The sequence below is a fragment of the Homo sapiens genome, chromosome 4 (assembly GCF_000001405.40).
Source record: "Homo sapiens chromosome 4, GRCh38.p14 Primary Assembly".
Taxonomy (NCBI): Eukaryota; Metazoa; Chordata; class Mammalia; order Primates; family Hominidae; genus Homo; species Homo sapiens.
Window position 1 is genome coordinate 82462232 of NC_000004.12, and position 119397 is coordinate 82581628.

At 42.3% G+C, this 119397-nt stretch overlaps 1 protein-coding gene, 1 long non-coding RNA gene and 3 pseudogenes across 6 annotated transcripts, besides 2 other annotated features; 1 reads left to right on the top strand and 4 right to left on the bottom strand.

Moving 5' to 3' along the window:
* The first annotated feature begins 6773 nt into the window (after window positions 1-6773).
* Window positions 6774-21110, top strand: LOC105377310 (uncharacterized). 3 transcript variants are annotated; one of them, XR_007058165.1, is made up of 4 exons: window positions 7321-8086; window positions 11491-11831; window positions 14082-16980; window positions 17442-21110. It is a non-coding gene; the product is annotated as an uncharacterized LOC105377310 (long non-coding RNA). The 3 variants fall into 3 exon arrangements; XR_007058164.1 differs by lacking the exon at window positions 11491-11831 and having other exon boundaries at window positions 6774-8086; XR_007058163.1 differs by lacking the exon at window positions 7321-8086 and having other exon boundaries at window positions 11319-11831.
* Window positions 20945-100022, bottom strand: TMEM150C (transmembrane protein 150C). 3 transcript variants are annotated; one of them, NM_001353454.2, is made up of 8 exons: window positions 99932-100022; window positions 42347-42436; window positions 40828-40881; window positions 40664-40696; window positions 40496-40563; window positions 33837-33964; window positions 27830-28007; window positions 20945-23488 (listed from the first exon to the last, which is right to left on the bottom strand). In NM_001353454.2, the coding sequence occupies exons 1-8, from the start codon at window positions 100009-100011 to the stop codon at window positions 23280-23282; spliced, it is 840 nt and encodes a 279-aa protein (NP_001340383.1). In that variant the 5' UTR covers window positions 100012-100022; the 3' UTR covers window positions 20945-23279. The 3 variants fall into 3 exon arrangements, with proteins under 3 accessions (NP_001340383.1, NP_001340384.1, NP_001073975.1); NM_001353455.2 differs by lacking the exon at window positions 99932-100022 and adding an exon at window positions 99675-99757 and having other exon boundaries at window positions 20945-23400; window positions 27949-28007; NM_001080506.3 differs by lacking the exon at window positions 99932-100022 and adding an exon at window positions 99675-99757.
* On the bottom strand, window positions 28531-29424 carry RPL7AP26 (ribosomal protein L7a pseudogene 26; annotated as a pseudogene).
* On the bottom strand, window positions 32575-33703 carry RPS6P6 (ribosomal protein S6 pseudogene; annotated as a pseudogene).
* Window positions 69665-69959: an enhancer, noted in NCBI's record as "tiled region #10449; HepG2 Activating DNase matched - State 5:Enh". NCBI's record gives its function as "activates a minimal TATA promoter and a strong SV40 promoter by Sharpr-MPRA in HepG2 cells {active_cell/tissue: HepG2}" and the evidence as "EXISTENCE:reporter gene assay evidence [ECO:0000049][PMID:27701403]".
* Window positions 99483-99982: an enhancer, noted in NCBI's record as "H3K27ac hESC enhancer chr4:83482867-83483366 (GRCh37/hg19 assembly coordinates)". NCBI's record gives its function as "activates a minimal SCP1, AML or CMV promoter by ChIP-STARR-seq in naive H9 embryonic stem cells {active_cell/tissue: H9 hESC(naive)}" and the evidence as "EXISTENCE:reporter gene assay evidence [ECO:0000049][PMID:30033119]".
* On the bottom strand, window positions 118288-119153 carry PTPN11P5 (PTPN11 pseudogene 5; annotated as a pseudogene).

The window sequence follows — 119397 nt, forward strand, 5'->3', positions numbered from 1 at the left end:
GACAAAGGCCTCAGCCTCTTGTTTGCAGAGAATATGGAGGACAAAAGCGTCTTAAAGTTGTGGCTCTTTTTATTCCTGTTTATTAATCCAGATGTACCTCTGTTGTTCTCTTTCCTACAGTGGCGCTGATTTCTAATCTTGGGTCAAAGCCCAGGTTGGTTTTTTAGAAGAGAAGCCCTTAACAGAAGATTCTCTAATCTTATCAACATTTCTGGAGTAGCAGGACTTCTTTTTGGTCTGGAAAGCGGGTTTTAGTTGCTACGCAGAATGTCAAATGTGTAGTTGCACAAGGAAAGGTTGAAAGCCACTGGCTTATTGCCAGGGCAGATGCACGGCAGCCTTTCCCCAGCAGATGGTGCTGTTTCTCCAGACTTGATATGAAGTGTGAGGCTCCACCCCTCCTCCCCCCCTCCCCCAACCCCCGCCCCGTCGCCCGCCAAATACAGCAGATGGAGCTAAGAGAGAGAAAACTATATTTTGTTTATCCTTACAAGCCAAAAGCTTGATGTTGCAAGAGTTGGAGTAGTTTGGAAAAAATGGCAGTAATCCTGAATGAAATCCAACTATCTAATATTCCTTTTCCTCAATAAAAAATTAGTGATTTTTAGCCCCTTTTTCCAGCGGCAGTGTTAAAAAGGGATTGTTTTCAGGGCTTTTTTTATTCCCACGAGTACAAAGTTGAGTATAATATATTCCAAAAGTTTGTTAACCTACCACCTGTGCCCAGATGGCAAAGTGATATTATCCTCAACCTAATATTTAAGAATAACGTGGAGTTTTTACTAAAACACTTGGAGTAACTGACAGAAGTAAAATTTCTACCTTACAAATTCAACCCAAATTTATTCCTTAAATATTTATTAAGCATTTACCTTGCATCCCAGATCTGCTATGAGGGGACAAAGTTCCTCTCTACTCCCATTGTGCATACATTTTTCGAGAAGAGAAACAATGGTGACTAAGACAAGAAAAAATTAGATACTAGTAAGCGCTCTGCAGAGAACACAGGGTAGAATAACTTTACAGGAGGGGTGATGAGAAGGTGACATCTAATCTAAATGACATGGAAGACATGTAGGAAACTAGGAGAACTGGTGTTCCATGCAGATGGAACAGCATAGCACAGATCTAGGGCAAAGCTTGGCCTTTTTCAGGAATTGAGAGCCCAGTGGCTGGATACCATCAGAGAAGTGGGCTGAAGCCAGATGATAGTGCTTTGTACTCCAGTAAGAAGTTTGAATTGTATTCTAAGTATGGTAAAAAGCCCCTGGAGGACTTTGAGCAGAAGATAACCTGAGTGGTTTACATATTTAAGGAATTCTGTATGGAATGGAGAATGGTTTATAAGTGGGCATGACTGCATGCAGGAAGGTGAGTTAAGTATATCAGGGTTGAGTGCTGCAGGCAAAAATCACAAGGAGTTAGGTGTATACAACATCAGTGGAAGAACTGGGAGAAGAGTCAGGGCAACTACCACTGGACTGTGGAGTTAGAGGACACCTCACAGTGGTTAGCTCAGGAAGCCTGCTACCATTGCCACTGTAGCTCATGCCCACGACGCTGGCCAGACTCTGGAATGCCAGGCCCCATTGCTGCAACCTCTCCAAACAGAACACTTCCATCTCTTCTCCAATTAGGGGGTAAAATTGGCACTTGAGAGAGTCAATCTACTGGGTCTGAGAAGGCTGTTGTAGTAATGAAGGTAAGGGATGGTGGTGGCTTGCCTTAGGGTGGTAAAAGCAGAAATAGAAGTGGAAAGATTCAGAATAGGTTTTAGACATGACAGTGACCACTTATTGATTGATTGGATTTGAAAGGGTAACTCTTACATTTTTAGCTTAAGCAACTGGATAGATGATACTACTGGAAAAATAGCAGTGCTGCTGATAATAATGTAAAGCCAATGTAGATCCTGATGTCAACATGACCGAAGAGCAGTTGGATATAAGTCTAGAGTTCAGAATGCTGGCCTGGCTGGAGATCAGATTTGAGAGTTCACTGGCATAGAGATGCTATTAAAAGCCATGGGATGGGGTTGCTTAGGAAGAGTCTGTTGATAGAGAAGAGAGCCTAAACAGCCCGTAGGCTCCAACACTAGAGGTCAAGCCAAGCAAAGAAACCAGCAAAGGAGATGGGAAAGTATTGGGCACTGAGGAAGGAAAACCAGGAGAGTGGCAGGGGAGCCCATTAAAGAAGGAACTATTCAAATTTATCAATTGCTGCTAAGAATTCAGTTGAGAATAGCAGTGGCCCTGCAGTCTAAGTGGAGTGGTGGGAACAGAAGTAAGATTAAGTTGAGGAGGTCAGGAGGGCCTATGAGGTCTAGCTAAAGATTTATCCATTTTGTTGATCTTTTTAAAGAAGAACATTTGGTTTTGTTGATTCTCTATTTTGTTTATTTCCACTCTAATCGTATTTCCTTCTGCTTGCTTTGGGTTTAATTTGCATTTCTTTTTCTAGTTCCTTAATGTGGAAACTTATGTAATTGCTTTGTGAGTTTTTTTTTTCTTTTTTTTTTTGAGATGGAGTCTCGCTCTGTTGCCCAGGCTGGAGTGCAGTAGTGCAATCTCAGCTCACTGCAACCTCCGCCTCCTGGGTTCAAGCGATTCTCCTGCCTCAGCCTCCCAAGTAGCTGGAACTACAGGCACCTGTCACCACGCCTGGCTAGTTTTTGTATTTTTAGTAGAGACAGGGTTTTGCCATATTGGCCAGGCTGGTCTTGAACTCCTCACCTCAGGTGATCAGCTCGCCTCGGCCTCCCAAAGTGCTGGGATTCCAGGCGTGAGCGACTGTGTCCGGCCATTTTCTTTTTTTTTTTTTTTAATGTAGGCATTTACAGCTCTGAGTTTCCCTCCGAGCATTATTTTCACTGTATCCCATAGGTTGAGGTATGTTGTGTTTTTGTTTTCATGTGTCTCAATATATTTTCTAATTTCCTTTGTGATTTCTTCCTTCACCCATTGGTTGTTTAAGTGTTTAATTTCCACATATTGTGAATTTTCCAAATGTCCTTCTGTTACTGATTTCTAATATCATTCCCCTATACTTAGAGAACATACTTTGTATGATTTTGATCTTTTAAAATTTAACAAGACTTTTCATGGCCTAACTTATAGTCTATCCTGGAGAATATTCTTTGTGCACTGGAGAAGAATTTAAATTCTGCTGTTATTGGGTGGAGTGTTCTGCGTGTATGTCTATTAGGTCTAGTTGGTTTGTAGTGTTGTTTGAATCTTCTGTTTCCTTGTTTACATTCTGTCCAGTTGCTCTATTATTGAATGTGAAGTATTGAATGCTCCCTCTCTTTTGTTAAATTGTCTATTCTTTTCTTCAATTCTCTTTAGCTTCATCTATTTTGCTGCCCTGTTGTAAGGTGTGTATATGTTTATAATTGTTATAGCTTCTTGCTAGCTTCTTTAACATTATAATGTCCTTCTTTGTCTCTTGTAACAGTTTTTGTCTTAAAGTCTATTTTGTCTGGTATTACTGTAGCCACTTCACCCTCTATTTACATGGAATATCTTTTTTTTTTTTTTTTGAGTCAGGGTGTCACTCCGGGGCCCCAGGCTGGAGTGCAGTGGCAAGATCATAGCTTACTGCCTCAATCTCCCAGGCTCAAGCGATCCTCCCACCTTAGCCTCCTGAGTAGCTGGGACCACAGGTGTGCGACCTCACACCTAGCTAATTTTTGTATTTTTGTAGAGATGAGGTCTCACTCTATTGCCCAGGCTGGTCTCAAACTCCTGGGCTCAAGCTATCTGCCTGCCTTGGTCTCCCAAAGTGTTAGGATTACAGCCCGGCCGAATTTCTTTTACCATCCTCTTTCTATTTATTTCTGTCCTGAATCCAAAATGTGTCTTTTATAGGTAGTATGTAATGGATTATGTTTTCAATTCATTATGCCAGCCTCTGCCTTTTAATTGAAGAGTTTAAGCCATTGACATATAATTACTGACAAGCACTTAATTCTGCCATTTTGCTATTTGATTTCTATATATATATATATGTATTTTTTTTTTTTTTTTTTTTTTTTTTTTTTTTGAGACGGAGTCTCGCTCTGTCACCCAGGCTGGAGCGCAGTGGTGCAATCTCAGCTCACTGCAACCTCCACCTCCCAGGTTCAGGCGATTCTCGTGCTTCAACCTCACGAGTAGCTAGGGCTACAGGTGTGCACCACCACACCTGACTAATTTTTGTAATTTTAGTGGAGATGGGGTTTTGCCATGTTGGCCAGGCTGGTCTCGAACTCCTGACCTCAGGTAATCTGCCTGCCTTGGCCTCCCGAAGTGCTGGGATTACAGGCGTGAGCTACCATGCCCAGCATTGTCATCTCTTTTAATATATATTTTTGAATTTTTTTTTAGTGATTTCCCCTGAGGGTACAATTAACATATATTTATAACATTCTAGTTCTGATTAATACCACCTTAGTTTTTGTTTGTTTGTTTTAAGATGGAGTCTCACTCTGTCCCCCAGGCTGGAGCACAGTGGCATGATCTCAGCTCACTGCAGCCTCCCCCTCCCGGGTTCAGGCCGTTCTTGTGCCTCAGCCTCCCTAGTAGCTGGGATTACAGGCGGGAGCCACTGTGCCTGGCCACTACCACTTTAGTTTGAATAGTATACAAAACTTTGCTCCACATAACTCCATTCTCCACCATTTAAGTTGTTATTGTCACAAATTACATCTGTATATATTGTGTACCCATCAACATAGATTTATTACTATTGCTTTATGCAGTTGTATTTTAAATCAGATAGGAGAAAAAGGAGTAGCAAACAACAAATACATTTATACTGTCTTTTAATATTTAACTATTGTATTAGTTTCCTAGGGCTGCAAGGTACTGCAAATTGAGTGGCTTAAAGCAAAAGAAACTTAGCCTCCCAAAGTTCTAGATGCTAGAAGTCTGAAATCAAGGTGTTGGCAGAGTTGGTGCCTTATGGAGGCACTAAGCGAGAATCTGTTCCATTCCACCTAGCTTCTGGTGACAGCTGACAAGCCAGGCCATTGCTTGGGTCATAAATGCGTGACTCCAATTTCTACTTCTGTCTTCACATGGCATTTTTTCCTGTGTGTCTATGTCTTCACAAGGCTATTTTATGAGCACACCAGTCATATTAGAGGAAGGGCCTACCCTAAACCAGTATGATCTCAACTAACTACATCTGCAGTGATTCTATTTCCAAATAAGGTTGCACTCTGATGTACTGGGAATTAGGATGCAGCATATCTTTGGGGTGGGGGGGATACATATTTCAACCCATAACACCAAGAATGTCAGAGCTTTTCAAAGCCCTTGTTCACCAAAGCATCACTAGCCTTTTCTGTCAAGCGTTTTGGTTAGACTGCTGTTGGCTCCAGCTGTTTTCCATTGTTCCAGGGTTGTGATTAATACATTTGCCTTTAACTTTTCATCAAAGGACCCTGGTAGCTGCCTCAGAACTGGCAGAGTTCCAAGTTAGGCAAGATAATAGTAAGCCCATTCAGCTAAGGAGCCACCAGATACGTTGCTATGGACTTAATCGTGTTCCCACAAATTCATATATTGAGGCCCTAGCTAAGCCCCAATGTGACTATATTTGGAGATAAGGCCTTTGGGAGGCAATGAAGATTAAATGAGTTAATAAGGGTGGGCCCTAATCCAATGGATTGGTGGCCTTATAAAAGGAGGAGGAGACACCAGAGAACTCTCCACCATGTGAGGACACACTGAGAAGGTGGCATCTACAAGCCAGGAGGAGCCTTCACTAAAAGCCAAATCTGCCAGAACCTTGATCTTGGACTTTGAGCTTCCAGAACTGTAAGAGAATACATTTCTGTCGTTTAAGCCACCCAGTCTGTAGCATTTTGTTACAGCAGCCCAAGCAGACAAACGCACAGCTCAAAACGAATGACCACAATTCTTTGTGAATGAGATCCATTATTCTGCTCCCTCTGGCATTCTTACCTGTGCTAGAAACCTGGGCTCTTACCTTCAAGGCCATCATCACTGAGCACAGGAGTGGGAGTTAGAAGGAGGGTAACTTAAATCACCACAGAGCTTCCTGAGCTTTTGCTGAGATTCAGGTAGTTTTGTAATTGCCCAGCTGGGTTCTTCTTGCCCACTGCCCAGAAAAGCTAATGCACTAAGAGCAGCAAGAGTGTTGCAGCAAATAATTTCATTATCACAGGGCCCACCAAGCAGATGGACGGGAAATAATTCTCAAATCCACCTCCCTGAGAATTCGGGGACTAGGGTTTTTCAAGGATAGTTTGGTGGGCAGGAGGCTAGGGAATGAGTAATGCTGATGGGTTGGGTCAAGGATGAAATCATAGGGGGTTGCTATTCTTTTGCTGAGTTGATATCTGGGTGCAACTTTTTTTAATGGGTGGTGCCAGTTGGTCCATACGAAATTCAAATCTGAAAAATATCTCAAACATCAGTCTTAGGTTTTATAACAGTGATGTTATCCACAGGGGCATTTGGGGGAAGTTACAAATCTTGTGACCAGTGGCTATGTGACTTCTGAGTAGTAAAGAGTTTTTTTTTTTTTTTTAGATGGAGTCTCACTCTATAGCCCAGGCTGGAGTGCTGTGGTGCCATCTCGGCTCACTGCAACCTTCACCTCCCAGGTTCAAGCAATTCTCTGCCTCAGCCTCCCGAGTAGCTGGGATTACAGGCACCCACAACCACACCCGGCTAATTTTTTTGTATTTTTAGTAGAGATGGGGTTTCACCATCTTGGCCAGGCTGGTTTTGAACTCCTGACCTCGTGATCCACCCACCTCAGCTTCCCAAAGTGCTGGGATTATAGGCATGAGCCACCGTGCCGGGCCAAGTAGTTTTAAACAGTCAAGTTATAAAACAATGACTGGTTAGAGTTTAACTCTGCCTACATCTTAGCAGAAGAAACAATGGCTGATTAGAGTTTGTGCCTACATCTTAGCAGAATTCAGGGCCCTATCACATTTCTAAGCTTGAGGCCTTTGGTTAGTTTTACAAAAGCAGTTTTGGTCCTGAGCAAGGAGGGGGTTAGTTATGAGAAGGAACTATTTTCATTTTTGTTTTAACATTAAACTATAAATTCGTAGGCCAGGCACGGTGGCTCACACCTGTAATCCCAGCACTTTGGGAGGCCAAGGTGGGAGGATCACTCAAGACCAGGAGTTCAAGACCAGCCTGGGTAATATGATGAAACCCCATCTATCAAAACAAAAGAAAACAAAACAAAAATTAGCTGGGCATGGTGGTTATGTGCCTGTAGTCCCAGCTACTCAGGAGGCTGAGACAGTAGGATTGCTTGAGGTTGGGAGGTCGAAGCTGCAGTGAGCCATGAGTGTGTCACTGCACTCCAGCCTGGGTGACAGAGTGAAACCCTGTCTCAAAAAATAAAAATAAAAGTAAATACAAAATTCCTCCTATAGTTAGCCTGGAATGAGCAAAGACAGCTTGTGAGGTTAGAAGGAAGATGGAGTCAGTTATGTTAGATTTCCCTCACTCATAATTTTTGCAAAAGTAGTTAGTCTTTCTTGATTAAGTCCTCCTGGTTGCTGTAAGCTTTTGCTTAGGTTCTAGAATTCTAAAAAAGTTGATTCTGGCAGTTTTTGCCAGTTTATTTATTGCTTTTTTGGAGGGACTTTTGATGTTCCTTATTCTTCCCTGTTCATGGATGTCACCCCTACATGCTTTTCTTACAATGTGACTTTTGCAGTCCTCTCACCAAGAGGTGGGGCCTATGTTCCATTCTATGAGACTGGGTGGGACTTACGACTGCTCCAACCAAACAAGGACAACAGAGGCCATGGTTTGTAACTTTCTAAGCTAGGTTATGATACAGCTTCTAGCTGACTCACTTTTTTCAAGAGCTGGGGTTAGACAATTGCTCTGGGGAAGTCAGCTACCACACTGTGAGAAGCCCAGATTCACCCATATGGAGAAAAACTAAGGCCTCAAGCTGACAGCCAGCCTTGACCTCCAGACACAAGAATAGGCTGGTCTTCAGATGCTTCCAGCGTCCAGCCTTCAAGCTCTCTAGTAGAGACCCCAGACTTCAGAGAAAAGCTGTCCCTGCTGTGCCCTGTCTGAATTCCTGACCCACAGAATCTGTGAGTATAATAAATGGTGGCTTTATGCCACTACATTTTGTGATAATCTGTTTGGCAGCCAACGTGAATCAAATAGTACTAAGCAGTGGACAGGATTTTTCATCCGTTTCAGCACAGCGAGGCTTTTAAAAGGCCTCTGCTGGGGTATGCAGTTAGGAACATCGAGATTGTCTCATCATTCCCCCGTCTCCTTCCAAGTGGTGGCATCTCTTATCTTCCTACATTTTGCAAGTGTCCCCATCTTCCCAGTCATACAGGCTTGAACCTTCAGAATGTCTTTGACGCTTTCTTCCCCTTCACCCTCCTCCACAGGCAGCAAGTCACACCTGTTGTCTTTTGCACAGTGCCTCTCAAATTCGTTTTCTTCCCATTCCTAGCAGCCTGTGCTTGAAGCTCCAGTAGTTATTCCTACAAAATAAAATGCCACAATAGAAAAAGACTGCTGATAATAAGCATAGTGCTTTCAGGCTTTATACTAGAAAAGGGTACTGCTTAAAGCCTTCCAAGGGCAAGTAATGATAATGCTTATGGATACGATAAGGAAGTCAAATGTATTTTGAGAAAGCTCTCTCCTAGGACAATGCAAAAAGCAAATCACCAGCTGGTCTCTATCTGGAGTACTTCTAGTCACTGAATCCACTTGTTGCTGTGTTTAGTCTAAGCCCTTTCCCCCCAGTGCTCTTAATTATCTCTGGCTACAAATCTAAATATAGTTTACAAAAATCTGGTCATCTTAGATGTTATTCTAATATTGACTGGTAAATAAATCTCTTAGTTCTGCTTTATACAGAAATATTCATTGAATACCTTACATCTTTTCTTTATTCTGACCCAGATAGCATTTGTGGGTGGAGTTGTTCTTGTTGCTGCTGCTGCTGCTGTTGTTGTTGTTGTTGTTGTTGTGATGGAGTCTCGCTCTGTCGCCCAGGCTGGAGCACAGTGGCACGACCTCGGCTCACCACAACCTCCACCTGAAGCAATTCTCCTGCCTCAGCCTCCCACGTAGTTGGGATTACAAGCGTGCACCACCATGCCTGGCTAATTTTTATATTTTTAGTAGAGATAAGGTTTCACCATGTTGGCCAGGCTGGTCTTGAACTCGTGACCTCAAGTGATCCACCCACCTCAGCCTTTCAAAGTGCTGGGATTACAGGCATGAGCCACCGTGCCTGGTCTGTGAGGAGAGTTTTTGATGAGTTAAATTTTAAAATCTGAGTATGACCTACAGAGTCAGCTCAGCTTCTTATTTTATTTATTTATTTATTTTTTGAGACAGGGTCTCACTTTTTCACCCAGGCTGGAGTGCAGTGGCACAATCTTGGCTCACTGCAACCTTGACCTCCCAGGCTCAAGCGATCCTCCTGCCTCAGCTTCCCAAGCAGCTGGGACTACAGGTGGGCACCACCATACCCAGCTAATTTTTTTTGTATTTTAATAGAGAGGGGGTTTTGCCATGTTGCCCAGGCTGGTCTCAAATTCCTGGGCTCGAATGATCCGCCTGCCTTGGCCTCCCAAAGTGCTGGCATTACAGGCAGGAGCTACTCTGTGCCCAGCAGCTTCTTGTCTTAAAAACATGAAACACATTTAATTTTTCTCAGGAAAGGACTTAGTTATCCTTAATATTTTATTTTGAAGCTACATGAGAGGCAATCAGGTACTAACACAGGGTTTGCATAAGGATATTTCAAGTCTTATTTAGAATTTGGGTATTTAACATGTACTAGTTGCTGCAGACATCATAAAAAATAACTATAATCGGCCGGGCGCGGTGGCTCACGCCTGTAATCCCAGCACTTTGGGAGGCCGAGGCGGGTGGATCATGAGGTCAAGAGATCGAGACCATCCTGGCTAACATGGTGAAACCCCGTCTCTACTAAAAATACAAAAATTACCCGGGTGCGGTGGCAGGCGCCTGTAGTCCCAGCTACTCGGGAGGCTGAGGCAGGAGAATGGCGTGAGTCTGGGAAGCAGAGCTTGTAGTGAGCCGAGATTGTGCCACTGCCCTCCAGCCTGGGCAACAGAGCAAGACTCCGTCTCAAAAAAAAACACACAAAAAAACAAAAACTGTAATCGAGAACTTCCTCAAGACCTACAAAGCTGTTTGATGGGACTAGCATGAGGACAATTGTATCCTCCGAAATTGATTACAATAGCACTGTTTCTTAAATGCCTTGAGTGACTGAGCAGCTCATATATAATAGACCAAATATTTAAAAAACATCTGGGGTTGGGGGTTGGCAGCTACCAGTCATTTATTTTAGAAATAGTAAGTACTTACCTATATGCCAAGCACTGGTTCTAAGTACTGGCTGCATATACGGCAGACACAAATCTCTGTCCTCCTGGAGTTTATATTTTAGCAGTAGAGAGAGTCAGATAATAACAAAATAATAAAATGTGTCAGTATTATGCACGTTAGAATTTTAACTGATTACAGGCTATGTTTAAAAAATGCTGTACCCAGGAGATCAAGGCTGCAGTGAGCTACGATGGTGCCACTGCACTCCAGCCTGGGTGAGCAAGATCCTGTTTAAAAAAAAAATGCTATACAGCAAAATAAAACGGAAAGAGGGATAGAGTGTACAGAGGTGGCCTTGCAGGGAATGAATTTCAGAGAGGTCAGGGGTGTCAGTGAGAATGTAACATTTGAGTAGGTGAAGAAGGTGAGAGATTTAAATATATAGGGGAAGATTTCCCAGGGCAGAGGTCACAGCAAGTGCAAAGGCCCTGTATTAGTTCCTTCTCACACTGCTATAAAGAATTGCCTGAGACTGGCTAATTTATAATGGAAATAGGTTTAATTGACTCACAGTTCCACACGGCAGGGAAGGCCTCAGGAAACTTACAATCATGGCAGAAGGGGAAGCAAATACATCCTTCTTCACATGGTAGCAGCAAGGAGAAGTGCAGAGCGAAGGTGGGGAAAAGCCCTTTATAAAACTATCAGATCTTGTGAGAACTCACTATCATGAGAACAGCATGAGAGTAACCACCCCCACTGAGAGACAGGACTAGCTGGATTTCCTAGGCCGACTAAGAATCCATAAGCCTAGCTGGGAAGGTGACCACATCCGCCTTTAAACACGGGGCTTGCAACTTAGCTCACACCTGACCAATCAGGTAGTAAAGAGAGCTCACTAAAATGCTAATTAGGCTAAAACAGGAGGTAAAGAAATAGCCAATCATCTATTGCCTGAGAGCACAGGGGGAGGGACAATGATTGGGATATAAACCCAGGCATTTGAGCCGGCAAAGGCAACCCCCTTTGGGTCCCCTCCTGTTGTATGGGAGCTCTGTTTTCATTCTATTAAATCTTACAACTGCATACTCTCTGGTCCGTGTTTGTTCTGGTTCGAACTGAGCTTTCGCTCGCCATCTACCACTGCTGATTGCTGTTGTTGCAGACACCACCACTGACTTCCACCCCTCCGGATCCAGCAGGGTATCTGCTGCACTTCAGATCCAGTGAGGCGGGGCCCATTGCTGCTCCCAATCGGGCTAGAGGCTCGCCGTTGTTCCTGACCAGGCTAAGTGCCTGGGGTTTGTCCTAATCAAGCTGAATAGAGCTACAACCCTCACTACATGGCCCAAGATTCCATTCCTTGGAATCTGAGGCCAAGAACCTCAGGTCAGAGAACAAGAGGCTTGCCGCCATCTTGGAAGTGGCCCGCCGCCATCTTGGGAGCTCTAAGAACAAGGACCCCCCAGTAACATATTGGCAACCCAGATGGGAATTTCCAAAGTGGTGAGTAATATGAGACCACTTTTGCTTGCTATTCTGTTCTATCCTTCCTTAGAATCAGAGGAAAATACCGGGCACCTGTTGGCGAGTTAAAAAACGATTAGCCTGGCTGCCGGACTTAAGACTCCGGTGTGAGGCTGTCTGGGAAAGGGCTTTCTAACAACCCCCAACCCTTCTGGGTTGGGGGCATTGGTCTACCTGGAACCAGCTTCCACTTTGAATTTTCCTGGGGAAGCCGAGGGCCAAGTAGAGGCAGAAAGCTGTTGTCCCGAACTCCCAGTTAAGATCATGGCGCAGCCAGAAGTCTTTTTTTTTTTTTTTTTTTTTTTTTTTTTTTTTGAGACGGAGTCTCGCTCTGTCGCCCAGGCTGGAGTGCAGTGGCGCGATCTCGGCTCACTGCAAGCTCCGCCTCCCGGGTTCACGCCATTCTCCTGCCTCAGCCTCCCGAGTAGCTGGGACTACAGGCGCCTGCTACCACGCCCGGCTAATTTTTTGTATTTTTAGTAGAGACGGGGTTTCACCGTGTTAGTCAGGATGGTCTCGATCTCCTGACCTCGTGATCCGCCCGCCTCGGCCTCCCAAAGTGCTGGGATTACAGGCGTGAGCCACCGCGCCCGGCCAGAAGTCTTTACTCAACAGTCATCCATGCGTGCGCACCTACCTTTCCTTCTGACCCATACCTCCTGGGTCCTGACCACCACTTTCTTGAAAGTGTAGCCCCAAAATTCTCCTTACCTCTGAATCTACTTCCTCCAATCCCTGCTTCCTAGGTACTAATGCTTCAGACTTTCACTTCCTCTCCCAAGCATTAGAGTGAGTTGTATCTCCAAAGGGATCTAGGGAAGCTCGATGCTGTGTCCTTAGGCATCTAGGCTATGAACCCAGGGAGTCTTGTCCCTGGTGCCCCTCCCAATTTAGGTATATAGCTCTCAACATGGGCAGTTATGTGAGACCCGTTCCCCACCACCCTTGCTAGGGCCCCAAGTTTGTAAATGGCTAGGAGGATTGCTCTCCCATTGTGTAAGATGCTCTCCTCCCCCAATTTCTACCCAGCTTACCCCCCTGCAATACAATCTCTAAGGCTTGGTTCCTTGGCCAGGGCCTTAGAACTGATGACCCAGTACTTTAACAACTGGAACTGGGTCTACGACAACATAATAGATCAGGATGAAGGCGAATTGAGTAAATTAAAAGGGAGGCGCATATTCCTATGGTGGTTGGGGGCAACGAGCGAACATCCTTCCGCTGTGTTCCCAAAATCTATCTACAAAGAAAAGGGAAGGAGAGAGAGAGAGACAGAGAGGAGAGAGAGAGAAAAAAAGAGAGATTCAGAGAGAGAGAGAGAGAGAAAGTCAAAGAGAAAGAAAGAGATCCCAGTAGTAGCAACTTCTTTGCTAACAAAAGAAAGTAGAAAATTAGCCTTTAGAGGAAACCTCATTGTGAGCACACCTCACAGTTCAGAACTATCCTAAGTAAAAAAAAAAGCAAAAAGGGTAGCTTACTAACTCAACAATCTTAAAGTATAGAGCTATTCTGTTTAAAAAAAGATAATTTAACATTAACCACTGAAAATTCCCTTAACCCAGCAGATTTCCTAACAGGGGATTTAAATCTTAATTACCATACAAAGGTCCAACCAGACCTAGGAGGAACCCCCTTTAGGACAGGAAGATAGATGGTTCCTCCCAGGTGATTGAGAAAAAAAACACAATGGGTATTCAGTAATTGAGGGAAACTCTTGTAGAAGCAGAGTTAGGAAAATTGCCTAATAATTGGGTCTGCTCAAACGTGGGAGCTGTTTGCACTCAGCCAAGCCTTAAAGTACTTACAGAATAAAAAAACTCTGTCTCAATCCTGACTCAAAAGATTATCCACACCCTCTCTGAAATGAATTTGCATAAGAACTGTTGTTTGTGGGAATGCATCTTGATGGGGGAACTGGGTTGTTAGGAAATACTCAGGAACCCAGCCCAGCTCTAGAACTCACCTCTGAGCGCAAAGGCAATGTTGGGCACACTGGTAAAGGACCACTAGAATCCAGCAGCCCAGAGCCCTTTCTTTGTGGTCAAGAAAGGCGGGAAAACAGGTGCAGGACTGCTACGTTGGTGAGCGTAACTAATCTGATAAGCAGAGGTCCATGGGTGGTTACGCACCCTGGAAAGGAATAAGCATTAGGACCATAGAGGACGCTCTAGGACTAATGCTCATCGGAAAATAACTAGGGGTGCTGGCATCCCTGTGTTATTTTTTCAGATGGGAAATGTTCCCCCTAAGGCAAAAACACCCCTAAGATGTATTCTGGAGAATTGGGACCAATTTGACCCTCAGATGCTAAGAAAGAAGTGACTTATATTCTTCTGCAGTACCGCCTGGCCATGATATCCTCTTCAAGGGAGAGAAACCTGGCCTCCTCAGGGAAGTATAAATTATAACACCATCTTACAGCTAGACCTCTTTTGTAGAAAAGAAGGCAAATGGAGTGAAGTGCCATATGTACAAACTTTCTTTTCATTAAGAGACAACTCGCAATTATGTAAAAAGTGTGATTTATGCCCTACAGGAAGCCCTCAGAGTCTACCTCCCTATCTACCTCCTTACCCCGGCATCCCCCCGCCCCCCCACTCCTTCCTCAACTAATAAGGACCCCCCCTTCAACCCAAACTATCCAAAAGGAGATAGACAAAGGGGCAAACAATGAACCAAAGAGTGCCAATATTCCCTGATTATGCCCCCTCCAAGCGGTGGGAGGAGGAGAATTTGGCCCAGCCAGAGTGCATGTACCTTTTTCTCTCTCAGACTTTAAAATAGACCTAGGTAAATTCTCAGATAACCCTGATGGCTATATTGATGTTTTACAAGGGTTAGGACAATCCTTTGATCTGACATGGAGAGATATGATGTTACTGCTAAATCAGACACTAACCCCAAATGAGAGAAGTGCCGCCATAAACTGCAGCCCGAGAGTTTGGTGATCTCTGGTATCTCAGTCAGGTCAATGATAGGATAGCAACAGAGGAAAGAGAACGATTCCCCACAGGCCAGCAGGCAGTTCCCAGTGTAGACCCTCACTGGGACACAGAATCAGAACATGGAGATTGGTGCCGCAGACATTTACTAACTTGCGTGCTAGAAGGACTAAGGAAAACTAGGAAGAAGCCTATGAATTATTCAATGATGTCCACTATAACACAGGGAAAGGAAGAAAATCCTACTGCCTTTCTGGAGAGACTAAGGGAGGCATTGAGAAAGCATACCTCTCTGTCACCTGTCTCTATTGAAGGCCAACTAATCTTAAAGGATAAGTTTGTCACTCAGCCAGCTGCAGACATTAGAAAAAAACTTCAAAAGTCCGCCTTAGGCCCAGAGCAAAACTTAGAAACCCTATTGAACTTGGCAACCTCGGTTTTTTATAATAGAATCAGGAGGAGCAGGTGGAACGTGGTAAACGAGATTAAAAAAAGGCCACCGCTTTAGTCATGGCCCTCAGGCAAGCGGACTTTGGAGCCTCTGGAAAAGGGAAAAGCTGGGCAAATCGAATGCCTAATAAGGCTTGCTTCCAGTGCGCTCTACAAGGACACTTTAAAAGAGATTGTCCAAATAGAAATAAGCCGCCCCCTCGTCCATGCCCCTTATGTCAGGGGAATCACTGGAAGGTCCACTGCCCCAGGGGACGAAGGTCCTCTGAGTCAGAAGCCACTAACCAGATGATCCAGCAGCAGGACTGAGGGTGCCCAGGGCAAGTGCCAGCCCATGCCATCACCCTCTCAGAGCCCCAGGTATGCTTGACCATTGAGGGCCAGGAAGTTAACTGTCTCCTGGACACTGGCACAGCCTTCTCAGTTTTACTCTCCTGTCCCGGACAACTGTCCTCCAGATCTGTCACTATCCGAGGGGTCCTAGGACGGCCAGTCACTAGATACTTCCCCCAGCCACTAAGTTGTGACTGAAGACCTTTACTCTTTTCACATGCCTTTCTAATTATGCCTGAAAGCCCCACTCCCTTGTTAGGGAGAGACATTCTAGCAAAAGCAGGGGCCATTATACACCTGAACGTAGGAGAAGGAACACCTGTTTGTTGTCCCCTGCTTGAGGAAGGAATTAATCCTAAAGTCTGGGCAACAGAAGGACAATATGGATGAGCAAAGAATGCCCATCCTGTTCAAGTTAAACTAAAGGATTCCACCTCCTTTCCCTACCAAAGGCAGTACCCCCTTAGACCCGAGGCCCAACAAGGACTCCAAAAGATTGTTAAGGACCTCTTGTTTCCAATCTGGAGATAATCCATACCCCAAACCTCACCTGTGTAAATGTTAGCAATTCTATAGACACAACCAACTCCCAATGCATCAGGTGGGTAACTCCTCCCACACAAATGGTCTGCCTACCCTCAGGAATATTTTTTGTCTGTAGTACCTCAGCCTATCATTGTTTAAATGGCTCTTCAGAATCTATGTGCTTCCTCTCATTCTTAGTGCCCCCATGACCATCTACACAGAACAAGATTTATACAATTATGTTGTACCTAAGCCCTGCACCAAAAGAGTACCCATTCTTCCTTTTGTTACCGGAGCAGGAGTGCTAGGCAGACTAGGTACTGGCATTGGTGGTATCACAACCTCTACTCAGTTCTACTATAAACTATCTCAAGAACTAAATGGTGACATGGAATGGGTCGCCAACTCACCAGTCACCTTGCAAGATCAACTTAACTTCCTAGCAGCAGTAGTCCTTCAAAATCAAAGAGTTTTAGACTTGCTAACTGCCGAAAGAGGGGAAACCTGTTTATTTTTAGGGGAAGAATGCTCTTATTATGTTAATCAATCCGGAATCGTCACCGAGAAAGTTAAAGAAATTCGAGATCGAATACAACGTAGAGCAGAGGAGCTTCAAAACACCAGACCCTGGGACCTCCTCAGCCAATGGGTGTCCTGGATTCTTCCTTTCTTAGGACCTCTAGCAGTTATAATATTGTTACTTCTCTTTGGACCCTGCATCTTTAACCTGCTTGTTAAGTTTGTCTCTTCCAGAATTGAAGCTGTAAAGCTACAAATGATTCTTCAAATGGAGCCCCAGAGGCAGTCCATGACTAAAATCTACTGCGGACCCTTAGACCGGCCTGCCAGCCCATGCTCCAATGTTGATGACATCCAAGGTACCCCTCCGGAGGAAATCTCAACTGCACAACTCCTACTGTGCCCCAATTCAGCAGGAAGCAGTTAGAGCGGTCATCGACAGACCTCCCCAACAGCACTTAGGTTTTCCTGATGAGAGGGGGAACTGAGAGACGGGACTAGTTGGATTTCCTAGGCCAACTAAGAATCCATAAGCCTAGCTGGGAAGGTGACAGCATCCACCTTTAAACACGGGGCTTGCAACTTAGCTCACACCAGACCAATCAGGTAGTAAAGAGAGCTCACTAAACTGCTAACTAGGCTAAAACAGGAGGTAAAGAAATAGCCAATCATCTATCTCCTGAGAGCACAGCGGGAGGGACAATGATCGGGATATAAACCCAGGCATTTAAGCCAGCAAAGGCAACCCTCTTTGGGTCCCCTCCCGTTGTATGGGAGCTCTGTTTTCACTCTATTAAATCTTGCAACTGTACACTCTCAGGTCTGTGTTTGTTCCGGTTCGAACTGAGCTTTCGCTCGCCATCCACCACTGCTGATTGCTGTCGTCGCAGATGCCGCCGCTGACTTCCACCCCTCCGGATCCGGCAGGATGTCCACTGCACTTCTGATCCAGTGAGGCAGCGCCCACTGCTGCTCCCAATCAGGCTAGAGGCTCACCATTGTTCCTGCGTCAGCTAAGTGCCTGGGGTTCATCCTAATCAAACTGAAGAGAGCTATAACACTCATTGCATGGCCCAAGATTCCATTCCTTGGAATCCGTGAGGCCAAGAACCCCAGGTCAGAGAACAAGAGGCTTGCTGCCATCTTGGAAGTGGCCTGCCACCATCTTGGGAGCTTTAAGAACAAGGACCCCCCAGTAACACCATGATTCAATTACCTCCCACTGGGTCCCTCCCATGACACATGGGAGTTATGGGAACTACAGTTCAAGATGAGATTTGGGTGGAAACACAGCCAGACCATATAAGGCCTGTGGCCACAGCATGTCTGACTGTTGGAAGAACACAAGGAGGCAGAGGGACGAACAGAGAGAAGGAAAGGTGTAAAGGCAGACCTTGTTAGGCCTTGTAAAGCATTTTAATGATTGGGGTTTTTAGTCTGAGTACAAGGAGTTCTGAGTGCTGAGTGATGAGTGCTGAAGGGTTTTAAGCAGAAGAGAGATGACGATGTAAGCTTTTTTTTTTTTTTTTTTTTAAGACAGGGTCTCACTCTGTTGCCCAGGCTACAGTGCAGTGGCACAATCTCAGGGCCCCCTGCAGCCTTGACCTCCCAGGCTCAGGTGATCTTCCCTCCTCAGCCTCCTGGGTAGCTGGGACTACAGGTGTGTGCCACCATGCCTGGCTAATTTCTTGTAGAGTCAGGGTATCACCATGTTGCCCAGGCTGGTCTTGAACTTCTGGGCTCAAGTGATCCTCCCTCCTGGGCCTCCCAAAGTGCTGGGATTACAGGCATGAGCCACGTCAGGCCTAATTTAGCTTTTAGAGAGATCATTTTGACTTCTGTATTAAGGACACACCTTAGCAAATGATGGAAGAAGAGAGACTAATTTTTATAAGTTATTATAAAAATCCAGGAGAGATAGCAGTGGTTTGGACTAGATAGTGGCAGTGGATGAATTCTAGTATACTTTAAAGGTAGAGCAGAAAGGATTTGGGGTGTGCGAGAGAGAAGAGATGAGGATTGCTCCAAAATTTCAGTGTGAGCAACTGAAAGACGGGTTGTCTCTAACTTGGGTGGAAGGAATGCATTTAAAGAGATTAGATCAGAATGTGTTAAACTTGGGAAGCCTTTCAAGTGAAGATGCTATAAGGGTAGTTGAAGACACAGATCTATGGTATTGAGGATAGAGGTCTGGCCTGGAGCACCTGGGAAATGTCAGCCCATGGCAATATTTAAAACTGGAATACCGGACAAGGTCACTCAGAGAGTGAGTGTGGGTAGGAAAGACGAGTTGCCAGGACGGAGCCATGGGGTACTCCAGTGTTGGGATGGCAGGGAGAATGTGGCCCAGCAGAGGAAGCTGGGTGGAGAGAGAAGCAGGAGGCAAATTAAAAGGGCACAATATTCTGAGAGCCAAGTAAAAATGTTTTAAGCAGAGAGGTGGCGAGGGGGGTGATCAAATTGTGAAGTGTTGCTTATCGATCTAGGTACGGTAAGAAAAGCACTGAGAATCAAATAGTGCCAACCCCACAGATGGTCTCTTTCCTCTCTTTCTGAATTATGATGGCTTCTCTAATGATTCTTTGGAACTTGCGCCTCAAAGGAATGACAATGACTAAAGAAGTTGAGGATCCTGTGGCGGTCACTGGGCTGTTCACAAACGCATCTCCCATTGTGGGCACATGGTAGGAGTGCCATGCTTAGAGAAGGCCACTCGGTTTCCTTTGCCAGTGAAATGTAAGCTAAGGAAAGTTTGCCATTCCTGGCAGGAGCTCTGAGAGCCAGGGAGCAGTCTGCCACATTTCCTTGGCAGTGAGCAACTGTGGAAGCATGTGCCGAGAGGAAACGTCTATCAGCCATGGTCGGAGTTGTTACAATGAGCAGAATCCCCTGCTGAACTTGGATAGACATCCAGTATGAGAAATAAACTTTAGTTTTATTAGTTTTATGTTGGGACAGCAAAACCTAAACTATCCTGAGGACGCAATGCCTAAATACAAAAATAATATAAACAGTGGTATCCAGTCTCCATTGATAACCAGTAGATTATACATTTCAGGATACGAAATTTTACTTTTCCACACCAGGGATAGAGAAAATCCAGCAAATAACATAGATGATAAAACTTGACCTCATTGTAAGTTCGCTTTTTTTTGTTTTTTTTTTTTTTTTTGGAATGGAGTCTCGCTCTTTCTCCCAGGCTGGAGTGATGTAGTAGTGTGATCCTGGTTCACCGCAACCTCCGCCTCCTGGGTTCAAGCAATTCTCCTGCCTCAGCCTCCCAAGTAGCTGGGATCACAGGCATGTACCACCACGCCCGGCTGATTTTTGTATGTTTTAGTAGAGACAGGGTTTCACCATGTTGACCAGGCTGGTCTTGAACTTGTGACCTCAGGTGATCTGCCTGCCTCGGTCTCCCAAAGTGCTAGTATTACAGGCGTGAGCCACCTTATGGGATCACTGTCTTATATTCAGTGTTCTTTTGACTGAAACATTGCTATGGGTGCATGGCTATATTTGGTCTTTGTCCCCAGTTCCTGCACAGAACTTCTAAAACCGTTGACGTTTACTGAGAGAGGTGTCTTTTGTTCTACATAATGAGCCCCTTTTGATCACACTTGAGTTTATGCTAATGAGGTTACTTAGGGTGGGGCCCCTGGATAGACTCAGGCTCAGGCTGGTCAGCAGAAACACCTCCTGACCTTTGAGCTTTGGGGAGAGAGGGCATCTGGAGATCCAGCTCCATAAAATAAACTCTTGAATGGTACGATTTGGACAGCTCCCAGGTAGATGAACACAGCGAGGTGCTGGGAGGATGATGCGCTCTGGGTGGGCGTGGAGCTCCATGCACCTCCCCATGCCTTGCCCTATGCTTCTTTTCAATTTGGCTCTTCCTAAGTTGTAGCCTTCATCATAAACCTGCAAATGTAAGGATTTTCCAGAGTTCTGTGAGCTGTTCTAGCAAATTATTTGAACCTTAAGCGGGCAGTGTGTGGGAGCCCCTTCGACTTTGTAGCCAATATGGACAGAAGTGAGGGTCACCGGTGGACCCAGTATCTGTGACTGGCAATGGAAGTGAGGCAGTCTTGTGGGACTCAGCCCTTAAACCTGTGGAACCTGACACTAACTCCGGGTAGTTAGTGTCACAATTGAATTGTAGATACTCAATTGGTGTCCGGAAGAATCAGAGAATTGGTTGATGGTGTTGGAAAACACCCTACCAATATAACACTTAAGTTCATTTTTAGCATAATATCTGACTGGGTTTTCAGATGTTTTAATATTAGAGAAGAAATGGTGGTGTAAGAGACAAAGAAATAACAATTATGCATAAAAGAATTTTATTTAGTGGCCAGATCCCAATGAATAATGTCAGTCATTGCTTGGTTCTGCTAAAATGTGGTATTAGATATATTCTTAAGAAAGTGTACAATTGCATCACCAAAAGCTGTTTAATTTGGATTGTGTAGAATAAAAGAAAACTACATAAGTCTTTGTTCTTTGATAAAAATTTTAAAATATAAAAATGAAAAAAAGAAACCCAAAAGCAGTATTCAAAACTAACAAATGTCACCTTGGACTATTTACAGTAAGACGCCTTTTTGACAGGAGAATCTTGTTCTCAGCTTGTTCTTTTCCTCACATTTTACTTACAGGGATTCTCACTCCCCCATCTGATCCCTATTCATAACTTCTTCCATTCCTGTCTCACATGAAACAGCCATCTTCCATGCTCTCTCACTCATCTTTGAGTCTCTCTCTGACACTCCTTTTTCCTACTCTTAAATTATTAATAATTCTATTCAACAGACATTTATTGAGCACCTAGTATGTGCCAGGCACTGTGTTAAGAGGTGGGGAACAATACAGAGATGAAAAGACATTGACCTTTTCCTCAAGAAATTCAGACTTTGGGTTGAATTAAAAAACGTTTTTCTTTTTTTCTTTTTTTTTTGAGATGGAGTTTTTAGCTCTTTTTGCCCAGGCTGGAGTGCAATGGCGTGATCTCGTCTCACCGCAACCTGCCTCCCGGGTTCAAGTGATTCTCCTGCCTCCGCCTCCTGAGTAGCCGGGATTACAGGCATGCGCCACCACACCAGGCTAATTTTGTATTTTTTTTAGTAGAGACGGGGTTTCTTCACATTGGTCAGGCTGGTCTCGAGCTCCCAACCTCAGGTGATCCGCCCGCCTCAGCCTCCCAAAGTGCTGGGATTACAGGTGTGAGCCCCACACCCAGCCTAAAAAATGTTTTTCATATTATATTCCAGGTAATCCCAGACCTCTATGGGGTAAATCTGGGGATTTCTTGGAAGAAAGTGCACTCATGGAGGGTCTGTCCACTTGGCTCACTCCAACAGTTTGAATTTGGAATTCTGCTTTTCTTCATGAAGCACAGTCTCATAAGCCCACACCTACGGTCTGAGTTCTGAACTCTCAGCAGGTGGGAACTGGGAACTGCGGGTTGGCTAGCAGGGGGGCCAGCTGTGTCAATTTGGTTTTTAGGAAGGGTATTCTTTTAATTGGCTTCTACAAATTCCAAATTTGAAAAGCCCTTAATCCAAAAAAAAAAAAAACCCTACTAAATTTGAGCAAAAGATACATATTAACAAAGTCTCCCCTGATTTGGACTTGCAACAAGATACTGTAAGGTGCCTATCTTTGATAAATGTCCAGCAGCAGCTCTTTTTATTACCTCTGCACATCCATATTTCTTTCCATTTTTCTGTGATATTTTCTTAGCTTCCCACGTAAGCCTGCAGGTGACCTCAGTTTTTCTTTGATCATGGTTGAACCCAAAGCAAGCTCAGCTCTTGCATTTGGTCTACATCTTTGTCCATGAGGCTTAGAGAGACTCATGGTAGTTACTTAAAAGAAACTATGAAATATAAAACATTGTACATGGCATACTATGAAAGCAAACACTAAACCATACCTTCACTGCCCCCATCTTGTTCCAGGCCTGATAGACCACGTCCCTACACATATTCACATTTGGAAATCATTCTCAGTCACAGTGCATCAAGTCCAGATCACAGCGGCGGGCTTTGCTCTCACAGTCTGTGGCATATGTCTCTCCTGGGATCCACACAGCCGACCACTGAACAACGATGAAGGGGGCTTTCGTGGGAAAGTTCTTCTCACTATGCCTTTCCACAGGCGACACAGGGTCACATCTCAATACAATTTCCGTCCTATTCTATGATACACTATTATCCACTCAAGAATATTAGTGCCAGATTCAGAACTTCCTCACGAGCTGGTTCCAAGCCCTTTGGACCTGAAGGCAACGTCGGGAGTTGGCATTACTCCCAAGGAACATTTGGCCTGCCCTACTCGGTAGGGTGCTTGAGACATGTGGAGAGAATGGGAAGAGGAGGGAGTGCTGGGAAGGGGACGGATAAGAAGTGATCATGCACAAGCTTCTTGCTCTGTCGTGCATATATTTTCAGTGTAACAGCGTGTATTTCGACACATAAGGGCTTGTGCTTTTTCATTAAAGAAATAACTCGCCCTGAAAAGCTCATTTGGCAAATGTGGCCATGAATGTGTGTGTGTGTGTGTGTGTGAAATGAGGTTCTATGTCAAGTCCTGTGAGTGTGTCCTACTGGCCCCTCCCCCACTGTCACACCCACCTCACCAGCAAGGAAAAACTGATGGTTTACACCTGGTCAGTCTGATATTCAGAAGCTTCTGACAGGCTTTCTGAGAAGCTTAGGAAATTCTCCTGGTACTCAGAGCAAACAATCTCATAGCGGTAATGCCGGAACTCCACGGCAAAGGTGCCAAAATAAGACAGGAAGCACATGACCAGGCCCCACTGGACCCTGGCTGCATACATGTGGATGCTTTGGGCCATGAGGATGAAGTCTGGGGAGAAGCAGTCAAGGAAAATACCCTCATCAGCCACATTAAAACTGGAATCTTTTCAGGGCAGAGACAGATTATAGGAAAAGTCTGGCTTTCCTCATCACTAGAAAAACTGGTAGCCTGCTAGAGCTTGTTGAACACGAAAATCTATATGAATAATAAGTTAACATTATTGGGCTCATATTTGGTGGTAGACATGCTTTTAGGTGCTTTCATGGATAGTATCACTTAATCCTCACAACAATCCTATTATCATTGTTTTTGTTTCTCATTTTTACATGTTCTATTTGCCCTTAAATACTCTCTTATCCAAATAATTGTCAGTTTGTTTAAAAATAGGGAAACTGAGACCAAATGGGTAAGTAACTTGCCTGAGGTCACACAGGTATTAATTGGCTGAGCTGGGCTCAAACAAGCACTCTAACTCCTGCGCCATGTATTCAATAGCTGTACTCTGTAGCTGCTTACAAAACTGGGAGATTAGGAAAAGGATTACACTTCCAAAGTAATTAGTTTGCCAGAAAAATTAAGCTATTTTAAAAAAAAATCACTGCAAATGGTGAGCCAAGACCGGCCACTGCACTCCAGGCTGGTGGACAGAGCGAGACTCCATCTTAAAAAAAAAAAAAAAAAAAAAAAAAAAAGAAGAAAGCACTGCAAATGACTATGAATTCATAGTTATCGTTATATCTGCAGAAATAATTTTGAACATATCAAATTACTAACTGCCGACATGTAAGTTGTGTTTGGCTCTGCAGTGCTACTAACCGTGTCTGAGTGGCTGGCCTGTCTCTTCTAATTTTCACTATTGTCTTTCAGACAATACTGTATAGACCAGTTTCATTCCTCGTATCACGTCTAAACTTGTATGATAAACAGATGAGGCCAGGTGGGGTAGCTCATGCCTGTAATCCCAGTGCTTTGGAATGCTGAGGTGGGAAGATCACTTGAGCCCAGGAGTTTGAGGCTGCAGTGAGCTACAATTGCACCACTGCTCTCTAGCTAGGGTGACGGCAAGGCCCCATCATTAAAAAAAGAAAAACAAATGAGACTCTTATGCCTGGATATATATATGGAGTGTGTGTATGTGTGTGTGTTGTGTGTATCTGTATCTGTATATACACAACAGAATAAATGGAAGGAGGAGCTGGGAAGAAGGGTAAAAAGTTCATAGCAGCTTTAGTGAAAGGCCAAGTGTCTGAGGAACTAGATGCATTTACTTAGAAAGATCAGAAATGTCTCCTTAGAATTAGTTCTATCTTCTGAAATTAGACCTGAAATCGGGAAATTTTCAGAGAGCAAGAATGTGAAATTACTTCAGCCAAACTTTGCTTTGCTAACTGGGCCTTCATCCATTCACCTGAGAACCAAAGAAAAAAAAAAGATTCCACGTGTTCAGAAAGAGCATGAATCAGAATCATTTGGTGAAAGCTCAAAACTTGGGATAGGCTGGACAAGGTGGCTCATGCCTGTAATCCCAACACTTTGGGAGGCCGAGGAGTGTGTATCACTTGAGCCCAGTAGTTCGAGACCAGCCTGGGCAACATGGCAAAACCACGTCTCTATTAAAACAACAAAAATTAGCCGGGTGTTTTGGTGTGTGCCTGTAATCCCAGCTACTCTCTAGGCTGAGATGGGAGGATGGCTTGAACCCAGGAGGTGGAGGTTGCAGTGAGCCAATATCATGCCCCTGCACTCCAGCCTAGGCAACAGAATGAGACCCTGTCTTAAATCACAAAAAACATCTCGGAGTGATTTAAAGTCTGCACACTCTTTTGAACAAGGATGCAAAATATTGCCAAAGCAATATTAACTTATTACTTAAATTAATGGAGAAAGCATATCTCCTTTTATCTTATATTGGCAGAGTTTTGATCTTTTTGTTCATAAAGTATTTATTAGGTTGCTAGCAAGAACCAAGTTTTTTGGCTTGAACTTAAGTCCTTAAATGTTCTCTATCTAATGTGACTGTAGAACTTTGGAAAATCAGCAAAATGGTGGAACAGGAATTTGTGAATGAAGAAAAAATAAATAGTCCAAATACTCCACTAACTAGAGAATGGGCTCTGAACTGTGTGTGTTTTCATATTTTATTCTTTCCCCCCCTCATCTTAGGGTCTGCTTCTATTCATATTTTAAAGCTACTTTCTCTCTCTTTCTTTGAATTGATATACTTTATTTCTTTCTAGCTATTTTGAACTTTTTATTTATATTTATTTATTTATTTATATTTCAATAGGATTTTGGGGAACAGGTGGTGTTTGGTTGCATGAATAAGTTCTTTAGTGATGATTTCTGGGATTTTGGTGCACCCACCACCCAAGCAGTGTATAGTGCACCCAATTTGTAGTCTTTTATCCCTCATCCCCCTCCCATCCTTTCCCCTGAGTCCCCAAAGTCCACTGTGTCATTCTTATGCCTTTGTGTCCTCACAGCTTAGCTCCCACTTATGAGTGAGAACACAGGATGTTTGGTTTTTCATTCCTGAGTTACTTCACTTAGAATAATGGTCTCCAATTCCAACCAGGTTGCTGCGAATGCCATTGTTTCATTCTAAAGCTACTTTCTCTAAGGTGGGGTCTGAAGTGGTTAAGAGTGAAGAGCTGAGCCTGAGTTTAAATCTCGATCCACCACGCATTATCTGTGTGATCTTGCGCAAATTAAACTTCTCCATGATTCACTGTTCTTACATGTGAAGTGAGGATAAAAAGAGTTGATACATTTAAAGTACTTAGAATAATGCCTAGCACGCTGTCTAAAAATTGGTGATTATTATGACTGAAGATGTGTAATTGCATTTTCTGTACAATCTACCCTTTAGGAACCTTGATTCCTTTCTCTGGTTTTCTGAGGAGGGCCTTACTGGAGTGAACACTTCTTTTATTTTTGCCTTTTATTTTATTTTATTTTTTGAGTCAGGGTCTCACTCTGTCACCCAGGCTGGATTGCAGTGGCATGATCACAACTCACTGCAGCCTCAAATTCCTGGGATCAAGTGATCCTCCCCGCAAGCCTCCCAAGTAGCTTGGACTACAGGTGCACACCACCACACCCTGCTAATTTTTCTAAAACAAATTTTTATAGAGACCAGGTTTTGCTATCTTGCCCAGGCTGGTCTTGAACTCCTGGGCTTAAGCAATCCTCCTGCCTCAGCCTCCCAAAGTGCTAGGATTACAGCATGAGCCACGGCACCAGGCCTTTATTATTTATTTATTTATTGTTAGAGACAGAGTCGATCTTAGCTCGCTGCAGCCTTAAACTCCTGGGCTCAAGCCAGCCCACCTCAGCCTCCCCAGTAGCTGGGATTACAGGTGCTCGCCACAACACCCAGCGGATTTTTAGATTTTTTTTTTTTTTTTTTTTGTAGAGACAGGGTCTCCCTTTGTTGTCCAGGTGGATCTTGAGCTCCTGACTTCAAGTGATCTTCCTGCCTCTGCCTCCCCAAGTGTTGAACACTTCTGATTACTCCACTCCATGGAATGAGTGACTGATCTGATTGGTGGGATGGGAACTGGCAGGCTTCTATTGGGCCACACTACCAGTAGGTGAGGCCACTGCACTCCATCCTAAGCTAGACTCTCTCTGGGATCTGTGTGGGGCTAAGCGGAGTGAGGTGCTCTCCTCTGCCTTTCCCTGGTTTCTCTGCTTGTTACTGGGTGGTTAAGTTGAATTCCAAGGTGTGAGAGAGGAGACCTGCAGCATTTTCCTTTCCAGGTTTACTAGGATAAAGGCTGATTTCTTCATCCCCACCTGGCTCCTAGCATCTATTCTCAATTGGTTCAAACTCTGAGCGGAGGAAGGGAAATGAATAGCACCCCAAAACCTCAAATATTGGAGGAAAACTACACATGCAGCCTTAATCTAGTGCTTGAATTTGTCTTCCAGAAAAGCTTCATTATTTTCCTGAAATATATAAATGTATTGGTCCTCTGAAATTCATTTCAGAGCTAATAAATGAAATGAAATAACAGGGCCATTAATAAAGTCACAAATGCATTTTTTTAAGCTGGAGGAAAAAAATGGCAATTCTCTTTTGGCTGTGCATTCTCTGATTTTCACAAATAAGAACTTTTACATCATTAGTGAAATGAGAATGTATGACACCATTCCTGCAGATTGAAACAATCTGGAGAGGGCAGACCTTGTTTTATTTTTATTTCTCCATCTCCCCTTTGGCATGAAAAATTGGTCTGAGGGTTTTTGTTTTTATACCTGTTTACCTTTGCCTTAAGATTCTGAGAAGATCTGGCAGAATATCCTAACCCACTGGGTTCTTCTACAGAGACAACTTACTTGTTTTCATCTTACTGGCAAAAGAAGCTTTTCACGTTCAAAGGATACAGAGGACCACACAGAGAGTGATAGATGCCGACAGAATAACCCGTGGAATTCCAACTCTCCGTCCTTCATTCTTGATGTTGACCTTGAGTGTCAGCGCAGCCTGGATCCAGCAGGTCAATGTGCCAAATCCAAAGGTCAAGGAAGTTCCGACGTTATGGATTTCTTCATCATTTGTGAGCTTAGGGATGAATGGATAATGACACATGAAGGCCCATTCAGCAAAGAAGACAGGCAAGTTGAAGGAATGAATATATGAGGGGAAAAGATAGGAAAAGAAATATCCCAATAATGGGATGATAGATTGCAGAAAGATTAGCTCTTCGTTCTATTCTCAAATGGTTTGAACTCTGAGGGGATGAAGGAAATAAATAATACCCCCAACCCTTAAAAACATTTGTGTAGAAAAAGTAAAAGAAAACAGAAGGAGAGTTACAGAAAAAGAAATGTTTCTACAAGCATACACCCCAAACTTTTCCAGGATAAGAAAATTAGACCAGGAATTTGGACATGGTTTTTTTTGTTTGTTTGTTTTTGTTTTGGTTTGTTTGTTTGTTTTGAGACAGGGTCTTTACTCTGTCTCCCAGGCTAAAATACAGTGGCGTGATCACGGCTCCCTGGCTCAAAGCGATCCTCCCACCTCAGCCTCTGGAGTAGCTGGGACCACAGGTACATGCCACCATGCCTGGCTAATTTGTTTGTTTTGAAGGAAAATTTGTATTACTTTAATTGTTTTTTAAGTACAGAAAACTCAACAGTGTATATTTAACCCAGCTTGGTGGCAAGTTCTTTAGCCTTTGCCTTTTTGAGCTTAGCAATGTGAGCCACAGACTTGGGACCCAGGACATTGCCTCCCCAGTGATGGCGGATCTCATCGGATCTGTTTTTGTAATTGGTCCTGATAGCTTCCACCCGCTTAGCCAAAGCTCCTTTGTCTTCCAAGTTAACCTGTGTGAAGACAACAGTGGTGCAGGTCTTCCTGTGGACTAGACGTCCCAGTCTTGCCTTCCTCTTGATAATGCAGCAAGAGACCCCCATTTTACGACACAGGGCAGGCAGGAAGACAGCTAGCTCGATGGGATCCACATCGTGTGCAATCACCACCAGCTGAGCCTTTTTGTTTTCCACCAAGGTGGTGACAGTGTTAACTCCTACTCGAAGGGCAGGTGGTCTCTTAGTGGGGACGTCCTCTTTGCAGGCAGCTTTCTTCTCAGCCTGGGCCAACAGCTTCTGCTTCTTCTCTTGCTTTGTCTCTGGTCTGTACCTGTGGGCTAGCTTAAGCAGCTGAGTAGCTGCTTGGCATCCAGGGCCTGGGTGAACTGGTTAATTGCAGAAAGCACTTACAGAGGTTAATTGCAGCCGCTTATAGAGGATGGCTGTCTGCCACTGCAACCTGATATAGCGGGGCAATTTCACAAAGCGAGTGAGGTCACTTTTGGGCTGGATGTCCTGTCCAATGCCAAAATTCTTAGGCCTTTTCTCAAACCAGGGATTCACCACTTTCTTGGCCTCCTGCTTCTTCATGACAGCAGGGGCCGGAGCCACCTTCTTTACTTTGGCCTTCTTTCCTTTCAGCACCTTTGGCAGCAGGAGGAGAGCGCTAATTTTTTATTTTTTTTATTTTTATAGAGATGGTGTCTCCCTATGTTGCCCAGACTGGTCATGAACTTCTGAGCTCAAGTAATCCTCCCGCCTCGGCCTCCCAAAGTGCTGAGATTACAGGCGTGAGCCATCAATCCTGGCCAATATATATTTACTGATGGAGGACAGCCAATTCTAGGCAAGTCAATATTTAATTGGCACAGACAACTAAAACCCTTTAAGCTCTGTTCTTCACGCTTGCAAAACTGGCCCGTCTATGTAATGTGACTAATTCTTGTTTTTTTTTTTGGTTTTTTTTTTTGAGACGGAGTGCTCTGTCGCCCAGGCTGGAGTGCAGTGGCACTCAGTTCACTGCAATCTCTGTTTCCTGGGTTCAAGCGATTCTTCTGCCTCAGCCTCCCAAAGTGCTGGGATTACAGGCGTGAGCCACCATGGTGCCTGGCCTAAATAATTGTTTTTTGTTGTTGTTGTTGTTGTTTGTTTGTTTGAGACAGAGTCTCACTCTGTCACCCAGGCTGGAGTGCAGTAGTGCGATCTCCACTCACTGCAACCTCAGACTCCTGAGTTCAAGCGATTCTCATGTCTCAGCCTCCCAAGTAGCTGGGATTACAGGCATATGCCCCCATGCCCAGCTAATTTTTGTATTTTAGTAGAAACGGGGTTTCACCATGTTGACCAGGCTGATCTCAAACTCCCAACCTCAGATGATCCACCCGCCTCAGCCTCCCAAAGTGCTGGGATTACAGGCATGAGCCAACACACCCGGCCCTAATTCATTGTTAATGAGAATTTTTTTAGTTTTATTTTCCCATAGTAATAAGAAAAACTGTCACCTATGAGCTTTTGCCACATATAGAGACCCATAGTAGGACAACAGTACTTGAAGATTCATACTCAAGGCTTTTATAGAGGACTCCCATTTAGGTTATTGCCATTGGCGGTTATAGATGTAAACTCCCCAAATCATTACCAACTGATGTTTAAAATATATATCCATCACTTAAAACTCTTTTTGTATTTTCATGTGTATATATACATCTATACATATGTAAATATATATATTTTTCAGATTATCACCATTAGATCATAATTTTTTCAGTCAATCATACTTCACCAAGACTATCCACTTCTCCAAAAAAAAAAAAAAAAAACAACAAAGTCTATCCATATCCACATCTTCATCAAACCTAGCGTATATGTTTGTGTATATATATATATATATATATATATATATATATATGTATTTGAGATGGGGTCTTGCTTTGTTGCCCAGGCTAGAGTACGGTGGTATGATAAAAGTTCACTATGTATTTACATATTTTTAAAAAATTTTCTTCCTTTTCCTTTTCTTCAACATATATTTTTTAATTGCACATATAAGAAAGTAAAATCTATTGTTAAAGACATGGCTTTTAAACCCATTGTGAAAGTATTATTTTTTTGAATTGCTATTGCCTTCAGATGTTTTGTTGTTTGACATTGTTGTTCATAAGGGTTGCATCAAATCAATGTTACTTTCCTTTTACAATTTTTTCTATTGTTTTTGGCTGTAGGATTTTTGCCTCTTTTTTGGAAGAAGCCATGTTTTCTCTCACAGTTCAAAAGACATATTTTCAAAATTATTTAAAATAATGATATCTGAAATCAAATTTTGCTTCTAGAAAATTGGTTTTCCATGCTATATAAATCTATTAATTTATTATTAATCTTTAAAAAAGATAATATAGTTACATAGTTAAACTTAAAAAAATTATAATGAGGGATAGATTGAAAAGTCTGTCTGCCGTCCCATATACTAGCCACCTGGTTTCTCCATGGGAAACTAATTTGTCATTTCTCATGTATTCTGTTATATTCCGGCAAACGTTCTTCATAAGTAGTGTCAACATTCATGGTCTTGAGTATGTGTGGTTCACCAAAGCCACCCAATCTTGGGGATTTTTCTAGGACTTTTGTAAAGAACAAAATGTGTTCTTCTTAGTAACTCATCAAAGCCCTGGTCGAGAGAAACAATAGTGACTGAGCACTTTACAACATGCCTGTACCCTCAGCACAGGCCAGCAAGTAAGGGAAAGACTCCCAACAAAATTTCAGTTAAAATGCCCCATGCCTTACATTTTGGATCTTAACAGGATAAACTCTCAAATATTCTCCTGGTAATCACTGCCTCAGCCAATATATTCTAAGAATGCAGCTTTCTGGTTGCCTAGCTGGATATAGATGGGAGATAGAATAGTTAGAGGAATTGGTGGGATTGCCCATTTATAACTCACCAAGCAAAAAATATTTACTGGGTTGCTACTATGTGCCAGGGGAAGTCTTTGGGAATGAGTGATCCTGGTTTAATGAATCAGCAGTGCTGAGGGTAGGACAAGAAATGGCCTTAGAAAATCCACTACTATTTTCATTAGGAACATTACTAAATGAACGATAGAATGCTGAGGTCTTGAATGCCTATGCCATTTGCGATGTCATTCAACAGACAGGGGGAAGAGTGTCAGGATCAGTGTTTGCCCTCAAGGAGGAAGTTTCTAGCTGTAATATAAATAGCATAGGTTGGAGGTTGGTGGGGAGGGAGGGAAATCAGTCAACCACTGTCATAGTACAGAGGTTTCCTTGTCTATTTTACAAATAAAGTCATTCTTGTCAAGAGCTGGGTAATGGTATTGGCAAGGAAAATTATGCTTAAAGGTTGTGACCTTGGGCTTCTGAATTTCTAGGAAGAAGAGTTAGGAGTAGCATATCTTTATACAAGTCATAAGTGTTCTGGAGAAATTCTGGGCTTTCAAACTTGACTTCCACATAAACTTGCTAATCTGAAAAGCATCCTTTTATCCAGTAAGGATGTTTGGTGTTTAGTTATAGAAAGGTAATGATCCTACTGGTTTGCTAGAAAGGTACATTAGGATCCAATTTGTTACGAAAAAAAAGTATAAACCACTTGGAAATCCTCTGTAGAAAATATACAGCTGTTCTAGTAGCTGCTTTTCTCAGTAGCCACACTGTATTTCATAGGCATATGTAACACCCTCGCACATTTAAGAGAACTCAGGAAGACCAGGCTGAGAGACTAGAAAGGCTGAACTCTGGAGAACCTGTGCATGTTAGGAACCAATGTTCCTAATTTTTTTTTTTTTTTTTTTTGTGAGTCTGATCTTATTTGTTACTCAAAAAATCTTTTTCCTGACTAGATTCAGACTTAGAAGCAGAAGCTCGCAGAGAGGAAAGTCTGCGTCTCTTCACAACTTGTTCCTTGCGCTTCTCTTTAGCCTCCTTCATTCTCTTGGCCGAAAGTTTAGCATATTCTGCAGCCTCTTCCCTGTTTTTCTTAGTACACTGCTTCTTCAGAGCAATAGGCTGCTGTTTGTGCTGCAGGACACGTGGAGTAACAAGATGCTGAATCTTGGGTGCTTTGGTCCTAGGTTTCTTACCTTCTTTGTTTAAGGGCTTTCTTACAACATACTGGCAGACATCATCTTCTTTAGAGACACTGAAAAGTTTGACCAGGCGCGGTGGCTCAGGCCTGTAATCCCAGCAACTTGGGAGGCCGAGGCGGGCAGATCGCGAGGTCAGGAGATCAAGACCATCCTGGCTAACAAGGTGAAACTCCGTCTCTACTAAAAATACAAAAATTTAGCTGGGTGTGGTGGCATTCCCCGTGGTCCCAGCTACTCAGGAGGCTGAGGCGGGAGAATTACTTGAACCCGGGAGGCGGAGGTTGCAGTAAGCTGAGATCTCGCCACTGCGCTAAAACCTGGGCGACAGAGCGAGACTCCGTCTCAAAAAAGAAAAGTTTGCGGATTCTGCTAGCTCTTTTAGGCCCCAGGTGACGAGGCACCCTAGTATCAGTCAGTCCAGGTATAGCCTTCTCTCTTTTTTTTCACAATAACAAAGTTGAGAATGCTCAGATTGGCATCCACAGTGCAACCACGAACTAATTTTCTCTTTCTTTCTCCAGCTTTCCTTGGTCTATATATAACAGGAATGTAACAGGCAGGCGGGCATGGCCATGGGTCAAGATACCCTGCTTGTTGTTCCCACCAACAAACAAGAAACCTTGTTTGTTGTTCCCACCACTGATTCGGACCACATAACCCTTCCATTCTTCACCCAGAGCATAAGCAGCAATTTCTGTGGCCATATGCTTCTCATAAAAAGTACGAAGTTTGCGTTCATCTTCCACTTTAATGAGTTTCTGGCAGCCAATGGCTAGGAAGGAGCTGTTCAGCTTCATCTTGAAGCAGCTGAACAGCTCCGAGTTGCCATGGAAAAGAGTCCTAGTTTTTAAAAAAAGGTTTGTGCAGAATTATATGGGCCATATGGTGATTATACCTCAATAGCTTTGATAGTCTCAGAAGTGAAGGTCTTACCAGTGTCAGAGGGAGGTGAAAAAGGCCAAATCAAGTACCTGAAAATTACCAAGTAAGGTCATTCCGAAGGAAGCCAGACACAGAGCCACCAATCCACTAATATTCAGCCACGGGTTTAAAACCTTCGGTTTCAGTTGTATGAAGCGCAGAACAGCTACCACAAGGGCTAGGAATAAAGCAAAGTCTTAAAATGGAAGAAATTAAATCACACACCTAGACTGTGAGGCAGAATTCTATTATTATTATTTTTTTATGCTGCACTATTTTCTTAGGTAAGAGGCAGAATTCTAAAGCCGCAATGTGCAAAATTAAACTTTTCACCACAGCACATTTTACATCTCTGGAATGATCCACAATTTTTCAAAGAAACTTTCCATGCAATGCTTATGATTATTTAGATGTTTTATTATACTCAATCTGGGGAAAGCAGAGAGGCAGAGAGGACTCGAGGCAACAGGGCTGTATGTTACTTGGGTGAGGCAAGGATGATAGGACTATGAATAGTGTTGTTCTCAGAGTTTTCAAAAACAAGGTCAGCACAGGACAGACTGGCTTAGGAGAGCACTGCAGAGGCTTGGCACACAACAAATAAGATGGGATAAAGACAGACCGACTCAGGCATCCTTTAGCTTAGAACAGTGTGGAAAATAATGATAGGGCAGGAACATAATGGGAAGAAGACAAGGTTACCACATCTAGACAAAATTGCTGGTGCCAGCGCCATAAACCATTCCTGGGAAGAAAGATAATGGAAAATGTACAAGTTCCTTTATTACTGGTTTTACTCTCACTTCCCTTCGATTCTACTTGGAGGTGTTCACTGTCAAACAACAAAGATAGTTAATCCAAATTAGAGAAGTGACAATATTCATACTTATGAAATCTGTATTTTAACATAGCAGATTGAGGGATTTGGTATGTACTAAAAATCGTACCTAGTATATCAAGAAAACTCAATTCCTGAAAATAATATTAATTACTCATTTTAAATGTCCACTCTATCTTTTGAAGCAAATTGGTATCTGAGAATTTGAAGAGAGAATGAGGGAAGTTACTTAGATTTCAAATCTGACTTCTAATAGTAACCTTGGGATAGTCCATACTCAAGGCCCTAATCTAAGGATGACCTTTTTTTTGCCTAGTGCAGAGGTATTTTCATATTTATACGAAGAGTTGGGAGAGGTTAGTCTATAAATGATGAAAAATCACTTTCGATTAATGTAAATTATATCTACATGTAAGGAAACAAACTTACTACTAAGATAATTTATTTTGACGTTAAGGTTCAGCAGGAAAGACAATTAGAAATTCAAGAATTACCCTATTTGTACAGCAATTAAGTTGGTAATTATTTGCTAAAGGTTTTACTTTGATTACAGGCCATTATTAGTAGACATTAATAAAGAAAATCTATCCATAAATTTGCATTTCTCGAGTATGTTAAATTTCATAGTGTAACCCTATGGCTTTAAGCTTGATAAGTTGACTTTTAGTTCTAAGTACTTCTGATCAAAGAGTGGTATAAAACTTGATTAATATTTGGATTTTAGAAACAAAATAGAGATAAATCATGATTTATAAAAATCTCAAATTGTTCAGCCCTGATATATCTTTCAGTATATGCTTCAGCTAGTACCGACTATTGATCAGAAAATTAATACATTATACCTGAGTTGACAGTAGTTTCTCAAACTATTGGTTTGAGGGACCTAGGTAGGAGTTATATCCGAAGTCTTTAACAATGACAATAACAATCCTAGAGGATGAAAAATAGGCACAACGTCTTATTAATTTTAGGATAGGAGTAGGAGGAGGAAGTAGGGGAGAGGAGTAATTCAACACACAGCACTCCATCACGAAGTGATCATCAGCTAAAGAAGCCATTAGATTAAGCCTAGAGACTCAACACAGGCACTACAGGATATCCTTCTAATAAGTTGTGTATGGCTGTTAGGACATAATAACAAGATACTAAGACAGCACACTTAATTTTTTTTTTTTTTTAAACAGAGTCTTACTCTGTTGCTCAGGCTGGAGTGCAGTGACATAATCTCAGCTCCCTGAAACCTCCACCTCCTGGGTTCAAGCGGTTCTCCTGCCTCAGCCTCCCAAGTAGCTGGGACTACAGGCCCATGCCACCACACCCAGCTAATTTTTGTATTTTTAGTAGAGACAGGGTTTCACCATATTGGTCAGGCTGGTCTTGAACTCCTGACCTCAGGTGATCTGCCCACCTCAGCCTCCCAAAGTGCTGGGATTATAGGCATGAGCCTATAATATAGACAGAGTCCCTCTCTGTTGCCAGGCTGGAGTGCAGTGGCGCAAACTTGGCTCACTGCGACCTCCGCCTCCTGGGTTTAAGCGATTCTCCTGCCTCAGCCTCCTGAGCAGCTGGGACTACAGGTGCACGCCACCAAGCCAAGCTAATGTTTTTGTATTTTTAGTACAGATGGAGTTTCGCCATGTTGGCCAGGATGGTCTCTATCTACTGACCTTGTGATCTGCCTGCCTTGGCCTCCCAAAGTGCTGGGACTACAGTGAGCCACCGCGCCTGGCTGGCTAATTTTTTTTTAAATGACCACTGAAAAGTATTACTCTGAGAACTCTCTGCTGGTCATTTTGTGGGATAGGATGGTGCTGGAACTTGACCTAAGCCCTAAACCCAGTTCCTGAAATGGCTCTTCATGTTGACCCACCCAGTCAAAGAGTTTGTTCCTTTATGCCCAGGGGAACAGAGTTGTTGGCTGCTCTCTTCATTATCTATTTCTGTCCAGTAAACACAGGACATGCAACATCTTCTGGTCCCTGCGTTGCTAGCTGTCCTATTTGTAATATGAATGGTAAGTCATCTTATCATGAACAAATTATGAAATTCAGCAGGAAACAGAAACCTATTTGAAGACAGGGATTTAACCCAACACTCCTAGCTTCCAGAATTGCATTCTAAACACCACACTTTGCCCTTTTTTACCTCTTAACTCCATTATTAATCAGATCAGGGGAGGCATACTTTCCTTTTAAAATAGATTCTAGCTGAATTTTTAGAATGATGGATCTAATAAAAGATTCTGCCCCTATAACAGTTTTACTAACACTTAGGTATGAATGGAGGCAGATTTGGACTGTTATGAAGTCCATTTTCAACCAAGTAGTGATTTAATTATACCTTCCTGAAAAAGACTTACGGGCCATTTCAAAGCCATCTTTATATATGCTAACTTTTACCACATTCACGTTCTGATCAATAGATATATTTTTTTGTTTCATTAAAATTTTTAGATTTCACTAACAGTTTCAGAAAAGATTTTAAAAACTCATCCTTCTGTGGTTTTGGTATTTGAAACAGTCCTTTGCCATACAGGTGTCCCCTACTTAATTTTCCTGTCTATTTTCAAAAGAGCACAAATAGAGGCCGGGCGCGGTGGCTCATGCCTATAATCCCAGCACTTTGGGAGGCCGAGGCTGGTGGATCACCTGAGGTCAAGAGTTCGTGACCAGCCTGACCAACATGGAGAAACCCCATCTCTACTAGAAATACAAAAAATTAGCCAGGCGTGGTGGCACATGCCTGTAATCCCAGCTGCTCGGGAGGCTGAGGCAGGAGAATCGCTTGAACCTGGGAAGCGGAAGTTGTGGTGGGCCAAGATTGTGCCATTGCACTCCAGCCTGGGTGACAGAGACTCCGTCTCCAAAAAAAAAAAAAAAAAAAAAAAAAGCACAAATAGAATAATGGCTGATTTTTCTAATTACATTTTAAATTCTGAGTCTGACTGGGTTTTTAAAGTTCGAAACTCAAATAACGTCCCTTCCTTGCAGTTCTAAACTGGTACCTGGCCAAATTTTTGTTTTGTTTTGTTTGACTCTTTATGCATCAATGATTCCTATTTATGACTGCGGTAGAACACAACTGTCAATATGTTTTGCCTGAAGGAGGGAGAGTGGCTGCTATTCGGTGACTGACATCATTCAGCTATTAGCTTTATCCTCACAACCTCCCCAGGGCAGAAAATTATATTCCTTTGAAGAAATTTGTCTTAGGTCTTTTTCTCTCCTACCCCGTGGAAAGAAATGCAGTTTCAAGACAAAAAGCACAACTAATTCTCTAAAGAAAATAATTGAGCATTCAATCTTTGATTAGTCTGTCAAAAAAGATAAAATATCTTTGCTAATTTTAATACATGCTACACTGACTCATTTTTAGATTGTAAAGTATAATCTATAAGGCTGCTGAAAAGCAGTGACTAATAGGCGGTGTGGGTTATTTCTTAAAGTCAGTTATGTAGACTAAAATAATAGTCTGAAGTCTAACAAGGGCAGGCCTGGGGAGATGAAGGTATCCACAGTTTAGAGGAGGAATCATTAGTAAACTGATTCTTTTTCACTCTCAGAGTTGATAAATAAATACTTGTTGGTTTGCTCCCATTGAACAATAATCTTAATCAATTTTATGTCTACCAGATGGCACTCAAAATGATGAAAGATAATACAGAATAAACACTGGATGTTGTAATACCTTCGAGCAAGAGCTAGCAAAAGCTTAATTGCTTCTTGGTGGAGCAGGAAGGACTGGAGAATAAGATGATGACAAATATCATCTGGAAGAGGGGATCTTGCTTTCATTGCTTTGCTTTTGGAAATGCTTTTGTAATTAGTCAATCATAAGCCTTATAACTGGATAAACTTGTGAGCTATACAAACTGGGTTTTAAAAAAGTATACACTTAAAGACCACTGGGAAATATCAATTTGTCTTAAGCATACAAAGGAAACAATATGTGGCTTCCAATGTGCTCACTGGTTTGTTTAAAGCCCAGTGGAGGACAGACAGCTGGTGACAGCTTTTTTATATTTCAGGCTTGAGTATCACGCTTAAATGAGGTAGTATTTGCAAAGCACTTAGCATTGTTCCTGGAATAGAAATGATGGCTATTAATCGTTGTTGCCCCCTGTGGGAAGAGCATACGAATAGATGGCAGCCTGCAGGCCTACGTGCTATAATGGCAGAGGGGCCAGGAAAGGTCCCTGACCCTACCATTCAAGGTTCACTCTTGGGGCTTTGTGCTCTGTTAAATGCAAATGCAAATGCAAATGCAAATGTTCCTTAGCAGCTATTTATGTCTTGGGATGAATAAGTTTATTAGGTCTTTTCAGAAGAATGGTGTCAAGAGTAGAAAAAAGGAGCACGTATAAAGCTCCTGGCAGCTCTGAGGCTGAAAGCAGTGACAACCAAACCTGACTGCCCAGGACTGGCCCTGGTGCCCACAGGTGCACCAGATACTGCAGGTGCCATCCTTCTTGATACTTGTGAATATCTAGGATGTGGAAGTCCTGACTGCCAGGGGCATAAAGAGGAGAGCTTTTTTAAAGACTCGGCAACCCCAGCATCAGGGTATATTTAACTTTCTCCTTAGTGGTAGTGTAGCAGCCCAGGCTTTCCGGACACCTCCTGCTTTGGCAAATGGGATACGCTTTGGGGATGGCTGGGGAGAGCTTTGATGGAAAGGTGGTTAGCTCCAGGGAAGAATCTTGCTAACTGCACAGAAGCTCCCCAGCGTACTTCTTTTTGAAGCTTCAGGTTCAAGAGAGGCCTGATGAGCCTGACGGGAAACATTCTCCATGTTTCTCATGTTCTGGGCTTTCTGAACCAGCTAAGTTTCTGCCTGTGTTGCATGTTGGACCACCTGTCTCCCTTGATTTTCCACTGACTTCTAAAGGTCTTCCCATTCTTATAGCAAATATTAAAAAAGAATACATTAAGAGCGAGTAGGAATTTTGAGGGGTGGAGGTGAAATAACAGGTTACTTCTTTGGGAGACACGTCCCACAAAGGTTGAATATTCCCTCAGTAATAATACTACCTCTTACTTGGAGTGAAAGTCTCACCATCAAAAGAACCACTTCCAGAACACCATTGTGGGAAGGATGGGCTGTCTTTGGTCCATCCTAACATCATCCTGACAGTGATAGCCAGTTGACTCTTGGAGAGACACTGGGAAAGCCTGGCACTGAGGAGATGGTATACAAGGTAGATTAGAAAAAGGATAGAGTGCATGGCTGGTTCCCACCATCTCTGGAGGACTATGCAGGGTCATGGACGCACTCACAGAGGGACAGAATATTACAGGAGGGTCTTGGGCCCCAAAGAAAAAGGAACTGGGGCTAGATATGAGTACTAAAGGTTTCTTCTTTTTAAGCTTACTTCTCCATTTGCCAGCTTACTATGTCTATAGGCACAGGAGAGAGTGTAATCCTAATGCTGATGTTGACCTTTAGGTTTAAAGACAGTATCTACACACATCAACAAATATCACAAAGCCCATGCATTTTTTTCATCTTTGCTAGTGAAGGAATAAATAAAGCATTCTTTTCAAAGCAAATGTATTATACAATATTACATTCTCATACAGGATTTTATATCATGAAATATATTATTTTATGCAGCAAAATAGATCAAGTCAAGAGTATCTGAAATGATAAAGATGGTAAAGGGAAGAGAAAATGTAAGGACAGCAGGGTGAACGTAAATGGATGTACGAGAGAAAAAGACCTTTAAGACAAAGAGCTGGCTTCAGCATATTGACATCGTATGATACTAAATGATCAAATAAGCCCCCCATTGTTTTGACAAGGGTTTGGGAGAATTTAAAATACAAAAGAAATGTACCAAAGCACATAAAGCGTTCTTTACCCTCTTCTTACCTAGGAAGGCTGCCATGTTCATAACTTGACTAAACACACAGCTTGCAGGAGGATCATCACCTGCAATGCTTGAAAAAGATGAAATGTTTTATAGTTACTATATCAAAATCTATAATCCTCCTAACTTTTCCTACGGTCCCACAGGACAGAAGAGAATTGCTGGGTTACCTTATATATGGTGCATGCTTCACACCAGGTTTCCTGGATAATAAAAAAAAAAAACACAGAAGCTCAGGTTAAAGCACTGTCATTTGTGCAGTTTAACCTTCCCAGTGGGAAAGTTTTTGCTAAATCTCTTGATGAACAACGAATTACCCACAGATAAACTTTACCTTTCAGCTGAATTTAATGGTAAAATTTTGTCATCTTCCACAGCTATGAAGTATCTATCAAAAAAGAATAAGTTTATAGAACAAAGAAATTGGAAAAAAGAATCATTTGTTTCCCAGTTTTATTAAACTAACTGCACTAATTCATATTCATTTTTTCTAACTGAGAAATGCTCTTTTACAATTCTTTACCCATAGATCATCTAGTTCTTTGAAGCTCAAATGTCATTATTAGTAATATTTCCTTAATTTTCAAAACATCCCCAAAGTAATGGCCATGCTTATAAACTGGAAACTAGAAAACAAGGAAATAGAACTTACAACTTTGAGCAAACTAAAATTAGGGTTCAGTTTCTAACTTCTCGGGAATATGTGTCCTACCTTTCCTAACAAACTTTGAGAAACTAAAATAATTTTCTTAAAGTGAATATTACCTAAAATAAGCAAGTGTGGGAACGTTCTGTGGTAAGCCAGGACTTCCAATGTAATGATATTCATTTTATAAACATATCAGGCCGGGCGCAGTGGCTCACGCCTGTAATCCCAGCACTTTGGGAGGCCGAGGCGGGCAGATCACGAGGTCAGGAGATCGAGACCATCCTGGCTAACATGGTGAAACCCCGACTCTACTAAAAATACAAAAAATTAACTGGGTGTGGTGGTGGGCGCCTGTAGTCCCATCTACTTGGGAGGCTGAGGCGGGAGAATGGCGTGAACCCAGGAGGCAGAGCTTGCAGTGAGCCAAGATCATGCCACTGCACTTCAGCCTGGCAACAGAGCAAGACTCCGTCTCAAAAAAAAAACAAAAACAAAAAACAAAAAACAAAAACATATCAGACCCAATCATGAATAACTGGACTATGAACTGGACTGCAGACGGAACCCATGGCATGTTAGTGTCAAATTCGAAAATCTTGCAAATAATTAATTCATATAACCTGTTTACAAAATGTTCATTACAACAAGAACACATGAACACAAAATAAACTAGTATTCTTCACCACCGGCTTTGCATAATTATTACTCACTCTTGTTACTTACTTTGGTTAATAGAAAATGGGAAAAGAAATGAGGACTTTAGCAAGGTTGAATTAGTAAAATATATTATTTTCAAGTATTTATAAATACAGTCATAAAGATATGCCATCTACTATTTTTTGGGGGGGTGGGGACAGTCTTGCTCTCTTGCCCAGTCTGGAGTGCAGTGGCGCAATCTCAGCTCAATGCAACCTCTGCCTCCAGGGTTCAAGCGATTCTTGTGCCTCAGCCCCCCGAGTAGCTGGGATTACAGGCGTGTGCCATCACACCCGGCTAACTTCTGTATTTTTAGTAGAGACAGGGTTTCCCCATGTTGGCAAGGGTCTCAAACTCCTGACCTCAAGTGATCTGCCTGACTCGGCCTCCCAAAGTGCTGAGATTACAGGCATGAGCCACCGTGCCCGGCTGCCATATACTATTAAGGTTTACATTTGTATCTACATTGCACCTGAATCCTTAAATAATTAAATGAGCAAATACTCACACTATCCACAATCCAGCTGAAGTAAACAAAGTAAATACAAGAGGTAGGAACATCCATACGCTGCATTTCTTCCCATCCATGCCTGTACCACTGAAATAAAATAAACACGTATTAATAATTAAGGCAAAACATTTACTTCACTCTTTCAAGATAGAAAGTTTAGTCTAACTGGGCCAAGCACGGTGGCTTACACCTGTAATCCCAGCACTTTGGGAGGCCGAGGTGGGCGGATCACGAGGTCAGGAGATCGAGACCATCCTGGCTAACACAGTGAAACCCCGTCTCTACTGAAAGTACAAAACAATAGCCGGGCGTGGTGGCGGGCGCCTGTAGTCCCAGCTACTTGGGAGGCTGAGGCAGGAGAATGGCGTGAACCTAGGAGGCGGAGCTTGCAGTGAGCCGAGATCGCGCCACTGTACTCCAGCCTGGGCGTCAGAGCGAGACTGTCTCAAAACAAACAAAAAAGAAAGTTTAGTCTAACTGAAAAAAAAAGTGTATTTTATGAAACCATGATTCAAATTGGTATCATTATTCTCACCTACTCATGTGGGAAATCCCTGAAACAGTTAACATGGATGATTGTTATCTAGCTTAAATGTTCCAGAGTTTTAGTTAAGAATTAATAGAAATTTTATTTTTAAATTTTTTTTGTAGAGATGGGGTCTAGCTATGTTGCCCAAGCTGGTCTTGAACTCCTGGCCCAAAGTGATCCTCCTACCTTGACCTTCCAAAGTGTTGAGATTACAGGCATGAGCCACAGTGCCCGGCCAGAAAATTTTTCATAAAAACATTTATCCTTGTATAAGTATTGATACATTTAAGAAAAGACAAAAGAGTTTGGGTTAGGTTAGGACTTTCGCTAGAAGAGCTAAGTACCAAAGGTATACTTCAACCTACTTTTAGTACTAATATGAACATTTATGTATGTATGGAGCTGATCTGTACATAAATCTATAGGTTGGCAGACAAAGGTGTTAAAAACAAATGGTTACTAAATAAATTAGCAATTATCAGGAGGAAATGACAAATGCTTTGCAAATCTGAACTTTTCTCATGACATGTTATTGAGCAGCAATCGCAGGAGACTAAAGATGAATGTTCTGTAAAACAATGCATTGTGTATAACTTTAAATTAGTGCTAATAAATAGACTGAAAAAAATACATATGTCTGGCGTTTTGGAGGTTACAAAAATATAGAAATAAAAAATCCCCCCTCACACAAATGAAGTGAAAACTAGAAGCTCCAGAAGTATCTATGAAAAATTATCAGTATTAAACATAAAGAAATAACTATCACTTTATGCCTTAACTGCCAGACAAAATCTATCGGAGACACTGGATGCCAACATAATCCTTATGGCAAAAACACCTGTTCTAAGGAAATTAAGTGCTCTAGTAACCTCCACTGGGGACCTGACAATCAGAAGAACAATGTGATTAAATGGCATCTCTAGGGAGATATCAATGCTCTTTATTTTGAGTTTTACAATTAAAACAAGTTGTTGTTTTTTTTTTACAATTTTTTACAATTAAAGAAAGTTTGTTTACTGGTTTGAACCAGCACTGCCCCATTTGTGAATACCTCCAAGACATCTGCTTTCATATGCTGGGACTCTCTAGACCTTCCAAGTGTTGAGACAAGAGAGGAAACATGATGCTCCTCGCTTCAGGCTGGCGAACCAATCCCATCTGCAACATCTCAGGAGGTCTTAGTTCCCAGAACTGGTCTACCTGATTACGTAGATCTTTCAGACTAAGAGATAGACACTGGGCCTAATAAAGTGTCTTTCAACAGTTGTGCCTTTGTCTAAACACATATCTGGGCAGTGGTGTTAAATAAATTACAGAATCTAGTTTACAGATCTAAATTACAGAATAGAGTTGAAAGATATTAGAGCCACTTTCAATAATTTAATTTGCAACTAATCTAATCCAATACAATCCAACTCAAAATTATGGACACCCTACCTGTGCCAGGTACTATATCAGGTGGCGGAAATACTGAGGCAAGGTCTAATGAATACGACTATTTATACGTAACATTCTACGCAATATATAAAAGCTATTGTATGAACTAGTGGTTCATGGCTTTCTAGTTTATATAATACGGAAGAACAGTGAACATTTTAAGCATACACAGTATTGCTAGTGAGTCTCTATTCATTTATTTATGTCCAAAAAGTTGTGGGCTCATAATAAAGCTATCCATTATGCCAACAAAAATAATTCCATAAGTAGCCAAATGTAGAGGGAGCACAGAAAATAGGAGTGATGATTGAGTAAGTAAACCAATTATTCTAGGTCTGCCAATGAAACAGGGTCCTCAAATAGGATGAGTACAGCCAAGATGCTTAGGAGATCTGGTTCCCAACCTCGGCTTTCCCAATAACTGACTAATAGGGTCTGGGTCGTTACTTAAATCTGTGACACCATTTTCTTATGGTGTTACAGAATCTAGGAGCTGAAACCTAGATTGTGAGATTCAACTAAATGAACACTATTGAATGCAAAGAAAGGGAGAAGGATGTCAAGGACAGAGTGGCAGTACCTTGGAGGTTAAGCCAAGTCTGGTATTTTATACCTTTGCAAAAACAGAATGATCCAAAGTACTCAGAATTATCAGCCCCAGAGAAAATGTTAACTATTGTTACAACAGATTGATGAATAAATCAGAATGACAACTTGTTAATGTACAATGGGAGGCACAATTGTCAAATGGACAAATACTCATGCTGGCTCCCCTTTTAGGAATGTCTATATGGGAATCGAAATTTTCAAGCAGGGAGGTAGAGTGAAGAGGGTTAACAAGATAATTCTAAGACTATGGCATCAAGCTACAATAGCTTTATATACTAATTTCCTGGCTCAAGGTACTGGGATGTCCCATTTAGCCACTGATTCTCATTTACCTGCGCTTGTCAGCTTATATTGTGACTAAAGAATTCGCAATAGAGAAACGACTCTGATGTGCTCGCTGCTCCAGGTACTGGGAAAGGATTCCAGGAGGTTCCTGGAGATGAATGTTTAATTTGGTTTAGTTTCACAGGACTCTCTGAGCTGCCTTGGCTTGACAAGTTCAGATACCTGACTGAAAGTACCTTTTTGCAAAGGATAAACAATATATTAAATTAACTCTCTCTCTCTCTCTCTTTTTTTTTTTTTTTTTTTTTTTTTTTTTTTTTTTTTTTGAGACACGATCTCGCTTTGTCACCCAGGCTGGATGGGGTGCAGTGATTATGGCTCACTGCTGCCTCAACCTCCTGGGCTCAAGCGATCCTCCCACCTCAGCCCCCAAGTAGCTGGGACTACAGCTGCACACCACCACACCTGGCTAATTTTTTGTATTTTTTGTAGAGACAAGGTTTCACTACGTTGCCCAAGCTAGTCTAGAACTCCTGAGCTCAAATGATCCACCCACGTGAGCCACTGCCATGGGCAAATTAACTTTGTTAACTTTGCCTTACTGCTGCCTGAGAATTAAAGTTAAAAGTAGGAGATGGATCTTTTTCTTGCATCCTTCCAGACACCATGAAAATAAACTGGCCCATTGCTTCTAGTCACATTAGAAAGTGTCACCCAAACTTTACTTATATTTCCTAGCAAGAATAAGTTCCACTCTTTCCCTGAGCTAAATCACAAGTTTCCTCCCAGCTAGAAGAGTACATTTCCCTCTTTAAGGAAAGAGGGGGAGAAGAATGGAATATTCCATACTCCTAAAATAGTTTTGTCTTTGCATTTTTTCTTTAAAGAGATGGCATCTCACTATGTTGTCCAGGCTGAACTCAAACTCTTGGGCTCAAGAGATCCTCCCACTTCAACCTCCCTAGTAGCTGGGACTATAGGCATGCACCGCCACACCTGGCTTGTTGTATCTTTACATTCTGAATTGTGCTTTTTTTTTTTTTGAGATGGGGTCTCACTCTGTCGCCCAGGCTGGAATGTAGGGGTGCAATCTCTGCTCACTGCAACCTCTGCCTCCTGGGTTCAAGTGGTTCTCCCACCTCAGCCTCCTGAGTAGCTGGGATTACAGGCACCTGCCACCACACCCGGCTAATTTTTATATTTTTAGTAGACATAGGGTTTCACCATGTTGGCCAGGCTAGTCTCGAATTCCTGACCTCAGGTGATCAACCTGCCTTGGCCTCCCAAAGTGCTGGGATTATAGGTGTGAGCCACTGCACCTGGCCCGTACTTCTTTTTTATTCTACATAATATTTACTCTGTTGATATTAATCTTCCAATAATACTTCACAGTAAAAAAATTAAAGATAATTCTTCCCATGTCCTAAATGGTTAATTATATCTAGGACAACGTCACCTCATGAGCTTCTAACAAATGGAGGAAAAAAGCCAGAACTGCATAAACCTTCTTGAAAGGGTTCTGGCATTTAGATTTGCTTTGGAAGACTCTCCTCCAAATGGTATCATTTATCCAAATGATTTGCAAAGCTGTTATCCAGATGGTCAACTCTTCCTAAAGAGCCAATACTGCAAACTCTCTGTATATTTCTGTCGCATGTTCTTTTCTTCCAATAAATGTCATTCCCTAAGTCTGAGTTATCTTCACTTTCTTTTACTCAATCTGTGGTGTGAGTGAGACTGCACAGTGGGGCTCTTCAACACTTTGAGTCAGATGATGAAAATCCCCACCTTCTACCGCTCGCTTTGTGACCTGGCATCCCTGCAGTTCTCTTTGTTCCTCTCAGAGAAAATGACCTGTAGCATGAGGTCTGCAGAGGCTCCCACTATTGACATTTTTGTTGCTCTGGAAGTCTTCAAGCTGCAGATAGCCAAGAGAACACCTGGCCACTTGAAAATGTACGATTTTGTGGAAGTGAACAGAGTGTTACTATAAGCCCATATTAATTTATTATTTAAGACTCTTAACTCCTTTAGTTGGTTTGAAAAGGGGGTCTTTATAAAGTCAAAATTCACGGCCGGGTGGGGTGGCTCAAGCCTGAAATCCCAGCACTTTGGGAGGCTGAGGTGGGCGGATCATCTGAGGTCAGGAGTTCGAGACCAACCTGGCCAACATGGTGAAACCCATCTCTAGTAAAAATACAAAAATTAGCAGGGTGTGGTGGCACGCACCTGTAGTCCCAGCTATGCAGGAGGCTAAGGCAGGAGAATCGCTTGAGCCCAGGAGGCGGAGGTTGCAGTGAGCCGAGATCGCTCCACTTCACTCCAGCCTGGGTGACAGAGTGAGACTCTTTCTCAAAAAATAAACAAACAAACAAATAAATAAATAAATAAAGTCAAACTCACATGATTATTCATACTTCTGTCATCAAATTCAAAACAGATAGTTTGTACAGTGTTAGCTACTGAAGCTACAGAGTGAAAGAACATAGCATACCATTACCCATGCTAATCCTTGAGGACAAACTTTCTATTTTATCAAGCAGCAAATGGAAATGGAAGCTACAAATGGAAAAGTAAAGCCCAATCTTCATTTACAGCTTTAAAAACTTTATTAGGGCCGTGAGGTCAGGAGATCGAGACCATCCTGGCTAACACGGTGAAACCCCATCTCTACTAAAAATAAAAAAAATTAGCCGGGCATGGTGGCACGCGCCTGTAGTCCCAGCTACTTGGGAGGCTGAGGCAGGAGAATCGCTTGAACCCGGGAGGCGGAGGTTGCAGTGAGCCGTGATCGCACCACTGCACTTCAGTCTAGGCGACAGAGCAAGACTCTATCTCAAAAACAAAAACAAAAAAAAAACTTGATTAGTGAGAACCACTTACAACAATGACTGTGAAGTGTCATTGTAGTTAATATTTCCAAGGGTTGGAAGGGACTTGCTTATTATAAATAGAAGGACTTTGTCCTCCCTGGGGCAATGGAGAGAGGTAGCTATAGTTCACAGACTCTGGAGCCAGGCTACCAGGGCTTGGAATCCAGCTCTGCCTCTTATTAGTTGTGTGTCCTTGGTTAAGTCTTCTCTGTGCCTCAGTTTCTTCATCAGCAAAGTGGAAATAATAATGGTATCTACCTTACAGGGTTTTACTGAGGATTGAAAATATGTTTAAAGCACACAGAACAGTGGCTGGCATACAGTAGGCATTTCAATAAATGTTAACTGTATTATGCTGAAAGTGCTGTTGGGGGTCTTTGGTTATCTTTTTTTGTCTTGTAATTTATCAGGAAATGAGCTTCCTGCTACAATAGTTTTTCATTCTGCTCTCAGGGCCAACTGGAATGAAGCAGAAATGATGAACGAGTCGCCCACTCATGACCACGACTGTCACAGTGCCCATGAACCAAGAGCATCCTTGGTTTGTTTTTTAACCACCTGTGAATCTTATTTTTCTTTTGTGTCATGGGCAAGTGTGAAGGGCTTTTATTATCTTATCATTCATTTGTAATTATAAGGGGTAATGATGAGGACTGTTTATTTTGTTTTTCCCCTAAAATGTTTGCAGGCTCTCGGATATAAATCAGCCTGGGGAGATATGAAACACAACCAACAAATGTCACACTTGTTCTGCTAACAAAGAAAATTTTGTTTTCACTGAATCCTAAGTTTGGGAAGGCATAATAGTCAGGTGACCTGGTGTCACTTTAAGAGTATATGACTTCCCTCCATCCGCAGATATAAACAATATTATTCAATTAATGAGGCCAATCCCCCTGTTCCTACAACATTTTTCATAAGTGCTGGCAAGAAACAATATGTAGTAAAAGATTTCTATTAAACATTACCATTCCCAAAAGAATATGATGATTCCTAAGAACCAATGGCAACTAGTTTTTCTCCAATGCTGTCTTGATTTCTAAAGGCAATCACCTTCATTCAACTGATAGATGACTATAGGACTATAGGGATCCTTTCATGCCAGTGACCTAAGGATTCTTTTTCTCAGAAATCAATGGAGCACATTGTCCCAACACTATTTTTTTTTTTTTTTTTTTTGAGATAGGGTTTCACTCTGTCACTCAGGCTGGAGTGCAGTGGCATGATCATGGCTCACTGCAGACTCAATCTCCCCAGGTTCAGGTGATCCTCCCACTTCAGCTTTCTAAGTAGCTGGGACTACAGGCGTGTGCCACTATGCCCAGCTAATTTTTGTAGAGACAGGGTCTCATCATATTGCCCAGGCTGGTCCTGAATTTCTGGGCTCAAGCGATCCACCTGCCTCGGACTCTCAAAGTGTTAGGATTATAGGCGTGAGCCACTGCGCCTGGCCTGTCCCTACACTATTGACAGAATAATCCCAGAAGGAATTCCCTTCTACCAGCACTTCAATTCAATAATACTGTCTTAGAGTTTCTATGCCAAGATCCTCTTCAGAGTCCGTTTATATCTTTAATAATAATAAAAATATTGCCCACATGTGGCAGATGTAACTGCCAACCCAACAGTCATTTCTCCTCTTTTTCTTAGCTAATAGAAGTCTAATTTTATTAGGGACAGCAATGTGCTCAGCCCAAGGCTATAGGTCATGAGTTGTTAAGCCAATCATAGTGATCTCATTTTCCTTTAACAAGTACCTTTCTAGACTCCTTTGAACCTGGCCCATGAGATGCAAGGGGAAGTCTACTGAGCAGCAAATGGGAAGAATTTGCATCCTTGATAGTGGATTGTTTCTTTTCTGCCCACCCTACTTCTCTCCCACTTGGGATGCTATAGTGAAAATATGGTACCTAGTGCTATGGCAGCCATAATGTAACCACGAGACAAAAAAACATGAGGACCCAAAGTCAACATACTGAGAATGGCAGATTAGACGGTGGGAAGAACTGAATCCTTGATAACATCATTAAGACACTACCAAATGCTCAATATCACCTACCTCCAAACTTGTAATGTGAATAAATTAAAAGTCATTATTGCTTTATTACTGTAGGGTGGTAGAGCACCAAAATCCACTCTGTCTCCTTCCATTATAATTCGGTAAGCGGCTGCTCGCCTACCTTATACTTCGCAGCCTCCTTTGTAATAAGTGTGGCCCTGTGAGTAAGTTCTCTCCAATGGAAAATGAATGAAGGCTCATATGATAACACGATTTCATTATACAGGAAAATGTCCATTTTCTAGAGGAGTATACTATTTAGCAGCCAATTGTCACATGTCTAAAATTCACTTAAAATTTTCATCAATGGGGTGATGAAAAAGTTTCAGAGACAGAGTGGTGATGGTCATACAACAATGTGAATATAATTAATGCCACTGAATTATACACTTAGCAATGGTCACAATGGCAGTTTTTGTTATATATATTTCACCAAAATTTTTAGAAGTTTAAAAAGCCACTTCAAAAAAGATGAAGTACCACCTCACCCATTAGGATAGCTATTATCAAAAAACAAAAAGTGGCCTCTGGGCAGGGCATCTCTGAAAGAAAGGCAGCAGCCCCAGTCAGGGGCTTATGGATAAAACTTCCATCTCCCTGGGAAGGGCAACTTGGGGAAGGGGCAGCTGTGGGTGCAGCTTCAGCAGACTTAAATGTTCCTGCCTGCCGGCTTTGAAGAGAGCGGCAGATCTCCTAGCACAGCGCTCAAGCTCTGCTAAGGGACAGACTGCTTCCTTAAGTGGGTCCTTGACCCCCGTGCCTCCTGATGGGAAGACACTTCCCAGCAGGGGTCGAGAGACACTTCATACAGGAGAGCTCTGGCTGGCATCTGGCAGGTGCCCCTCTGGGAAAAAGCTTCCAGAGGAAGGAACAAACAGCAATCTTTGCTGGTCTTCAGCCTCCACTGGTGATACCCAGGCAAACAGGGTCTGAAGTGAACCTCCAGCAAACTCCAGCAGACCTGCAGCAGAGGGGCCTGACTGTTAGAAGGAAAACTAACAAACAAAAAGGAATAGCGGGAATGAGGAGGTATTGTTTAATGGGTATGGAGTTTCAGTTTTGCCAATGAACTGCACACTTAAAAAATCATAAATTTAATGTCATGATATTTTACCACAATTAAAAAAAAAAAGACAGTCATAAGGAAAATGTGTGACTAAAATCTGGTGTGTGCCAACAAAGTCTGTTGACCTTAAAAAAAAAACCTGTCACCTGACCTAACTTGAAAAGCAGACTACATTTCTATTGAGCCTCTACCCGGACTGATTTGCAAAGAGAGATACAAAAGAAGAGGAAGAGTTTAGAAATTTGGTGTCTTGAAGGGTTGGAAAAGCCAGTGACTTCTAAACCTCAAACAGCAAGAGACTGGAGATGAAAATAAGGGTTTTGCCTTCCCTCCCAACTCTACTGTCTCAGAGGGCTCCGTATAGCTGCCACTACATTGAGAGAGGAAAACATGGAGGGCAAGGAAGCAAAGAAATAAAGTAGGCAGATAGCCCAAGTCTTGGAAAGAAGGTTGGGAGAGAAGGCTGGCATGTGAACTGGCTGGAAGTTCTGAGTACCTGAACTGCATTAGCAAAGGGACCATAGCCAAGCCAGTAATATGACTGTTGCACTCTCAAACTTCCAAATTTGCACCAGCAGGCAGTGGGCTGCAAAAGCTGAACAGCCACCAAGGCGGGGGATAACCCCAGCACCCACTTCAGATTTGGCGAAGGAGGAAACTGAACACAGAGAAGCCCCTTCCCCAAGGGCAAGACCAAGGGACACCAAGAGCATGAGCAAGGGCTCTCCTGAAGAGCAGAACCAGAGTCTAGTCAGGCAAGCTCCTCTTCTGCCGGGGCAAGGGGCCTTCCCATTGCCTGCTGCAGGATCCCAGCCTTGCTGTGGACCAGGGGCTGCTGTGTGCATTTCCTCCTCCTCTTTTTCCAATAGGAGTTTTAATTGTGTTTTTCTGCTCCCTGTTCTACCGTGGTATATTGAATGTGAGTATGAGTGCAGAAGTCGGGAGATAACTTGCCTTTTAGCTCACAGGTTGCAAGACCATCAGGAACCATGTTGGAACGTAATGGAAATAATTCATACGTTACCCAGCGACCATGGATTTTCAGGCAGTGCATTTACTGGATGGGGCTTTGGTTTGTCTCCCTTGGGATGAAGCAAGTGTGTTCTATGTGTAGAAATTGGGGCATTCACTGATTCTTGGTGGTCAGAGGCACTGACTCCAGCAAAGACAGCCAGCTGACTATGAACATCCATTCTTCTCTTCTTCCACTGTGTCAGAGGAATAGCTAGGCACATGGCTGCCCAGCTACATGACTCTCCCCATCTTCCTCTGCACTGTGAAGTAGCCACATGAATTAATTCTTGCCAATGGAATGTAAGCCTGCCTGGCACATACTCATTTCCTATGAACCGGGACACGATGACCGGAAGACAGGAGCTATGCTGCAGATGGCCTGGTTATCATGAGCCCCTTCGCCCCTCACTGATATGAAATAGCCACCATGGACTGTTATGTGAAAAAAAAATTCATTTTTAAGCCACATTATTGTTGCCTTATTGTTGTTATAGCAGCTGAACCTTTCACTCTAGCTAATACATTCAGATACTCTGTTAATTGAAGCCCAAACACCTCACCTGATGTTTCACCCTATTCTCTATAAAAATGACAAAATCACTCTGTCCATTAGCTACTAGAGAGGTACATTGATTCTGAGGTGACACTAACTTAACAGAACGATTCTGAGGTGACACTAACTTAACAGAACCTTACTCTGGTGAATCCACTGATACCCAAGAGTTCCAAGTGACTAGGTGGTTCCCCTCAGCACAGGGAGGAATTAAGGCCAGGGAATGGGTTCCTCACTTAGCAGTGGCCCACCTTTGACATATACAATTTTTAGAAAGGTTTTATAAATATGCGCACATAAGTTTTCCTTAAAGATTTCACTGTATTTTATTCAGCACAGCACCCTGAGAAGTATAGGAATGGCTGGGTAACATGACTAATTTCATTTTATAGATGACAGTGAGGTGATTACTCCCAATATGACTGACTCAGCAGTTCTAAAGAAATCTCTTGGCCGGGCGCGGTGGCTCACGCTTGTAATCCCAGCACTTTGGGAGGCCGAGGTGGGCAGATTACGAGGTCAGGAGATGGAGACCAGCCTGGCTAACATGGTGAAACCCCGTCTCTACTAAAAATAAAAAAATTAGCCGGGCATGGTGGCACGCGCCTATAATCCCAGCTACTTGGGAGGCTGAGGCAGGAGAATCGCTTGAACCCAGGAGGCAGAGGTTGCAGCGAGCTGAGATCGTGCCACTGCATTTCTGCCTGGGCGACAGAGTGAGACTCTATCTCAAAAAAAAAAAAAAAAGAATCTCTTCTAGTCCTTCAGCCATAGGCAGTGATTTCACGTGCCTTCCTATCCCTAAGGCAAAAACAAACAAACCAAAAAACCAAATCTGTACGGCAGCCTGACCACAAGCTAACTGAAAATGAGATCCTTGTGCCTGGAAGCCCCTGGTCTACAGCTTTGAAATAGCATCACAGCAACCCTCTTTCTGGCCCATAGTCACAGCTCCAAGTGCCAAAACAAACAGTGAGCCTTCACAATTCACAATGCTGGCTCTCCTTGCTAGGCTCTGACATCAACACCTCAGGCCTGGTTCAGTGAAGAGAAACAACCAAACATGAAGCAAACCAGAGCACAACAAGAAATGCACCACTCAGATCCCCAGAGGACAGACAGGCCCAGAAAGTTCAAGAGATGGGGACCCGAGAAGCAAATTCAGGTTGAATCTTATGTGGCTAATGGTAGAACACGAAGACTAAGAAATGCCAGGCAGATGCATTTGACCATCAAGCCCCAAACACTAAACTCGAACCTCCTCCTCAAACAAGCTGGCAGCTGCTCAGTGGATGTGTTATACCAGGGTGATAGTCAAAATGATAATTCTTCCATGCTCCATTCTAATGGGAACTCAGAACAGAGCAGGAACCATGAGCACATAGCCTGGATCCAGATTCTCTGGTTTCAAATCCAGGCTCTGCCACTTAGTAGCTGGGTGATACTGTACACACTGCTTAAACTTCTTTAAGCCTCAGTTTTCTCATCTATAAAATGGGGATCATAATAGTACCTATTTCCTAGGGCTGTGGTGAAGATTAAGGGAGTTAACATACATAAGACTATTTGATAAGCACATGGCAAGCATTCAATAATTGGAAGCTATTATTGTTATAAATGGTTGTCTCAGTACCACTGATGCCCATCCCATTTGTGGTCCAGAAAAAGAAGGTAAAACTGCAGATCTATTCCAGCTGAAAGATGACTGCTTAGGAACTCAGTCAGAAACCTGACAGAGAATGTAGAATATGCTTTTAATGTCCTCTTGGTGAAGCAAAAGGAACAAATCCTTCAAATAGTCTCTTAGAAATTACTTTACGCTGATGACTTCTTTGGAAGGACAAAACACATGTGAAATATACCAGATCATAGGTTTCTTGTTGGAGTTCAGACTGATGTGGGGAAGGTTGTACATCATCCTGCATCCTTCCTATGGCCAGAAGAACTAATCAACAACTCAGAACCCGAACTCCCCAGAACGCTTAGGACCACTACACGACCAGAATGAAAAACAGTGAGACCAGGGACTTGTAAAATGCAGTTAACTGCCTGATGCCTGTCCTTCCAAAGCCTGTTGGTGCTCCACACACCTCGTGAAAGGTGACCCAATGTAGTTTCTCACTTCATACAGTACCCTGTACAAAAACCGACCTGGAACAGACCTTGTAAATTATCAGCCTTCCCTAGCTTCCTTAAATCCTCTCTCATTTCCCACCAATGATGTCATTTCATGTTTATTTTAAGCACTTATAAGGTTACAGGATATGAATAAGAGTGTGTCCTCAGAAATAGGAGCAAAATCAGGAAGATCACTGTAATGGTTAATTTTAGGTGTCAACTTGATTAGGCTAAAGAATGCCCAGGTATCTGGTAAAACATTATTCCTGAGTGTGCTTGTCAGGATGTTTCTGTAAGAAATCAGCATTTGAATCAGTAGACTAAGTAAAGAAAACTCACCCTTACCAATGTGGGAAGGCATCACCCAATCCATTGAGGGCCCTGATAGAGCAAAAAGGCAGAGGAGGAATGAATTCTCTCTTTTCTTGCGCTGGAACACCCATCTTCTACTGCCCTTGGACATCAGAACTCCAGTCTCAGCCTTGGGATTCCAGACACATACCTGCACCCCTCCCAGGCTCTGAAGCCTTCAGCTTCGGACTGAGAGTTACACCATCGGCTCCCCTTGCTCTCAGGCCTCCAGACTTGGACTGGATTGTAACACCAGCTTTACAGGGTCTCCATCTTGCAGATGGCAGATCATGGGACTTCTGGCCTCCATAATTGCCTAAGCCAATTCTCATAATAAATCTCCTCTTCTATATCTCTATATATCCTATTGGTTCTGTTTCTCTGGAAAACTGACTATACAGTCATCAGACAAAGTGGCTCCATAGTTAACCAAGAAAATGAAGCACGTAGAGCAATAACATATTCTAACAACAACTTGCAAGCTCACTGCTAAGAGGACTGACATGTTTCCTACCTCTCCTTACAGAGACTAAAAAATATTCTCAGAAAGTAGTGACCAGGCTGGGCATGGTAGCTCATGTCTGTAATCCCAGCACTTTGGGAGGCTGAGGCGGGCGGATCATCTGAGGTCAGGAGTTCGAGACCAGCCTGGCCAACATGGTGAAACTCCATCTCTACTAAAACTACAAAAATTAGGCAGGCATATTGGTAGGCACCTGTAATCCCAGCTACTGGGGAGACTGAGGCAGGAGAATTGCTTGAACCCGGGAGGTGGAGCTTGAAGTGAGCCGAGATCAAGCAACTCCACTCCAGCCTGGATGACAGAGCGAGACCCCATCTCAAAAAAAAAAAAAGAAAGAAAGTAGTGACCGGCATGAGCTGCTCCGTGCCCTGGCCTCTGGCCAGTGTGCCCCTCAGCGGCTCTCCAAAGGCTCCAGTGTTGCTTACCAGACCCGGGATGCACTGGGCTTTGTCCTGGGCTACCTCTATAGGACAGTCCTCTCCTGGCTGTCCCTTTACAGCTTTTTATGCCAGCTGCCTTCTTCAGCCGCCTCTACTTCCCTATGAAGTGGATCATACGTTGACACCATTTTCCTCTCCTAGGTGGGAGGGTAGGGCAGGGCGGAGTTTGGGGGGATCATCCTTTGAGACATACGAGGGGTTTCTCTTTTTGTTCCCTTTACCATTCCTAGACCAGCAGGCTCCTCCCTACTGGGGTTTGGCTGCCCAGTTTCTAGACAATGGGCACTGTTGTACCTTTCAGGACTTGCCACCTGCCTGCACAACTTCCTTCCCAGGATTGGAACCTGACTAATTCACCTTTAAAGCAGCTCTACGGTACTTGGTAGAGTACAAAAAAATGGACTGAGAGAATATTCTTCTTTTAGAAGTAGCTCATCAGTTATTAGATAGCCTGTTCTCTTCCTTAGATAACTATTTATAGCATATTATTTGGATTCTCAAATCAGTTATACTCCCCCCAATATCTTGACTTGTTCCTCGCCTGGGGTGAATTAAGGGCATATTCATTGACTGAAGAAGTTGAACCATTAGCATTCTCAGTGTGTCTGAACAGTGTCGTATGGGGGAGCAAACTGCTTTGATTTGGAGGACGAGTGTTAGTCTTCTGGAAAGAGGCAACCTGACAGTAAAGAACAGCAATCTGCCAAACCTGCTCGACAGAAATATCCTCACTTCTTTTGTTGTAAATCTACATTTATCATGTCACCTTTTGGCCTACAACATGGTTTTCTGAACAGAGTTACTCACCAGAAAGGATTTTCCTAAGCAAACAACTATTGTTGCTTTAGCCCCATGGTGAATGCTGTAGTACCCCCTTATCCACAAAGGACACACACATTCCATGACCCCCAAGAGATGCCTGAAATCTCAGATAGTAACAAACTCTATATATACGATGTTCTTTCTCTTTCTTTTTCTTTCTTTCTTTCTTTCTTTCTTTTTTTTTAGATGGAGTCTCACTCTGTTGCCCAGGATAGAGTGCAGTGGCCAAGATCTCGGCTCACTGCAACTCCTGCCTCCCAGGATCAAGTGATTCTCCTGCCTCAGCCTCCCCAAGTAGCTGGGATCACAGGCACGTGTGACCACGCCCAGCTAATTTTTGTAATTTTAGTAGAGATGGGGTTTTACCATGTTGGCCAGGCTGGTCTCGAACTCCTAACCTCAAGTGATCCACCCGCCTCGGCCTCCCAAAGTGCTGGGATTACAGGCATGAGCCACCAAGCCTGGCCACGATGTTTTTTCTATACATACATGCATAAGATAAAGTTTAATTTATAAATTAGGCAGAGTAAGAGAGTAACAACTAATAATAAAATAAAAAAATAGAACAACTATAATAATATGCTGTAATAAAAGCTATGTGAATGTGCTCCTCCCCATCTATTTCAAAATATCTTAATATTTTTGGACCTCAGTCGACTATGAGTAACTGAAACTGTGGAAAGTGAAACCGCTGATAAAGGAGTCTACTGTACATTTCCATTCTGGTTTAGAAAACAGTCTTATAAATTTGTCATTGTGAGGTGTTCTGCAGTTTGTGCACCATCTAGTGAATGATGAAAGAAACCTGTCACACTGAGGGCTTAGACAGTGGACCTGGGCAGACTGGTCTTAGGCATTTTTGTTACCTTTACATTATCTGGACTTGTGAATTATATAGACATGCAATTCATAATTGGAAAGTAAAAATGCCCAGTAGTGCCATGCCTGAAACAGTTAACTGTTAATGGTTCAATATACATCCTCCCAGGTTCTCCCCCACATATGTGAAAGTGTGAAATTTTTTACTTAACCATGCAATGTGGACATCTCAGTGTGGACACCTTTCTATGTCAGCACCCACAGTGTCCTCCCAGTCTTGCTCCCCAAACTTGCTTTGTCCGCAGTCTGCCTTGCTCCATGAATGGTGGCTCCCCATCCTTCCTCTTTCTCAGGCCGAAAGCCTTGAGATCGTCTTAGACACCTCAATTTCTCCCACACCCCACATTCAATGTGCCCAAAATCCTGAGCCAAAATAAGAGTTCAAACTGAACCACTCCTTGCTACAGCAGCCAGGGAAATACTATGACAGCACTGATCAGATCATGTCATCCTTTAGCTCAATACCCTACTAAGGCTGGGCATGGTAGTTCACGCCTGTTATACCAGCACGGAGGTGGGTGCATTGTTGGAGGCAAGAGTTCAACACCAACCTAGGCAACATAGCAAGCCTCCATGTGTACAAAAAAATTAAAAAATTAGCCAGGTGTAGTGGCAGGTGCCTGTAGTCCTAGTTACTCAGAAGGCAGAGCCTTGAGCCCAGGAAACTGAGGATACAATAAGCACTATGGTCATACCACTGCATTCCAGCCTGGGTGACAAAGTGAGACCCTGTCTCTAAAAATAAACAAACAAAACACACACAAAAACTGGCTAAGCCCCTACCTCAGAGCAACCGTCCCTTCCTCTCTGACTTTACGCACTACTCACCCCTGGCTCCAGCCATTCCAGTCTCCTTGCATTACTTGAACGCATCAGACACCTCCCTGCACAGGCCACACATATGGTGTACTGTCCCCTGTCCCGCCAGAAAGGCACATGGCTGCTCCCTCACCACAAGTCTTGGCAAAAATGGTACCTTCTTGGTGAGGCCTTCCCTGAGCATCCCATTGAAAATCCCCTAACCCCTAGAATTTCCTATGTCACCCTGCTATATTTTTCTCCATAGCACCTAATATTACATTTTATCTATTTTAATCCCAGACTTTCTTCTTCCACTAATTGCAAGCTCCACGAGGGTAGGGATTTTTACCTTTTGCTCCTTGTTTTTCCCCAGTCTCTAAAACAAGACCTCACCCATAGCAGTGTTCAATAAGTATCTGGTGAAGAATAAATGAAAGGCACTGTGCTACCAAATGGGAAATATAAGATTGAAAAAAGCAAAACAAAAGCAGAAGCCTTGGCTAAGGGAACAGAAATGTAAACAAATAACTACAGCATGCGGAACAGCCTGAAAATTGCCATACACACATAGAAGATGAATTCTTACATCCACACAGTACGAGTGATTAATTCTGACCATGGGGATTAGAACAGGGTCCATGGAGAAGGTAGCATTCAAGCTGGGCCTTGGGTAGTAAACAGAATTGTAAGATGCTGAAAGGGAATGGAAGGCTATCAGCAAGAGTATCTTGGTGAAAAGGAAATGCAAAATGTTTGTGGAGAAGACTCGGTGATGCAGAGGGGATGACACACAGGGTAACTGATTGAGATGTGACGTGGGAGGTGAGGTTGGAGAGGCATCCACAGTCAGACTGTGTGGGGCCAGGACAGAACGCTCAGGAGGGGGACTGAAGGAGGCCATGCTTGGGCAATGGGCAGCACTGACTTATTAGTGATAAAGTGAAGGTGGTGCTTAGAGGATGAAATTTGCTCTTTGGGCTGGATGCAGTGGCTCACACCTGTAATACCAGCATTTTGGGAGGTTGAGGTGGGAGAATCGCTTGAACCTGGGAGGTCGAGGCTGCAGTGAGCCATTACTGCACCACTGTACTCCAGCCTGGACAACAGAGCGAGAACTTTATTCAAAAAAAAAATTTACTCTTTGTTTGCTCTTTGTTTATGGTATTCTCCAAAACCATAAAAACATGGGAGGTAGAAACAGGTTAGGAGGCTACAGGAAGAACTACCACCCCCATATTCTAACCACAGCTCCCTGCCTTGGGAGTCCTCTGGTCTGAAATGGTAAGATTGAGTGTGGCCAGTCCTGGTTATCTCACCAAAATCCACAAGCGACCAAAGTGAAACAATGTAGAGAGACGAAAACACTGGATACTTTTGAAATGGCTTTGACAAGATGGGAGTAAGCTCCAATAACACGCCACAGAACACATTCTGGCAATCAGCTAGCAGGCAGTAGCCCTGGCAATTTTATTCCCTGCTGAGTTAAATGATAAAATTACAAAGGAAAAGAGATGCTTGCAGGTTTATTTGGGTACAAAGGAAGTTCAGCATCTTAATGCATGAAATCAAAATTTGTACTTCCCTGAGAGGCATCAGATAGCACGGTGTATGGTCTTCAGCTTCTGCATAATGATAAAGGAATGAAAGGAAAGAGAGATGTTACAGAAAAAACTATTTAATGACACCTGTTAAAGCGCAGTAAGGCTGACTTTCTTCAGGACCATGGAGACAGGTACGGGGACATCTGCAATGTGATTTGCAGTTAGGAAGAGAGATTGAGCTCAATTCCAAATACAGCATGAGCAAGTGGGAATCTATAGCCAAGGAGCTGGGTGGGGGGCTGTGGACAGAAAATTACTAAGAGGAAATATAAGGGGTAAGAGGGGATTCTGGCTAAACCAACCTAACGGGATTCTTGCCAAAGACACCAGGGTGATCAGATGTCACCTGGGGGATGGTGGAGAATAGAAACCCGACATGGAGAATGATCAGGTATTGAAGGCTGGGGTTTTTTTGCTAAAACGGGATTTTACAAGGCATTCACAGGTGGGCCCAGTAGAAGGTTCAGGAGCCCTGACCAAAGTTTAGTCACATGAAGAATCTTTGTCAGAGGGTAGGGTCCAAATGATACAGCTTTGATGAGTGGAGGAACACCAGGGTTCTTTGTCCTCATGCCAGTTTAGATAAAATGACACGGACACATGAGGAGTGGTTTTAAGGAGTTTAATAGGCCGGAAAGAAAAGAGAAAGGCAGAAGGAAGAGGCTCCCCCGTACACAGCCAGAGGGATGGGGGCGGGGGGGTGCTCCAAAACCAAAAGAGGAGGTCCCCACCTGTCATGGATACCAGTCAGGTGTATATACAGAGGTTGGAGGAGGCGGTGTTTGATTTGCATAGGGCTCAGGGGATTGGTTTGACTAGGCATGTCACTTACGTAGCCCTGCGAGAAAGCTGGCCCTCTCATCCCAGCCTTTTAATATGCAAATGCATTGCCATGATGTTCTACACACGTGGGGATATGTGGGGGTGGCCATGTTGCCAGGAACATGTGAGGCAAGGGCGAGAAGGCTGCAGGAATCGCCATTTTGGGTGGACCCAGTTTCTAATGGCCTGCATTTGTATATCAAAGTTTGCCGGCCTGGTGGGGCCTTACAAGAAACTTTCCGGAAATGCTTTAAAAAATGAAAACTTCCCAAAGACCCCTTTCCCTCTCTATTTGCCTAAAATAATTTCTTAATAACTCCTACAACACAAATAACTTTTTTTTTTTTTTAAATAACTCAGGCTGGAGTACAGTGACGTGATCTCAGCTCACTGCAACCTTCACCTCCTGGGTTCAAGTGATTCTCCTGCCTGAGTCTCCTGAGTAGTTGGGATTATAGGCGCCTGCCGCCACACCTGGCTAATTTTTGTATTTTTAGTGGAGATGGGGGGGGTTTCACCATGTTGGCCAGGCTGGTCTTGAACTCCTGACCTCAGGTGATCCGCCCACCTCCGTCTCCCAAAATGTTGGGATTACAGGTGTGAGCCACTACACCTGGCCTCAAATAACCTACTTTATTAAAACACAACAACTTTGGGAGGCCAAGAAGGGCAGATCACGAGGTCAGGAGATTGAGACCATCCTGGCTAACACGGTGAAACCCCGTCTCTACTAAAAATACAAAAAAAAAAAAAAGGTTAGCAGGGCGTGGTGGTGGGTGCCTGTGGTCCCAGCTACTCGGAAGGCTGAGGCAGGAGAATGGCGTGAACCCGGGGGGCGGAGCTTGCAGTGAGCCGAGATCACGCGAAAAACAAAACAAAAACAACACAGCAACTAAAACATGACCATAATTCAAAATTAGGTTACAGAATCTAAGTTTATTTCATAAGTATTTTATTTTTTGATTTTTGTGTTGAAAAAAAAATCTGTTTTTTCTTTTTCCAAAAACATTCATTGTACATTTAGGTAGACATTTCTAAAAAGAGAGACATGTGTCTTGGGACCCCCACGTTTCATTATTTAGCTGTGAATTTCTTTTAATCTACCCACTTCTTTTAAATCGCAAACAAATTACTTGCAGCTTTCTTTAGTCTCTGCAGAAAATTACTCAAGTAATTGTCTTTATGATGTCTTTCCTTCTTATTTATATAACCACTGAAAAAGGAGATTTTCATTCACTTGACAAGTATTTACCCAGTGCCTTCCCTGGGTCAGGTATTCTGTTGGGTAGTAGGAAGGTACAATTATGAAAAAGGCAGACTCTAACCTGAAGGCATCTAGAGGAGGAGACAGACACAATTACGTAATCACGAATGCAAATGTAGCAACTTTGATAATGCAAACAAGTCCTACAAAGCCCAGAGTAAGGCAAACATAATCCCACCTGAGGAAGCTGGGACTGATGAATAGAGGAGGTGACATTAAGATGGTCTGGAAGGAATTCACCAAGTAGATAAAGCTAGACAGGCATCCTGGGTAAGGGACCGCTCAAACAAAGGCACAGAAACACGGTGTGATTACAAACTAAATGAGAAGGATTTTTACCGATGAGGAGGATTACAGCATGGCTATAGTACTGGGGGAGCAGGAACCTATTGCAATGTTCTCAGAGAGACACAGGTATACTGAATCAAGCATTGTGAAATCAATGAATTCAAGAAATATTTTGGAGGTAGGAGGTGACCATACAAAGAACACTTGAGGCATTTCATTCTTGCAAACGCAGCTGAGACAGGGCCGGCAGTACACACCTTTCAATGAATAGAAACTTTAAAATGTACTCTGCTAGTGAATTTGCGTGTTTGGAATAAAGTCAGTTGGGGCTTGGTAAAGGAGAAAAAAATTGTTGCATTGATAGGATCTGTAGATTTTGTTATAAAAGACAGATATGTAAATGAAAGTACATTCTGAGAATCTGATCCATGCTGAAACTGAGTAATAAAACCAGAACTGTATTGTTTCCAAAGTCTAGTTCAGTGATTCTTCTCCACTTCAAGTGGCTACAAACCAGAAAATCTAATTAACGATGGGAGGTGGGAGGGATGAGACTGAAGATTTACAGGAGATAAAGATTTATGAAAACTCAATATTCAGGATAAAGAAAGGGGGATAGAATAGCTCTTTAATTAAAAGATAACATTCCATTCTTTGTTTTTCATTGTTTAACAAAGATGAAAAGATATCCAGCCCTTTCTCTCTGGCAGAAAAATGCTTAACAGCTTTGAATATGGTTACGAAATGACACCCACGGCTGTGGATGGACATTAGTCTGTTTTTCTGAGCCCCCACAAGACAAGTCCCTAAATTCTGCCACAGGGAGGCCATATGATCACATGCACACAGCCTCATGAGTGGGCAGGGTGGCTGTGGTTTGCTCCCTGGGTTGTAAAACCGTCCTTGCCCAAGGCCTGATAAAAGCAGGTAGTGGAGAAAGGCTGCAAAGCCCATTTCTTAGGCAAAAGAAAAAAAAAAACATTTTCTTTTGTTTTGGTTTTTGCTTTTCAGGCAGTGTTTTGCTCTGTCACTCAGGCTGGACTGCAGTGGCATGATCATGGCTCACAGCAGCCTCCACCTCCTGGGCTCATGTGATCCTCCCACCTCAGCCTCCATAATAGCTGGGACTACAGGTGTACTCCACCACACCTGGCTAATTTTTATATTTTTAGTAGAGACAGGGTTTTACCATTTAGCCCAGGCTGGTCTCAAACTCCTAGGCTCAAGCAATCCTCCCACCTTGGCCTCCCAAAGTGCTGGGATCATAGGTGTGAGCCACTGCTCTCACCCAAGATAAAAAACTTTGATAGGAAAGTACAGAAAAACATTTTGGGGTTGTGGATGAGGAGATAAGGACAACTATATTTGAATCCAAGGAAGCAATAAGAACAAGTAGAACACATTTCTTCTGGCAGTCAGTGCTAGATCCTATCTGCTCAATTGGCCAGGTACTTTGAATGGTCAAACATATCATTTGGCCTTTGGAATCACCCTGCCTAAAAAAGTATTTCCTTGGGAAATAATAACAACAACAATAATAATGATGATGACAGGATATTGGCAGCAGTTAATACGCCCTGTGCCTAACATTCTGCCTAGTACTTTACATGGATTCTCTTATTAATCCCTTACAGCAGCTCTGTAAGGTGGAGACTATTTTTACTGCCAACTTACAAATGAAAATATAAAGGCCTACAGAGGTTTAATATCTTGCTCAGGGTCACACAGCTAGTAAGTGGTTGAATCCAAACTCCTGGGCTATTGTCACTACAACTAAACTTTATTATGCTTTATGACACTCACCACTTACAAAAACCTCTCAATTAATTATAATGCTTAGATGGTCTTCTAATTAATTAAAACTAGATGGCCTCGCTTTCGATCTTTACTGATAGTCTTTCTGAAGTCTATCCTACCTCAGTAAAGACTACATACTGAGCGTAATTATGCCTTTCACTGGTGACCGAGGGTCTTCGGTTAAGAATCATGATTTTGTCTCCCCTGGCATGTCTTCCCCGTGTAATTCTTACCCATCTTTCCAGAACCGATTCCACTGTCAGCCAATCTAGGAAAGGTTTCCCTCACCACCCAGATCATACTGGGTCTTTTTTTTTTTTTTTTTTTTTTTTGGCAAATAATTGCCCATATCTCCTATTTTACTTCACAGAGTAAACCTCAGGTATTTCAGCTTCAGTCATGTAGATATTGTGGTGGCTTTGTACTGTGTCACCTTGGCTCACCTGATCTGTGTTTCCCAGAGTTTCCTTACCTGTGTGTTTCCGGTGAGAATGGACACAAGAGACATTTTCACACGTAATTTGGAGGTGAAAGTGAAGCAGCAGCCATTTACAAAAATGCTCCCATTTTATTTTGGAATAATTTTAGATGTTCAGAGCCACTCTGTTCTTATGTTCCGAGGATCAGGGCAGGTGCTTTCACAGCTCGCACACGTACTTGTTTTTCTGTGGCTCCCCTACTTGGTGTGGGGCATCTGCTGGGCCTGCCACTGCTCCCCCTTCCTCTAGATGCTTCTTGGGCTTCTCTGACTGCTGGGTCAGGAGTGTGTTTAGCTCCACGACGAAAGGTACCCTCTTTCTGCAGGACACTCACACCATCAAGGCTGACGAGGGCTGACCGGGTTCCAGAGTCCTTGTGGGTCCGGGTTGATGCTCATGAGTTCTAGTTGAGCTTGTGGTAGGTTGCTTCCCTGTGCTCTCCCTCCATGCCTTCTTCCCATGGATCTGTCCCTTCCTAACTCTCTGCCCAGTGGACTTCTAACTCCAGCATCAGAAGTGAAGAAAACAGCTTCACACAGTTTAACCAGCTCTACAATTAAGTAAGCTCAAATCCCTGTAAACTGTGTGTGTATACATCATGGTTTTGCTTCTCTTTGAACCCTGACACAGATAGATAGATATAAACGGGTTGAAAGCTTGAATCCAATGAAAACATTACCTTTCATTGGTAAGGTCTCATTCTGGTAATTTATTCATATCCCGAAGTCAGGTTCAAGCAAAGAAGAAAGGAAGAAGAAAAGGCAAGGAGCAGGAAAAATAAAAGTAATTTGTGATAATGTAATATATGTCCACTTTGCACAGGCACTAGGCCAGTGCTAGAAATACAAAGATTAATATTAACCTTAGACCTCATAATCTATGGGGGAGGAGGATTCTTAAAGAGCTAACTATGATAGAATAAATGCTATATAATTGGCATGAATAAAGTACTACAGGAACATGGAGGAGAAAGTCATTAGTTCTAACTGACAGGACCAGGGAAGGCTCTGCAGGTGAAGCAGCACTGATGCTGGGCCATGAAGAATGAGTCATTCACCAGTGCAGGGGCTCTCGAACTTCAGCAGGCATCAAAATCACCTGCACGGGCTATTGCAACAGAAATTGCTGGGCCCCACCTCTGAAGTTCTGGCTCAGTAGGCCCCAGGTGAAACCTGAGAATTTGTATTGCTACAAGTTCCCAGGTGATGCTGATGTGCTCCTGGCCTGGGGACCACACTTTGAGAACCACAGCTCTAGTGAAAAAAGGTGGGGATGAAGATGGCACGTGTTCCAAACAGAGCAGAGGCAAATGGAGATATGCATAAAAATTCATTGGAAATTAATTTCCCCTGCCCACAGCCCCCTCTCTCATTCTCCTCTCTCTCTTACTATTTCTAGTTACTTTTCCTCGTCCCTTTTTTTTTTTTTTTTAGATGGAGTCTCTGTCACCGAGGCTGGAGTGCAGTGGTGCAATCTTGGCTCACTGCAACCTCTGCCTCCTGGGTTCAAGTGATTCTCCTACCTAAGCCTCCTGGGTAGCTGGGACTACAGGTGTGCACCAAGCCTAGCCAATTTTTGTATTTTTAGTAAAGACGGGGTTTCACCATATTGGCCAGGCTGGTCTTGAACTCCTGACCTCGTGATCTGCCCGCCTCGGCCTCCCAAAGTATCCTTGTCCTCTTTACCTACTGTCTTGGATGCATCAAGTTTTATGGTGTCTTTGAGGCACAAAAGTGGAGATGTACAGAAGGCAGGAGACAACCAGGGTCTCAAGTTCAGGTAAGTGGTCAGGCTGGACGTGTTGATTTGGGAGTCTACACAGAGTGGTAATAGAGGGAACATGAAAGCAGGGGGCAGTCAGCACACACGGAGAGTGTGTGAAGGGAGAGAGGAGCCAGCGGGAAGGCAGGGGAGGAGAGCACAGAGCACAGGAGAGCCAAAGACAGAGAAGCACCAGCAGTGGGAGGACAAAGGGGATGCTGCCAAGGAAGGGGAATGGGAACGATCAGAGAAACAGCAGAAGCACAAGAGAGTTGTTTTTTGTTTCTTTCCCTCCCTCCCTCCCTCCCTCTCTCCCTCCCTCCCTTCCTTCCTTCCTTCCTTTTTCTTTTTTTTTGAGACAGAGTCTTGCTCTGTTGCCCAGGCTGGAGTGCAGTAGCACAATCACAGCTCACTCCAGCCTCGACTTCCTGGGCTCAAGCAATCCTCCCATCTCAGCCTCCCAAGTAGCTGGGACCAAAGGCATATGTGCCATGCTTGACTAATTTTTTTGACATTTTCTAGAGATGGGATCTCACTATGTTGCCCAGGCTGACTCAAATTCCTGGGCTCAAGCGATTCTCCTGCCTTGGCCTCCCCAAGTGCTGGGATTACAGGTATGAGCCACTATGCCCACCTGTAAGAGTTTTGTTATGAAGGTCAAGGAGTGGTCAACTGTCTCAAATGCCACAGGTGAGGGCTGGAGAGAGGTCAAGGGATTGGCTAGTGAGTCGATCAGTGATGGCCTTTATCAGAGCAGTTTCAGCAGGACTGTGGAGACAGACTTCCCACTGCAATGATGTAAGATGAAAGGGAGGTGGGGAAGTAGAGAAAGTAAATGTGGGTTACTTTCAAGAGAAGCTTGGCTGTGAAAGAAAGGAAAGATGTGCAGGCATGAGTAAAGGGAAACCTACCTAAAAATTAAGAGAGAAATCTGCTTTTCAAAAAATAGAGAATTGAGCATATTTTATGGTTAATAGGAAAGAAGTAGAGGCTGAAAGTATGGAAAGAGGGAGGGAATGTGTAGGGCTCCATGTGCTGCAGGAGAATTCAGAGGACGGGCCCTCAGCCCAGGAGGGGAGGGCTGAGACACAGGAAAGTGAAAGGCTTGGATCATGCCTTTTGCTCTCTTTCAATCTCTCTCTCTCTCTCTCTCTAGAGAGAGAGAGTGAGAGAGATGGAGTCAGAGGGAGGGCAAAGGAGGGATGGAAGAAACAAGAGAGAGAGAAGGTAGTGGGAGATACAGGGGAGTGAAGAGATATGAGTTTGGAGTAATCCCTGAGGTGTGAGGAGGGTGAACAGACTTATAAAAACCATCCTGTTCAGGGGCCAGGCACGGTGGCTCAAGCCTGTAATCCCAGCACTTTGGGAGGCAGAGGCGGGTGGATCACGAGGTTAGGAGATCGAGACCATCCTGGCTAACACAGTGAAACCCCGTCTCTACTAAAAATACAAAAAATTAGCCGGGTGTGGTGGCGGGTGCCTGTAGTCCCAGTTACTCGGGAGGCTGAGGCAGGAGAATGGTGTGAACCCGGGAGGTGGAGCTTGCAGTGAGCCAAGATCGCGCCACCGCACTCCAGCCTGGATGACAAAGCGAGACTCTGTCTCAAAACAAAACAAAACAAACAAAAAAACCACATCCTGTTCCACACTGAAGGCCTAAATTGGCCTGGAATTCCTAAGTTTGTCTCCACAGAGTGATCAGCAGCCAATATACAATGGCATAAAAGGTAGATGGCTGTTATGAATCCATTCTCACACTGCTATAAAGAAATACCAGAGGCTGAGTAATTTATAAAGAAAAGAGGTTTTATTGGCTCACAGTTCTGCAGGCTGTACAGGAAGCATAGTAGCTTCTGGAGAGGCCTCAGGAAACTTACCATTATGGTGGAAGGCGAAGGGGAAGCAAGCACGTCTTACATGGCCGGAGCAAGAGAGAGTGAATGGGGAGGTAACACACACTTTTAAATAACCAGATCTCATGATAACTCTATCCTGAGACAGCACTAGGGAGATGGTGCTAAACCATTAGAAACAACCCCCATCATCCAATCACCTCCCACCAGGCCTCACCTCCAACACTGGGGATTACATTTTGACATGAGATTTGGGTGGCGACACAGATCCAAACCATATCAATGGCAAATGGAGCCAAGGCAAGGCAGATACAGCAAAATAAAAAGCAGCAAAGATGGAGACTTAGTAAGGAGTAAAGATCTAGTAACTAAGACAGGAATAGCAAGAAGAAAAATAAGGTGCCTGAAGAAACCCGTCTGGATGAGCTGCACTGAGATGCCTTCGAGACATTTAGGAGAGAAGTACGAGGATAGAAATATAACCTGTAGTTCAGAAGAGGTTAAAGACAGGTTTGGAAGTCAGCTGCATAGAGGTGCTGATTCAAGTCAAGGTCACTGTTGCAATAACCCAGGTGGACTATGTAGAATGGGAAGAAAGGATGGAGCCAAGGAGAACACTCATGTTTAGGGGGCAATGGAGGAATGGAGGCTGAAAAAGTGGTCATAGAAGGGCCAGGCATGGTGGCTCACACCTGTAATCCCAACACTGGGAGGCCAAGGTGGGTGGATCACCTGAGGTCAGGAGTTCAAGACCAGCCTGGCCAACATGGCGAAACCTCATCTATATTAAAATACAAAAAATTAGCTGGGCGTAGTGGCACACACCTGTAATCCCAGGTACGTGGGAGGCTGAGGCAGGAGAAGTGCTTGAACCCGGGAGGTGGAGGTTGTAGTGAGCCGAGATTGCACCATTGCACTCCAGCCTGGGCAACAGAGCAAGACTCTGTCTCAAAAAAAAAAAAAAAAAAAAAAAAGGTCATGGAAATAGAGGAAAATGAGGAAAGAATGTTGTCATGAAAGCCAAGGAAAGAAAGGTGCAAGACAAAGAGGTGGTCAACAATGTCAAATGTCCTTAGAGTTCAACCAGGACTAGCACTGAGAGGAGTCTGCTGGATTTAGCAATTCAGAGGTCACTGGTGACATTGGCATGAAAGGTTTTAGTAGGGCACAGGGTCAGAAACCAGGTTATAATTAAGTTGAGAAAGGGATGGGAGGAACTTTGGCTGTAAACAAACAGATGGAGCAATAGTTCAAAGAACAGTCAGGATCAAAGAAAGATTTTGTTTTTTGAGAGAGCTACAGTAAAACAGCACATTAGTACTGAGCATTTGTATAGGCTGATAATAAGAGCTGAAAAGAGAGTATGAATAAGACAAGATAACATGTTTGCTTATCAAGTTAGCAAACTTTTAATCAAAATGACAATGCTGGTGAGAATGCAAATTGAAATGCAAATATTTCTGGATTTGTCAAATATGTAGGAAGATGCAGCCCAGGCTATATTCAGGGATAAATTGGTGGTCTTAGATATTTTCATTATAGTAGAGACAGAAAGGAGGGAAGGAAGAGAAAAAGATGCACCCTCTTCATGAATTTAGAAAGAAACATATAAGGAAACCACGAGGGTGACAATAACAAAGTAAAAGCGACAATCAATGAGCTTTTTAAGACAGCAAAATTAACATGAAGAAATCCTAGAGCTGCTTCTAGAAAATTAAAATATCAAGTGTCTTAAGAAAGATATGCAAAGTAGCGTTATAAAGTATCTATAATATATATATGTACTGATGGGGGTATGTGTGTGTATATATGTATGTATATACATACATCTATAATTGTATATACATAGAACTTTAAGTTATAGGTTACAGCAAGGCAAAATAATTCTTGTCTATAGACATGCAAATTCTGTTCTGTCAAGTAAACTTTTTTTTTTTTTTTTGAGACAGAGTCTCACTCTGCAGCCCAGGCTGGAGTGCAGTGGCACGATCTCCGCTCACTGCAAGCTCCACCTCCTGGGTTCACGCCATTCTCCTGTCTCAGCCTCCCGAGTAGCTAGGACTACAGGTGCCTACCACCACGCCCGGCTAATTTTTTGTATTTTTAGTACAGACAGGGTTTCACTGTGTTAGCCAGGATGGTCTCGATCTCCTGACCTCGTGATCCGCCTGCCTTGGCCTCCCAAAGTGCTAGGATTACAGGTGTGAGCCACTGCGCCCGGCCTCAAGTAAACGTTTAATTGACTATTCTTTCTCCCACACTGCCACAAAACAATGAGTTTTGCTTCCATTTGCACATTTATTTCAATATTTATGAATCAATGTTGTTGGTCCATAGATGTGTCCACTTTCTGAATTCTCTTTTTAACTGGTTATAACTATAACATCTGCCTGATTCCCTCACTAATTAACGTGTACCATAAAGTAACGCATTCATTTATATATTTGTATGAGAGCCATGAATTTATCTTTTTCTGACAACTATCCTTTAACAGTTGCAAACTTTTAGAGAAAAGCTAATTTTAATGCTAAATCAATTATGCTCAAATATGGAAAATTATGGAAAGCTACTCAAACTTTTTTATAGGCTATTTCTGATGCCAAAAACTGATAAGCATATCTCCAAAAAAAGAAAACTACAAGCCAATTTTATTTCTGAACAAAATATATCAACTCTCACAGTTTTGAGCTGATGCAGTTTTACAGTTATTTATCAATTTTTTTACATATCTACCGTTTATGTCTTAAACAGACAAACAAAAAAGACATCAATTATTACTGTCCTTAGATCTCGTAACCAGTTTTATCAATTGGTACTGCAGAAAGATCTCTTTTAACTCCATCTTTTCAATATATGGATTGTCAGGCAGCTTTCTCAAACATGCCAGTAAGTACTTTGATAATTTTTTCAATGACCATAGTTTAAGGAGTAGTTAAGCTAGATTTGTAGAAACAAATAAGGAAGACCAAGTTCAAAGCATCAGCCTCTCAATAAAATATAAAGCCGCAGAAATGTTATCCGCACAATGAAAGAATGTAAATCAGGAAAAAAGTTACCTATCAGTCCAGGTTTCAATACTAACAAATCTGGTTTGTTTTAGAAGAGGTTACCATCTAGAACTTTCACATTACTGAATTTAGTTACAGATCCAAAACCAAAGTTGGTGCGATCCCTAATCCCCTTTGAAATCTTGGTTTTGGTAACTGGAGTTCTGCCAGACAAGCTACATTTGAGAACAAAGTCTCTCACAGTTGGTAAGAAATTGCTATTCTAGAAAATAAAACTTAGAATATAAAGAAAGAGTAGGCCACCAACTTACAGGGTTGTTATGGGAACAAATTAAGGGTGGGTTCTATTAGTGTTTATTTTGCAACGTTTATTTTGCAATGTTCTGGAAGCTTCGGACAATGTGAACAGCTAGAAATAACAAGTATAATTCTGTAAAGGAGGAGGCAAAAATAATTTGTTTCCAGGTGATAGGCTTATTTACCAACCAAGCCCCTCACCTCACCCCTGCAAAAGAGTTAACTGAAAAACTATTACATTTAACAATAGAGCTTAGCAAAGTGGCTGAATACAACATAAATATCTAAAAATCAACAGCTTTTCTGTGTACTTGCAAAAATAATTAGAAGATATAATAGAAAAAAGAAGCCATTTACAATGTGCAAGATGTAACATATAAAGGGAAAACTTTGCTAAAAGATAAAAAGACATCCCAAATAAATGGAGAGACAGTAAAGAGTTATCAATTCTGTGCAGATTACTTTACAGCAGCGTATCTCTAAATGGGGTCCAAGGATTACTGCCTCAAACATCACCTCAGATGCTGATTAGAATGCAGATTCCTGGTTTACAGATGCCCATCTTATAGAATTGGAGCAGAGGGAGGGTAAGTTTTCAAGAAACTTGTCTTCTTAACATGCTCCCCAAGTGATTGTAATACACATTAAAATTTAGAAACCACAGCTTTATGTAGGTTTCATAAAATTCCATGAACATCCCAACTTCACCTAGAATGAGAGCCATGAAGGGGGCTGGCCTAACATATGTTAAAGTGTATAATACACTTAAACACAAAGTATTTAAAGAAAGTATATCATAAACTTTAGTAATAAAAATAATGTGGTTTTGTAAAAAACCCAGCAAACAAATCAACAGAACTGAATAAACAGCACCAAGACAGACTCCTACATTAAGTTACAACAGAAGTAAAATTGTTTCTGTGTCAATTCTTGCATACACCAGAGAACTGCTGCATCTTTTTCACCCAGTTTGGAGGGTTTGTTTGGATGAATCTGATGCTACATGGTTGTCTTAGTCCATTTTCTGTTGCTATAACAGCATACCACAAACTGGGTAATTTATAAAGAATAGGAGTTGATTTGGCTCATAGTCCTGGAGGCTGGGAAGTCCATGATCAAGGGGTTGCATCTTGTGAGGGCTTTCTTGCAGGGAAAGAATATGGCAGAAGGTGTCAAATGGTGGGGAAGGGCAAGCACAAGATGGAGAAAAACAGGGCTGAACTTCCATGACAACTAACCCACTCTCTCAATAGCAGCATTAATCCATTTATTAGGGTGAAGCTGTCAAGACCTGATCATTCTTAAAGGTCCTACCTTTCAATACAATCACAATGGCAATTAAGTTTTGGCATGAGATTTGGAGGGGAGATTCAAACTGTAGCAATGGTATAGAAGCAATTCAGGTGGGGAAGCCACAGGTACACCTCAGAGGTACAGTGACAAGGAGAAACCATGCAATTCCCAGTCAGGATGTGTGGCCCATATGTATAAATATGTAATAAAACAACTAAAAGGGCCTTCAAGTTGGAAGAAAAAAGGGAACACCCAAGGAAATGTAGCCATTGACCTGGGATTGAGTTGTTTCTCATATGAGCAACTCTTTGTAGTAGGTTCTAGACTGGGTAGCAGCAGTAGTTTATGCATTAAAGAATATCTAATATGGGGAAGGTTGCTAGTGTAAGTTAATTTTTAAAATAGGGTTTCTCAGCAGAGGCACTATTAACATTTTAGCTGAATAATCCCTTGTTGTGGGGGCTGACTTGTGCATCCTAAGGTGTTTAGCACCATACCTGCCTCTACACGTTAGATGTATGTAGCACCCCCCTCCCTGCTGCAACAACCAAAAATATCTCCTGACATTGTCAAATGTCCCAGGCCGGGTTGGGAGTGTTGTGGGGAGGGGCAAAAATCACCTCTGGTTGAAAACAACTGCTTTAAAGCAATCAGTGAGGAATATAACAATTATTTAGGATGGGCGTGGTGGCTCATACCTGTAATCCTAGCACTTTGGGAGGCCAAGGCAGGTGGATCACGAAGTCAAGAGATCGAGACCATCTGGCCAACATGGTGATACCCCATCTCTACTAAAAACACAAAAATAAGCTGGTCCTGGTGTCATGCACCTGTAGTCCCAGCTACTCAGCAGGCTGAGGCAGGAGAATCGCTTGAACCCGGGAGGCGGAGGTTGCCGTGAGCTGAGATAGCACCACTGCACTCCAGCCTGGCAACAGAGCGAGACTCCATCTCAAAAAAAAAAAAAAAAAAAAAAGAATTATTTAATAAACGTGCTGGGAACATCAATTTTTAAACGGGGAAAAAATGACCCACCTATTTAGATACTCAAATCACACACATACGCTATAGGTGAAATAAAGAGTAAAAATGTAAAACTTGAAAACTATAACATGGCTAGAAAACTTACGTAAATATTTAGCTAATGTCTGGATAGGGAAGCATTTTCTAGGTTAAAAAACAAAGAATGAACAGCTGAGCATGATGGTGCATGCCTGTAGTCCCAGCTCCTCAGGAGGCAGAGGTGGGAGGATCGCTTAAGCCCAGGAGTTGGAGACCAGCCTGAGCAATATAGCAAGACCCCATTAAAAACAAAAAAAAAATGAAATATTGATATGTTTGACCACAGAAGGCTAAAATTCTGCAAAATTAAAAGGTCAATGACAAACTAGAAAAATACTTATAAGCAATAGGTCAAAGAACTGGCTAATATTCTTCATATATAATGTTAGTATCTATAAGAAGAGCACTAATGCATCAAAAGAAAAATGGGCAAGAGATGTAAACAAAGATTTTACATTAGAAGAAATACAAATATTCATAGTAAGTGCACAAAAATTTTGTTCAACTTCAACAATTATTATTATTATTATTTTTTGAGACTGGATCTCACTCTGCCGCCCAGGCTGGAGTGCAGTGGCTCGATCTAGGCTCACTACAAGCTCCACCTCCCAGGTTCACACCATTCTCCTGCCTCAGCCTCCCGAGCAGCTGAGACTACAGGCGCCAGCCACCACACCCGGCTAATTTTTTTTGTATTTTTTTAGTAGAGATGGGGTTTCACTGTGTTAGCCAGGATGGTCTCGATCTCCTGACCTTGTGATCTGCCCGCCTCGGCCTCCCAAAGTGCTGGGATTACAGGCGTGAGCCACCGCGTCCGGCCCAACTTCACCAATTATTAAAGAAATTTTAAAATAATGAATTTCCAATTTTACTGTATCCAAGAAGAAAATATATTTTTTAAAATGGTAATACTTAATGCAGGCAAAGAGGTAGACAAATGGGTATTCTCCATACCATTGATGATAAATGAGCAGGTCCTTTTACACCCTTTGGAAAACAACTGGGTGATAGGTATCAGGAGGCTTAAAAATGCTCCTATCCTTGACTTCCTATTTCTGCTCACACAAATTCACACTAAGCGTACTGGACTGAATTGTGTCCCTCCAGAGGATGTGTCCAAGACCTAATCCCCATTACCTGTGAGTGTCATCTTCTTTGGAAATAGAGGTTTTGCAGATGCAATTAGTTAAGGATCTTGAGAAGTGATCTTCCTGGATTTAGGGTGGGACCTAAATCCAATGACTGATGTCCTTATAAAAAAGAGGAGAGGAAATAGACACACATAGGGAAGAAGCACACATGAAGACAGAGGCAGAGATTGGAATAATGCTGCCAGAGAAGGCCAGGAGCCACCAGAAGCTGGAAGAGGTGAGGAAGGATTCTCCCCTAGAGCCTTCAATAGGAGCAGGGCGCTGCTGACAACTTGGTTTTGGATTTCCGGCCTCCAGGACTGTGAAAGAATAAGTTTCTCCTGTTTTAAGCCACAAAGTCTGTGGTAATTTGTTGTGGCAGCCCTTGGAAACTAATACACTAAGGAAACAATCCAAGATATGAACAAAAGTTTATATATAAAGATGTTCATCTCTGCATTATTTTTATTTTATTTTATTTTGAGACAGAGTCTCGCTCTGTCACCCAGGTTGGTGTGTGGTAGCGCGATCTTGGCTCACTGAAACCTCTGCTTCCAGATTCAAGCGATTCTCCTGCTTCAGCCTCCTGAGTAGCTGGCACTACAGGTACCCACCACCACGCCTGGCTAATTTTTGTGTTTTTAGTAGAGGCAGGGTTTCACCACGTTGGCTAGGCTGATCTCGAACTCCTGACCTCAAATGATCCACCCATCTCAGTCTCCCAAAGTGCTGGGATTACAGGCATGAGCCGCCGCACCCAGCCTATGCATTATTTTATAACAGCAGAAAGTTAGAAAAAAACCTGAAGCAATGAAAAACAGAGGAAGGAGTAAGTTATAGTGTACCTATAATTAATTCGCAGTCATTCAGATATGTTTTTGAAGAATTTCTAATGCCATAGGAAAATGCTTATATATACAGAAAATTCAGGATATAAGTGTATGTACAATGTAATCCCCAAATGTAATTACATATGATATATACTTATTGCCCTGATAAATAAGATGGGTAAAAAAAGTCTGAAATAGAAAATAGCATATGTCAACAATATACTAGAAGAAAAATAAACCATTACCCCGGAGAGTTTATCCCAGAAAATTTACAGTTGTTATTATCAACATGTAATATATTAATGAGTCAAAGCCTTAGAATGAACTCAAAAGATGTTAAAAAGACATTTGAGGGACCAGGTGCAGTGGCTCATGCCTGCAATCCCAGCACTTTGGGAGGCTGAGGTGGGCAGATTGCTTGAGCTCAGGAGTTTGAGACCAGCCTGGGCAACATGGCGAAACCTTAACTATACCAAAAATATTATACAAAAATTAGCCAGGTGTGGTGTCGCACACCTGTAAGTCCTAGCTACTCAGGAGGCTAAGGTGGGAGGATCACTTGAGCCTGGGAGGTCAAAGCTGCAGTGAGCTGAGATCACGCCACTGCACTCCAGCCTGGGGAACAGACCTAGACCCTGTCTCAAACAAACAAACAAACACAAAAGATATTTGATAAAATTCAGTGATCGTTCCTTACAAAATAGCTAAGAAAACCAGGAATAAAAAGATTTTATAATGAGTATCTCTCTTTTTCAAACTCTTTTTCAAAGTACCATCCAGCATCATTCTTTGGGATGAAAGGGGAGCTTTCCTATTAAACAAAATTAGGATGAATGAATACTATTATCATGATCATTAATGCTGTTCTGGCCGTTTTTACCAATTCAGTAAGATGAGAAGCAAAAATAAGGGGTCTAATTACAATAACATAGAATTATTATCTGCAACAGCAAGACCAGAGAATTGATTAAAATATTATTGGAATTAATGAGTGTTCATATAATGAATTGGATAAAGGATAAAAATCCAAACAACTTTTTTTTTTTGAGACAGAGTCTCGCTCTGTCGCCCAGGCTGGAGTGCAGTGGCACGATCTCGGCTCACTGCAAGCTCCGCCTCCCGGGTTCACGCCATTCTCCTGCCTCCGACTCCCGAGTAGCTGGGACTACAGGCGCCCGCCACCACGCCCGGCTAATTTTTTGTATTTTTAGTAGAGATGGTGTTTCACCGTGTTAGCCGGTATGGTCTTGATCTCCTGACCTCGTGATCTGCCCGCTTCTGCCTCCCAAAGTGCTGGGATTACAGGCGTGAGCCACCGTGCCTGGCCACAACTTTTAAATATACAGAATAAAAATGGAAACATCTACAATAGCAACAAAACCCATAAAATATTGAGGACTACCTATAAGAAATGTACATGAACAAATCCCACAAAACTACTAAGAGACACAAAAACTTGAATAAATGTTCCTGGAAGGTAAATTATTAACAGAATACTGTGAAGAAAACCACTCTTGCCAAATTTAGAGATACCAAAGAATTCAATAGAAAAACTTAAGGAGATTAGTTTGGAATTTGACAGTGTTTCTAATGTTCATCTGGAAGAAGGAACTGTTGAGGCAAACACCTGCACATAAAATTGGTGTCTAAGCCCAAATAAGTCATAGTCATTCAATGTTTCTACCTATTCTTTTTTTTTTTTTTTTTTTTTTTTTTTTTTTTTTTTTTTGAGACAAGGTCTTGCTCTGTTGTCATGGCTCACTGCAGCCTTAACCTTCTGGGCTCAAGTGATCCTCCCATTTCAGCCTCCTGAGTAGCTGGGACTACAGGTGCATGCCACCATGCCCGGCTAATTTATTGATGTTTTTGTTGAGATGGGGTCTCACTATGTGGCCCAGGCTGGTCTCAAACTCCTGAGTTCAAGCAATCCTCCCCACACCTCAGCCTCCTAAAGTGCGGGGAACACAGTGTGAGCAACCGCGCCTGGCTATTACCTATTCTTTTAATTAGTGTTTCACTACCTGGGAAGCTTCAAAACTGAAGGGTGTTTTCTTAAAAAGGTTTTGCTTTTTTCCATCTAAGCATTATTATTATTAATATTAATATTTTGCATCTTATTGCTTTTTATCCTGGCTAAGTTCTTCTAGGGAAATGCAAACCCTTGCAAAGCTCTGTGGTTATTTAAAAGAAGCACCCATTGAAACGTTTTTATTTACATAATTACTATATTTTTATCCTGACACAAAGACAGGTTGATTTATTGTTGTGTGCTATTTTTTAATTGACAAATAAAAGTTGTATATATTTATGGTGTACAACATGATGTTTTGATATATGTATGTACTGTGGAATGGATAAATCAAACAAATTAATATATGCATTATCCCACATACTTATTTTTCTGTGGTGAGAACACTTAAAATCTACTCTCTTAGCAATTTTCAAGTATACAATGTATTGTCATTAGCTCTAGTCACCATGATGTACAATAGATCTTGTGAACTTATTCTTCTAAGACAGGTTGATTTGAATCCCAGCTCTGTCTCTACTAGCTGTTTGAATTTAAGCAATTTATTTAATCACAGTGCACTCCAATTTATTTATTTTTGAAAAGCAGATTAATGTACCTACCTCAAATATTTGTTATGGGGATGCAGTCACATAATTATTATCTAGTGCAGGGTTTGGCACATACTAGAAGCTTAGTAAGGATGATTTATATACTTTCCTTAGCAAGGAAATCCTTAGTAAGGATAAGTTATATACTTTCTATCCTTCTATTCCTTTCTCTGTATTTCCCCAAAGTTTTCTTATGTAAATATTTAACCCTGATTTGATTCAATCTCATAATATGGGTAGATCATAGTTGTTCACATGTATGTCTGCTATGCTCAGCTGTAATTTCTTAGAGAGAGGAGGCAATGTTTCATTCATCTACACATCTATACAGCTCCTAGCTCATTGCTCTCCTCATTTCAGATAACCATTGATGTGAAAAAACAGAAGAAAAAGAAGGAACAGAGAGGGGAAAAGAAAAGGAAAAGGATGTTGATTATAATGATGGATGTACTATGTCTGTACTCTAGCAACAACATTTTATTTCATTATTTCTTAAATTTAATAAAACTTCAGTATTAGATGATATTCTAAATTAGTACAAAGAGATGACTTGAAATGTACAGATCAGACTAAATCAGTGAGGAGCCCAAAATAAGCCACAAATCAATTTGTACACATTTATTGAATTCCCACTATGTACTTAAATACTGAATTCCCACTATGTACTTAAATGACGGTGGGGTTCCAGCTCTTAATTCAATAGTCTATCCATGGTTAAATAGTGACGAACTGTTGATATACTAAAACAGCCCAAGTCTCATGTATTCTAAAAAGTCAAGAAATACATACTTACGGTTCTCATAAAAAGTCAAGAAATATATACTTATGGTTCCCATAATAGTAACAGCCCTGCCTTGCTCTATAATATTATTTTGTTTTACTGCATATGGTCTGGACTCTAGGGCTATACTTAATGCGCAGTAAGGTAGAAATACAGCTGCCAAGAGAAAAATGTTATTGATTTATTTTTTTACTTACACGTACAAAACAAGGACAGTTTTCCTAAATGCCCAACTGGAAAGCTTATAATAATTTTAATATTATCAACTTGGTCTGAGTCTTTAATGAGAAGATACTAATAAAAATGGCATCTAATAAAGCTGTTAATTAAATATAACCAAATGCCAAAATATAGGAGGAAGCCAGTCAATATTTAGGAAAAGGTAAGGTTTATGGAATAAGTGGGTCTTAAAGCTGTGGACAAATGTAAATAAATAGAATGGGCCAGGGAGGGCATTTCAATGTGGGAACCATGAAAACAGAAGAAGACAGGACAGGGTTCAGATCAGTGGGCAGTAAAAGTCTACATAAGCGAGGAACTGGAAGAAAAATGTGGACAAATAAAATGGGTTCAGATTATATGTGGCCTTGAATGCCAATCCCTGTAGCTTGGATTTGGTCCTATAAATAAGTAGTCACTCAAGAGGGCTCTGGGATGCAGGGAGACCTTGTGAAAGTGAAGTGCAGGGAAGATGAGGTAAGCAGGACCTACTCATGAGATTCCGGTGGCCAAAAGGCAGGAGGTAGGGAAACCAGTGTGGAAACTAGTACAGGGTTTTCACACATCAAACCATGGTTATTTAACATTGTCTTAAAAATTTGTAATGCATGGGAGTTCTCAGACTTATTTCTAAATAGCAAGTGGTGGAAGAAGAGAGTAGGTAGAAGAGTTCCAGGCAGGTCAGTTCAAGCTCAGTCCTTCTTGGAACCTTATATTTGCATCAAGGTGATTGCCAGTGTCATTAAATGGATCCAGGTGAAAGACACACTAGCTGGACCGAAGAAAATGTGAAACTGAAAGGAATTACCACTAGTTAAGACCGGGAAAGACACAGTACTGAAAGTACTTCACGGTGTGAAGACCTTCCATGAGCAAGACCTCATGGAATACATATTACCTTTATGTGAATAGCACTTTGCAAAATGTTTCATGCACTGTATTAATGACTGTTATGTATATAGCACTTACTATGTGCCTGGCACAACTAATACAACAACCCTAGGAGGTAGGTACTAGCATCCACTTTTACAGATGCACAAAAGTAATAACCTGTCCAACATCACGTTGCTGGGAATACTGGAACCAGGATTGGGCCCAGGGGGTCTAACTCCAGGACCTGTGCTCTTAACACTACACTCTGCTGCTTCTCATTCTACTTCCTCTTTAAGATCAATCTTACTTGTTCAACAAATATTTACAGAGTTCTTACTTGCAAGGATCTATCCCATATATTGAGTTTCCAGTGGTGGATGAGCCATGACCCCTACTTTCAACCACATACAGTTTAGAGATCCAGACAGACAAGTATATCCACATTTTACTGCTGAAAAATGGAAACCTAAGCTAAAATAAATAACTTATCCAAGCATACAGCCAATATAGCAGGTGATTAGGCCAGGACTTGAATGCTGATATTACATCTGCAAGTCTAATGCTTATTCCAAGTAACGCTGTTACTACTTTTTCTAGCCTACTAGAAAAAAATGAAAGAAAACAACAATATAAAAACCAGAACTAACTAGTCTAGCCAGATTTCTACAAAAGGGCCTGATCTTGGATGAAGACAACATTGAATGAAGAGGCTGTGACTCTGATGCAAATAGCACAGGTTACCTATGCCCATATACAACATACTCATTCAAGAGCTAAACAATGTATCATTTCAAACATGAAATGTCCTGTCATCAATCAATATTTTTCCTAAAATTATTTCAGATGCTCTGGAATAAACCATTCACATAGGGCCAATTCTCTCAAGGAAAAATCAAGAGAAACCCTTGTGGGCCGAGAAGCTGAAGACCACTCCAATCAGTTCATTTCCACAGTAATTAAAACTGTCTTTCATTTTTCCTTCTGTCCCTTCAATGTCCCCTAAGGGAGGCCTACAGATCCTCCTTTGATACATAAGAAAATTTCCCCAAACTACCTAACTATATCATTTTGCAAGATTTGTTTTACCAAATTTTGATGGCCTTTCTGAGCTTGTCAGTGTGAACCACTATTACGAACGATCGGATATTAACTGCCCCTCACCGTCCAGGTGTAGCTGGCAACATCAAGTGCAGTAAATATTCATTAAGTTTTCACCTACTAAGGTGCTTAAACACCCTAGGGTGCCATGTCGGTAGCAGATCTTTTGATTTGTTTTTATTTCCCATAAGGGTCCTGTTCAAGGTCAATCATACATGTAGTGTGAGCAGCTAGTCACTATCGCATGACTTGGAGGGTGATAATAGAGGCCTCCTTTGCTGTTAAAGAACTCTTGTCCCAGCCTGTCAAAGTGGATGAATTTAAGGAAGAGAAGTTTGATAACAGGGAACTAGCAGGGTTATTAAGGAAGTTAACAGGTATTTATTGAACATGCCTGATGGGCCCAACACAACAGAAGGCCCTGCCCACCTGACCCAGCATAGGCGCCAGAGTTGACCAGTATCATTAAGATCAAAATGTATGGCCGAGCACAGTGGCTCATGCCTGTAATCCCAGCACTTTGGGAGGCCCAGGCAGGTGGATTCCTTGAGCCCAGGGGTTCGAGACCAGCCTGGGCAACATGGCAAAACCTTGTTTGCACAAAAAATACAAAAATTAGCCAAGTGTGGAGGTGCACACCTGTGGTCCCAGCTACTTGGGAGACTGAGGTAGGAGGATGGCTTGAGCCAGGCAGGTAGAGGCTGCAGTGAGCCATGTTTGCACCACTATATTCCAGCCTGGGTGACAGAGTAAGACTATGCAAAAAAAAACTGAAATGTAGCATTTGTTTTTCAGTCTTCCAAGATTGAATCAGAAAATGAAACTCTGGACAGACCAATATCAAGTTCTGAAATTTAAGCAGTAATTTAAAAAAATCTACAAATGAAAAAAGCCCCAAAAATCTACCAATGAAAAAAGACCAGATGTATTCACAGCCAAATTCTACCAGATGTACAAGGAAGAGCTGGTACCAATTCTACTGGAACTAGTCAAAAAATCAAGGAGGAGGGACTCCTCCCTAACTCATTTTATGAAGCCAGCATCACCTTGATAACAAAATCTGGTAAAGATGTAACAAAAAAAGAAAACTACAGGCCAATATCCCTGATGAACATAGACACAAAAGTCCTCAACAAAATACTAGCAAATCGAATCCAGCAGCACATCAAAAAGTTAATTCCCCGTGATCGCATAGGCTTCACTTCTGGGATGCAAGGCTGGTTCAACATATGCAAATCAGTAAATGTGATTCATAACATAAACAGAATTAAAAACAAAAACCATATCATCATCTCAATAGATGTGGTAAAAGCTTTCAATACAATCCAACATTCTTTCATGATAAAAATAAAGAAGCTAGGCATTGAAGGAACATACCTCAAAATAATAAGAGCCATCTAGGACAAACCCACAGCCAACATTATACTGAATGGGCAAAACCTGGAAGCGTTCCCCTTGAGAACTGGAGCAAGACAAGGATGCCCACTCTTACCACTCCTATTTGACATAGTACTGGAAATCCTTGCCACAGTAATCAGGCAAGAGAAAGAAAATAATAAATAGGAAAAGAAAAAGTCAAACTATCTCTCTTTGTGGGTGGTATGAATCTATACTTAGAAAATCCTATAAACTTGGCCAGGTACAGTGGCTGACACCTGTAATCCCAGCACTTTGGGAGGCTGAGGCTGGCAAATCACTTAAGGCCAGGAGTTTGAGAACAGCCTGGCCAACATGGCAAAACCCTGTCTCTACTAAAAATACAAAAATTAGCTGGACATGGTGGTGCACAGCTCCCAACTACTCGGGAGGTTGAGGCATGAGAATTGCTGGAACCCAGGAGGCGGAGGTTGCAGTGAGCTGAGATTGCACCATTGCGCTCCAGCCTGGATGACAGAGGGAGACTCTGTCTCAAAAAAACAAAAAAAAAAGCTAAGAGCCAAATCAAGAACACAATCCCATTTACAATAGCTGCAAAAAACAAAATAAAACAAAAAATCTAGGAATATATCTAACCAAGGAGGTAAACGATCTCTATAAGGAGAACTACAAAATACTGCTGAAAGAAATTACAGATGACACAACCATGGAAAACATTCTATGCTCACAGATTGGAAGAATCAATATTATTAAAATGGCTGTTCTTCCTAAAACAATCTACAAATTCAACACTATTCCTATCAAACTACCAATGTCATTTCCCACAGAACTAGAAAAAACCTATTCTAAAATTCACATGGAACTAAACAAGAGCTGGAATAACCAAAGCAATCCTAAGCATAAAGAACAAAACCAGAGGTATCACATTACCCAACTTCAGACTATACTATAAGGTTACAGTAACCAAAACAGCATAGTACTGGTACAAAAACAGACAGACTAGTGGAACAGAATAAACACAGAATTAATGCCACACACCTGCAGCCACCTGATCTTTGACAAAATTGACAAAAAATAGGCAATGGGGAAAGGACTCCCTACTCAGTAAATGCTGCTGGGATAGCTGGCTAGCCTTATGCAGAAAAATAAAACTGGGGCCGGGCGTGGTGGCTCACGTCTGTAATCCCAGCACTTTGGGAGGCCGAGGCGGGCAGATTACGAGGCCAGGAGATCGAGACCATCTTGGCTAACACAGTGAAACCCCGTCTCTACTAAAAATACAAAAAATTAGCCAGGCATGGTAGTGGGTGCCTGTAGTCCCAGCTACTTGGGAGGCTGAGGCAGGAGAATGGTGTGACCCGGGAGGTGGAGGTTGCAGTGAGCCAAGATCGCGCCACTGCACTCTAGCCTGGGCAACAGAGTGAGACTCTGTCTCAAAAATAAATAAATAAAATAAAATAAATAAAACTGGACTTCTACCTTTCACCATATACAAAAATTAACTCAAGATGGATTAAATATTTAAATGTAAGGTTTCAAACTATAAGAATCCTAGAAGAAAACCTAGGAAACACCATTCAGGACATCAACCTTGGGAAAAGAATTTATGACTTAGTTCTCAAAAGCAATTGCAACAAAAATAAAAATTGAGAAGTGGGACCTAATTAAGCTAAAGAGTTTCTGCACAGCAAAGGAACTATCAACAGAGTAAACAGACAACCTACAGAATGGGAGAAGAAAATGTTGGTAAACTATGCACGTAACTAAGGTCTAATATCCAGAATTTATAAGAAACAATTAAACAAGCAAAAAACAAATAACCCAAATAAAAAATGAGCAAAAGACATGAACACACACGTCTCAAAAAAAGACATACAAGCAGCCAACAAACATGAAAAAAAAAAAAGGTTTAATCAGCTGGGCGCAGTGGCTCATGCCTGTAATACCAGCACTTTGGGAGGACAAGGTGGGCGGATCATTTGAGGTCAGGAGTTCGAGACCAGTCTGGCCAATATGGTGAAACCCCATCTCTACTAAAAATACAAAAATCAGCCGGGCATGGTGGCACACGCCTGTAGTCCCAGCTACTTGGGAGACTGGGGCAGGAGAATAGCTTGAACCCAGGAGGCGGAGGTTGCAGGGAGCTGAGATTGCACCATTGCACTCCAACCTGGGCATCGCAGCAAGACTGTCTCAAAAATAAAAAAAAAAGAAAAAAAAGGTTTAATCACCAGAGAAATGCAAATCAAAACCACAATGTGATACCATCTCCCACCAGTCAGAATGGCTATTATTAAAATGTCAAAAAACAACAGATGTTGGCAAGGCTGCAGAGAAAAGGGAATGCTTAGGAACTGTTGGTGGGAATATAAATTAGTCCAGTCACAGTGGAAAGCAGTTTGGAGCAGTTCAAAGAACTTGAAACAGAACTACCATTCAACCCAGCAGTCCTCTTACTGGATATATAGCCAAAAGAAAATATATCATTCTACCAAAAAGACACATGCACTCATATGTTCATCACAGCTCTATTCACAATAGCAAAGACATGGAATCAACCTAGGTACCCATCAATGGGGAACTGGTCCAAGAAAATGTGGTACATATACACCACGGAATACTATACAGCCATAAAAAAGAATGAAATCATGTCCTTTGCAACAACATGGATACAGCTAGAGGCCATTATCCTCAGTGAATTAATGCAGAAACAGAAAAACAAATACCGTACGTTCTCATAAGTGGGAGCTAAACAATGGGTACTCATGGACATAAAGATGAGGACTACCAGAGAGGGGAGGGAGGACAGAAAGGACTGAAAAACTAACTATTGGGTACTATGCTCAGTACCTGGGTGATGAGAACAATTGTATCCCAAACTTCAGTATCATGCAATATATTTAGGTAACAAACTTGGACATGTACCTCCTAAACAGCTGAAATTACTTAAAAAATTAAAACATAGTTTTTCAATCACTTAAATATCAAATTTATTTTCAATAACATCTCATTTATTTTTAATAAAATGTAATATATTTAAAAATCTTTACATTGTTCGTGCAAGGGGCAGCAGGGTGTTGTGGAATGAAGGGTCCCAGGGCAAGTCTACCATCTCCTTTCCCATTGCCTTTCTGAGCATGCTGCAGTCCAGTCCCTCTGAACCAAAAGTGGCTCCCCAAATTGCTGAGCTTGCTGGCTGGGCTCTGTGCTAGATGGAGTGAATATGAAGACACAGTCCCACTCCCATGCAATTCATAGATAATTAATTAGGAAATAAGTGCAGCAGCTGGAAATTGGTACAGGAAACCAGGGAGCTCCAAAGAGAGGAAACTAACCCAGCACTGGGGCAGGTGGTGGGCAAGCGAGGAGGTAATGGCCCTGGGCTGGGTCTTCAGGGATGTGAAGGCTTTAAGCTGGTGAGGAGGCACTGCATGCAGATGTCAGGGCATGGACAGGGCTGCAAGGCTCCCAACCACTTGTGTGTGCAGGAAACAGAGTTTGTGATGCTTAGGGAATCATGAGTAAGTCAGAGAGTGGTGATAGGTGAGCCAGAGAGGTGGGCAAGTGCCCCATCCTGGGGGTAATGGCATTGCAGCCAATGATTTGGCTTTCGCTATAGGGAAATGTGTTCATTGGAAATACTTCAGAAGGCAGAGATGGTGATAAAGAAGAAGATGAGAAGTACTAAAAAAAAAAATCCCCAATTCAGAGATAACCACTGTTACATTTGATGTGCAATCTTTTGCACAAATATATATATATGTGTGCATGTTTGCATGTAATATATTCATATGAATATATACACTTACATATACTAACAAAAATATTTTTCTTCAAAAATAAAATGATTTGAAATGTGGTATATATACTATGGAATATTATTCAGCCTTAAAAAGGAAGGAAATGATGACACGTACTACAACATGGATGAATCATGAGGACATTACGCTAGGTGAAATAAGCCAGCCACAAAAAGACAAATACTATACCATATGATTCCACTTATATGAGGTATCTAGAGAAATTAAATTCATAGAGAAAAGTAGAATAATGGTTGTCAGGGGCTAGGGGTAGGAGGATATGGGGAGTTGTTTAATGGGTATAGAGTTTCAGTTCTGTAAGACGAAAGAAGTTTTGGAGATTGGATGTACAGCAATGTTAATATACTTGGGACTACGGAACTGTACACTTAAAAATAGTGAAGGTGGTCAATTCCATTATGTGGATTTTACCACAAGTAAGGATTAAACATGTAAGTAATTAAAATTTAAAAAGGAAATCACTTAACAAAGCTCTTTAAACTTTTTCACTTCTTTTTGTAATCATCTCTTTATTGGAGATATATACAACTCCGTCAACATTTCAGAGGACTGTATAGTATTCTATTGTAGAGATCGACCTTAATTTATTTAACCCAGGAGAATTATTTTTTAGAATGTAAGAAATTTGCAAATGCTTGTCTGATGGGAAGGAGCTAGCAAAGAGCAGAGAGAGGTACAGGACCACAGAAGAGAGGAATATAATAATAGAGCAAAAACCCTGGACCCAAAGGAGGTGAGAGGAGATGGCATTAGGGGTTCAGGTGATGTGCTAGTCTTAAACACAAAGAAAAATGGACATCATATCCTCTGAGGAAAGGAGGTTGATATGGTTTGGCTCTGTGTCCCCACCCAAATCTCACCTAGAACTGTAATCCCCATAATCCCCATGTGTTGAGGGAGGGGCCTGGTGGGAGGTGACTAGATCAAGAGGGCAGTTTCCCCATGCTGTTCTCATGGTAGTGAGTGAGTTCTCACAAGATCTGATGGTTTTATAAGTGTTTAACAGTTCCACCTTCACATGCTCTCTCTCATGAACTCTCATGAACTCTCTCTCTCTCTCACCTGCAGCCATGTAAGACGTGCCTGCTTCCCCTTCTGCCATGATTTTAAGTTTGCTGAGGCCTCCCTAGCCATGCAGAAGTTTCCTTGATAAATTACCCACTCTTGGGCCGTTCTTTATAGCACTGTGAAAACAGAGATACAGATGGATATATAAGAAAGAGTTTGGGCAACTGTGGGAAGTCAAGAGACTAGAGGTCTCAATGAAAAAATAGATTGAGGAGTAGGGTATGAAAGAGCTGGAAGGAGCCAGGCACGATGGCTCATGCTTGTAATCCCAGCACTTTGGGAGGCCGAGGTGGGCGGATCACGAGGTCAGGAGATCAAGACCACGGTGAAACCCTGTTTCTACTAAAAGTACAAAAAAATTAGCCAGGCATGGTGGCGGGCACCGGTAGTCCCAGCAACTCAGAGAGGCTAAGCCAGGAGAATGGCGTGAACCCAGGAGGCGGAGCTTGCAGTGAGCCGAGATCGCACCACTGCACTCCAGCCTGGGCGACAGAGCGAGACTCCGTCTCAAAAAAAAAAAAAGAAAGAAAGAAAGAAAGGAAGAGCTGGCAGGATGCACAGTTATGTTCAAAGGATGCACAGTTATGTTCAGAGAATGGGATAGTGGGGTTAAGATTTCTGAGGTGAAAAAATAGCAGCCAGACAAGAGTTTGGGTGAAGGCTTGAGAGTGAGTAGGTATGGTTTAGTGGAGGTGAAGATGCTAAGAAGGTCCAATGGAGTTTGAGGCTGAATTCATCGGTCAGACCCTCTAGGATGATGTCATTGCCATAAGTTACTGCAAGAGTTGGGGGAGAAAGGGAGGTACAGGAAGACATGGAGCCAGATTGTCAGTTCTTTAAGAAATAAACAGGAGTGACTGGGAATTGAATGAAGAGTTGGGATGACAAAGGGTGGAAGGGGGTTGCCTCATTCAGCAATGAGACTTGTAGTTCTTAGAAAACATTCTCCAGCACCCCCAAATTCTTTACCATGATTTTTTTTCTCCATAGCACATACAGCATACACTATACTATTTATTTATCTACGGTCTGTCCTCCCCACTATAATGTAAAGCTCCCTGAGGACAGAAATGTCCATTTTGTTCAGTGCTCTATCACCAATACCTAGATTATGGCTACACATAGCAATGCTTCAATAAATCATATTTGAATGAATGAGTGAATGAGTAAATGGTAAAGGTCAGTTAAAATAAGGACATTCCATGAGGTTTGCTAAAATAGCAGGGAGAGTCTTCCTCAGGAAGGAGCTATCTTATAGTGTTCAGACTTAGGGACAGAAAAGTCAGCCAGGGCCTCATCCCAGTGTGTATCTGCTTTTTTTCATTTTCCCCTTTTCACGTGACTACTCTTTTTGATCCTATAAGACTCAGCTTGGGTGTCACCATCTCTGGAAAGCACCACCTGATGTCTCTCCCCTTATCTATCCAGGGCGGCTGCCCCTCATGTTCTTATGGTACCCTAGGATGCCTCTCAATTAGCATGCTTACCCCACTGTATGGTAACTGTTTACATGGCAGTCACCCCACTAGACTGAATAAGTGTGGCATATCTTAAACATGCAGTAGGCACTCTGGTATAGTTTGGATATTTGATCCCTCCAAACCTTATGTTGAAATTTGATACCCAATGTTAGCGGTGGGGACTAATGGGAGGGGTTTAGGTAATGGGGCTGATCCTTCATAAATGTCTTGGTAGCAACCTCACAGTAGCAAGTTTTCACTCTATGAGCTCCCAAGAAAGCTGGTTGTTAAAAAGAGGCTGTCCCCTCCCTCCCTTCTCTCTGGTTGCCTCCTCTCTCGGCATGTGATTTCTGCACACACTGGCTCCCCCACACCTTCCACCATGAGTGGAAACAGCCTGAAGCCTGCACCAGAACCAGATGTTGGCACCATGCTTCTCGTACAGCCTGCAAAACTAGGAGCCAAATAAACCTCTTTTCTTTATAAATTACCCACTACCCTCGGGTATTCCTTTATAGCAACACAAAAATGTATTAAAATGTGCTCTATAAATGTTTTTGAATACATAAGTAGAAAGCACTGGATGTGTGAGTTGGAAGATCCTGCATTTTTCCTTCTTTGAAGCTCACCTCTGTCACACACAAATCTACACTTTGGCCCTACTGAGCAAATGGGCCCTGGTGCTAGAGAAACCAGGTGGGAAAACAGCTCAGTCCCCACCAGAGCTTTCCTGTTAAGCTAAGCTAGGTGTCCACTGGCCTTCATGTGTCCATTTCCCTGCCCATCTGCCCATAAGCTTGCCTGTGATGACCTGGTGGAATTCTGAAGTACACAGGCTACCTAGCTCACCTGTGATGTTGCCTAGCCAGTAGAGCACAATGAAATCATCTGGGAAGCTTTTAAAAAAAAGTTTGGTGTCTGAGCTCCCCGACCCACCCAGAGATTCTGATTTAATAGATTTGGGGTGCCGCTGGAATTGTAGAGTTCGTCAGATGATTTTTTGTGCAGCCATGGTTGAGAACCTCTGCCCCCTGCCTCGCTTGCCATCTCTTCTGGGCTTGTGGTGCTGTCTAAAGTAGCAACTCATTAAGAACTTCTTCAGTCCAGGGTCTGCCCAGGCCAGCCATGGGCAAAGGTCAATGGTCTGTCTGAAGAACCCAGTGGAAGGGTGCTGCATCTTAGGGCAGCACAAGAAGCCAGATCACATTAGTTAACTGGCCTGGAGGAAAGAACACCTTTGTGTTCCATCTGAAACTGCTGTCCAGTAGCCACAGAGGCTATTAAAATTTGAATTAATCAAAATTAAAAATTCAGTCAATAACAGGCTAGCCAGTGCATTGTCACCTTTATGGGCCACCTGGTCTCTGTTCCAGTTACTCAACTCTTCAGTGTTCATGTAGAGGCAGTCACAGGTAACATGTAAACAATGGGTATGGCTGTGTACCAATTGGACTTTATTTACAAAATAGCTGACTCCTATCGAAAAAACATCAAATGCCCTAAGACAAAAACATTTACTTAATATAATTTCTAAACACAAAGAGATAATGATTTATTTGGAAAGGCAAGGTAAATATGCAACAAGCAAACAAACTAGAAGCCGGATGAAACCGAAGTAAGCCTTAAGGTACAACATCAGAGTCATGTTAAGTTGGCTTGGACAAACAATATGTTGAGAACTAATATAAAATATTCATAGGCCAAAGTGGAATGGAGTCTCATCCTTCTGTGATGGCTATGGTCAAGCCAAGACTCTAAGAAATAAATTGCGTGCCTTCCAAAGGCATTTTCTGGCTCTGAGACACTGAACAGGGGAGCAGTTATCATCCAGAAAATCCTCTTTAATTTCCCATTTCGATAAAATAAGTTAGAACTTGTGTTATGAACAAGAAAGAAGAGTGAAAAAAAGTCACTCTGAGCCAAGGACTGTGCTAGGGACTTCACAAATATTGTCCAATAGCTAATAAAAAGCAACATTTCTGAATTGCTACATTTATGATTCTGTAAGTGAACACTGATTTGGGTCAGTGGCTTGATCTTAAAAGATCACGATATGCCACTATTTGATCATAACTGTATCATTCTGCGAATCAGTTAATGGAGAATTTTCATCTTTATTTTTATGTGCATACATATACAATCAAAATTTTGTTATAAAATGGCAAGCCACTCCTTTTCATATAAATCAATTTTATGCCACATATAAGCTGAAATTAAAATGGGGAAACACCAATCAAAATGTCACAGAAAAGATAATCAGCTTCCTCAAGAACAATTCTATTAGCTGCTAAAATTACAGGAGATAAATATGGTTTTTGTGAATACTGTGCTGTCAATGACAAGACTGGAAAATGTTTCAAAATGCCATACTTTTGAAGTCTATGGTATGTGGGAACATAATACCACAAAGGCAGAAAAAATGTCACCCACAAGTTAATATTCCTGCTACTACATGTAGGTATATTTTAGTTATCAGTGTTTCTATATAAATATACTTTAAGTTTCAGTGCAAACTAGAATTTAGAAATTCCAGGAGATATATTTCCATTAGAAATTCCAGGATGATTATATTACAGAATTCTAATTTTAATTTGCAAATACTCCAAGTTCAGTAAAAAAATACTATTTCTATTGGGATTGCATTACAATGGTATCAACATTTCTTAATTAACACTATTCACTCATGAATCAACAGAATGAAAATAACTTGAAAGACTATTTTATCAACCAGCACAGTTTAAAAAATATATGTTAATTTTAGCTACATACAGTTTTAATTTATGCTTTAAAACTTCTAATTATTGCCATTTAAATATTTCTTTGGCAGTCAAGTCATCATAAGTGTAAAAAAAGAGTACGAAATCTACTTTGTTAATAAATGAAATGTTTGGTGAATAGTAAAGCTATGCTATTTTTAGAGACATTTATGTTTATATTCAGTTGATTGTCATTATAATTCATTATAATTGCTTCAAAGTTAAATAATATCATTTAAAGTATGGGCTAATTTCCTATACCGCCATAGTTAAGCATAGTTACTTCTTAAGCTTTGTCTACACCTGTCTAAAAGTATTACCCCACTTTCAATGTTTTCTCAAAGGCAGTTCATCTTGCCCCTTTTTATTCCACAGATAGAGTCTGGATCACTGTCCTCAGAGATGGAAGATTCTACAGCCTTGAACAAAATCTGAATAGCTTTAGAATTTTTCACGTTAGACACAGCTTCTGTACTTTTTAAAGGAAAGTAAGCATGATGGCAAGCTGTTGCCTCTTCTAGTCTACCTGACAAAGTCTATGGACTTTAAGTGATCCGATTACATTAAGTTTGACCTTTAAGGAAAACTGAAATCTACTTCCAAAATGAAATTAGTTTTACTTTCTAGATTGCACTGGAGAAAAAATATTTCCAGCCTCACTTTCAAGACTTCTTTTGTCATATGAAATTCTTAAAACAACATTGTTTTCTATTTATTTTATTAAAACTATGTCACGAGGCACTTGTGGGCAGGAGGTGATTTTGAAAAGACAAATAACTTAGGATGTAGTAAATAGTGGTAGATTTATAAGACAGACATATCCACTGAGACCATTTGTCACTATCTGCTAAAAACAAATGTGTGCAGAAGTTAGGAAGTGGTTAGGAGGGAAGGAAGACAGCTCTGGAGACAAAATCTGTAGTCAGTCTCTGGGACAAGCATATTTCTTTGGGCATATAGCTGTTTTTTCAAGGGCGTTAACCTTCAGAGACCACAGGCTGGCAGCAGTGAGGTCTCTTCCTGCCTAAATGTGCAATGATTCCCCTATCACCCATCAGGCCTCCTCTTACACAGAAAATAACTGGCATCAGCTTATTTCCGCACTTGTACAATGCTCTACAATTTTTGAGCCTCACAGTTTTGTAGATGTACATCTATGTATCGCTATCACATTGTAAGATGGGAGGTGAGGTGGTTGAACGCTTGGGCTGTCACCAGATTGCGTGGGTTCCTATTCTGCCTTCACTACTTACTGGGATGTAGGTACTGCGGGATAATGGCAATACCTACACCAAAGGACTGTTGTGAGAGACAAGATAAGATGCAAAGCATTCAGCTGGAGGACTTGTTAAGCACTCAATAATGTTACTCACTATTAGCTATTATTTTTGTCTTAGGACAGTGTTTCCTCAAGTGGATCCCAAGCCTAGTTTCATAGGCAATATTTTACATCATGAACCGGTATACACATATACACTTATGTAACAATAATGCAAATAATAAATATGCATATATGCTGCTTATTACATATGGACTGAGTGGTGCAGAGTTAGGATTTGAACCTAGGGGTCCGGGGTCCTGTTTTTCTAGTGTTGTTTTTTTTTTTCTTGGAGGGGGGATTACAGGCACACATCACCACACCCGGCTAATTTTGTATTTTTAGTAGAGACGGGGTTTTGCCATGTTGGCCAGGCTGGTCTTGAACTCCTGACCTCGAGTGATCCACCCGCCTTGGCCTCCCAGAGTGTTGGGATTACAGGCGTGAGCCAACGTGCCCAGACTCTCTAGTGCTCTGAACCACTACTCTCCACTGCCTTGTGGCCTGGTACTTGTTATACATGGAGGAGCCAAAGTTTCATCAAACACTAGTAACCGTCAATAAAAAGGATGCACAGTGACCACTTCTATTAGACATTTTATTTCATCAAGAAAAATGCTGATCCTAACCTGCTCAATTGATTTTATGACCCAAGACATGTAATTTGAAAAATACTACAGTAAGTGTTGTAAGAAAAATTGTTTTGAAAACACTAACAGCCAGGCATGGTGGCACACGCCTGTAGTTCCAGCTACTTGGGGGGCTGAGGTGGGCGGATCCCTTGAGGACAGGAGTTCAAGAATGCACTGAGCATTCTGGGTGACAGAGTGAGTGAGACTCTGTCTCTATTAAAAGAGAAAAGAAAAGAACAGAAAACAATAACAATAAAAAGTTAAATAAGTATATGTATCTCATCTTAGAGGCTTTACCATGCTATTGTGCATTATAAATCTCCAAAAAAAAATAATAAAAAAGATTATATGGAGCATTTATTCAAGCATCCCCATCACCCTATGGGATGGACACTAATTTGGGAAATGTTATCAGGGGGTGTTAATATCTTCAACACAGAGATAATTTGGGAGTTATTTCAACCTATAATTAGTAGGCACAAACATAGTCAATAAATTTTTAAATAATTGATTGAGGAAGAGTCCCTTCCAGAGGAGGGGAACCCCCAGGACCCTGAGCTCTGGCCTGGAGAGAAGTACCCTAGATGCCTATGCTGGGTGCGGGAGCATCACTCACCCAAGAAACATGAGAGGCAGTGTCTTGTAAAACAGTCTAATTAACAACATGTCCCTCTCCATGATCAAAATAATGGGTTTAATCAAAGCAAATTAGTTTAAAAATGGAAACAACATGCTTGATGCTAAATCAAATCCCATTTTAATGGCTTTACTAAAAATAATGGTAGGTTACACCTTAAGTGGATTTGGTAATCTCCACAGGCTAGACTTGAGCAAGAGGATCTGGGTTTGAAACCTAAGAGAAAGAAACCAGACAAGAAGGGCAGAAACCAACAGAGGCAGAGGCTTCAGCTGCTCCTGGAGCCAGGGGTACCCATTTGTCAGACTTTTCACAGGGTCTCTGTGATTGTAATCAAGGGAAGAGTGCGAGAGTTGTGCATCACTACCTACTTCCTACCTTTCTCTGAACCTCCTCTCCCTTGAAAAATTGAAACGTACAGAAACTGACTCTAAGAATACATGATCTGTAATGTGCAAAAGAGCAAATAAGCCCAAGTTCATGAACACCGACACGAGGGGCCAGGCATCTAAACAACTCTGGGTGATGCTTATTATTGAGGCTAGCAGACACATAGAAATTAAAAAGAGAAACAGTTTTTAGAGTAGGGTTGAACTTCAGCACAAAATATCTTCTTCAGAGCAAGTACAAGTGGTTTTTCTTTTCTTTTTCTTTTTTTTTTTTTTTTTGATATGGAGTCTAGCTCTGTCGCCCAGGCTGGAGTGCAGTGGCACGATCTTGGCTCACTGCAACCTCTGCCTCTCCCGGGACCAAGCGATTCTCCTGTCTCACCCTCCCTGGGATTACAGGTACCTGCCACCATGCGCAGCTAATTTTTTTTTGTATTTTTAGTGGACACAGGGTTTCACTGTATTGGCCGGGCTGGTCTCAAACTCCTGACTTCATGATCCACCCGCCTCAGCCTCCCGAAGTGCTGGGATTACAAGCGTGAGACACTGCACGTGGCCTCACAAGTGGTTTTTCATAGCAATAGGATTATGAAGTCAAATCTCAATTCTGGTATTATCAATGCCAATTGCCACTTTTTTTTTTCTAATTAAAGGATAATTGCCTTTAAATGCTATCTCTCTAGGAAATATGGGGAGAAAATTCAGAACTATACTGTCCAATATGGTAGCCACTAGCCTCATGTGGCTATTTAAATTAATTACGGCTAAATAAAATTTAAAATTCAGTTCCTCAATTACACTAGCCCACATTTCAAGCGTTCAATAGCCACATGTGGCTCATGGTTATCATACTGGACAGATTACAGAACATGTCCATCAATGCAGAAAGTTCTTTTGGACAGCACTGATCTAGAAAAGGCTGTTTATAGATGCCAAAAAGGAAAATATTAATTTCTCACTTAGTAAAAGAGCTTCAAGCCCTACCTACCAAAGCTGGTTTGACTCAGAATAGTTTGGGGCTGAATTTGAAGGCTACTGCCAAAGATTTCACGATTATCTCAAAATATTCTAAATGGCTGATCTAAAATCTCTTTGCATGATGATTGATTTTCCATTGCCACAAGTTGTCTTTCAAAATCTAAACATACCAGAAAAAAAAAAAAATCTAAACATACCAGGAAATGATATTTGGTGATAACAATAACTTAAAGTTCCAATAATTTATGAACAAGTTTTAAAATACTTAGAACAACTATGAAAAAATATAAAGCTACATGGCACCATCAGCTCCAGGAGTAAAAATTTATAGTTAAAATAAGTAGGGGCTGTCAGGCTTCTGAGCCCAAGCTAAGCCATCATATCCCCTGTGACCTGCACGTATACATCCAGATGGCCTGAAGCAACTGAAGATCCACAAAAGTGAAAATAGCCTTAACTGATGACATTCCATCATTGTGATTTGTTTCTTCCCCACCCTAACTGATCAATGTACTTTGTAATCTCCCCCACCCTTAAGAAGGTTCTTTGTAATTTCCCCACCCCTAAAAATGTTCTTTGTTAATTCTCCCCACCCTTGAGAATGTACTTTGTGAGATCCACCCCCTGCCTGCAAAACATTGCTCCTAACTCCACCGCCTATCCCAAAACCTACAAAAACTAATGATAATCCCACCACCCTTTGCTGACTCCTTTTTCGGACTCAGCCCACATGCACCCAGGTGAAATAAACAGCCTTGTTGCTCACACAAAGCCTGTTGGTGGACTCTCTTCACACGGACCCATGTGACAGGGGCTGGGCACAGTGGCTCCTGGCTGTATTCCCAGCACTTTGGGAGGCCGAGGCGGGTGGCTCAATTGAGGTCAAGAATTCAAGACCAGCCTGATCAACATGGTAAAACCCCGTCTCTACTAAAAATACAAAAAAAAAAAAAAATTAGCCAGGCATGCTGGTGGACGCCTGTAATCCCAGCTACTTGGGAGACTGAGGCAGGAGAATCGCTTGAACCCAAGAGGCGGAGGTTGCAGTGAGCTGAGATTGTGCCACTGCACTCCAGCCTGGGCGAGAGAGTGAGACTCCGCCTCAAAAACAAACAAACAAAAAAAGTAGGGACACACTTATTACACACCTGTGTCTAGTCCTACGCTTTTCATGAACTTAGACCTGGATTCAATAACACTTGGACCCTATAATGTTTTGGGAACTTCAGCACACATCTCATTGGACCCTTACCAGAACCTAATCACACCGTAGTGCTGATTCTAAGTGTTACAGATTCTTCTGTGAAAGGGGATGACTGAGAAGTAATACATTATCTTGTCAGTGCTTGTCTTGCTTAATTGGTTACTGAACTGATCCCAAATGGCCAGATTGCAGTGAAACCAAATGGCTGAGATTGCGGGGTCCAGCTAGCTTTTCCTCTCTCATGACTCCAGGCTGCCCTGCTAATCTGACCCACTGTACTAAAGAGGTGTGGGTCACAGGCGAGACAAAGCAGGAAGACAGACAAGAGTGTAAAGCAAAGGGCCTTCTCTCTTGACAATTGCAAAGCAGATAAAGTGAGCCCAAAAACCCCTGCAAGGTCATTGTGAACATGATTGTGGTAGTTCTACAACAAAGGCTAAATAGAACGCATTATTGTGTTCACGCAAAAAAAAAAATTACTCCATAGAGCAAATTATCCCCCCACAAAGCAACATGGAAAAGGTATTTGTAAGAAATGCATGAATTAAGCAATTGCTCTGAAGACTTAAATGCCAATTTAAATAATCCAAACAGATTGCATTCAGCTAATGGCAGATTATAATAAACATGCATTAAAGTGTTTTTCAAATACTTTAATATATTTGTGAATGTCATAACATCTATCAACTAGTCATTATTGTTAGCAAAACTTCTTTACCCTTTTATTTACCATGTCCAGTTTGTGAGCTTCCAACTTGGGGGACTTGCAAAACATTTATTAAATAATGTATAAAGGACACACCATTAAAATTCCTACGCTTATGCCTTGAAGATTAAACTCACATTTCTAGCTCATTAATAGATGACAGCTATAGTTAATCCTGGAAACATGGAGTCTCTAGAACACATACAAGAAAAAGTTTGGGATTTGATACATGAGAGCTGAGACTAAAATTCTTTGATCGGTCACATATATGGGCCTAACAATTTTTCCTTGAAATAGGAAACTTTAAGTAGGTCAGTTTAATGACTGCTACCATGGAGTTTATAAATCCACACTCAACTATCCTTTCGATGAACTGCTGCCCAGAATGGAGTTATAGCCCTGCACTATTAAAATGTCTTTGGTTCAAGCAGAGAAAGATGCAGAAACTGATCCTGCCATTTAGGCTTTGTTATTGTTTTAGATCCAATAACTGTTTGGTTTTGTTTTTCAACATGGCATTGGTATATCTGGTTCCCCAACAGGACCTCGCATGTAGGACATCGGAGTGGGTTCACTCGGGAAGATGGACTTCCATTCTACCTGAGCTATGTTCCCACATGCGGTCACAATCCTGGCCCAACCGTGAAAGGCGGTCTGGCCGGAATAAACCTGACCAAAAAGATCAGTGAAATGTGTGGGACATCATAAAGTGCTGTGGGGGTAGGGGTGGAGGAAAGGAATGAGTAGAGAAAAAAGGAGCATGAATTTAAAATGGGAAAACCCTCTCATACTCCATTTGATTCATTTAAGGAGGGGAAAACCACTCAAGGACTCTCTCCAGAACCCAAAGCTAATCACTTTTTTATTGCAGCAGATTACCAAAGAGCCTAGGTAACCCACCTACCACGGCCTCCCGCCGAAAAACCAAAAATCCCATTTCTTCCCAAGTGTGCGCCCAGGAAAGGAAGGAAGACTGTGCATTTAGAGTGGAGGGCGGTACACAGGGCAAAGCAAGTTAGTGCCTCCTTCCCAGATCCCCTGCTTCCCGAGCCAGCCTGACCTGGCTAACCGCAAAGTGCAGGGAGAATGGCACAGGGACCGGGAGGTCAAACTTGGGGTCGCTTCTCACCCGAGTCCACCCGATAACGAGATGATGGGGCGGCGGGTGGGGACACCTGTCAAAGGACGGGGCCGGGGCCGGGGCCGGGGCCGCAGCGGGCGGGCTGGCTGGCGGCACTGCGGCGGCGGGGACCGAGGCGCGCCGGCTCGGGCGTTCGCAGGTCGCGGGGCAGAGCCGGCACCGACTCCTGGACTTGCCGGGGAGCGTGCGCCCGCGGAGGGCTCGGGCGGGCGGCCCCGCGCCCGGGACGCTATGGGAGGGGGCCGCAGCCGAGCAGGGCCCCGCAGCCGGGCGGACCCAGCCGCCCCAGCCGCGCTGCAGCCCCCGCCGTCCCCGGTCTCCGCCTGCGGGCTGCGCACGGGGCCGGGCCGGACGCCCCCTGGCTGCGCGACGGGCCCAGGCAGGGGAGGGGGCGCCGCGCCTACCTGCTCTGGTGCGGCGGGGCCGCTGTCGCCTCGAGGGGCTGTGACCTGCTGCGGTGGCGGCGGCGGCAGCAGTAGCGGCGGGTAGGGCGCTTCCTTCAGGAAGGGGTGGGATCTGCTCACCCGCCCGCCCGGCCCCCTCCTGCCGCGCCGGGGCCCGCCCCCGACTTATTCTGGGGTCCCCGCTGCTAGGCCTTCGGGGAGAGTTGATCCCCTGGGTCTCGGGCTTCTGCCACCCCCCCGGGGCCCCTAATAGTCACCCGGGGCAGGAGCCGGGTGTGGGCGGGCGAGCCGCTTCCTTCCGAAGCCTTTGTGGACGCGTTTGCCTGGCGCTCCTCATCCAACAAAAGGAAGGACAGAATCTTGGATCCTCCGCCTGGTGGTTATTTATTCCTGACCTGTTGTAACCTTCTGCCTGGCTCTCTTTCGTCCGCACACCTAGGGTTTTTGCACAAAGCAGCTAAAATTCATTTTCATGCCCATTGACTGAATGTAGTTCTCCTCCACTCAGCGCTGTCCCGCGGTTTTTGGTTTTTTTTTTTCCATCCTATTGAACAAACACAGAGCCAACTTCGGACCCTGGCAATGAACAGCAGACACCAAGGCCGACCTCCCAGCGCCAGCTTGCAGCTTTCCTCCCTGGGTCTCGTCTGAGTCCGTCATAAACTGTGTTCATCAGCGTTTTGACAGCTTCCCCCATCCCGGACCCCCAACCTACCATGGGACCCCATGGCACCATGTCAGTGACCTCTAGCAGCAGCATGGATCAATGCCATTTTTATCTTAGGCTCATCATGAGCCTGGGTTCCAAACACAACCTCTCTGGCCTCCAACAGGTGGCTCTCTATCAACCGGCCTTTGTCAGTCTGCCCTCTATTCTTTTGGGGGCTTCCGTAGCACACCTGTCTCCTTTAAACTGCTGTCTCTACACAAGCAGGCATTCCCTTTTTTTCTTTTTCTTTTTCTTTTTCTTTTTCTTTTCTTTTCTTTTCTTTCTTTTTTTTTTTTTTTTTGAGACGGAGTCTTGCTCTGTCGCTCAGGCTGGAGTGCAGTGCCGCAATGTCGGCTCACTGTAACCTCTGCCTCTCGGGTTCAAGCGATTCTCTCGCCTCAGCCTCCTGAGTAGCTGGGATTACAGGCGCCCGCCACCATGCCCGATTAATTTTTGTATTTTCAGTAGAGGCGGGGTTTCACCACGTTGGCCAGGCTGGTCTCAAAACTCCTGGCCTCAAGTGATCCGCCTGCCTCAGCCTCCCAAACTGCTGGGATTACAGGCGTGAACCACCGCGCCCGGCCCAACCAGGTGTTTCTAAGAATCTTCTCCAATTCAGCATATTCAAATTCTGCAATTAACGTTCGGTTCCAGAACTCTCCCTTCCCCACAATTCTTGTGATTATTGTCTACTATGTGTATATTGATTCTTTTTTTTTTTCTGTATGTTGATTTCTTGTTACTGTTTTCTCCTGGCTACTAGACTGTAAGCTTCCTGAGACCAGGGATCTTGCCTTCTCTTGTTTTCCTTATTTTAATGAGTGGGACTGTTATCCATTCAATTAAAATAGCAAAAGCAAAAACTGAATCTTAGTCTAGACTCCCTTGAAAGTATATGCTCAATTTTGTGGGAATTAGCTTATGTGTACTTTTCTGAGGAGAGTAACTACACATTAATCAGACCCTCAAAGTGGTCTGACTCCCCCAAAGGTAAGATTGCTTGAGGCCCATCCATGAACCCCTCCTCTCTCTACTCCCTGTCCCCATGCCATTCATTTCTCTCTGCAATAACGGAAAGAGTCCTCTAGCTAGATCTTCCAATTCATTCTTTCAGAAGTAGATCCAGCCAAAGAATTAGCTGTCCCTCAAACACAGAAGTGGTACTCTGTTTTCACATCAGAATCACCAGTGGGGGCTTTAGAAAATGATGCCTGGGTTCACCTCAGACCCAGAGTCAAAACCTGATTGGAGGTGGCGGGGGAAACCAGAACACAGGTATTTTGACAAAGAACCGCAGGTGATTCCGACATGGCCATGCCATATCACTCCCTTTCTTGGGAATAGGGCTCCCAATTTGTAAAATGCCCTTACTTTCCCCTCCCCCATTTTTTTGTGGAAGGATTGAGAATCCATGCACCAGGTTTAATTTATTTCAACATTTTCATTTTCATTTAGAGCCAGGCCTATGTTTCCTAAAAAAAACCAACTTGAGTTTGTGAGGATCGCAGGCTCAGTGCCATTCCTCAGCACCACTAAATCACCGCCGCCTTCATCTCCAAAATGTCCCTCCAAATAAACCCAAAAAGCAAAATGAATTACATTCCTGACAGTGATATTACCAGCTGAAATTGTGTGTTAAAATGCTGGCCATGAAGGAGAGTTGGTTGCTATAAGCAGATTCTGTTAATGTCATGAGAGTTCGAGCGAAGCTTCGAGAGTACAAGCAAAACATGGGCTTCTCTGTGCCTTTTTCTTGGTATCCCATCTGTTAAAATTTGTTGTCCACCATGTACTCAATATACCCTTAGATATTTTAAATCATATATGGGTGTAAGACTGAAATACTTTTCCAGAACCGGTTGTCCTTTTTTCTTTTGAGTATTTTTTGGGGGATGAATTTTAAATGAATCTCTGAAGGCTTCCAGCCAGCACTTGCTTCTACCTCACAAAGACCATTAAAGGCCCCAAGGCAGCTTGGTCCTGAGTATTTGGGGAGTGAGAGTGAGGAATTGTTGTGTTGATGAGGCAAGCACATATTTGTGAGGATCTTCCTACATCCTCTTCTTATTCCTTTTTTTTTTTCTTTTTTTTTTTGAGGTGGAGTCTCGCTCTGTCGCCCAGGCTGGAGTGCAGTGGTGCGATTTCGGCTCACTGCAACCTCCGCCTCCCGGGTCCATGCCATTCTCCTGCCTCAGCCTCCCGAGTAACTGGGACTACAGGTGCCCGCCACCACGCCTGGCTAATTTTTTTTGTATTTTTAGTAGAGACGAGGTTTCACTATGTTAGTCAGGATGGTCTCGATCTCCTGACCTCGTGATCTGCCTGCCTCGGCCTCCCGAAGTGCTGGAATTACAGGCGTGAGTCACCGCACCCGGCCTCTTACTCCTTTTTATAGGAAGCTAGCTCTCGGAGTATGTGCTATGCCTTGGCATCACTTGGGAGGTTGTCACATTGGTCCATTATAAAATGTGACATTGAATAAAGGTTCTGTCCCACTTCTGCCTCCAATTCAAAGGCCATCTCTGGAATGGCCATTGGCAGTGAAGGATTTAGGTTCTCTGTCTAACATCTGCAGCACTCCCCCTGTTCCCAAGAACTCCTACACCACTGAGCTTGGTTCTGCCCTCTCATATGTGAACTCTCTTCCTCTTATTCTCAGAACTCTCATGTGTGTCCTACTGATGGTAAGGAGTTTGATCACAACTGGCTGTCTTTTTAAAAATTGCATACAAATATTCATTTTGTACCTTTAAATGATCTGTTGATATGTTCCAAAGTGATTCAGTCTGTGAGGAAAGACCAAGCACAGAGTTAGAGACTGGGGCATGGAAGAAATAGAGCGTAAGGCCCAGAAAGAGATGCCAGCCACAAACTTTGTAAAATTTTGTGTCAAATGGAGATCCATACTCAGAGACATCAACATTCTACAGAACCACAACGAGGCATCCTAATTTCAACACCATGTTGTTCTACAAGGCTGATGTCCTAACTCTGGTGCACAGCACAAACATCCATCTATCTGAGTTGGGGGGCGGTTTCCTGATATAAATGAATTTATTATCTAACTGAAACCACTACAGAACATTTAGAATTACAAAGAAATTTTATATTCTTGCTCATTTTCTTTCTCTTGGGCAGTCAATTTGTTTTTGTTATTTTATGATTCAAATCACTTCCCTAATTCATTTGAAAAAACAGAATTGAGAAGCACAGCTCATAAATAACGCTCTCAGGGATTCTGGAAATCCCTGCTGCTGGTCCAATTGCAATGACTTTCATTATAATAAAAATCTCTGTATAACGAAGTTATTGCCAAACCTTATCCAACAACTGGTAATCCAAGTAGTCTCTGATAAACAACAAAATCAGCTGGGCGCAGTGGCTCACACCTGTAATCCCAGCGCTTTGGGAGGCTGAGGCGGGCGGATCATGAGATCAGGAGATGGAGACCATCCTGGCCAACATGGTGAAACCCTGTCTCTACTAAAAATACAAAAAATTAGCTGGGTGTGATGGTGCATGCCTGTAATCCCAGCTACTCAGGAGGCTGAGGCAGGAGAATTCTTGAACCAGGGAGTCAGAGGTTGCAGTGAGCCGAGATCTCACCACTGTACTCCAGCCTGGGGACAGAGCGAGACTCCATCTAAAAAAAAAAAAAAATCAAAGAAAGTCATTGGAATGGCATTTTATTGTTATCAAAACTGCCTATTAAAGATAACCTTGTTAGGGCAATTGGAACGATAGTGAGAGTACATCTGGTCACGGGATGTTAAATGGAAGCCTTTATTTTATTCCCATTTTTAGAGAGGCCTCAGATAATAGTTGTCAACCACACTCACATGCCAAACAAAGTTCTGTACTACTATGCAGAATTTGCAAAGGAGTGTTCCTGAATTTCTCATTTACCCTGTCATGTCATAGGTATTCTAAGAGGCCCTTTCTCTGCACTTAACAGGGAGGGGAAGGGGCTTTTCTCTCACCTTAAGTCTAGTGAGAAAGACTTCAGGAAGACCTCTTGGAGAGCTCCGTGGATGTCCCCTGCAGTTTAGGGAATACCATGGACTGGTGCCTGGCTCATGCCTGAGAAACCTAAAGGACCAGAGTTAGTAAAAGTGGCCTGAATATCAGGTAGGGACTGTGGCTGGGGAAGTAATTTACTCTCACGGAAGACAAGTCTAAGAGAGTGACACACAGCAGGATTGACCTTGATTGTACCCAAGAGGATTGCTTGCAAAGGCAGAAGTCTCTGCAGAAAGAGGCCAGAGGTTTGCCTCCAAATGTGCAGGGTCTAGGGCAAGACTCTAAAGCGATGAGGCAGAGGCAAAATGAACCTGCTCATGCCAAGGGGATGACTGGGTGGTGAGAAGCTCCCCAGCAGGGTGGCTGTGGTAAGCGATGTCCAACAAACCCATCACAGGGATCATAAGAGAAAGCATCAGCTGGAAACATCTGCCATGGCCAGAGGTAGCCATGGTAGTGAGAGCCATCCAACACCTTTCCGGCTCCTCAGCTCTCTCTTCCCCTTTTCCGTCTTGGAGGAACCGGGTAGCCAGTGAGAGTAGAAAGAGGTGGAAGCACTAGGCTGGAAGGAAAACACAGGAAGCCTACCATTACCCACCTTTTCCCGCTGAAGTGTGGAATTTTTAAGATTATTTTACTGTACTACATATTTTTAAAAAAACTTTTAGGTTCAGGAGTACATGTGCAGGTTTGTTATACAGGTAAACAGCATGTCACAGGGGTTTGGTGTACAGATTATTTTGTCACCCAGGTAAACGCATAGTATTCAATAGGGATTTTTTCAATCCTGTCCCTCCTCCCACCTGCCAGCCTCAAGTAGGCTCCATGTCTGTTGTTCACTTCTTTCTGTCTATGTGTACTCAATGTTTAGCTCACACTTCTAAGCGAGAATATGCGGTGTCTGGTTTTCTGTTCTTGCATTAATTTGTTTAGGATTGTGGCCTCCAGCTCCAGCTATGTTGCTGCAAAGGATATGATCTCATTCTTTTTTATGGCTGCATAATATTCCATGGTGTATATGTACCGTATTTTCTTTATCCAGTCTATTTTTTTTTTTTTTTTTTTGAAACATAGTTTCACTCTGTCGCCCAGGCTGGAGTGCAGCTCACTCCACTACCTCCGCCTCCTGGGTTCAAGCAATTCCCCTGCCTCAGCCTCCTGAGTTTCTGGGATTACAGGCGTTCGCCACTACACCCAGCTAATTTTTTTGTGCTGTTAGTAGAGACAGGGTTTCGCCACATTGGTCAGGCTGGTCTCGAACTCCTGAGCTCAAGTGATCCGCTCACCTCAGCCTCCCAAAGTGCTGGGATTACAGGCATGAGCCACCGCGCCCATTCCAGTCTACTGTTGATGGGCATTTAGGTTGATTCCCTGACTTTGCTATTGTGAATAGTGCTCCAATGAACATACAGGTCCATGTGTTTTTATGGTAGAATGATTTATATTCCTTTGGGTATAAACCTAAAAATGGATTTCTGGGTCAAATTGTACTATGTATATATATTTGTGTGTGCGTGTGTGTGTGTGTGTGTGTGTGTGTGTGTGTGTTTGAGAGAGAGAGAGAGAGACTTGCTTTATTGAAATATTCTCCTTATTATAGTAGTTTGGAATCGAACCTATAATGTCTCCAAGGTAATGCCTGTATCTTATCTCTTCTAACAACTTTTTTTTTTTTTTTTTTTGAGACGGAGTCTCGCTCTATCACCCAGGCTGGAGTGCAGTGGCGCAATCTCGGTTCACCGCAACCTCTGCCTCCCAGTTCAAGTGATCCTCCCACCTCAGCCCCCCAAATAGCTGGGATCACAGGTGTGCGCCACCATGCCCAGTTAATTTTTAATATTTTTGGTAGAGATGGGGTTTCACCATGTTGGCCAGGCTGGTCTCAAACTCCTGACTTCAAGTGATCCACACACTTTGACCTCCCAAAGTGTTGGGGTTACAGGCATGAGCCACCACGCCCGACCTGTATGATGCATATTAATTACTGAAATGAGAGTGTATTTTTGGCTAAAAGTAATCAGAGGCCTTTTAATTATTTGAGAGTAACCTAAAATGTCATAGGGCCTGTGTATTCAGTCATCTGAGGGGCAGGAAAACTGGCCCCACAGAGCAGATTTAACGGAAGAAAATAAAGCTGCATTCTGAATGTACCCATGAGCCCAGCTGGGTCAGCATATCAGCTATCCATTCAAATACAATGCACTCCATATTATATCTTAAAATCTCTGAGGATGTCTCATTCTGACATCTTACCTGAATTATTAGCATGTCATATGTGTCAAGAAATTCCCTTTGTATGTATATAAATTATAGTTTAAGCTTCCCAACAAGTACGTTAGAAATAAGGATACTGGATTAAAAGAGCCAGGAATCTAAATGTTGCTTAGCCTTCTATTAAATAAGTGTCTGTAAATAACTGTCTGTAAATAACTGTAAATAAGCTGTAGTTTCCTCTTCTTAAAGGGCCTGCATAAGATGATTGCCAAGGCCTCTTTCAGCAAGAAAATTCTATTTGGAAAGGCTACAGTACACCACAGATCAAGGACCAAGTTTTCAGACTGCTCCACAGGTGAGCAGCCGTCAGACCAGCATATCTGGCGTGAGATCGCTGCAATGGTTTGGAGTGATAAGCAAGAACTATTTCCAAAATGAGGTACTGACAAGCACAGTGGTGCCTTCCTTTGAAGGTGACATGTTACCTTGGTGACAGTTTCCATATTATGCACTTGGCAATTGTGATCTGGGAATTCCCGAGCATTTTCCTGTATTCTCTGGAGTCCTGTATCACTCCTGCCATCCTCCTCCAGTGAGAAACAGAGTTGCAAAGCCATCTGCGACTGGTGTTCAGAGGGAGAGCCACAAATGAAAACCAGATCCTATGTTCTGAAATTCACTGAAATTTTCCCTATTTTACTCCATTTTCCCTATTTTAACTAGGAGATTCTTGTCTGCTACAAGAGAATAAGCCAAAAGAGTGGGCAATTTTGATTTTAATCAGTCCCCTCTTTGGACTTTTTGCCAACATGCATTAAGCTTAGGGAAGTCATCCATTCTCTATTGATTTAAAAAAACCTTCTAAATTAGAGAGCTAATGACTAATCATTTTATGGTATCATATCCTTTTCGCCACAAACGGCTGTTTTTGAGGACTTTTAGTAATTCTTATTCAGTTTTTTAAAGTTCTAACCAAGTGATGTTTCTTCAGCCTGATTGTTTTATTGTCCCACTCTGCTGTCTGCCACCCAACTGCCCAGTCTTTACCCTGAGACCTTGCTATGATCCAGCAACTAAAGAGTTAACAGGAAACGGAGAAGGAGGCCTCCTAGATCTGCTGAGGTGGGTAGCCAGTGTCTGACAGGCTGGTGTCCTTTCTGCACTGATTGTTACATATTTTAAATGTCATCCCTGATTGGGGTCTCTTGGAAAATATTCTCAACTTCTCTCCAAAAAGTATCTTTTTATCATCTCTCTTTCTCTCTCCACCCTCTTAGAAGTTAAAGGTCTCCAACTTTGTTTCCAAGCCAAACTCTATCAGCTGTTATCTTTATTCTGCCCTCCCCTAATACTCTCTCTTTTGGTACCTGATCCCTCCCTCTCAAGTGGTCATTCCTCTTAGCCTACAAACATATGCGTATTTCCTCCATCCTAAAAACACCTTCCATAGATCCTGCCTTCTTAGTCAAGCTCCAATTTCATCACTTCCCTTCCCTTCGATGAGAAAATTCTCAAAAGTTGCCACCTCCCCTTTACTTCCAGTCCTTGCTTTACTTTCAGCCCCCACTAATCTTTCAATTCCACACCTCCTCTGTCAAAAATGCTCCTTGTAGCTTTACAGTGAATGACTCTTTGGTCACTGAGTTCCACTAACTGCTGCAGAGACTCCTGGTTGTCCTCCTCAAAACTCACCCATCCTTTTGTTCCTGGGATGTCATTGCAATCTCCTGGATTTCCTTCTTCCTCTCCGACTGCTCCTCACATATTCCTTCACAGGAAGCTCCTCTTGTGCAGAAGTGGTCCTCAACATCCTACGCCTGATCCTATCTCTTCTAACAGTGGTCTGGCCCTATGTCTAATGGTATCTCTTTGCAAACCACTCATCCATCCTGTGTCTTCATGTGATCAGCCAGCCAGTACCTCCAGTTCAAAACCACACTCTAGGAAGCCTCCTTATTCATAGATCAGCCTGAAATCTGGGAGTTAGCAAGAACTCTTTTTCTCTTCAAAAGATCTCATCTTCATTCAGGAATTAAGTCCTATTTCTTAATTCTACTTTTACAACATCCTGGGAATCTGTCTTCTTTTTGTTTCTACTCTTTTAGGGCAAGTCCTGGTCACCTTTATTATGCTTGATTGCCCTACTTCTTCCCTCAGCCTCCACTCTCTCCCCTGCTCCAATCTCCCTTTCTTACTGTCCCCACTCTCTTTTTCAATGATTTGATTTTCTTTCTTTATTTCACCTTTAAAAAATATATGTCCTACATGCCCAATTAAAAAGTGAAACTGAGAAGCTAAGCAGTGAGGAGAACAGCAACCCAGACCTCTCTGGAGTTGAGAATGATGATGCCGTCAGTATAGAAAGTGTTACAAACACTGAGGCCCGGCGCGGTGGCTCATGCCTGTAATCCCAGCACTTTGGGAGGCCGAGACGGGCGGATCACGAGGTCAGGAGATCGAGACTATCCTGGCTAACACGGTGAAACCCCGTCTCTACTAAAAATACAAAAAATTAACCAGGCGTGGTGGCGGGCGCCTGTAGTCCCAGCTACTCGGGAGGCAGAGGCAGGAGAATGGCGTGAACCCGGGAGGCGGAGCTTGTAGTGAGCCAAGATCGCGCCACTGCACTCCAGCCTGGGGGACAGAGCGAGACTCCGTCTCAAAAAAAAAAAAAAAGAAAGTGTTACAAACACTGAATGCTCTGATATACCTACAAACACGCCAAAGACACCTGAAAGGAAAAGTTGAGGAAAGGGAAAATGGAAGTCAAAGAAATGCAAATATTCTTTCTAATGTATAAACAGTCTCGAGGAAGATCATAACCAACCATTGTTTGGAGTTCAGTTTAACTGGCACAGTAAAAAAGGAGATCCATTAGTGTTTGCAACTGTAGGAAGCAACAGAGTTAGCTTGTATGAATGTCATTCACAGGGAGAAATCCGGTTGCTGCAATCTTACATGGATTCTGGTGGATCCTTTCCTGGGTTTTTAATATCTTTGGTCAAAGGAATTTATTTTCAACAAGTATACCAAAACTTTTATAAATTAATCAACTCCCTAAAGTTTTTTTCTAAAAAAAGTGAAAAGGCCAGGCGTGGTGGCTTACACCTGTAATCCCAGCACTTTGGAAGGCCGAGGCAGGTGGATCACTTGAGATCAGGAGTTCGAGACCAGCCTGGCCAACATGGTGAAACCGCGTCTCTACTAAAAACTACAAAAATAATCCGGGCATGGTGGCACGTGCCTGTAATCCCAGCTACTCAGGAGGCTGAGGCGTGAGAATCACTTCAACCCAGGAAGCGGAGTTTGCAGGAAGCGGAGATGCCCCGGGTGACAGAGACTCCGTCTCAAAAAAAAAAGTGAAAAAAATCCAAATATGTCTAATAAAAAGTTAATAATCTCCCCTTGTCTCCAACCCCTTCTTTCCTACCTCCAGTATGAACAGTCTGGTATGCATCCTTTGAAAATTTGTTCATGTACATACATATATTCACATTTTAAAACAAAAAGTGGGATTATGATATGTATATTACTATAGAACTCTCTATTCTGACTTAAAAGTATACCATGGACATCTCTCCAAGTCAATAGATAGAAATTTAGCTCATTTATTTTTTAAAAATCACAGCTTTATTAAGATATAATTCATACACCATACAACATATCCATTTAATGGTGTATTCAATGATTTTTGGTAGATGTACACAGTTGGGCAGTTATGACCCCAATCAATTTTAGAACATTTTCATTGCCTCAAAAAGAAATTCTATACCTATTATCAGTCCTATTATTCTATACCTATTATTTCCCACTTCCCCCCAAAGTAGATTAATGGTTGCAAGGGACAACCACTAAACTAATTTTTGTCTCCATGGATTTTCCCATTCTTAATATTTCATATAAATAGAATTGTATGATATATGATCTTTTGTTTCTGGATTCTTTAACTTATTCATCCACATTGTAGCATGCATCAGTACTTAATTGCTTTTTTGCCAAATAGTAGAGTCTATTGAAAGAATGTACTACATTTTTTTTATCCATTCATCTGTTGGTAGACATGTGGGTTGTTTCCATCATTTGACTATTAGAAATAATGCTGCTGTGAACATTCATGTACATGTTTTCATGTGGATATACGTTTTCATTCCTTTTGGTTATATATAGTAGTGAAATTTTTGGGTCATTCAATAACCCTATATTTAACCTTTTGAAGAACTGCCAAAGAACAAAGTCAGAGAATGTCTTAGTCCGTTTTGTGCTGCTATAACAGAACAGCACAGACTGGGTATTCTGTGAACAGAAATGTATTGGCTCACTGTCCTGGAGGCTCCATTTTACATTAACATCAGCAGTGTATGAGAATTTCTATTTCTCCATATAGTTGCCAACAATTGTTATTGTCCATTAAGTCTTTTTAAAATTATAGCCATCCTAATGAGTGAAGTGGTATCTCATTGTGGTTTTGATTTCCACTTTCCTGAGGGCTATGATATTGAACACCTTTTCATGTGCTTACTGGCCATTCATATATCTTCTTTGAGGAAATGTTTACTCAGATCTTTTGCCCATTTTTAATTTAGTTATCTTTTGACTATTGAGTTGTGATGGTTCTTCATACAAGTCTCTTATCAAATATATGACAACCTGGCCGGGCAAGGTAGCTCATGCCTGTAATCCCAGCACTTTAGGAGGCAGAGGCAGGCGGATCATGAGGTCAGGAGATCGAGACCATCCTGGCTAACACGGTGAAACCCCGTCTCTACTAAAAATACAAAAAATTAGCTGGGCATGTGGCAGGCGCCTATAGTCCCAGCTACTGGGGAGGCTGAGGCAGGAGAATTGCTTGAACCCGGGAAGCAGAGGTTGCAGTGAGCCAAGATCACACCACTGCACTCCAGCCTGGGCAACAGAGCGAGAAGCTGACTCAAAAAAAAAAAAAAAAAAAAAAAAAAAAAAAAATATATATATATATATATATATATATATATATATATATATATATATATATATATATGTGACAACCTATTATTCTGGTTGTCTTTTCACTTTTATAATGATATCCTTTGAAGCACAAAAGTTTTTTATTTTGATGAAGTCCAAATTAGCTACATTTTTTCTTCTGTTGCTTATGTCTTTGGTGTCATGTCTGAGAAGACTTTGCCTAACCCAAGGCTGCCAGATTTACTCCTATACTTTCTTCCAAGAGTTTTATAGTTTTAACTCTTACATTTAGGCCTTTGATCCATTTTGAGTTATTTTCTGTGTAGGACATGAGGAAAGGGTCCAACTTTATTCTTTTGCATGGACTTATCCAGTTGGCTTAGCACCATTTGTTGAAAAGATTTTCCTTTCCCCTTTGGACTGTCTTGGCACCCTTGTTGAAAATCAATTGACCATAAATGTGAAGGTTTGTTTCTGGACTCTCAATTCTATTCTGTGATTTATCTGTCTACCTTATGCCAGCACCACACTGCCTTGATTAATGTAGTAAGTTTTAAAATTAGGAGGTCTGCGTCCTTCACTATGGTTTGAATGTGTCCCTGAAAGAGCTTGTATTAGAAACCTAATTCCCCAACCCAACAGTGTGGAGGTGGGGCCTAATGGGAGGTGATTAGGCTATAAGGGCTCTGCCCCTCTTGCTCTCCTGCCCACATGCATTTTTCTCTCTTGCTTTCTTTTGAACTCTTTTTCTCTCCCATCTTTTTGCTCCTCTTGCCCTCTCTTTGCCCTTCTGCCATGGGATGATGCAACAAGAAGGCCCTTGTCAGATACTGGCTCCTTTATCTTAGACTTCCTAGCCTCCAGAACAGTGAGCCAATAAATTTCTGTTCACAGAATACCCACTCTGTGCTATTCTGTTATAGCAGCACAAAACAGACTAAGACATTCTCTGACTTTATTCTCTTTCAAAATTATTTTGGTTATTCTGTGTCCCTCCCATTTACATATGAATTCTTAAACCAACTTGTCAGTTTTGGCAAAGAAGCTAGCTGTTGCTTTGCTAGGAATTGTATTGAACTTGTAGATCAGTTGGGAGAATATTGCCATCTTAACAATATTGGTCTTCCAATTCATGAACGCGGAATTTTTTTCCGTTTATCTAAATCTTCTTTAATTTCTTTCAACAATGTTTTGAAGTTTTCAGATATAAGTTTTGCATTTGTTTTGTTAAATTTATTCCTAAGTATTTTATTCTTTTTGATGCTATTATAAATACATCGTTTTTTATAATTTTGTTTTCAGATTGTTTGTTGCTAGTGTATAGAAACACAATTCAATTTTTTTTTTTTTTTTTTTTTTTGAGACAGAGTCTCATTCACTCCATTGCCCAAGGTAGAGTGCAGTGGCACAATCTCGGCTCACTGCAACCTCCACCTCTCAGGTTTAAGAGATTCTCCTGCCTCAGCCTCCCGAGTAGCTAGGACTACAGGTGTGCACCACCATGCCTGGCTAATTTTTGTATTTTTAGTAGAGACAGGGTTCCGCCATGTTGGCCAGGCTGGTCTCGAGCTCCTGACCTCAAGTGATCCGCCTGCCTCAGCCTTCCGAAGTACTGGGATTGCAGGCGTGAGCCACTGCGCCTGGCCAGAAACACAACTGATTTTGTATGTTAATCTTGTAACCTGCAATTTTGCTAAACTTATTCGTTAGTTCTGGTATTGTGTGTGTGCACGTGCATTCCCCAAGATTTTCTATATTCAGGATTATGTCATCTGCAAATAGAGATGGTTTTACATCTTCCTTTTTCAATTTGGATGCTGTTACTTCTTTTTCTTGCCTAATTGCCCTGGCTAGAACCTCCAGCACAATGTTAACTAGAAGTGACAAGAATGGACATCTTTATTTTGTTCCTGATCTTAGGGAAAAGCATTCAGCCTTTCATCATTGAATATGATGTTAGCTGTGGGGTGTTTTGTAGGTGGCCTTCATCAATTTTCACAAATACTCTTCTAGTCTAGTTGTTGAGTGCTTTTGTCATGAAGGGCTGATGGATTTTGTCAACTCTTTCTTCGGTGTTTATTGAGATGATCATACTTTTGTCCTTAATTCTATTAGCCTATTGAAGCCTAGTGTTCCATTATTGGAACCCTAAGTATGTGGGAGTTATTTATATCCTGCTGCTTAAGGTCATTGCCAAGGTCTGATTGCAAAAATTAAAAAATTGCAACTTCAGGCATAAATGGGTTAATTTCATGTGTTACATGGATTGATTTTCAGATGTTAAATCAATTTTGCATTCCTGGAATAAATTCCAGTTGGTCATGATGTATAATCTTTTCAATACACTGCTGGATTTGGATTGCTAACATGTTGTTGAAGTTTTTTTTATCTATATTCCTAAGACATACCAGTCTGTAGTTTTCTTTTCTTCTGATGTTTTTGTCTGGTTTTGGTATCAGGGCCTCAAAAAATGAGCTGAGCAGTCATTTCTAACTGCTGAATAATATTCCATAATTTGGTTGTGTCACAATTTATTTAGCCATAGCCCTACTGATAAATATCTCTTTCCATTTTTTGCCACTATTAACAATGTAACAATGTATAGTGTGTATATATATTATATATACACATATATATATACTTATGTATGTGTGATTTATCTATTTATTTATTAATCAGGGATCCTTTTCCCATTAGCTTTTATTAATAAAAGAATCACAATTAGGTCATAAATAAACAGCAAATTATTAATTACATGATTTGAGGCTTAAGATGAAAACCTGTCAAAATTAGTTTGATATACAGCAAAGTTATACGACATACTAAAACCAACTGTTTAATAGTTTTTGCCTTGTGTGAACTGCCTGTAGTGAAAAAGGAACAAGTTTTTAGTGATGAATGATCCAATAAACTATATTTTGGAACTTTTCAAGAGGAAGAGGGAAAAAAGATTTCAACAAAATTGAGGGCAAATACAGACCTAACCAAAGCATCCTGCCATCAGGGTGGCCATGTGCTTGCTCTATGTAAAAACTTGATTCCCCCAACAACATACAGAAAACAAAAACTGCACTGGCTTTGAAGTTATGTCTACAGTCTAAGTTTCCCTTATGGATATTAGGCTACAACAAAACATTTCATAATTGCAAGCCTTTCCACATCCCCCTGAACTAAAAATAACTCAAGATGTTATTAGTTCTTAAAATCCCCAATAAAATAAACTCTAAACATAATCTTGACCATTTTCTTGGCTGTTTCCCCAAAGCAACTGGGCTCTTCAAAGAATGCACACGTACCACACACCAAGAAAGTCCTACCCGTGTTTTCTCATCCCCATTTAGCCACATTTGAAAAGACCCTGATTTCAGTGGGAGAGATGACCATCAGCTTCAGAAGGGCCACACACTAGACATGAAGTGCCTTTTAGTTTTTCTTTTTAAAGTTACTAAGACTGTGAAATTTGGCTTTTTCAAAAACCCCAATACCATATTCTAGATAATTCTTTCACCCCAAAATATAAAATCCCATGCTTATAATTTTAAAATCCTCAGTGAGCTGTGGAATATTGTGCATATTTAGTACCTCCTACCAGCAACCTAGAAGTAGATGGCATCCATGTGTCTGTCACACCGACTTTCCAAATAACCTGATTCACCCATTAAGGACTGCTTTGGCCCCGGGCTCTCTGACTTCCTCAGAAACCACCTCTTTGGAACTTTTCATTTCTACAACTTTTTTTTAAACCTGCACCCTGAGCTTTCTCCATCATCCAGCCATTCTGCCTGATTCTATCCCATGTAAAGTAACCTCATCTGAGAACCTGCAATCACCTTTTACCAAACACATGATAAGCCTTAGCAACCTAGGGACTATGATAACTCTGGCCTTGGCTTAAGTTTACATAAGAACATGACAGTTTGCTGACCTCATGGAGGGAAATCTAAATGAAATAAACATAGGAAACAAAGCAAGCCAAGATCAGGTATTTCCATTCTGAGTACAAAAGCAACTGATCTTAAGCAACATGCAGAGATGTTAATGCAGGAGATATATTTGTACAATCAAACTCTTGTGTGCTGGTGAAAGACTTTACCCCCAAAGTCAAGTCAAGACAAAACCAAAGCAAAATGGAGAATGGTCAATGTAACAATGCAATAAAAAGAACAGGATTCAAGCTTCTTCCTGCAAATACTGAACTGGAATCTTTTTCTTTACAAGTTTGACTAGAAGACAGCAGTCATGACATTTCCCTAATAAGGGAATACCTTCAGGCCAACCTGTGTTCTGAAGCAATTCAAAGTTCAATGAATATTGGGGGGCAGGAGTGGGGTCTAATATACATTTTTTCTGTGAGAATGGCAGCCAAACTACCTCAGGGTCTCAAGGGACTGAGAGACCTCAGAAAGGAACTACTACCAGGGCTGGATCTAGGCCTTCCTTTCAGGAGCCAAAGTCAGAAGAATCCAAGGATACCCTAACTTCACGGCAAAGATGCCATAGCATTTTATTACTGTTACAAAAGTCAACCAATGATATTTTCATTGAAATATCCGCACTGAATGATGTTTCAACATATGAGGCAAACAGGGATGTCTTTGGAGAAGGCACTTAAGGTAGAACATTAGTAAATCTTACCGGTTGGCTAAAACAAAAATGAGCTCATTCAACCTGACTGGAGGCCTGTTAGGGCTGTTCCTTCTCACTGTGGCCTGACTAAAAGCCAGTGGCATTAGAAGAGTCACATTTTCCAAGTCTGGGGTTGCCCCAGTGGAGTGGTGCTGCTCTCAAAAGCCCTGTGTCCCTAAACATATCCATCCTGACAAGATCAGTTTCCCCAAATGCTGGTTCCAAAAATAGGCTCAGGGCTGGCAGAAATCATTCAGGAAGCTTCTTGAAGGCCCTCTCTTTATTTCTCAGTCTGACTTTCAGCTTGTCCCAGCTACTGTAAACAGCTTCGGCTTCCCAAGGTCACTAGCAACTTCTACTTTTGCTAATATCTTTGGTTTTCCATAGCACTGGTTGTGACTGTCTGTTAGACTAGTGGCCCCCCGATTAACTGCACCTCCACTTCACACCCTTTTCTTGAACCTGGACTGGGCTTGTGACTTGTTTAGTACGTAGAGGTAATACTCCAGCTGTCTTCTGATTAGAAAAAATAATCATCATCATCATCATCAATAGAGGGCAGTAGAAGGGATGCTGCGACGACTCTGGACTTAAGCCTTCAGAAGGCCTGGCCACTTCTTTCAAGCTCTTGGGAGCTCTGAGCTTCATGTGAGAGGTCTAGCTATGCTGCCAGCAAAGCCACTTAGAGAGATTACATGGAGAAGGAGAGACTCAGGACTGCAGGCAGAGAGAGAAGCCCAGCCACCCCAGTCTCTCCACCAACCTACTGACCACATGAGTGGCCACCTGCAGGCTAGCAGAAGAACAGCCCAGATGAGCCCAGCTCAGATTGAAGAACAGTTGGGGGTGAGGGATTTTTTAAGCCACTGAAGTTTTGGGGTAAGTTTGTCAGCAACATTTGACAACCAAAAACACTGGTCATTCATAGGTGCTTTTTTTCTAAGTACAAGACAATTACACAAATGCAAAGAAAATATGGCAAACATTTTCCCACCACAATCTTCTCAGTCAACAGCCAAACTATAATTGGTCATGGACTGGGAAAAAAAAAGGCACACCTCTTATCTTAATTCATAAATATCCATGATTCTTTTTCTATGACTCTTTAATGCCAATGCAAAGGTAGACCAGTCAGCTTCTGACAGTCTCAGGCACTGGCCTAATTCTCATTTGGCCAAAAATAGAAGCCATCAAAATGAATTATCCACTACTGGATACACGATGGTAAATGAGATTGTTCTCACTTTTCTAGGATGTTCTTACTTAATTTTCCCAAATCATTTCTTCTTATCATCCCCCACGATGAGGAAAAAAAAATTAAACTGGTTAAGTTTGTAAAAAGAAAAAAAAAAGCCTATAACTAGAATTTGAATCCCCATAATCTGCAAACTATAGCACACAATTTAACTGCTTCCTTAATTTAAAACAAAATTCTATAAAATATAATGTCTACATTGTGGAGATGATTTCTTCTTATCTGAGGCAATGAGGAATTGGGAAGCAGGTATTGTTGAGTTAAAATACAGTGGTCTTTAAATGGTTTCAAATTTTGCTTATCAAAAAGTAGTCAACCACAATGTAAGCCTTCCAAATCCAAATTCTGTCTTCACATAAACTTTCTTGCATCTGCTCTTGATCTTTTTAGGGAGAGGGTGAAAGTCCACATCTATTTCTGTGCTGAAGTTTTGGCAGGTTTTCTCATCTGAAAGTTTTCTGCTGTTGGATCAGGCCCACGTTTTCATAGACTCTAGCACTGTCTCCTCTCATTTCTGCACAGGGTGGCTTTGGAGTACAAGGCGGGAGGGGGCTCTGATTTCCACTCGTCTGGTCCGCTAGAGGATACTTAATATTTATATATTCATGCCCTTTCCTCTTGCTTTTCTGCTTTTGTTCAATCCTGCGCTGTAGTGTTTCAATATAATGCTGGACCGCCATATAGATAAATCGGTACCGTGCTTCTGTCTGGACCATCCCTGACCTCGTAGACCACACCATCTGGATGGTTTGGGGAACATCAACGTCGCAGTCAACACCTTCTCTCTGATGATGTCAATAAGAATATCAATCACAATGAACGTCCCTGTCCGGCCAATTCCAGCACTGCAGTGCACCAAGACCGGCCCTGCATCCATGATGCTCTCCTGCTTATGGTGCACCTTCTCCAGGAGGTCCAGCACACCCCCGGGGTTGCTGAGCACTCCGTGGTCCGCCCAGGTCCGAAAGTGGTATTGTCAGACTGTTCTCTCCGAATTCCCTTCTCCAGCCTTTGAAAGTTTAAGTTCTCTTAGCGTATAGTCATGAGCGGCGCTTTCTTTGACGTTCCTAACACGCATGACGCCATATTCTTTTAGAGCATACTCATCAGGCCAGTATTTGACACATTTACTCTTTCCTCTCTCCGCTTCTTTCATTGTCATGACAATCAGTCTGGAGTTTTGGAAAACCATCCGCCAAAAGTCGTTCACTGTGTTTTGTAGGCAGCCTTGTGTGGCAATGTAACTCTTTTTGGGCTTTGAATTGTTGCACTTGGTTTCAAATTCAGGCATGATGATATTTGCATTGATGTAACCTGAAACAGGCTCATTGGGATCCCGTCATGTAGAACAACCTTGGTATTATCAAAGGGCAGGATGTTTTTAATATCTATTTTTGTTTTTATTTTCTTGCCTTTGACCCTCTTTTCAGCTGTAGAGAAGTTTGCACTCCTGTTGTTGCAGTGTCTCAAATTCTTTCCAAAAGCCTTGTTTGACTTTATCTGTGGTCTCAGCTAATTTGCTTAGTTCTCGAACTCTGCTTTCTATTTCAGCAGCATTTATACAAGTTATGTTAAGGGGCTGCTTGAGTTGTAGTACTGTACCCAATGTTTCCACCATTAGATTCTTCTTGTAATGCTCCACAAGATCTGTCAAAGAATCAAACCGTTCTCCTCCACCAATGTTGTATTTCAATTCCTGACAACGAATCATTTATTCAGAAATCATTTATTTCTGGAAAAATTCCTAAATGTGAGACTTCTGATTCAAAAGTAGATATTTTTCCTTTTTAGGGGGACAGAGTCTTGCTCTGTCGCCCAGGCTGGAGTGCAGTGGCGTAATCTCGGCTCACTGCAATCTTTACCTCCCAGGTTGAAGCGATTCTCGTGCCATGCCTCAGCCTCCCGAGTAGCTGGGGTTACAGGTGCTGGGATTATAGCCACCACACCCGGCTAAT

Excerpts from the sequence above, each read along its gene's own strand:
- TMEM150C (NM_001353454.2), bottom strand. The coding sequence starts at position 100,011 with ATGAGGAGCGCCAGGCAAACGCGTCCACAAAGGCTTCGGAAGGAAGCG. Across the intron at positions 28,008-33,836 it reads CCTTACTTGGTAATTTTCAG|CTCACAAATGATGAAGAAAT; the intron begins GTACTTGATTTG and ends TTCATCCCTAAG. Across the intron at positions 23,489-27,829 it reads CACTCTCTGTGTGGTCCTCT|ACTTCATCCTCATGGCCCAA; the intron begins GTATCCTTTGAA and ends GCTTCTCCCCAG.